The 124,594-nt window shown below is 34.2% G+C and overlaps 5 protein-coding genes and 1 pseudogene across 11 annotated transcripts; 4 read left to right on the top strand and 2 right to left on the bottom strand.

Moving 5' to 3' along the window:
• The first annotated feature begins 3,465 nt into the window (after nucleotides 1-3,465).
• On the top strand, nucleotides 3,466-57,265 carry LOC100261941 (uncharacterized). 5 transcript variants are annotated; one of them, XM_019221381.2, is made up of 10 exons: nucleotides 3,466-3,627; nucleotides 29,082-29,447; nucleotides 29,852-29,924; nucleotides 30,076-30,188; nucleotides 30,413-30,497; nucleotides 30,967-31,039; nucleotides 44,177-44,232; nucleotides 54,320-54,385; nucleotides 56,691-56,756; nucleotides 56,829-57,265. In XM_019221381.2, exons 1-10 carry the CDS (start codon nucleotides 3,521-3,523, stop codon nucleotides 56,907-56,909), a joined length of 1,086 nt encoding a protein of 361 aa, XP_019076926.1. In that variant the 5' UTR covers nucleotides 3,466-3,520; the 3' UTR covers nucleotides 56,910-57,265. The 5 variants fall into 5 exon arrangements, with proteins under 5 accessions (XP_019076926.1, XP_059594008.1, XP_019076927.1 ...); XM_059738024.1 differs by lacking the exon at nucleotides 3,466-3,627 and adding an exon at nucleotides 25,574-25,929 and having other exon boundaries at nucleotides 29,069-29,447; XM_010654215.2 differs by lacking the exon at nucleotides 3,466-3,627 and adding an exon at nucleotides 25,575-25,929.
• Nucleotides 57,266-57,947: 682 nt separating this feature from the next.
• LOC100256861 (uncharacterized) lies at nucleotides 57,948-61,377 on the bottom strand. The gene is made up of 2 exons (XM_002268313.4): nucleotides 61,087-61,377; nucleotides 57,948-58,326 (listed from the first exon to the last, which is right to left on the bottom strand). The coding sequence occupies exons 1-2, from the start codon at nucleotides 61,236-61,238 to the stop codon at nucleotides 58,248-58,250; spliced, it is 231 nt and encodes a 76-aa protein (XP_002268349.1). The 5' UTR covers nucleotides 61,239-61,377; the 3' UTR covers nucleotides 57,948-58,247.
• A 4,592-nt stretch (nucleotides 61,378-65,969) lies between these two features.
• Nucleotides 65,970-66,602, bottom strand: LOC100853618 (agamous-like MADS-box protein AGL62). Its single transcript, XM_003632358.3, has one exon. The coding sequence runs from the start codon at nucleotides 66,600-66,602 to the stop codon at nucleotides 65,970-65,972; it is 633 nt and encodes a 210-aa protein (XP_003632406.1).
• Nucleotides 66,603-70,311: 3,709 nt separating this feature from the next.
• Nucleotides 70,312-71,309, top strand: LOC100853578 (probable mediator of RNA polymerase II transcription subunit 26b). Its single transcript, XM_059737754.1, has 4 exons — nucleotides 70,312-70,501; nucleotides 70,613-70,640; nucleotides 70,740-71,078; nucleotides 71,173-71,309. The coding sequence occupies exons 1-4, from the start codon at nucleotides 70,391-70,393 to the stop codon at nucleotides 71,301-71,303; spliced, it is 609 nt and encodes a 202-aa protein (XP_059593737.1). The 5' UTR covers nucleotides 70,312-70,390; the 3' UTR covers nucleotides 71,304-71,309.
• Nucleotides 71,310-72,150: 841 nt separating this feature from the next.
• Nucleotides 72,151-74,193, top strand: LOC109121477 (endoglucanase 13-like; annotated as a pseudogene).
• Nucleotides 74,194-105,096: 30,903 nt separating this feature from the next.
• On the top strand, nucleotides 105,097-109,900 carry LOC100260180 (uncharacterized). Of its 3 annotated transcripts, XM_059738023.1 has the most exons (6): nucleotides 105,187-105,356; nucleotides 105,459-105,490; nucleotides 107,170-107,411; nucleotides 109,152-109,389; nucleotides 109,483-109,532; nucleotides 109,643-109,900. In XM_059738023.1, exons 1-5 carry the CDS (start codon nucleotides 105,304-105,306, stop codon nucleotides 109,488-109,490), a joined length of 573 nt encoding a protein of 190 aa, XP_059594006.1. In that variant the 5' UTR covers nucleotides 105,187-105,303; the 3' UTR covers nucleotides 109,491-109,532; nucleotides 109,643-109,900. The 3 variants fall into 3 exon arrangements, with proteins under 3 accessions (XP_059594004.1, XP_059594006.1, XP_059594005.1); XM_059738021.1 differs by adding an exon at nucleotides 105,097-105,170 and having other exon boundaries at nucleotides 105,289-105,356; nucleotides 109,152-109,900; XM_059738022.1 differs by having other exon boundaries at nucleotides 109,483-109,900.
• Nucleotides 109,901-124,594: the final 14,694 nt, after the last annotated feature.

Raw genomic sequence — 124,594 nt, 5'->3', positions numbered from 1 at the left:
AAACATTGTTGCCCCACCCATATGCACTTGTTCGGTCGTCTCTTCGGTGGATTGCATAACTGTATTTACAGTAACTGTACAATCCAAATGTACTAACTGTACAAGTGTGTACAACCCTACCTATATTGAAGGATTTCAACTTTTTTTGAAAACAATCGTTGCTCATTTCCTTCTTTTTTTTTACTAGGACATCCCTCACAGTTATTCCTCATTTCCCTTCGTACACATTCAAATGCCTTGTGGTAGCACACTTATGTTGCATAGGAACCTAAATTGGGTTTCATTTTCCCATTTTTCACTCAACCATTTCTTTGGAATGTGGTTAACCCCCCCATATGCACTCCTTCAGTTGTATTTAAGTGGAATTGCTCCAACTGTACAAGGCCTTTATACCAAGTGTACAATGGCAACGTACTAAATGTACAAGGGTGTACAAGGGTGTGTATCTTAAGGTATTTCAAGTGATTTTGAAGAACTTAGTCATCAACATTTTCCACTCGTCGTGAACATTCCTCACACATATCGATTGACAACACACTCCTTCCACATATATTATTTTATTTGTACTATGTTAGTTCATTGTTTTAGCTTCCCCACATTACTTATGCGTAGGAATCGAAATGAGGGTTAAGTTTTTCCTCCTTTTCCCTTATCCACGAGAATAGAAACATTGTTGCCCCACCCATATGCACTTGTTCGGTCGTCCCTTCGGTGGATTGCATAACTGTACAAGCCATTTACACTAACTGTACAATCCAAATGTGCTAACTGTACAAGTGTGTACAACCCTACCTATATTGAAGGATTTCAACTTTTTTTGAAAACAATCGTTGCTCATTTCCTTTTTTTTTTTACTAGGGGGACATCCCTCACAGTCATTCCTCATTTCCCTTCGTACACATTCAAATGTCTTGTGGTAGCACACTTATGTTGCATAGGAACCTAAATTGGGTTTCATTTTCCCATTTTTCACTCAGCCATTTCTTTGGAATGTGGTTAACCCGCCCATATGCACTCCTTCAGTTGTATTTAAGTGGAATTGCTCCAACTGTACAAGGCCTTTACACCAAGTGTAAAATGGCAATGTACTAAATGTACAAGGGTGTGTATCTTAAGGTATTTCAAGTGATTTTAAAGAACTTAGTCATCAACATTTTCCACTCGTCGTGAACATTCCTCACACATATCGGTTGACAACACACTCCTTCCACGTATATTATTTTATTTGTACAATGTTAGTTCATTGTTTTAGCTTCCCCACATTACTTATGCGTAGGAACCGAAATGAGGGTTAAGTTTTTCCTCTTTTTCCCTTATCCACGAGAATGAAAACATTGTTGCCCCACCCATATGCACTTGTTCGGTCGTCCCTTTGGTGGATTGCATAACTGTACAAGCCATTTACACTAATTGTACAATCCAAATGTGCTAACTGTACAAGTGTGTACAACCCTACCTACATTGAAGGATTTCAACTTTTTTTGAAAAAAATTCGTTGATGGTGGTGTTTACTTATTGTTGGTAAGTGTTATGACAAACAATATCTGTCTTCCTCTATTCGCCTTGTTATCTTGGGTAACAACACATAATTTCAATAGGCTAGTTTGTTGCCTTTATGAAAAACTCTCATTTGATGTTGATGTGAGGACAAATATCTTTGAGGTATCTAATTCAACAGCTTCATGCAAAATCAGATAGTTAATTCACATTCTATGGCTTTAGAGGTTTATTTGCTCTTAATTTTCATCCTTCCAATATTCTTAAATTATGAGTATGTTGACTTCTTTTGTTTGTAAGACGGATTTATGACTCTGCATCAATGGAAAATTATGTGCACAGTATGGAGTGACGGATAATAGGAGAACTTAAACGAGTACATGAGGGTGTCGAATTGCACCTTTTCCTTTTCGTTTTTAGATAAAGCAAATAAATGATCTTTTATCCTTGAACTAATTGTTTTTCCCTTTATGTGTGCAGGTGGGTTGATTCTTGAAGTGGGAGCTTTGTCACGATTAATACAAATACTTCAAAATAAGAGGCTTAACATCAGATGAAAGATGAGAAGAAAAAAACAGAGAAGTCTAGATGATCAAGATAGTTTATTTTATAGGAAGCCAATCTATGTTAAGAGTTGGATAATAAGATACCAACCTTCTTTTAAGTTTTTACATTGTAACTATTTTCATCAAATAGTATCATATATGTTTCGAGACATGTAATTATGCATTTCATTCCAATTAAAATTCCAATGTATTGAACTTAAATTTTGGTTATTTCGCAGTTTATCAGCACATGTTTCTTGTTTTTAAATTTTGTTTTTCCTCCGTTTATATTGGTTGTTGGACAAATAATGGCTCATTCTCATTTCATGTCGTTCTCCAAGTTTGCTGAAGAATTTCTTTACTTGATAATTTTATTAAATCATTAAATACATTAATCATGTTTGTTAAGATAATTTCATAGCCCATATTTTTAATATTAAATTCATTTCATTAATTATTTACTATTTATATCTCTATATCATTTTATATGTACACCTTCATATTTATTACATAATTTTTATAGTCAATATTGTGTAGTACTATATGTTTGCAAAACTTTAATTATGAATATGTAATAAAGCAGTTACTAATTAAAGAGTAATAAAGATAAATGTCAAACTGTAGACCCTCAATTTTGTCCCTTTAGCACATGTCTTTAAAATTCGTTGTCAATGCTCCACAATAGTTCCTTGGTGGCCCATTACTACTCGTACGACTTACCTTTTTCTGAGTCACCCTGGAGATTTTAGCTGAGGGATTATTTGACCTCTTATTGCGACCTTTGGCAGTCCTATTTTAGACTTAGGCTTTTCTTGCTTTTTTTAGGATAGCTTTTAGATACACTTGGCCCATTAGGCACCACCTTATACCCACTTAGTCTCACCTTAGGCCCGTTTAGGTATACTGGGTCTATTAAGACTTTTTTTTTTTTTTTTTTAGCGTGACTTATATGACTTGCGTGTTTGCATGGCTCATGGGGCCCATTTTTTTTTGTTAATTTGTTTATTTTTATTTTATTTTATTTTTATTATTATTTTTTTATTTTTAGTTTTAGTTTTATGATTATCATTCACTTTTTATTGGTTATCTTCTTCTTTATATTATTTTCCTTAATTTATTTATTTATTTATTATTTTTACCATTTTATAATTTATTTACTTATTTATCTATTTATACAATTATTTAACTTCTAAAATTTCATGCTTTTGCAAGGAAACTTACCATTGGAGTTTAAGGAAGATGAGACTCTCCTTGGAAGGTTTTGGAGGGGAATTTGAAATTGGGAAGATTGCTTTTGATTAGAAGATTTAAAAAAAGAAGAGAAGAAGAAAGGAGATAGGAGAATTTTCCTTTTTGGAAACAAATTTAGGTCTTGAGGGGTGACATATATAGGAGAAAAGAAAAAGAATAAGAGGAGGGGGGACTGGCAGCACGCACGGGGAACAGGGGGAGAAAGGAAAGATTTTTCATGGCTTTTGATGGGAAGAAAAAGAATTGGTGTCCACCGGTCTTTGGGGGGTTTTGGAGAAAGGGAACCAATCTCACTTGAAGCCGAGCAATACTTCCCAAAAGCAGGTTCTTCCAGGTACAGTTACATGAAACTCACATCTTCTCATCTCTATTTGATTCTACATTGTTTTTCTATTTTTTTTATTTTTTATTTTTGCAAATCTCGGTATTATCTTGTTGATTGGTGTGGACGGAAAGTGCCACAAATTGTTTTATTGAGATTGGTTGCTTACTTGTTTGCCCAGAATCTGTTTGTGATCTTTTCCACTAACCTGAGCCCATTGAAAGATCATGAGATGTGGCTTTATTTGATTTCTATTATGCCTGTTTGTTATCTTCTTGTTTTCTCTGTTCTCCACTATACATGTTTTCTTTTTTTTATCCTTCCTCCTAGTTTTCTGGTGACTGTTTACAAACGTTTCATAAGAGTTATAATTTTTGGGAGGATAAAGATAGAGAGGCACTGTGTCAGAAGAAGTTCAAAGAAGCCATCAATGAGAAGGAAGTTGATGTCCATCTAGTCATAGTGTGGAGCTCTCCGTCTTCCCTGTTGTTCATGCTACAGTGGCAGGGTTGCACTTGACCTTCCTAAACCTATTGAAGGTTTGAAGCATTCAGCTAAGTCAGATTCTGTGGTGCTCTATATTATTGAGGAATCTGGGGAGGACATCACTGCCAGGTGGTCTAGGAAATGAATGCCACAAAAGGGAATATTGATACAAAATTGTTTATTGATGGGAATACTATGCCCTGCGTATCGAAATCCAAGAAAGTCATTTAGATTTTACAATTGCTCTGCTGCCTTGTGTTTAAATCTGGCGGTGACATCTGCTGCCCTTTTGGTTAAGTTGTTGGGACAATTATTCCTGGAATGAGATGGTTCTCTTAAGCCATCCGTTTGATCCAACCTCATGTTCATTCAATCATTCTGGACTTTAAAGCTTCTGATGTTGAATTCCGAACCTTACTTTCTGAACTGAGAAACGATGTTGTGGAATATCTACTTTTAGCTCATGCGTGCACCATGCAAGGCGATCATTTTGGTCTCAGTTTCAATAGTAGATGGACGTAGTAGTCTCAGTACCTCCAATGGTGATTCGGGCTCTTCATCAAGTGATTCAGATCCAGGCACTTCTTCAGATGGTGAATCAGAAGGTGTTTCCTCAATTTTGGCAATGGCCTTGCTGAAGATAGTTAATATGGTCTTATAACGAGGACTCCCTGCTCCATATAAGAGGAAGGTCTCAATTTGAAGTAGAAGGAGGCATGGTTTAATTAGTGACCAAGAGGTATCTGGTTTTCGAAACGGCTTGGTCCAGACTTTGCAGCTGTTAATGGAGATGTTTGGCCAAAATTGCGTATTCTAAATTATTTGATTGAATTTTGGGCAAGACAATTTATTCCTCTTATGACAGATAGATTGCACTAGAAGATGGGTGATCCTTTAAAAGTTGTGAATTCTGCCATTGACCTCCACAAGAAGATGATTGAGATGTGCTACTGATGTTAAAACAGAACGGATATCAGAAGTCCTGTCACCAAGACATTTGGCTTATCACTTGTTGGTGAACTTTTCGGGACTTTCTGCCACCTCTCCCATCTCCACGTCTGCATGGCATTCATTATTGCCAACAATTTCATATACTCAGATTCTGGAAGAAGACAGACCAACAATTTGTGGAAAGAAAAAGAACACTTTGAGTAACATTAATCGTTTCTGTCGTTAATGATCTGTGGTGTTCGAATGATGGAAATGATGGAATTCCACGGGTTTATAGTCTTCTAGCTGGCTATGGAAAATTAATGGGTCACCCAGATGTTGGGATATTTGAAGAGGCTTTCCAATCCCTAGTGCTGGAGGAATTACTGATACAAGGCCCGGGTCAAAGAATAGATGGACTCGAGAAAATCGATAGCAGATCAATTCTCCAAGCTACATCTATCCCTACCTACGAGCGAATAGTTCATTGAGTAGCCTCAATATAATCCAGGACTTTATGAAGGTTGTTTTCCAATAACAGTCTTCTGAACCATCATGGCACAGAGTTGATTTGGTCATCAAAGACGAAGTGTTGCACTCACTAGCTTGGTTGATTGCCATCAATACTGGTAAGATTTGCATCGTTCATATAAGCTTTAAAGAGTCTTTGAAACAGTAGCAATGTCGGATGAATATTCCAGCAACCACAGCTTATTTGCAGCCTTATGTGCATCCTCATCGAGAAGTTACCAACCATGCTGATTATCTTCGAGTTCCTCACCAGATGGGGGTCCTAAATCAACTTTTGGCAAATTCTGGTTATGCATTAACCCATCAGCAGATCCATGACAATGCTAGTGGTGCTAATGGTGAAGATGATACTCCATCTAATAATCAAAATTGTCTAGTTCCAAAAGATCTATTAATCTCAGATGATACAATACCTAAAACAGTTCAAACAGAACCTGTAGTTGTGGCTGCTACTGTTGCATCTGGTGCTAGCAGTAAAGATTTCATCCTTGAATCTGAAAGGACAAGACATGATAACCTTTAGTTCCTCTAACAGGGTTCCAGAAACACAATGGATTGAATCAGTCAAAATTCGAACAATTATATCTCCCTCCTCTGCTTTGTGCCACATCGAAGAATCTAAAATGCCATGTCCTTCTAAAATGAGCATAGAAGAGAGAAGAGAACATATCTAGGAACCAATTTTACTGCATTCAGTCTGACAAGACAGCGAAACTGGTACCATGGTTCAGCCTGGTGATATTCCCATAATCACATTTGAATTAACGCACACCATTCTTTCATTTTCTGTAAAGCTCCTATCCTTTGGTCAACAGTACAATAAAGTGCTGCGAGGAGTTGGTGTACTAGCAATTCTGTTGGATGGTCTGAAGCAGCACGAGTTTCTTTTGGGTGCAGGTCAACACAATGGTAATCCTGATCAGTTGGAGAGAAAATTCAGCTACAGCAGCTTCAAGAAACACTCTGGCAGCAAGGATGATATCATATCTTCATCAAAGCTAATTGAATATGTTTCTAAGAAGTTTCCTTTTTTTGAAATTAGGAAAATAGTTGTTGATGCATGGGGAAGAGACTCCCAGATTTAAAATTTGCAGTCAGAAAAGAAGCAGAGGACTCTCTGAAGAAAAGTGGAAAAAGATTGAAAATTTTGATGCCCATGAAGAAGGGACCTGATTCCACTCTTGAGAAAATATTAGACAAATCTACTGGTTACTTGATGTTTGAAGAGTCGTAGGGTATTATTAGTTACCTACGAATTGTTAAAACAACAAGTTACTGTAGTGGTCATGCAGGCTGTTCTACAACTGTGTGTTCGCCTAATAAAAGCACATCCTCTAACCTTGGAGTTCCCTGAAAATGGAGCATCTTCTTGAAGATCTGCAAACACTTCAAACCGCTATGGAATTAGAGATATGACAAACTCCAAGGGGAATCATTTCGGTCGTGCCCTTGCCTAGATGGCCATTATTATTAAAGAATCAGGTGACAAATGACTTGGTGGTCTATTTATCATGAGTCAGAGCACGAACTTGCTGGGAAAGATACAACTCTACGTAAATCATTCAACAAGTTTGGATGAAAGTAACCTTAAATGCAGCTCTATAGCCGAAACAGTGGCATATGACCTGGTACTTGAAATTACCATGAAAGTTCAGCATCTTCAACAGAGAAATCTATTAATCCAATGGGAACCTTGAAGTCTATATTTATAGATCAAAGCTTCGTGACTATTACTGTTAGTAATGAACTAAGCTTCAATTTGGATCTATCTTCAACAATAGGAATTGATTTATCCAGAAATCTGCTACATAGAGAGATACCTACAGGATTTTCTAGACTGTTGAGTTTGGAATACCTGAATTTATCATATAATTATCTTGATAGTCAGCTTCTTACCTTGGAAAAGACGGAGAGATTGATGGTACTGGACTTATCAGACAACTCTTTGTCAGGTCAGATCCTAGAAAATGTTTCCAACCCAAGAATCATAAAGAATCAGGATATGTCAAGTTGAGGTTCAAAATACGGAGGATAAGGGTAATATTCAGATTCCACCCTTCAATTTGATCATGGTTTCTGATTGTTCTATGCAGCTGTTCTACTGAAAGGCACATGTGAGTAATCAGTAAACTCGTTAAAACATTATCTTCATTTTTGAACCTGGAGTGCAATCCTTCGAAGAGCATTTTTTTTTTATTGCTATATAAAAAAGGCAAAAAAGCATGATAGATGGAGGAATGGTTCGGCGCCTAGCTAGCATTCTTAAGTGATCCAGTTTTCAAGTCTGATGGTTTGAACAAGAAAAATCCCTAGCTTCAAACGGAATATCTGATGACCAGTGGATTGCACCATTGGCTATAGAGATTGGAGAGAATAGTCGGAATAGAAACAGCCAACAAGGACTCATGGATGCAGCAGGAACAGAGCAGCGACAACGTGAAGGAATTTCGTAAAGTGAAGGAAATCATTCATTTACAGATTCGGTCCGGTTATGGATGAAAAATAACAATGAGGAGTCTGCTTGGTGATGGCAACGACAAGGGTACATATTCTAGTAGAACCATTGAATCAAATCTTGGTGGTGGGAAATTAACACAGAATGCAGGAAATCCGTCAATACAAAAAAATTGGGGATTTTGAATTTTATGTTCAGTGTTTGATCAATGTTGGGGAGAATCCATTTGAGCTTACTGACCAAGTTACCTTATACATGGAAATGCTTCTGACCACTAAATATCCTGATGACGAATTGGGTCCTTCTATCTCGAATTTTGAGGCTCCACTTCCTCTCGGCCACCTTGCCACACATCATACTCCTAATGTTTCTTTTTCTTCTTTTTGTGATCTTATACATTTTAAATTTGGATTTCAAAATCTTTTTTTTTCATTAAAACAATTTCAGTTTTCTTCAAATTCCATCCTTAGAGATTTCTAGGCATAAAATTTAGATTTCAATAATCTTTTGTTGCCACTTTCCTTCAGGCATGTATTTTCACTATTTTCTTTTATTTTCAACTATTTTCATGGTTTTCTCGATTTTGAACAAGCATGAATAAACTTCATAATTCCAAATCATGGAATTTATGAAACCAACTCATGCAAAATTAATTAGGGCTTTGGTGGGGGCCCTACATTCATGATTTTCTCTTCGATATTGTTTGTTTGATGTGTTGATTCTTGATTCTTCTTGATGATATACATGAATTTGTTTTGTATTTATTGTCGAAATACTCTTGTTTCCCATAGAGGAGTACTAGCTTGCTATCCAGGTACGCTCTCTTCTCATCTATTTTTTAAGAACTCTATGGACTTGTATGTCATTGATGACCATATCCATATTTGACGTGATTCTTGGATGTCTTGATATATGCTTGATTTGCTTAAATAAAACAAATGTTGTGTGCTACATTTCTACACTAACTTTTATGTTTTATGATAGCGCTTGAAGAGCGGTTTAGGTATGCACCCTAACTCTCCTTTATTGTGATTTGATTGTGATTGGCATACTATATTTTCGGAATCACCTAACCTACCTAGGTATCTATAATTAATCAATTAATTGCCATATTTCCCTCAATTTAGTCAGTAAAGACCTTCATAGAGCTTAGAGGGGTGCTACCTCCTAGAGGTACCTTCCCAATAAGTAACCTGATCCCCGGACCTAGACTCGGGTTTCTCAAAGACATGCTTTTTCCAAAACTATGGAGTCACTTTTTAGGGTTTTTCTTTCTTGTTTTATTTTCCCTTCAAAATAAAAATAAAATAGGTGGCGACTCCAACTTTTCTAAAATTAATTTTTCACAAATAAAAAGCGAGTCTTGCCGATCGAGTGGGGACGCATGTGAAAAATGCGGGTCCACACAAACTCAACCGGTACTATAGAAAGGTCGTCCGGTTTCATACCTGTTTCACCAACATTATTTGTTAACTAACTATTTTAGTTCACCCGTACCCGATTGGAGCACGTTCGGCTTCCGAGAATCCAACAGTTCACTTCAACCGGGAAGAGGATGCTTATGGATGCGTTATATTGGTTTCTGCCAAAATCGACGAGCAGTTCGCGACTGGAAACCGATATCTAGTCGCCCGATATTTATTTCATGGATCTCCCTGGCAGCACATACTTAGCCTCGACCGGTAGTCGACCGATCATCGTCTGGCCGTTGACCAGTCGACCGGTTGTTGCACTTTTTGCTTGCTATGAATATCGTTGACCGGATGTCGATCGGTCGATGGTAACATCCCCGGTTGACCATCTACGGGTAGCTCATAATTAATTTAATTCCATTGTCAATTTAATTAATTTGATTATATTTTTCCTCTTTAAGCCTTCATTTGATTTTTCCTCTTATTGGGAAATATATCAAAACTTGTTTTTAGGAAGTCAGCAACTACTTCAACCAATGGTACACATTTATGAATTTAATCCAAGTATGCCAACTCACTAATAAAAGAGTTCCAAAATATGCAAATTTGTTAATTTTTTTAATAGTTATTAATTCAACAATTTTATCAGTTCTAAAACTATTTTGAGAACTCATATTTCATGAGAGAATGAAATATTTTTTCTTATATTGGATGTTCTAAGAAAATCAACTTGTTAAACAATGCAATGAAATGACTAATATTGGTAATGTGGGATTAGAATTTTTGGTTATGAGTCATCATCCTAGTTCTAACCAAGTGATCAATTCATTCCATTTTCTTAGGCTATGTTTTGTTCTAAAAAATCTGAGTAAAAAAGTTGAGGAAAGAAAATAAAAAGAGAGGAAAAGTAGAAGATAATAAAAAAGTGAAGATAAATAAAAAATGGATTTAAAGTCACTAAATTATTTTTATATATTACTTCAAACATATTTGACTTATTTTAACTTTTCTACATTAAGATTAAATAAATTGAAATGCATAAATTGAAATGCCTAAGGTTAAAGTTTAGTACCTCCTAATATGGATGAGATGACTTAGCCATCTTGTAAATATTACTAAACAACATATAATAAACTAAATAGCATAATATATATATATATATTGAATCCAAATTAAAACGAAATCAAAAACATTTACAAGCAATATGACACTACTTTGAATATACGTATGCTAATACAAAATATATATGTCCCAGTTTTGCAACACAAAAAAGATAACGACGTGGTCTCAATGCAATCAAGGTGCATGGGGTGGCGGTGGGAACATGGCGCAGAGGTACGCCATCATTTCCTCATGCTGACGCTCTTGGTGATCAAGCCTCTGTAGGATATGCTCATGCATAGCCTACTATTGATCCATGCGCTCCTCAATACGAGTCCCAAAGCTAATCTGCGCAGACAAATCCATCCAAGGCTCATGCTCAAGGGCGTCAGGAGCCTGGCCAGGTGATGTATGGGTGTAATGAGGCTCAATAAATGATGGCTGACTAGATGGTCCCGCTGTGTAACCCGTCTCAGTCATCATCGGCTCTGAAATAGTCGGGTCAAAGTGGCCACCCTCAGACTGGAGTGGAGGGATATCAAACTCAGGCTCTCTATGGTCAAAATCGGTCTGAGGGTGTACCCCACCCTCCATCTCTCGAATCTCCTCCTCTTCATCTACTGCAGGATGCACATCCCCCTCTGCCTGTGGCTGTGGTACTGGTCGGTCCGCCCTCCTAATCCATGACCCATCTGGGGCCTTCTCCAACTTCATCCACGTCATCGACTGCTCATCATATGTTTCATAACTGCTGGGTGCCTCGAACTCCTGCTCCCTGCTCAAATCCACCCCCGCATCCTTGAACACTCGTGTCATGAAGCGGCCGTATAGGAGAATGCATTTGGGCCTCTCGCAGCATGCCATCATATGCATCATCATGACATACCCGACGTCAATACGTCTCCCAGTCATAATCAAATCAATCAGGAATGCCTCCAGATAGGAAACCTCATCTCGATAACCGCCACGTGGTAGGAGGATGTACGCTATCATGTGGTGAAGGACTCAGCAGGTCATTGTCAGGCTATGTACCGATGGTTTGCCCAACCCCGAGGCATCTGCAATGCCGCACATCCTCTGAATCGCCTCTCTCGGATCGAAACCAGGCACCGTCGCCAGGCCTTGGCATCATATACTCGGAGTCCACCAGGAGGAATGTCCAAAATGCGGTAGATGCTCTCCGGGTCCAGATGAATCTGAACCCCTCTAACGGTCGAAGTGATCGGTCCTCCATGTCCATATGTCACTCGTGAATAGAATGCCCTGACTAATGTCGGAAAAATGGGCTCTGAAATAGTCACTAAGGGCAGTCACTCTATGCATGCAAAGAGGCTCTCAAACCGAAATGTTGTAGATGGGCGAAATTAATATTTCTCCCTGCAACCTCCTTCCTCTGGACGAAATGCTGCTTGTACCTCTGGTATTCGTCGACCGAAGTGAAAAGCCCGGTGTCGAACCTCGCCTTTCGGCGAGCCTCCGCCTGACCGTCCTGAGAAGCCTGAGCAGGGCGCTTGTCCTGTGCCTTCGAGGCACCCCTGTCTCTCTTAGGCGCCATGAAACACTACAATAGAAGGTAGCACTGTGCTACAGGGACAAAGGGCCACACCTATGTCAAAACAAGGCCAATGAAAGAGTCGTGGTGTGCGGGAAGAGAAGACAAACCGCCTGTGACGCGCGATGAAGGAGGACCACTGCCAAACCTCACGCCCTAGGTCCGAAATGTGAACCCACACCCCTCAAAACTCACTCCGAAGGCTTGCAACAGCTGGAAGGGCGTCGAAAGTGGGTGTGTAGAAGCTCAATCGGCGGATCCCTTCGACTGGCAGAGGATAACACTGAAGAAATTAAGCGCGGGAGGGTTTTTTAAACGTCACCCCGGCCGACCGGATATGAACCGGTTGACTCAGTAACATGTTCTAGGGTGTTTTGCACTTTTTAATATAATGAATTCATTTTTTTTTAATTTCATTCATTCGAAAAAAAAAAATACATTTAAGAAACCTGTTTAATTCCTTTGTGTTTGGATTTTTTTTAAAATTTAAATAATTCTTAGTTTTATTTAAAAAATCAAAATGTAATATAATTATAGAAAATAATATTACTTAATTTGTATATACTTTTTATAAAACAAAACAATATTAATAAACACTATCACTCTTTTGCATGTGTTTGGACATTTTAAGAACTTTATTTACATTTCTATTCAATCCTTCCAATGGTTGAAAAATATTTATAAATGTAGTTGCGTTAATCTTATTATCAAAGATAATATAATCAACTTATTTTTTTTGTACATGTGAAGAATTAAGTGAAATCTGTCAAACAGTGAGTTGCAATTCTCTCTGTAGTCGGACTTCAATATATACAAGTCTTAGAAAATTAGACTTGAGGTGAGTTCCGGTCGCTAATGTTTATGAGATAATTTTTTTTTTTTATTTAGAATATGTCAGTCTAAGGTGGGGTTTTAGATAAGGAATGAATTGACAAGGGAAAGAGAGTTGGATTAGTTACTGTTTACTTATAAAAGCTTAAGTTGTTAAATAGGGTCAATAACGAATATCAAGTTTATTTGGACTACAGCCCTAGGAATGATTTGATGAAGGGAATTGAAGTGATTAGTGAAATGAATTGACAAGAAAAAGGAAATTGGTGAGGCCGGTGTGAAGTTATCAATTGACCGAAAATTTAAACTCATGACCTTCTTTCAAATAAGACTCTAACATGACGTTAAGTTACTAATTAACTTTAAAACTTAAGTTAGGAAGTAGTCGGTCAACAATGTCAATCAAGTTATAGCCCCAACAACTACTAGTTACTTTGGGGAGTTGGAGCTCTCAACTCTCATGAGTGCTTGAAAAAGCTCAAAATGAGTGAAAATGCTCTTGTAATTCAGAGCATAAAAAAATCCTTACCTCTTAGGAACAAGAGGCTCCAAAACTAGTAATTAGGTCTTAATAGATCCAAAGTGTGTTGAAGATGACATGAATAGCTTTGATATTATGTATTCATTTTCCCTCTACTCTATCCACCAAATTAAGGTGTTCATCAAGTACTGAATGATGAGAGATTGGAGCTCGTTATCAACGTGCACCAAATTTATGTAGGATCACTCAACTCCTAGATTTATAGTTGGACATGCATACAATAAAAGGGATGTATGCCAAATGAATGCTTTCAAGGAAGTGCGAAGATTTTCCAAGTGGTAGCTGAGTAAAATAAATTCGAGGCCTGTCTACCTGTGGAAAAAGTTACACGTCTTTAAGTCACCAATCAAAAGGCTACAGTGACACTATCCTAAGAGATGTAGCCTTTTGATAGGGGGACTCCTTGGTGGTTTGGGGCTTTGTGGGTGTGCCTATTGGCATCCTTTATGTGCCCCTGTATATGTGGTTGTGTTTTTACTAAGAAATTTTTGTTTGCCTTACAAAGAAAAAAAAATCCCTTAGAGGATTATATTGAAACTTCCCTAGGAGATCTCATAAGCACAATTCTAAGGAGCATTTTGTTGATACCATCTATGGGGTTCATAAATATCATCTTAACCTAAGGCAGGTAAGTAAAACTTCCTTAGAATCCTCCGCCAGCAGAAGTTCATAATACGTGGACATGAAGACATTCACAACAACCTTAGAGGTAGGAAGTCTGTGTTAAACATTAATTTTGTTTTAACATTGTATGCAAAAATTAAGGAAAAAAATACTATGCAAAGAAATAAAAAATAGAAAAATGATATTTTTTTTAAATATATTTTATCGTACAAAAATGATTAAATATCCTCCATCATTATCATGAAAAATTCATCATTCTATGTTATTCAAACTCAATACAAAAACACGATTTACTGATTTAAATTGAAAAATATATGTATGAAGAATTATTCATTCTTATTACATAACTATGAAACTTAATTTGTTTTTAATGAAATAAAATATTATAATATAATTTCAAATAAGTAAAAACAAACTATTTGATGTTATTTTGATAAAAAAAGAAAGTGAAATGTTTTTAATGATTTCAAAATCAAAATCCTCCTCAACAGTATAGTGGAACCGATCGACCGTATATAGTCGACCGGTCGCAACACGGACGTAGCACCAAAATTCACCCTCTCTCATCCAGTAGCATGTCGAATCCTCCAGGAATCGGTCGACAGAATGTGGTCGACCGGTCTATCTCCGGACGAGGGTGTCATTTTGCATTCTCTCTCATCCAGTACCATGTGTTCGGCCGGCTGAATAAGGGTTCGACCGGTTGATACACGGATGAAGCAAAGTATCGATCGGTCGTGAAATGTGCAAAACCGATTGTTTTGCATTATCTCTAATCCAGAACCTGTACTCGACCGGTCGAACAATTCCTGCTTTCCGGTCGATGGGTACACATAGACCGATTGATAGCCGAACGAGATCCGGTCGACATTTAATAAAGTTACCTCTCTCTTCCAAATGCAAGTTATCAAAGTGAAAATACTTATCTAAGATAGACGGATAATTTGTTTTTTATTTGTCAAATATTGGTATGTTTTGTTAGAAGGGGAATGCAATTAAATGGTTAAAGCAAGGTCATCGGACGGTTCGTGGGGTCGCCATATATACACCTTCACTGTACTGAATAAATTGTAAACGCTATGTACGAGAGTGTTGATGCATGGGTTTTTTATAGTTTGTAAAGGCGGTGCCTTTTATTAGATGTTTTGAGAGAGTAAGGGAAAATGCGACTTCATCATAACCTTCATTAAATATATAAGCCATAATATTCGCAATACAATGTCAGGAGTTGGTTTTTCGTGTATAATGTACAATCATCTTTAAAAATCCTCGTCACATATTATTGAAAAGTGTAACTCAAACTGCCATAAATCGATGCCAATGTGCATTATGTGATGAAAGCAATAATCTGCCCAATAGCTTCAATCTATACTTCTTAATCTTGGCCTGCACTCATTCATGTTTAAAAGACATATAAGGAAAGGTTAAATAAGTTGCCGATGCTATGCAATTTTTATATAAATGATGGCATAGCGAAAGCCTATATGTACATACCACATCGATGGATTTGGAGAGTCCCCCATTGGACCAGTTGTCCATGAATTTCATAATAAAAACGCCGCAGTCATTGCTAACACAAAGAGTAATGTGTAAGAACTTAATATGCGTGACATGGGGAGTATGATATTTGGAAAATGCTATGAAATCAAATTAAACTTAATTGTGGTAAACACTAACTCATTTGGTTGGCATGGTACGTCTGGCATGACAAAGCTGTACATGTTCAAGTCTACAACAACCATTTCTTTCTTGTCGGCAACAAGCAATAGAACAACCTTGGCCTTAAACAAGCAAGGTAATTGACATTCAAACTTACAATATGCTGTACAATGCAACAAATATTGGGGGAGTAGAAGGTACCTTACCAAATTTTGTTGTATTCCACTCATACAACTCTTTTTCCTTCCAGGCTGAGAATCCAAGAGTTGGATTCGTTTGTTATGCAAGTCATAGAAATAAAGTGTCCAATGGTTTTTGAAAAGGACCGGTAAGTAGACCTGCATGATGCCACATACAATGGATTAGAACATATAATGGGTCAAGGAGATCAGAAGTGAAGAAACATAAAACATTGGAGTGCAACTCTGACCTGAGTAACATTCTGATACGAACCATCTAAGGCATACATATATGGATCAAAACGCGCAAGAATTGCATCGTGCGTCAAATGTTTTGCATTGGAACACATCACCATTTCCTGTATATCATATGAAAGTACTTAATGCATGGAAACATGTGCAAACGTGTGGACATGTTATCAGAACAAGGGAAATTCAGATGTAGTGGCCATTAAAAGCATTCATTACAGCTATGTAGGGGAAGAGAAATAGTTTTGTCCTTGATTCATCGTTGAATTGCAACATTCGGCAAAATGCATCGACGACCTAAAAGAAGAAATGATTAAAATGTAATCAATATTCAGATTGACTAATGAGAAGATGTTACATCACATTAAAATTTAAAATAATGCAAACTAGTGGACAAATTGAAATATTAACATCATTGCCAATCCAACAGTCTCCCTAGAAAGACGCGAGATTGCCTCTAGTTAAACTTGTGTCATGCATTGAAACAAGCTCCTCGCTGCCAACAAAACCATATATGTTAGGGTAATACCATTTGTTGTATGTGGAAACACTTGAAATTGGAGTAGTATATGATATAACATGCCTCGGGTCCAAGTCCCCATCAAATATAGTTGCAGCTGCCTCTTTTAGGTCCATCTTGATGGCAGAATGTCGGGTTTGTGCCTATGCTATGAATGGTGACAATAGATTGGGAGTCATCCGACGCACTCTCCGTTGCCTCCCAATGCTATGGGATCGGGCCATAGTCATAGAATGCAAAGGTAAGGGGTCACAGATGACTACTTCGTCATCGGCTGTTTGTTTGGAGTATCAATAGATTAGTTAATTGAACCCCAGTACAATTTGACATATTGTGTACGCACTAATGCAGTAATGAATGTGCTCCAAAATGTTACCAATAATAGGTGGATGCCGAATAGGAGTGTCTGGTACTTCTTCGGTGCAATGGAATGGCATGTCATATCGGGCATAGGGTGAATCATGCTCGGCCTCGGGAAAGTCATCCGCTGCATAGCCCGAGTGACCAGCAGTAGGGGAATGTACACTTCTTTCTCTTCGAGCATCCAATCTATGGATCAGACCACGCATGATGCCAAACTGCTACTGAATGCCCTTTTGATAAGAATTTATTGCGAGTTCTGCTGCATAGTACTTCTCCAAGATTTCTTGTCACATATTAACGAATTGGCATAGGCAAATTTAATTTCAAACTAGTTAAAAGAAAATTGATTAGAAGTTATTAACAATATAGCAATGATAACCAAATTGTAATGTGATTCAGATGGATTGAATGCGTAAAGTAACAAGTAGTTTTAGCGTACATGACTACTTGTCGGTCCACTGTCATCCTCGACATGTGTACGGGGTGGTGACGATTCATCAAACGCCTACATTATGAGAACATCACGCATGTTAAGAACATAGAAATATTGGAGGTATTCAAAATGCATGTAAATCAATATATAACAAACTTCATGTTGAATAAATGACTACCTCGCCATGTCTAAAACTCCCAAACTCACTTATCTCAGCAAAAAAGTGCTCCTTTATCAACTCATCTGACCATGCTGAGAGTAAGGGCGCTGTCATCGGAACATGAACGGAAGGAATTTTGAATTTAATTACGTAATGGAGCTGCACAATGGAAATAAACATATGTATAATTCTTACTTGTTGGTACTAATGTTAACAAATTCAAATTTACCAATTAATGAATGTTAAAGAAGGCCAATACCTGGAGGAAAAGAATGCAACCATGCACCCAGACGCTGTTCCCTTGCTTAAATCGTCTTATACCCTCCACAAGCTGGTCAACAACAAATTGGCCCTAATTAACATCATTTCTGAAACCATCTTCATGGATGGTATGCCACAAGTTTCGGCATCCATCAATCCTTGAGGTGGGGCCTAATAGCGTCGCACAAGTGTAGTAAATGAAACATCTATGAAACTCCTCCCCAATAGGTAAGTTGAGGAGTCTCTCCTCACATGTGTTGAGGGTACCGAACGGATGATCAGACGGGGTAGTAGCAATATGTAGAATCCGTCCAGTAGTCGGGAGGCCAAAGACAAGGCCGACATCAGCAGCTGTCAGATCATACCTTTTGTGGGATGTAATGTCAATGCGTCTGAAGCCAACGTTAAAATGGGCAATCAGCCATATACAGATATTATGTCGTATCTCCTTGCAATTTAAGTGAAGAAGACCTCCAAACTAAAGGTCTCGAACCACGTCCAATTTCTCAGTTGGGAGCCTGTTGCATAGTTTTAGAAACCTTGAAGATGAACAACGTGTGTACAATATGGTGGATTGCATTGAAATGGTTGGAGGTCAGTAGTAGTTTACACATGAATTTTATATATGAAAAAATTAACATCAATAGGAATACGTAAACGTTGTGAATAAAGCAATAAAATTGAATGAACAAACAAACATATTCATGTGGATTCATAATTTACGATTGGATGTTTATGTAATTCAATCTTTAACATCAAAAACAACTATAGGTCGTAAGTTGGTAAAAATATGAAGTATCCGAAATAAGTTATCAATATTTAAAAACAAGAAAGAATGCATCACCTCCGTAGTGGCCATAGAAGAATGAAATGATTGTTGTAAGCTTCAACCTTGGAAGAACGGGAACCTGTAAATGCGTGTTATAGCAGTTATTGATGACCTAGAGAAACTAATAATAAAGGGAAAAGTCAATTGACTATTTCGACAATTAATCTGTTTGATTAATTTGGTAATGGTGTTCCATAATCATAGTTGTAAGGAAAAAATATATGAAATACATAACAATATGACATTTTAGGAAAACGCTTACAGTTTGGAAGCAAACATGTGTATGATCGATTATCCAACCAACAACTAGATAAATTACTAGAAAATAACCATATGGACAATGTGTGTAACAAGTATATCTAATTGAGGACAAATTGAAAGACAATTTTTATGACATCTTAGAAATTGATGACACATTGAAATAGGTGCAACCAGAAGATAATGCGATAAGAGGACTAATTCACAACTTGGAAATAAATATAGGGGAAGTCTTGTTTTATTGAAAAAAAAAATTTGTCACCCCAATACGTAAAATAATGTAACAGAAATTGTCATCCTTAATGAGGCTCCAAATAAGAAATGCTCGATAATGTAGACACAGAGATGGAATTAAATAACAACTAAAAAGAAACCACATTCAAAGTGCACTTTCAATTAAGTTGCTTACTGAAAGCAACTCTAAATAAGAAAAATTCCAAAATAGTGCATCGTGCCTATAAATAGGGCAATACATAAAAACGAGAATCAACAACCCCATACCATATACCATACAACAAAATGTATGGAATGATACAAAATGAGGAAATTGTACAACCAAATAAAATGCAAATGTCACGGCAATGGATTATTACATTTAGAGCGGTTGTGACCTATTCCATTGCATCGAGAGCAATGAATTGCTCTCTTATGACAAAACTGTGATTCAATGCGCCTTTGTCGGGGTCTTCCTGGAGGACGTCTCACATGAGGGGGTTGGAAAGCAGGAAAGGAGTTGCCCGCGCAATCTTGCAAACTCCCATCGTCACAAAGTTTCGGCATATTATGTGTTGGTAATGGTTGAAACTGACTCGAGTAAATCAAATCTTGCATGGAGACATGAAAACATGGGTCAATATAGTCATACACGTCGTGTCTCAGTGTGCGGATGACAGCACATATGTGTGCACATGGCAAACCGGACATTTTCTATGTCATGCAAGTACACGTATGTTGATTCATATCGACAACCAAATAAACCTCTCCAGTAAACACCTTAAACGTTCCTCCCAAATAGGGTAGCACACTAATCGGACCAGACCTCATGATATTTGACATTAACCTCTCTTCAGTTTTTGGTCCGACCACGCTCTTCCACTTTTGTGTACCACGCATATGGGTGTCCAACATGCCTACAAGTTTATCCATGTGCATTAACAATAAAGTATAAATTGTTTGGTGACGCTCTTCTCTTAACCACGCATTGAATGCCTCTGCAATGTTAGTTGTCATTTTATCCCATCACTTTTTAAGAAACTTTGACATTGCCCAATGTTCGGGATTGTTTTCCGCAACCCATTTTGTTAGGTTCTCATTGAAGCGCACAAGTTTGTCAAATGCCTCATTGTAGTCTATTTCCAACCTAGCATACGCAATGCTGTCCAAAAGTAGCAAAACATCTTCTTTCCCTTTCTTTCCTCGAATGTTTTGCTTATTGAAGAAGCTAGAAAAGTTTTCCTTCACATGTCGATAATAATATACATGATTTCCTTTCCCAAACAACTCGGAAACACTACGCAAGATTCCCTGATGTCTATCTGATATAATAACAACTTCTTTACCATCTAATACCCCCTTTAATTTATCCAAAAACCAATACCAGTCCTCATAATTTTCTGAACTTACCACACCAAGGGCTAGAGGGAACATTCCATCATCTGCATCATATGCAATGGCAGACAAAAGAGCTCCCTTATATGGACCGCTTAGGTGGCAAGAATCAATAGCCAATACAGGTCGACACCCCATGATGAACCCTTGAATTGAAAATGCATGGGCAATGAACAATTGCATGAAGTGACCTTCTTGGGAAGTGTACTCCGCAATTATGCCCGGGTTTATTTCTCTTAACCTATGGCATAACCAAGGGAGAAACATGTAAGAGTCGCATGGTACTCCATATATGCGCTCTTTTGCCTTCTCTTTAAGGTGCCATGCTTGGTTATATGTCAATTGAACCCCATGATCACATTCAAAATCCTTACAGATTTGACGGGGAAGATAGTTTGGAGTGGTTCTAAACACATCTTCAACAACAACCGCACCTCTCTTTGAAGAAACCTTCACCTTAGATGAACACTCATCCTGAGCTATATGATTATGATTCACTTGGTAAGTATGAACTCGCAAGATGACATTTCCCTCGACAGCGTGAGCTGTTATCTTCCAAGGACAACCATCAACCGAACACTTGACAGACATATGCGTAGGGGAATTTTTCTTGTACTTGTATTCAAACCTTCCACCTAATGACATCTGGTAAATTGCATTGCGAAACTCCTTGGCATTTTTAAATGTATGTCCCGACCCTAATATTGCCTCACGAAAACGAATCGATTCCAAAGGGATGTACTCAGTATCTGCAGAACGCGACGCAAAACCTCTTGATAGCATCATAGTTTTAGGAATTGGATCTCATGATGCATTAGAGGACGGGAACATGATAGGTGGATCTCTGCATTGACATATATTAACATAATTAGACTACGTGATGCGTAAAATTGATATTCACAATATTTTAAATAAACATTGATGTTAAAGTCCATTACTAAAATGCCAATTGTGAATTCGGGATATTTGCTTCAATGGCTTCCACAGAGGGTAAGTCTACTAGGTATACATTTGCAAAGTCATCACTGTGGGAAACCACGTTATCCAAATCATCCTCATCTTCTAAATCTTGGATGACTCTGGGATTGAACTTCAGCGTGTAGTGCATCTTCATCACGTTAAGGGAAATGTCGAATTTATCTATGATTTTTTTGGTGAATTCTTCAAATGTCATTCCTTTATATATGTGAATACCTTTGCTTCTTCCACCCAAGTATTCCCATTGCCCATCATTTTTTTGGACAAGTTTGCCACCCACGAAAATGTAACAATATATCCTATTACTTGCGTCCATTAACCTATACAAACATAGCACAAATATCATATTATAGACCAAACAATTATGCATATTATAGAAAATGGCCTTCATATTTTCTCTCATCTGGCCTTTTGCTTTGAAGTTCACACTATTACTAGTCGCCATGTCCAGATTATCACGCATCATTTATGCATATACTTTTCCTTCTATTACTTCGCTTATTCTATTTTTAACTGGTTGGTCGACTCTTTCTCTGTTTTTTGCAGATTGCTATGACCCTCTAGATCCCAATAGGAACATCACAATTACTTTTCAGACTTATAAATGGACAGATCATGCCAATGTCATTAGTGTTATGGCTCATACTCAATAGACAACTTCAAATTTAACTTAATTTCAATTTGGTTCAATTGTATGCTGAAAATAATATTGAGTTGCATGCGTTTGATATTTAGCAATTGTGAATAGTAAACATGGAAAGAGGTATTTGGCCACTACAATGATTGTTGGAAACCATTCTGGATTTCAACGAGAAATCCCTTAATTGGTTTCTTATGTATTGACTCCCTTAATTTTGGATTTCAAAAATAGAATTAAGGCTTGTTAAACTGCCTTTGAACTGATCTGTTTCTTTATTTCGTATTTATATTTATGTTAGCTACAAATTTCATGAAGTTCGAAATGATAATCTATCTACACATACTAGGTATCCCACAATATCTCATACTATAGGGTTCAAAGAACTTGGGTTTTTTTGGAAAATAGGTAACAGGCGAACTAGCGTACTAAACTAGACTGCCACATGAGGAAGTAAATATAATGCTCAATGATATAATTTGAACGAAAGGACGAAAAATACGTTTGCAACAAGAAAATCTATTTGCATTTACTTATCATATATTAGAATAAAATTGCACCTATAAAACTAACTTTTCAATTCAATATGCAATGCTAAACCAAACAAACATAAGTGAACCAAGTAAAATGCAAGGAAAATCAAAATATATTTTTATGTCGTCTTCATCATCACAATTATCATGAATGGCAATCGAGGGTTCTCATATTGATGGAGAAACAAGTGAATCATGGTGACATCACAGTTTAATAAAAAGAAGTGATTTTTCCATGTCAAGGCTATCAATCATGTAAATCGAACACAAACATAATTATCTAAACAAAAACTTTTTGGATACCACGACATGCAGATGCAATTAGCCCATGAGGATCCTCACTATTTCAAACTGTGAGCCATGTCTTAAAAACACCATAACCCACGCCATGTCTTAGAGCCAGTTACGGGGTTTAAGCTTTAAGCTTAAAAAAAAATACTACTTTACCTGATGGTCAGAGAAGCTCCCTTCTCAATGCTCAGCACGAGACGACACCCACGGTGGGGATTAATGGCACACTGAAATCGCCAGATAAATTAGGGCAATGTATTTGGGCTGAAATGAAATGGTCGGGATAGTCGAAATGAAGCATAAATTGAAATTGCTGAACCTACTAACCTCAACTATCAACTACTTCGCCACAGAACCCAAATCCGGTGGTGATCGTCGACACCAATGGATTGACAGAGATGAAAAACTCCACCGTCTACACCTAAAATTGGATGGCCGGGAAACTCCAGATGAAGATAGGATTAGGACATTCTTTGGGCGGAAACGAGGGAATACTCAGGAATGTGAAAACGCCTCTCAATTTTGGGGAAAACGAAATGGAAATCCAACATCGATTTTGTTTTTAATCGGATGGTCGACAAACTCCAGATGAAGAGAAGATTAGGGCATTCTTTGGGCGGAAACGAGGGAAACACTCAGGAATGTGAAAACGCCTCTCAATTTTGGGGAAAACGAATTGCAAATCCAACGTGGATTTTGTTTTTTTTTTTACATTAGCCAGCAAAGGGCATTTTCGGCATATTATAAATTGTATAGCCTTCTTATCAATTTTGAGACTTTGTCTGGGTGTTGGGCTTAATTCTGTAACATATATGGACCATTTTTTTGTGGTGTACAAATATACCTTTATTAGTTGAAATGACAGATGATGGGTTGAGGTATAGGCTAAGTAAGATAGTTGGGCTTGATTGGGCCTGCCAGTAAGTGAAGATCCTAAGCATTTTGGTCTAAATTAATGCTTAACTGATTACTCAAAAACTGGACAGTTAGTTTGATCTAATGATTCAATTGTCAGTTCAAATGGTTCCGCACCAGTCCAAAGCAAAGGTGACCCAATTAAGTGAACCGAAGCAAATGGTCATGGATAGATGGTTCGACCCATCTGATCTAGTTCTAAAAGCATTGAATATAATATGTTGTCTTGTTTGGAAATGACCTAATAAATGGGTTATGTTTGTGCTTTGAAAATTTATTAAGTTATTAATGGGTTAATTGTTAATTTTAAAGGTTTAGAAATTTTATATATTATATTGGAAGTTAATACTTAATTTTTATTTTAGAAATGTTAATTTAATTTTGGAAGTGTTAACTTATAAAAAAATCTAAAGGAAATTAGAATTTAAAAATTAAGTTTTTGAATTTAAAATTAATCAAATATAAAAAATATGAGCTTTAAAAATATATTAAATATAAAAATCTTTCTAAAAAGGACCAAAAAAAAAAAAGTTCATATATCATGTATATAGAGTTTATTACACTTTACCCTCATAACTTATAATGCGTTTTGTACATTACCCTCTACAATTTAAAATCGGGCAATGTACCCTCTATACTTTATAATTACATGTGATAGGTATTTTTGGAGTGACAATGTTGCCTTAATTGAATGGAAGACACATGTGCTCTCCACGTGAAATAGGAAAAGTTTGATTCTTATTTTGCTAATATTTCCATATCAGCACATGAAAACACACTTTTTCGTGATTACTTTGTCATAAAAAAATACTTATAATGTTGGGATTGAAATAATGCAAAGACCCTTAACAAAAGCAAAAAATGATGCAAAATTGATGACAAGGGGACAAAGGGGGATGAAATCTATCTTTCAAATACTTGATGAGAATTAAGCATTCTCTTGGTCTCAATGGATGAAGTTTGCTCTTTCAATGGACAAAATCCTCATTGATGAAGGAATGCTTTTCATTACGTTAAAGAACAAATTTTGAGGACGAAGAAAAAGTAAATATGGAAAAAAGCAAAACAAAAGGAGGCCTTGGTTTCAAAACAAATAACGAAAAATAATCCATTATTTATTGATTATCTTCTTGCTTCACTCCATAACTAACTTTATTTCGAAAAAGGGTTGCCCTACTCAACTTATCCCTTTTCATTTTTTTTGTCTTTTTGAATAGTAGGAGGAGGAAAAGTACCTCAATTTGACCCTGGCTTGAAAGAGGACATAACATCAAATATGAAAAATAATTTTAAAAACTTATATATGATACACAAATTTTCAACAATATTCTCCATATTTTCAATAATTAGTTGAAACAATGTACCAAAAATAAATTAAAATATCTAAAAAATTATTATAAAAAACAGCCTATTTTCATAACAAATTCTCAAAAAATTATTTTATAAATTTTTTTGTAAAAAAAAAGTGGGTTACTAAAAAGGGTAAGTTTTTCTTGACTTCGTTTCATCCAATTTTTTTAATTTCTAAACTACGATTATATTTAGCTTTTTCTATTCATCAACCTTAAAAATAAAAGCTGGGTTGATTACCAACGATGTTGAAAGGGACTCAAAAAACCAAAGCATTTTCCACCAGTATATACTTGGATTCTGTGGGGGAGACCACGAAGAAGAGCCACATGGCGGCACATGGAGATGAGACACCCACGACCACCATGACCCCCCCTTCTACTTCTCCCCTGCACATTTGAAAAACCATCCCTCCCACTGCGCCATACCTTCTCAAAATGGCTCCAACCCCACTTCTCAGTCACGCCTTCTCCCTCCTCCGCCCTCCTCCTCCCTCCCACTTCTCCAAACCACGCCGCCCCATCCACCGCTCCCCCCTCCTCCATGTCCCTCCTTATTCCTTGGTTTCAGACGACACCATCACGCCTCTCTTTCCTCCCCATTTCCTCAAGCCCTTCTCCACCTCCCGGTTAGTTTGTCACTCTCCTTCTGCTATTTGTTTTCTGTTTGGTTGCTCGCGAAATGTGAGAATAAAATAAAATAAATTGATTTTTTTTTTTCCTGAGTTTTAGATTTTTTATGGCTGGCTTAATTATTTGGTTTTCAGATGAAAGGGATTTTCTGATTAAGGGAAAACCAATGTGACATGGATAATGCATGATATTGGTTTTTTTTTTTCCTTCAGTTTCTCGGCAACCAAACTGTACATTGCAGTATGTAGTTAGCTGTTTCTGAGACCCCACCTAAAATTAAGGCAACAAAGGAGGGAAAAGAAAGGAAAAAGCTTGAACGTGGCTGCAATCATTGTCAAGCAATTTCCTCACTTTCACCTCATTTTTTCCCAAGAACGAAACACCACATGATCATTCCAACAATTAAGTCAGCTGTTAGCTGTCCAATGAAAAGGCATGGATTACTAGTTAGGTTAGCAATTACTAATCCATGACTGCCAACAACTTTCCAACAGATAAATACAAGAGAACAATGAAAGCCTTGGATTGGCTCTTCATTATGGGAATAGTGCAATGTGGTTGGAATTCTCCCTTATTGAAGAGGAAACCTGAAAGGCAAATTTTCAAATGGATCAACATAAAGCCATGGATTTGGATGGTTTTTCATTAGCTTTCTATCTAGATTGTTGATCTACACAGAAAAAACATTTTCTTTTAGCTTTCAATAATGGGATTATCAATAAGAGCACCAATTCTACTTCTATTCTCTTTGTCCCTAAAACAGCTTTCATTACTAGTGGGTTCCATTAGCTTCACAACCAGTCTTTACAAGATCATAGCTAAGGTACTGTCTAAGCACTTCCAGAAAGTGCTTCATGAGACTGTCTCCTCTCTCAAGGAGCTTTTGTTGAGGGTTGGCATATTTTGGACGTGATATTGGTAGCTAATAAATGGGTAGATAAAGATTCCCATTGAACTGATAAATGGATGGTCTTTAAGATTGACCTGAGAAAGTGTACAAATGTGTAGATGGGGGCTTTTTAAACATGTATCTTCTCAAATGGGTTTTCATTCCAAATGGAGACTTTGGATTTGTTGGTCTTGTTGTTCTTGTTAATGGGAGAGCAAATGGTTGGTTGGTGGGTGGTCTAAGTCTTAGGCAGGGGATCCTCTTTATCTCCCTTCATATGAACCACATTGTTTTATGTCTATTAGAATGATGCTAACAGTGAAAGAGAATAGCATCTCAAGTGTTCTGAAGTTAGTAGAGATAGCTTTAGAGTGTCTCTCCTTCAGTTTGCCAATAGTGGTTTTATTTTTGAGGATTGCCAATAGTGGTTTTATTTTTGAGGATAAGTGTTGATGATATAGCTAAAATCAAATCTATTCATCTTGTGTTTGGTTCCATGTTGGGACTTAGAATCAACATTAACAAAACATCCTCCTGGGCATAAATGTTAACCAAGGTAACACCTCTACTATTCTCTCCTTGACAGGCTGTAAAATGAGTGACTAAGCCTTGTCCTATCTAGGTTTTCAATTAGGCGGAAATCTCAAGGCTCCTTATTTTTTGGACCCAATGCTTGATAAGATTTCGAGAACATTAGCTCATTGGAGGAAGGCTTTTGTACCCCTTGGGTGTAGGATCAACCCTGATATAATTATTTTTATGCCAAATACCCACCTAGTACCTACCTAGTAGGGGTAGGTTATCCTAATTCTGTTATTTTTATCCCCCATACCTACCTAGTACCTATTTGTATTCAAATCCCACTTGATTTTGTTTATTGGATTGGGAGAAGCCAGTGAGACTGTCTTTGGTTAGATGTTGAAATGGGGAGGAGAAATGATCTAATAGGTTAGAATTAGGTTCGATGTTTCCATTAGGAGTAGAGCACTTTTGGGTAAAGTGGACTTTGGAAATTTCTGAAAGAGAGCAATTTGTCATTGCATAATGTTATTAATTATCTATGGGTAAGTTTAAAGATGAGATGCCAACATTATGGTTATATGTTCAAGTTTTTGTCTCTAAAAGCCATCTCCTATGCCTCTCAAAACATTCCCAACTTGTTTGTTTTTCAGTTGGAGATGGCCTAAAATTTTGTTTCTGGGAAGACGATCCACAACTTCAAGAAACAAGCAAAAATTATAATCTTCCTGTACATAATGATAACATTACACTTCTTATGCACTTAAAATTGTTACAGAGAAATAATACCCTTAGATTCCCTCTTCAGCCCCTTTAGGTTGAGTAATATGACTAGATTTTTGTGAATAAAAGATTTGAAAAATCATCATTTCAGGTTTGATGCCAAATAAAATGCCAAGAAATTAACATTAACCTGGGTGTGACAAATGGATGCTCTTCTAGTCGCCTATAGCTTGTTTTGCAGATTTTGTACAATCTTTGAATGGTAATTACAACTTCTGTCCAAAAAATTTGTAAGAATTCCATCATTTTGTAAAAGCTTTGAATGTTTGGAACATGGATGTGTCTGAGAAGTTTGTAAGAATTTCATTTTTGTGCTCAATTAATTTTTTAGAATCAATTACAAGTCAAGTAACTCAAACTTGATTCTATAGTAGTGGTGGTGGTGTTTAATCGGATTTGATTGTTTTCACTAAATTTTGGTATATGCAGTAAATTTGTTTGACAATTTGACTGATCTTTAATTATATTGTAATGTGAGTCCAAAGAATTTAATCTATATTAATTATTGTTCTGGTGCCAGATGTATCCCTTACCTTTCTTGTGATATTGAGACCTGTCTCATATATATCCAGAATGCATTCTATTTTTTTCCATCTCAAATAGATTAGTAAGCTTTTTGAGGGAAGGACCTCTCATCCTTCTCTTGTACCTTTACTATTATTAATATATTTTTTGTTTCTGGTAAAAAAAAAAAAAAAAAAAAAAGATTAGTAAGCTTTGGACAGCTGGGTTTCAGTTCAAATTCTTATTGGCCACCACCAGTGTTATAGCTTTTTCTGTGTTAAAGATCCTTAAATAATCATCAAGTAGTGATTACTTTGTGTAAGTCTATGTTGTGTTTCTCATTATGATACTCTTGTTTGTTTATTTTTGTACTCTTGCAGTAGGCTGTTGTTTTGTTGATTTACTTAATTATTGAGGTATAAACATGTGACTTCTGTCAGTTAATACAAACAGGATTGGAAGCTTCCAAAATGAGGATTTAGAAAACTATGAGGCAGCTGGATTGAAAGATACTCCAGTTGAACAAGATGGGGATGCTCCTGTCAAAGAACAAAGTAGGATTTCTGAGGAGATATTCCAAAATGGGGAATATGAGACTTCTGGTTCTGGTTATTCATTCCTAGTAAAGGTAGCAATAGCCCTGGGTGTGGCTGTCACAGCCACAATAATATCCGCTGGATTCAAGCAGCCTGTTGGATCTTCTTTTGGGTTTCAACGTCTGGCTGAAGATTCATCTTCTTCAGTTTTGTCTGCAACCCCTGTTGGTTTCACTTTCAAAGCTTTTGGGTATAGAATTGTACTTCCAGAATATACGCCTGGGTATGCACCTACCTCTGCTTGCACTCTTGAGTATTTAATCACATAAGGACTGTTTTTTCAAGCTCTCATGATTCTCATGACAATAATTCGTTGAAGCAAACTGCTTATTTTCTCTTCTATACTTACCATTGTGTCAATTGACCTTCAGATTGTTGACCAGTATATTTTATCAACATAGAAATTGCAATTCAAATGAGCTAAAAAGGAAAAAAAAAACAAAAAACAAAAAAACAAAGAGAAAGTAGTAGTAGTATTGGGAGGATTGAATGGGCATCCAATTGAAGTGTTATTTTTAGTTCAATCTACCATCCATATTTCCAATCAAAAGACATTGTGAAGGTTTCGCTTGCCCATAAGTGCAGAACACAGAAGTTCTGAATGTGTCTATAGGTTCTGTATTGCAGATGGGTCTACTTTTGGTTGCTCATGGCTGCTGGATGTGGACTTTTTATTAGTGAAGAGGCTTTAAATATTTGGGTCTGTCCTTTTTACTGGTACTTTTGTTTTACAAACTCACACATGTCCTTTTCCTCTTTGTGTTTGGCTATATTTTCCGTTCTACACCACTAGTTTTTTTATAGCTGCTGTTTATTTAAACTTGTAAGTCATCCTCTAGTGAATGATATAGGTTGGAATATCTTTAGCACGGATGCTGCATTTGGATGGGTCATGGCAATCTTTTGCTGAATCTTTCTCAAGAAAGGCTCCATGTATAATATCTACAATTTTCTGGGTATACTGGTAAATGGCCACTACATTCTATTCACATGCCATTTTTACAGTCATATTTTGTAAGAATTTGTATGGTAAATAGAACCCTTTTTTTGGCTACAGAAACTTGTTTAAAACTAAAATGGTCTATCAGATTGCCTTGGACTTTTTTGGTAGAATTTAATCATTTATATACAGTATATTTATTACTACTTCTTGGTTTTGTGAATCTTATACTGCCTAGTGACCTTCAGGGGAGTTTGTATTAGCGATATGGTTCCATTTTACCTTGGGAAGGCTTTTAGGCAAACTGGGGCATCTGATGATGTTTGTTCAAAGGTTTGTTCTCTCTACATGTTTCTAAAACATTCTTTGAACTAACGTATAGTTAGTTACATCTGATGTAAGACTTTTTGTTTTTTAAAATTGCTTTGTAATTTTTGGTGCAATCCAGATCACCAAGCTCACCAATGCCAATTATCACAGTTCACAGTGTCAGATATCATAGCAGTCCAATCCAAAAACCACATTATTTTGTAAAAACCAAAAGTACAATACCATTTGATAGAGCTATCTGGGTAGACAGCTCTCAATTTCTGACCAACATTGACAATTGGTAGGCATTATAGGCTTGAGAGTGGTAGGTAAACCAATTGTAGACTTCTCAGCATGTGGGTTCTGACAGATAGTTAATGAGGAGGATAAGAATAAGTTGTACTCCAGATGTAACTTATATAATCTTTTGCAGTTTTTAGGTAATGATGTGTGCATTTGCTTTCTTAAATATTTCATTGTAATATACATGTAGCTAGGGATCAGCAAAGAGAAGGCAGCAAGCATTACAAGGGTGGTGCAAAGATATGGCAATTTCATAGGATTTGGTGAGTTCCAAGATTTCCTCTGCCAAAAAAAAAATAGGGAGTGCTAAGAGTTGGCTGCTTTTCAAGCTTATATTTTGAATTTTATATCTCAATGAATTGTTTGCTAGCTTTCCATGTTTACAGATGCATTGGCACAATTTCTTGTTTTGTTTTAGTATGACTGACCAACATGTCTTTGGCATTTTGTTGGATGTGGCTAATCAGCTATCTTGGATTTGCTGCCATGTGATTGGATGGTCACCATAATAGTAAATTTGGTTCACCACTAGACAGACTCTGTTTGGGCAAAATCATTTATATCTTTTGTTAGCAGAGGATTCTAGATCCTGAGGTTGAAATTTAATGAACACTTCTCAAGCACATTAAAGAAGATAGTAAAATCCTTCCTGATACTCAGTGTCAATAAAACAAAGTAAAGAATGACAGAGATATCAGTTTTTAATGTGGTGTTAGGGGACAGCAGAAGGTGCTAGCAAACACTGTTGTTTCTAGGGTAATATTAGATATAATCATATTACCATTCAAGGCTTCTATCAGGTGGGCAACCTCTTTTCTTTTTCTTTTCTTTTTTTTTTCTTTTTCTTTTTTTAATAGAAATACAACAGAAAGTTTTGAGGCACTCATTATCTTGATTTTAGTAGTATACATATTTCTTTTGTATAGAATGCCATATATATATATATATATATGAGGCCTATAGGTATGCCCTCTTAACAACTGCAGTGGTCAAGTGCAAGATTTATATTAGTTTCTGTTAATGGATAAGTATGATGAGAATAAACCTTACATTGCCTTGAATAATAGAGAGAGGAACATCATCTAGTCTAGCTCTAATTAATTAATTTATCTGAGGGAAGTTGCCTATCAGAAACAGAAAAGATGAAAAGGAAAAAAACCAAGGGAAGACAAAGCATATTTATATTTACATGCTCCATGTGTAAAGCAACTCCATGCACAAATATCACATTGTCCAGCACCCTTCCTGACCAGTCAACTTGGACTCCAGACTGCTTGTGCCTGATATTCTGACTCACCTAGCCATAAAGCCAAATGCATTAGCCATTACATTAATAAGGTCATTTCAGTGTCTTTCTGAATCTTCTAACCATCCAAATGAATGTAATGACAGTATATAGTCTGAAGATTGCCCTAAGTGTTGCCTTGAATATCTTCTGTTTCTACCTCTCAAATGGTTGGCTCTTGCTGCTTTTCTTGGAAGCAACACATACATGCATCATGTGCCATGGAGGGTCTGGACATAATGATATTGTGGAAATATGGGATTATGATTTGTAATTAAGTGCCAAGATTATAGGGATTGTGTTAGGATACTTTCTATTTTATGGTATAGGGATTGTGTTAGGATACTTTCTATTTTATGGATGAGAGAATCTCTCCTAATTAGTTATTGTTTCCTTAGAGATAGTGATTGTGCATATTATATGGCTTAGATTAGGAATCCCACTTGTATATATATAGGTCACTTTGTATTCAGTTTAGACAGAGAAAAAAGAAGAATATTTTCTTCATGGTATCAGAGCATTCAGATCTGAACCACATATAAAAAAATAAAAAAAAAAATCATCTTTTTCCATGGAGAGCAGAACGGAAGGATTAAACTCGGAGGTGACGTCCAGACCTGAAGCAGTTCACTCCGGCAGTTCCAGCACCACAGATGGCATCATTCTTCCCATAACAGGTCATAAACTCAATGGGCAGAATTTTATTCAATGGGCTCAGTCTGTTCGGATCTTCATCTGCGGGAAAGGTAAGGAAGAATACCTTACGGGAGCCATTGTTCAGCCGAAGGAAGATGATCCAGGATACCGAACCTGGAAGTTGGAAAATAGTATGGTGATGTCTTGGTTAATTAACTCTATGACCAATGACATAGGAGAAAACTTCATGTATTATGGCACAGCAAAGGAGATATGGGATGCAGCTAGAGAGACCTACTCCAACATCGATAATACCTCGGCGATTTTCGAAATCAAGAGTATTCTCCAAGATCTTCGACAAGGAGATTCAACTGTTACCGAATATTTTAATATCCTTACACGGTATTGGCAACAACTCGATATTTATGAAGAATTGGTTTGGAAGTGTCCCGAAGATGGACTCCTATACAAGAAGGTCATTGAAAAGGAACGCATCTACAAATTTTTACTTGGCCTTAATAAGAATTTAGATGAGGTACGTGGAAGAGTTCTAAGTATTAAGCCATTACCTAGTGTTAGGGAAGTTTTTTCTGAAATTCGCAGAGAGGAAAGCAGACAAAAAGTGATGTTGGGAACCCAAAATTCCTCCAAAAATCTTGAGAACTCAGCCCTAGTTGCACGAGGAACCCAATCCAACAACAACAACCACCAAACGAAGAAGAATCGTCCATGGTGCGACCATTGTAGAAAACCTGGACACACGAAAGAGACTTGCTGGCATCTACACGGTAAACCTGCTGATTGGAAACCTTCTCGGCCACAGCAAAACAGAGAAGGCCGGGGTTACACCGCTGCAGCCGAAGAAGACACATCTGGCACTAGCTCAAATCCTGGACCGTTTAGCAAAGAGCAATTGGAGGCACTACAGAAAATGTTCCAACAGACTCTTCAATCAACTGGAACAACTATTGGTACCGCATCTGTAGCCCAGAAAGGTATTTTTTTCCATGCCCTAAATGTTAGACAGGAAAATCACACTACATGGATAGTGGACTCTGGAGCTTCAGATCACATGACTGGGAATCTCATGGTTTTTCATGAATATACTCCTTGCCATAACAATTGCTCTGTTCGAATTGCCGATGGAACCCTTTCTAGGGTATTCGGCACAGGTTCAGTTATTATTTCCAAGGATATTACTCTTCACTCCGTGCTCTATGTTCCAAAATTGGATTGCAACCTATTGTCTATAAGTAGACTAACACAGGATCTTAATTGTGTTACTAAATTCCTTCCTCACATGTGTGAATTTCAGGCCTTGAACTCTGGGAAGAGGATTGGCAATGCTGAGGTGCGTGCTGGACTTTACCTTCTGAGAGCTGAGGAAATTCGAAGGCTACCAATGAAGACTGCTTGTGTAGTTTCCAACCCTAGTACCAAGACAGATAGTGTTGTTATGTTATGGCACTACCGATTAGGTCACCCAAATTTTTCCTATCTTGAAAAACTATATCCATCATTATTCAATAAAAATTCCAAAAATTTTCAATGCGAAATATGTCAATTGTCCAAACATACTCGCAACTCCTATTCCATTCAACCATACAAACCATCTCATCCTTTTTCCTTGATTCACAGTGATGTTTGGGGGGCCTCTAGAATCAACAACATTACAGGTTCTAGATGGTTTGTCACCTTTGTTGATGACCACACTCGAGTGACTTGGGTATTCCTTATGAAGAAGAAATCAGAAGTGAGGGAAATATTTGAAAACTTCAACAACATGGTTCAGACGCAGTTTCAGGCAAAAATTCAAGTCCTTCGGACAGATAATGCTCGAGAATACTATCACAACATTCTTGGGTCATATCTTCTAGAGAATGGCATCGTACATCAAAGCTCGTGCATTGATACTCCACAGCAAAATGGAGTTGCAGAAAGGAAAAATAGACATTTGATGGAGGTTGCACGATCCCTCATGATAGCTTCAAACGTGCCTAAACAATTATGGGGTGAAGCTGTACTCACAGCAACCTACTTGATCAACCGAATGCCTTCTAGGATTCTTCAATTTAAAACCCCGTGTCAAATCCTCCTCGCTGCATATCCATCCGCTCGAATAATCTCGTCTATCCCAATCAAAGTCTTTGGTTGTACTGCTTTCGTTCACATCCATAAGTCCCAACGTAGTAAACTTGATCCGACAGCCACTAAATGCATCTTTCTCGGGTACTCACCAAACCAAAAAGGATACAAGTGCTACTCTCCAACAACCAAGAAATTCTACACTTCCATGGATGTCACTTTCTTCGAAAATCAACCCTTTTACCCCAAAACTGCAATTCAGGGGGAGAACTGGTCCACAGATGAATTCCAATTTTGGGAAACCGAAATCAGCACTACTTCTCCTTTGAGTTCATCACTGCCTCCTCAAACAGATACTACTCTTTCTGTCCCCGAAAACAATTCCTTGGATGTCCCTTCTGTCACACCTGAGTCAACTACACAAGGCAGTAAAGAGGTAATAGTTTATTCTAGAAAAATTTTAAAGGAAAAGCCCGAGAAACCTCCTCAAAAGGAGCCCGAGGACAGCACTCCACCTGAGCAGAACCAAGAATTGGACCAGGATCCAAGCAACCCAATCGCACAACCAGGTAACACAATTTATGATCTAAATTCCAGTAATGACCTTGATGATCTTGATCAACCCATTGCTTTAAGGAAAGGTGTAAGATCCTGCACTCAGCATCCAATCAGTAATCATGTGTACTATGGAAAGCTTTCACAGAACTTCCAAGCATTCATCACTTCTCTTGAAGATGATCGTATCCCATCCAACATCCAAGAAGCACTTCAACAACCTGAATGGAAGACTGCTGTTCAGGAAGAAATACAAGCATTGGAGAAAAACGGGACATGGGAAATCTCAGAATTACCAGAGGGTAAGAGGCCTGTTGGATGCAAGTGGATATTTACCGTGAAGCACAATCCGGATGGAAGTATAAACAGGTTCAAGGCTCGACTAGTAGCTAAAGGATTTACTCAATCCTATGGCATTGATTATGAAGAGACATTTGCACCAGTAGCAAAACTCAACTCCATCAGAGTGTTATTGTCAGTTGCAGTAAATTTGGACTGGAATCTGCACCAACTTGATGTCAAAAATGCATTTCTCAACGGAGAACTAGAAGAGGAAGTCTACATGAAGATTCCACCTAGTATGGAAACTCCAGAAAATTCAGGAAAAGTGTGTAAACTGAGAAAGTCCCTATATGGTCTAAAACAGTCACCTAGGGCCTGGTTTGATCGACTGACTAGAGTTGTGAAAAAACATGGGTTCATCCAATGTCAAGCAGATCACACACTGTTTATGAAGCACTCTAAGGAAGGTGAAATGACTTTGTTCATTGTCTATGTTGATGATATTATAATTACCGGAGACGATGAAGAAGGGATAGGGAATCTCAAGAAGCTGCTAGCAAGAGAATTTGAAATCAAAGATCTTGGACAACTCAGATACTTTCTTGGCATGGAAGTTGGCAGAACTAAGGAGGGAATTGTGGTCACGCAAAGGAAGTATGTCCTTGATCTACTTCAGGAGACTGGAATGCTAGGTTGTAAGCCAGTGGACACGCCTATGGATCCTATTGGTAAGATTGATAAAGATAATGACAGTCATCCAACTGACAAAGACAGGTACCAGAGGTTAGTAGGAAAATTGATCTACTTAACTCACACAAGGCCCGATATTGGTTTCGCTGTGAGCATGGTAAGCCGCTACATGAACAATCCCAATGAAAGAAACATGAAAGCCGTATACAGAATTTTACAGTACCTTAAAAAGAGCCCGGGTAGAGGACTCTACTTCAAGAAAACCTCAAGTAGGGAAGTTGAGGTATTCACAGACGCTGATTGGGCAGGATCCTTGACAGATCGGAGGTCAACTACTGGGTATTGTTCCTATGTGTGGGGAAACTTGGTGACTTGGAGAAGCAAAAAGCAGTCCGTAGTGGCGAGAAGCAGTGCAGAGGCAGAATTCAGGGCAATGGCTCATGGGATATGTGAAGGAATGTGGCTCCAAAGAATACTCAAGGAACTTGGAATTATATCAAACTCCACTATGACAGTTTTGTGTGATAACAAGGCTACCATAAGTATTGCAAAGAATCCAGTTCAACACGACAGAACCAAGCATGTGGAGATAGACCGTCACTTCATCAAGGAGAAACTTGAAGGGGGAACAATCAGACTTATGTATATTCCTTCAAGTCGTCAAACAGCAGACATTCTGACAAAGGCACTTCCAAAGACCACCTACGAAAACATGAAAAGCAAGTTGGGAATGCTAGACATCTACTACCCAACTTGAGGGGGAGTGTGGAAATATGGGATTATGATTTGTAATTAAGTGCCAAGATTATAGGGATTGTGTTAGGATACTTTCTATTTTATGGATGAGAGAATCTCTCCTAATTAGTTATTGTTTCCTTAGAGATAGTGATTGTGCATATTATATGGCTTAGATTAGGAATCCCACTTGTATATATATAGGTCACTTTGTATTCAGTTTAGACAGAGAAAAAAGAAGAATATTTTCTTCAGATATGTTTCCCTTTAACTATATGGAGTTCTAAATTCCTATAGAAGGGGGTTATTTTCCGTGGATCATGGTACTTGGAAAAGTTTTAGGAGACCTACTTCCTTGGAAGCTCATCCCAGAAATTTCAATGAAACTTTAGGAGAAACCTTAAGAAACCTTTGTGAATCTATATGAGAAACTTATAGAAAATTTCTAGGAAATCTTTGAGAAACTTATGAGGAAACATGTCCCATATGTTGCTCAGAAAACTTCTAGGAGGATGCTTAATAGATTTTAACTGTTGCCTCCTTTTCTGGTGTATGATATTCTTCTTTTATTCTTGAAGGATGGCTTGTCTTTATTTCTAATTATTATTCAATGAAATGACTGTTTCCTCTCAAAAAATGGGAGAAAAAAAGAAAACAAAATATCTCTAGTATGAGGAAAATTCTTTTAAGAAAACTGATTTTTTTTTTTAAATTAAATTTTCTAGCCACAAAAACATTTTCCATATAGGACCATATGAGCAATTTGTTTGGCCCTTTTCTTTACATCATTTTCACTGAAATTTTGTAGTGTTCAATTAGTATCTTTATAAATAACAAGGAGATAGAAAAAAAAAGGAAAGAAAGAAAGAAAGAAAGAAAGAAAGCAAGCAAGAAAGAAAATACTACCTATTATTGAGAAGAGGAAGAATCCCAGATGCAATACCAGTGTTTTTGAAGTTCTTCCCTCTCTCCCTTTCCTTTTCAAAAACTTTTCCCCCTCCACTCTTTCTTTTTCTCACCATCCTCAACCTTCTTTTTCAGTATTTGCAGAATAGTTGTTAGATCTTATAAGAACACTGCTGTCTGATGATTATTATGCCAAAAACAAGCTACCATATTGTTTTCCAAACTGGTTCAAGTGGCGTTAAACATATTTGAGAAACTGTGGTCCAATCCTTATCATGCAGCAATCCTGTAACTCCCACTCAACTGCAAAATTTAAATTCAAACCAGTCAGATTGGTGAACATGTTGCACTCTGTAAGATTGATTAAATTTGTAGTTCAGGCATTCATTCTGGATTGAAACTTATGGAAGACTTGCATTTCATGTTGCCTAAATGCACACATGCATATAGACAAATAGGATAAAGAAAGTCTGCCTAATTAAAAGCAGGCATAGCCCAAGTACACAGATTGTATATGAGGCATGTAAAGGCAGCCAAAAAATCCAAAGGCAACAAACACCTGGCTATTGTAACCCAAAATATCTACGAAGTCAAGATGGGATGGATCAGCATTTCCCTCCACACAAGAAGAGGACAAAAGAAAGCCTTTTCGCACCACCACCCTAAAGTCTCCTCTCCTTCAAAGATCCTTTTATTGCATTATTTCCAAAGTGGCCAAAAAAGACATAAAAGAGTCATCCTCCAAACCACCTTGTGGTTGCTTTTCATGTTGTTGTGTGCTTGCATGTGTGAGTGTTTGTGTTTGTGTACATGTGCATGTGTGTGTAACGATCCACTCCCTCCTATATAGATATCGTCTACTTTGGATCTAATGGATCTTCTTAGCTTTATAACATGTCTACATGTTTAAGAGGAGCTCATACATATATAGTATCATGAACTTTTTTCTCTATCTAATGTAAGATATTACAATTACCTCCATGCAAATACAACGTCCTTGACCTGTGATACAATTTTTAATGACCCACTTCCAATCATGAAGATATTGTATAGGTTTTCATGACTTTAAAACTTATTTACATGGTTAAGAGGAGCCCGACACGACCTGATATTGACCGGGCCATTACGGGCCAACGTGCTGGGCCACCATGACCCACTTAAAAATCGTGTTGGGCTGGGCCGGCCCATGCAAGCCAAATAGGTGGCCCCGCATGATCCATAAGTCCGTGGGCTAATCGTGTTGTGTCGGGCTGGGCCATGCCGGCAGGCCATGACCCACGGGCTGCTCACTTTGTTAAAATTTTAATTTAATTTTTTAAGTCATTTTTTCTTTAGTTTTTTTCATTATTAAATAAAATTTCTTTTTGTTACTTTAAACACTTCTAATAATTATATTTTTTTATTTTTTATACACCTTTGATAATTATACTTTTTATTTTTTACATTTATATTTATCGAGTTTGTAATTATAAAATTTATAGAAATGTAATTTAAAAAAAAAAATAGTAAAAAAAATTATATTTGAATTTTTTTATTTTTTTATCAAAATAGCAATAAACTTAAAATAATGGAATATAAAAGGAAATGAAATAGAAAAAATAATTCTTTTATTCAATAATTCAACAAATTACATGAAAAAATAAAGAGAAAAAAAAAAGAGGTGAGAATTGCATCACTATAGTTTGAGTACATTCCAATTAGGTTGGCACCCACCCAACTATCAATCATATGCATTACTCAACCTTTAAAAATTAGCTACATTTAATATATTTAAAAGAAACGAACAACATATAATTCTTCAATTATCATATTCACTTTTGTCTTCTTATTCAATTTTCATTCTTCTTTTTTCATCTTCAATCATCATTAATCTCTTGAACATCATTGTCTGCATTGAGATGCAATTTCTTGAAGGTTTCTTTAAGTTTATCCTCTAAAGTTTGAAGTCCCAGCGTCCATCTTCCCAATCCTTCAAACATGTCAAAGCTTCTAGCATCTTTGCTGTAAGAGTTGTCCTCTTGTCTCCTATTATATTTGTGGCTATAGAAAAAGAAGATTCTGATGCTACAGTAGACATCAGTGAGGTTAGTAAATCACGTGTCATTTTAGATAGTATAGGAAAAGTGGATTCATGAGATTTTCACCACTTCATAATATCAAAATTTTGTACTTCATTAGGGGATAGGTATGAACAATAATCGGTATCTAAATATTTTGAAAGATCATACCTACTTGAAGGACCAATTTGTCGCTTTCCCTTAGCTAATTGTATAAAGAATGGATCATTTCCAAATGTAGATGAAATTATAGTACTTGAAGAGACATTACCATATTTATTCTCATAATATTTATATAAGTTGTTTAATTATTCATATATCTTACCCTCTGGTTCGGATGGTTGGTTCATACAAATAGCTATGAAATTTAAAATATTTTCTACACCTTCAACCCTTGGATCCATATAAGCAACTAAACAATAAAGTGATGGAATAGTCTTCCAATATTTCAATTTTTTTTTTCCATTTGTACACATATTTCACTAAAAAGAGGATGTTCCCTATATTGTCGAAACATATCACTCATATTGCAAATACATCTAAGTGTTATACAAGATGTAGGAGTATATACAACAAAACACATGTTAGTAGTATCATAAAAAACTTTCAAGAATTTTAAAAAAGCAAAACCTTTCTCCCAATCATCAGAAGTTACTATAATTTCACCTGTCTTACTATTAACATAATCTGATAGTATGTTATGATACCCTACACAAGATTCTAACATTAGGTATGTAGAATTCCAACGATGACCAATATCACGACGAAATTTTCTCTTCTTCAAACCTATTGATTGACATAAAGTATAAAATTCAGTCTATAAAAAAAAATAAAGTATAAAATTCTTGTAATCTGTTTAATAAATCAAGAAATAGTATAGTAGACCGGATAGCCTGTAATGAGGGTGATATTAATTTTAAACCATCTTGGACTATTAAATTAATTATATGACAAATACATCTCACATGAAATATTTCACTTAGTGGACCTTCTCTAATTGTTCTTACAAATAAATTTATGACACTTTTATTATTTGAAGCATTATCAAAGGTAATACTAAAATTTTTTCTTTGTATCCCATATTCTCTAAAAATACTTGTCAAAGAATCATATATGGAAGGCCCATCATGAGGATGTAATATTTTACGAAAACTTAATATTTTCTTTTGTAATTTCATATTTGAATATGAAGGTTCATTACTTTCATTAGTCCACATATCTGAGGTCACAGATACAATACCACCAAGGAGGAAAATATCGGGATATATCGCCGATATATCGTGTATCGGGAGGGGTTGACACGATATTTCGTGAAGAAAAATCGAAGGGGAGATATTTCCGTAAATATCGCCAAAATATCGGCGATATATCGGAGATTTTTTGAAAAAATCGCCTCTGGTGGCAAAATATCGGTGATATATCGGCGATATATCGGTTATATATCGGAGATATATCGCTAATTTTTTGGTGATATTTCCCCTCCTTCATGCAACGTGATCTGACGACCCAGATCACGCCTGTGTTGATCCGATGGTCTAGATGTGATTCCAATGGTAATATGGCGATCCAACGGCCAGATTGGTCCCAATTTTTTATCCAACGGCCAAAATTGATTTTCAACGATAAATTAATGTTCCAACGGCTATTTTGGCCCAAATTTATTCTATAAATAGCCCAAATTTCATCTATTTTTGCTTTCATTCTTTATTTGCTCTCTCATTACTCCAATTTTTATTAAGGTTGCTCAATTATTTAATCATTTTAAGGTATATTTGTTTTAAATTGTAATTAATTTTGTTTGCAATTGTAATTAATTAATGTATTTTCAATTAATTAGTATGTTTTCAATATGGATTATTTAATGCTATTTTTACATTCAATTGCAATTAAATTTTATATTTTTATTGAATTAACTTAGGTTAATTTGATTATTTAATTATAAATTGATATGTTTATTTTAGATGATTATTTGTGATTTATTTTCACATTTAGAATTAAATTAAACTAGTTAACTTAGCTAAATTATTTAATTAATTTAATTAACATGCTAAATTATTTAATTAATTTAATTAACATGAACTAGTATATTTTGAATATGAAATATGTTTATTTAATGAATTTAATGTGTACAAATTATTGATATTTAATGAAATGAAATATTTTATGTGACTTTATAATGAGAACAATTACAAAATTAACATTTCTTATAGATCAACATGATATAATTACATCTAATATTGCAAATTATATCATATATATATATCAAATTTTTCAATAAAACAACTTTAAAATGTCCATTATACTTCTAATTATATTATTATGAGGTTTTCCTTGCATTTCCATGAGTTTTTAACAATTTTAAGCTTACCGATATTTTTTTCCAGAATATCTACCGATATATCCGATATATCCGTAAAATCGAAGTACCGATATATCCGTGATTACCGATATTTTCATCCTTGAATACCACTATGATTTTTAAATTCTTCAATTATTAATTGTTTTTCATTTAGGTAACATTTAATTACATCATTCCTAGGAATTCTATGATAGGTTGGTTGAGCATACTTGTGCATGAAATGTACAAATCTAGGATCTTCTCCAAATGTCAATGGAAGCCCCATACTAGCTACCATTCTAGCTAACCCTTCTCTTAGGAATTGTTGATTGTATATAAAGGGGGTCATTGAAGATGTACTAGATCCTATTTCGTTTTGACTTATTTGGGATTGTCTAGGGTCTAATGCACCATGTTTTTTGTTGCATTGTTCGGCATGTCTTTTAAGGTGACCTGTGTCACCACAACTATATGTTTTTTTACAATACTTACATTCTGCTAGATTTTCTACTTCTCATCTTGTATTTTGTCTATTTATTATAGTGAAGTGATTCCATACCATAGATGTGCGTCTACTAGGCCTAGGTTTTTTGCCTATGGGATTGGGTTGGGGAAGGTTAGAGGGAGGGACACTAGAGGAGTTGGGAGTCTCGTCATCTTCAAAAGGATTAAATTCATTAAATGCATCAATACCAAAGTCAAGGTTTTCTACATTTAGGTGATGAGGATCCATTTTTAATTTTAGAGGAAAAAAAAATAAGGTCAAAGAAAGAGAACAATTAAATTAAATATATAGAATTAAAATAAATAAATGAAATAACTAAATATAAATACCTCAACCTTGTGAATGATGACCACTTGTAGAGTTGGTAGATATCTTTAGCACTTGTAGAGTTAGTAGATATCTTTACCACTTGAGAGAATTTCAATTTAGAGAATTGTGAAAAGAGAAATTAGAGAGAATTGTAAACAATATAAAGAGAGAATAGAGAATTGTGTGAGAGAATTAAAATGAAGGGTATGTATAGAGAAGTATTGGTGAGTCATTTACTTATTTACCCCTAAAACTAGTCGTTATATAGTTGTTGAGAGGGGTATTATAGATATTTGATATAAAAATATTAATAGTGAGTGATTTACTTATCTATCTTTTAAATTAGTCATTATATAGTAGTTGAGAGGGGTAATATAGACACTTGACATGAAAAAAAGTAAAAATAGTTATTGATTTACTTTTTTATCCCTCAAACTAGCCGTTATATGGTTGTTGAGAGGGGTATTATAGACATTTATATTGTAATAAAAAATAAAAAAGTGAAATTTAAAAGGGCCAAGTGGGCCGTCACGGTGGGGCGGCACGGTGAGCCAGCATGGTGGGGCACAGTGGGCCAGCGAGCTGTTTCTTTAGGCCGTGCCGGCCCAACCGCTACAGTGTTGGGCCGTGTCGGGCCATGGGCCAAAATGGGCGGCATGGCCCAATGGACACCTCTACATACATGTGTGTGTTAGGCATGTTGTTTGTTTGTCATGTATGAAGTGTGCATGAGTTTTCTACACTTCTATAATTTTATTTGCATTTCTTTGTGTGTGTGTGTTAGGCATGCTGTTTGTTTATCATGTATGAAGTTCACATGAATTTTCCACACTTGCTTCTATAATTTTACTTGCATTTCTTTGTGTGTGTGTGATATGAATTTATATCATTGCATGATTAGTTTCCTTTAATGAATGTGGGGGGCATGCTATCTGTTTATCATGTATTTATCACACTTGCTTCTATAATTTTACTTGCATTTCTTTTTCTGATGATCCTGTGCAATGTGATTTGCAGTAGAGCGAGTTTCCATAGGAGTAAGAAATCCAACTGCTTTCCTAGCAGGGGCCATGGTTAGTTATTATCATTTTTCAATGCTCTAAGTTACTTTCAGTCTATCCAATTTATTATGGATATTGGTTTTAAACTCAAGAAACCCCCTTATGCCACTTTAATAACTTTTGCTGATGCAATATTGTTATTACATTCTTTTGTTACCATGTGATCTTGTCTAATCTTTGTAAGCATGCTTGGACTAGTTTATCATTGTTGGTTTTTATTTTCTTGGACTGATGTAGCCCCACCGCTTATTTGACGGTTGAGCAGATATAAACTTAAAGAAAGAAACTCAGCTCCACTAGTTTTGGCACTGGCTTGCTCTATGCATAAGTGTGTGACAAGCTGTCACATGTTTGCTATTTCCTTATAGCTCTGAAAAGCCTAAAAACAAGATGCTTGAAAATGTAGTGAATTTCTGGATTTAAATAATCTTCAACAATGATATGCTCTTTACTGGGAAGAAAAAAATTTCTTTCATGATCTTCTGGTGGGTTGATTCCTTGAAAGCTGAGATTTTGACTCAGCTATGTACCTTGGGCTAAAAGGCATCCTTCTGTAGGGATTTTTCTCCATTGATATCAGTTGGGCTGAATAATCGTATCAAGTCCCTTGGTGGTATCTGGAATTGAAGTCTTAGACATATTCCTTTGTGGGTTTTTTCCTATATTTTCATGGATTCATAGATCAGCTAACAACACCATTTTGAGCTGAGAGTGGAGCCACAACCTTAGAACGATTTCAAGGCCTCAACACTGCCACTTTCTTTTGTTTAAACTTTATTTCCTTTTTTTTTTCTTTCTTTCTTTTTTCTCTTTTGAGAGTTTCTTGTCCTTGAGGTTTGCATTCTCCTTAATGCAAATACTACTTCTTGTCTAAAAAACAAACATAGAAACAAGGTAGATTATCATAAAAAGCTATCAATTGAGAAGTGAAGATTGGAGAATAGTTGTAAAACTCATTAGAAGAAGAGACATGTGACAAAGAAGTTTGGAATTTGGAAAGATATGGATGTTTCAATTGAAAGGATCCTGGAGACATAAATCTGATCTATGAACAGCAGAGGAATCAAGAACATTTACTTTGGGGTGGGCAGGATGGGGAAGTTTTCAGAAGAAAAATAAATTTCTTACAATGAAAACTGTCTTCATGAGATAAATGACAATAATATTTTCAATAATACACCTTCAAATAGCTGAATTGGAAACAATGTATCACAGAAGCAGTGGATGCAAATTGTACTTACATTCACTTGTACAACCAGAGGAAAAACTAGGAACACTTGTTGTGGACCCTCCCCCGATTCACCGACCGGCGGGACTTGCGATTAAAAATATGTGGAGAAAAAGTGGTTTTTGAGTTTTGGAAAATCCGTCCCCGATGAGGAACGGTTTTGTTTGGAGTCGCCATTTACTTTTTATTTTTATTTTTATTTTTGAAATATGGAAAATTAAGTAAGAACAAAAACCCCTCAATGACTCCAGTTAAGAAAAAACGGTCCGCGAAACTTGATTTCTGGGTTTGGTGATTAGGTTACCTATTAGGAAGGTACCTCATGCGAGGTAACACCCCTCTAGGCCCGGGGTTCGGTCTCTGCTAATGAATTGGGTACATTGGAGCATATGGGTCAAAGATCAGTCAATCCCCCCCAAGCTACATGGATGACAAGACTCATACAATCCTAATTGATATTCAGCATGTATAGGAAATCAACAATTAGAACAATGATGCGTACCCGAGGTCCCTAACCAAACACACAACATATGCAATCACCAAATCTACTAAAATTTAGTCGTATTTCTACTCGAATTAAGAGAATTTTCAGCCATGACCAAACCCTGTATATGAAACCTCTAATCTCCACCAAACAACCACCAAAATGGAGCCATGAAACTTCATTACGTGGCTGAAATTTAGCTATTCCAATTTCGTTGACTTTCAGCTGGGAATTAACATTTTTTCCACTTGAATTTCATCCACTAACAGCCACAAATTTCATAATTCTCCATAAAAAAAATTCTTCCAAAGAATTATAGGCCACCGAATTCATGAAAGTCACTTGCATTTTTTCATTAGAAAAAAAAGATTCATCAATTCAAATATTTAATAGCCACCCCTTTCACTCATTCTTACCATTAAAATAATACACTATGTTGCTGCCGCCTTTTCCATTAAACTTGCCAATGCGGCATGAACTTCTACCCCAAATCTCCATGTCCAACCTTGAATTTTAGCCAATTACATCATTTAAAACTTTAGCAAATCTATACTTGAAATTTTAGCCATGATTTTCATTAAAAATTTCAGCAAATAATCACTCGAATTTCAGTCAAGGTTTTCATTAAAATTTCAGCATTTCTCTACTCAAACTTCCATAAAATTCAGCCACTTTATTTAGCAAACACAACCACTAAAATTCAGCTGTGAATATCCATTAATGTGACCACTTTTCTCCATTTTTTTCTCTAAAAAAATTAGCCATAGAAATCCACACACACAAGGCCACTATTTCCATTATTTTCCACAAAAATTCAGTCATGATAATTCACCCATTTATGGCCACTAAAATCAGATTTGCAACTGCTGAAAGTGCCCACTACCAGTTCACCATGTTTCCGATTCAAGCACAAAAAAAGATAGCAAGTTACAAAGAAAACAATTAAGAACAGAGAGCTGACGATCCCCTCGCAGCTCTGATAATTTGTGATCATCCACTGCCCAAAACCACCAAGACTAAAAAAAAACAAAAACGAGGATCAACAAGGGGTTTTGAGCTTTTGAGTCTACTTCAAGTGAAGATGAATCAAACAAGGGGTCACCCAAGTATGATCCAATCTTAAACAACAAAGAAAAAGTACGCAAAATTAAACGCCCTTAAAAAGAACCAACACAACCCAACCTAACAGTAGACAGAAAACCAAACAGAGATGAAAAGGTAGTAGAAACAGAGAAAAGAGTGAATTGTAGAGAGAGTAGTCATATTTAGATAATATATATATATATGAGAGAAGAGTATTACAACACTACATCCACACTCCAAACAATTGAACAATGCCTAGAAAATTAAAGATAACCAGAGAGAATGAAAGAAAAACAGAGTAATGAGTGGAATGATCAAAGAAGCTACAACAAACACACTTGGGAAGGCTCCTTCCAACGAGAATAGCTGGGCTCCAAGCTGCTCTGTTTTTTTTTTTTTAAACCTCCAGCAAACCACAGCAAAATCAACTTCCCTTTCTCAAAATGTCTCCCCTCTTCTTCTTTCTCTTCTCTTGCTCTCTTCTCTCTCTGGATGCAGAGCCCTCAGAGATGCCAAGAACCCTCCCCCCCCACACACACACTTTCAGTCGTCACCCCAGTAGAATCTCCCACCCAAAATTTCCAAAACCTCCCTTCACACTCTCTCTGAAATGCCTTTTATGCCAGCTTCCTCCTCTCAGCATCTGCACCACCTCATTTTTCTTCCCCTTCAGCCTTGGAATCCCCCACCATCAGCCCCGGAACTCCAACTTATTCAACTCCTCCTCCAATCACAAGGTGGGCAACTGCCCCTCATAAATCCACCATTGCTTACCCGTTAAGAATCCACATGGATTCAAGGTGGATTGCAATCAACCTGTAAACCGGTTGAGAAAAATTCTCAAATTTTGACAGGATATATTCCTTGAAAAGTAAGGAATCCAACAAAAAAAAAACGGTGCATAATTCTGAGCTCGGATGAGGGAGAAATGACTAAAAACAAACCAAAGTGCTCTAGATTTTGATGGGCTTCAGCGAGCTACCCCGAAAAACAGGCTAAGTAGGTTGCAAACCGATCGAGCCGATTGAAAAAAAATTTCAAATTTTGACAAAATATTCCTTGAAGAGTACGGAATCCAACAAAAAAAAATGCGCAATTCTGAGCTCGGATGAGGGAGAAATGACTAAAACAAGTCAGAGTGCTCCAATTTGGATGGGCTTCAGCGAGTTGCCCCGATGAACCAGCTGAGCCAGTTGCAAACCGGTTGAGCTGGTTGAGAAAAATTCTCAAATTTTGACTGAATATTCTTATAAGAGTAAGGAATCCAACAAAAAAACAGTGCATTATTCTGAGTTCGGATGAGGGAGAAATGACTAAAACAAGCCAGAGTGCTCCAATTTGGATGGGCTTCAGCGAGTTGCTCCGACGAATTGGCTAAGCCGGTTGCAAACCGGTTGAGAAAAATTCTCAAATTTTGATAGAATATTCTTTGAAGAGTAAGGAATCCAAAAAAAAAGAACGGTACGCAATTCTGAGCTCGGACGAAGGAGAAATGACTAAAACAAGCCAGAGTACTCCAATTTGGATGGGCTTCAACGAGCTCCAACTGAACTGAAGTTTTTGTGGAGATCTTAACCTCAATCCTGTAGCATGATATGATCCAAGGAATTGGCCATGACAGCATTTCATAATGGACTAAATGCTCGCACTAAATCGAACCATAGGTGAACTCACGTGAGGTTCGAAAACTGATTAAGCCCAACAAGGGCTCTATAGCCGTGACATACAAAAATTGGGTGCAGGCGACACCCCTAAGATACATGCAAGTGGCAAGGGACAAAATTGAGGGTCTACACTTGTGTTCTTCCCAAATTTTGAATGAATATATGTGTGTAAGTATATTCATTTTTCAATTTGGTCATATAATGACTTAAAAAAAGCAACAATGCCTGCATCACAACTAGTAATTTCTCTTTAGAAACAAAAATAGGATATCAAACCATTTCTTTCAAAATTTTAATTCAAAACTGTTATTGTTTGCCTATTTTAAATAGGCATTCCTGCGAGCCTTCTTGACTGATACATGCATTAACAGGAATTTGAGAAATCTCATTCATGGAAATATGGCTAGACATGATACAAATTGTTACTAGCATGCATCTTAAATATTTCTCGGAAATAAGGGCTAATGCAAAAATATATTTGTAGGTGGGCAATTAGTTTTGAATTAGAGGGGCCAACATATAGAAAATGTAGGTAGTAGGAAGAGGCTTTAGGAAAATTGGGTGCCTTCGTGTTGGAAAAGTAGCAAGGTCTAGGGATTTTTATAGAGGAATGAGGCAGGAGACAATCTTAATTTTCCTATGGCTATTAACTTGCACTGAAAAACATGCTTTAAAAGAGAATGGGCATAGAAACTTTTTCTGATGGATCAAATAACAGTGAAGTAGATTTTCTTGTCGTGAAGGAAGGGTGGAATAGGCAAAATGTAAGCTCTCTATAGTTATTCAGGGTGAGGTATCATAGAACTAACAGGTTCTTCGAACCACTCTTTTCTCTTAAGTTGTTTATAACTGATCATGCCTGTAGCTAATCTCTCCCTTATAAAGAACCTAACATCAGTGCTATTGAAATAGAAGATGATAAAAGGAAGTCAGTGTCAGAAAAAAGGAACCAGTAGCAAGTGTTCTAGGAGAATTTTAAAGGAACAATTCATCATGTAAGATACTTGATGGTGGAATGATGATATCCTGATTTTGGCTAGTGTAATACAAGCCTGTTACATTGCTTGGCAAAGATGAAGGGATATGAGAAGTTTTGAAAAGTATTATCTGCTGGAGAGGAAATAAGAACTTATGCTTCCTCCCAACTTAGGATTGGAGAAAGGGTTACTCTAATTGGATTAAATTAAGCCAAAAAGGCTTAGCTTGGTTGTTGGACTCAATGGATAGTCGCTGTAAGTGGAAAGAGAAGGTTCGTTCTTCAGGAGTGAAAAGACAATGGAAGGTGGCTCAAGGCTGAAATGAGGCAAAACCAGGCAGGGAGGTACTTACTATGTTCTGTCCTTTCAGAGGGTGCAATGAGGTTTTTTGTGATTTTCCCTGAGTTTTGACTTCCTAGGTTGGGCTGCAATCACCATTAGAATCAGGGGCTTGTGAGTTTTTGGCTCAGTTTCTTCCAGCACCATTCCTAGTCATAGTTGTAAGTTTCCCTCTCCAAAGGTGGGGGAGTTATCAACATTGGTTTCTAAAACAGAAAGTTCTGCAGAAATGGTGAAGAGGCAACCAGGTAGGTTTCAGGACTCAGTTCAGGTGGAGATGATGGAGGAAGACTTTATTCAGAAGGTTAAAGAGCTGAAATGTTGCCTTGTGGGTGGCGTTGGGGAGCAGTAGGTGATCCTCTGCCAGATTGCTTAAAAATGGAAGCATGGGCAAGCCAGGAATGGAGGAAGACAGGTAATGCAGGGGTGATACGTTTGAGCAGTTCTTTTTCCCTTTTTGAGTGCTCTTCCCCAGAGGCTAGTAATTAGTTTTTGCAGCAAGGCAGTAAGCTCTTTCAAGGGAAAATTTTCCTCTTTGATAAATGGGTGCCGTCAGCCATATGTATATGGGGGACTTCCACCTTGCAGAATCTTGGATGGCTGAGCTGCCTACACACTAGTAGGGGAAGAAGCTTTTCAAAAAAGTAGGTGATGTGTGTTGAGGCTTTATCATGATGGATGAGGACGGATGTATTGATATCAGTTTTGGTGAGCAAGAATTTCAATGAAAACTTCAGGAAGGGAGTTGCCAGGAAAAGTGAATTATATTAGGAGAGTTGCCAGTGTGGTTTGACTCTCTTAGAGCTGCAATGACAGGGAAAGGTAGAGCAGTTGTAGAGAGAGTAGTGTGCTATATGGAGGTTGATAAGGGTGGATTGTGCTCATCTGCAGCTAAAGATGTGCTAGTGTTGAAGAAAGAGAGTCAAGGTATGTGTTGAGAAGGTAAGGGACAGAAAAGGCATGAATTCTACAGGGAAAGAGCAAACTTTGCTGCAATATGGGGCCCACCTCAATTCAAATTCCCACTCTCAAGGGCCTTTGAGTGGCCCAAGCCCTTTGTGTAGGATTGTTGGGTTTCACGCTTGGTAAAGTGTCCGTTAGGGCCCCTCCCTAACCCCATTCCTTAAAGGTGAGCTGATCTCATGGTTGTGTGGGCTGAAAGGCTGCTTTCTACGTTTCCAGCTTCCTCACTCCATTTGAGCTAGTGAGCCCAATGGGTTTGTAGCAGAATGCTTGAGATTATTCTTAGCAAAGCCTGTAATGATCAAGTCTCAGTTGAAGAACGCTCTGGTTTCTAGCCATAGCAGATGTGAAAGGGAGAGAGGCTTCAATGCTGTCTTTGACCATAAGAAGCTTCAATGACTTTAATTGCAATCTGATCAATATGTGCTGGATGGAGGTGCTTTCACTTGGAATGGAGGCCAAGACAGTCGAGTGTTGTCTTGCCTTGATTATTTTTTGATTTCTACAGATAGGAAAGAACATTTCTACAAAGTGGCTCAGAAAATTTTACCTAGGCCAGCTTCTGATAACTATCCTATCTTGCTTGATAGCAGAGGTTTAAGAGTAGGAAAATGCTCTTTTGGATTTGAAAAAAATGTGGCGTTAAGGAGGTGGGTTCAAGAATTGAGTTGCTGGATGTTGGAGGAGTTATGTGCCTAAGGTTTGGTTAGTCACAAGCTTGCTTGGAAGCTCAAAGCTTTTACAAGGGACCTGAATAAATGGAATACAGATGTGTTTGGCAATATTGCTACTCAAAATCTTATGCCTTGCATATGATAAGAAGATGGAATGTGAAAGGGAGAGGATGGCCTACCATTTCATGAGTCAGAAGTAAAAAAATTGGCTCTTTCAAGAAACAACAGGTTGGCAATGTTTGAAGAAACATCCTGGAAACAGGTTGGTTCCATCTGCTAGTCAATAGTCCCCCACTGGTTTTTATAGAGCATGAGAGGCTTAGGACAAGGAGACCCTATTTCTCTCTCCCTATTATTCATGGTGATGATGGAAGTCTTAAGTTGTTTCTAACGAAACAGAGGGTGGTGGAAGGAGGTTACATTAAGGGGTTTAAGGTGGAGGGTTTAAGGGATGGTGGGGTTGAGTAGACACATTTTGTATGCCAGTGAAACATTGTTTTTCTTGTGAGGTGTATAAAGACAGTTTATCTTATGTTAGGCGATTCTTTTGTGTTCTGAAGTTGCTTAGGGATTGAGAATTATCTTAGATAAAAGCAAGCTGCTCTTAGTTGAGAGAGTGGAGGATTATGAGGGTTTTGCTAAGGAGTTGGGATGTAGGAGGGGTAGCTTTCTGACTAATTACTTTTGCCTATGGTTGATTTCTTAGTTCAAGTCCTTATTAGGGGCAAGATTTGCCAATGGCCTTACAGTCATGTTTTGGAATGACCATTGATGTGGGGGAGACCCTTCAAAGGGTTGTTTTCTAGGGCTTTTCAATTTGGCAAACCATATGTGGAAGCTTGGGTTGCAGATTTTTAGGATGGACATTGTTGGAACCGTAGAACCAGGAGGAACTTTTTATATGGAGAGTTGACAGCAGCAGATTCCTTGTTGCAACTTCTAAACTTTTCTTTTTCCCTTTTTCCTCTTGTGACTTGTAGAGTTGTAGCATATGCTGGTTTGGCAGATTTCTAGGAGGGAATCATTCTCCATTAGATCCTATTATTTGTCTTAAATTTTCAAATGAAACTTCTACTTTCCCTCTAAGATGATTTGGAAACTATAAAATACCTGCCAAGTTTGTTTGTTTTATTTATTTTTTTTGTTAGAGAGAGGATAGAGTTTGGTTAATGATTGCTGGCTTTGCAATGATGACCTTCTTGAGTCTGCTGCCCACTCTTATCCATTGTTAATGGAATTTTGGATTTCAATTGATGGTATTCTCCTTAATCAATGTTTCTTGGTTGCTTCACCATTTGGTGATAAATGTTCTTCTTAGTTAGCATGCTACTTTTAGAAGCCAAGTGCAAGTGCAAGGATGTATGGAGGCTAATTTTGTTATGTACTTCTTAGCTCACTTGGAAAAAGTGTAATTGAAGAACATCTAAAGACTTGGAGTGGTGGTGATTAGAGTTGTTATATGTGTTTCTTAAGACAACATTTTTTTTTTCCCTTTTTTGTGGTGTGGTGGGGGAATGGATTATCCTTTTTCTTCTCCTTATGGGATTTTATGGATATGGGGGGAATTGGTTAGTTTAGCAAAGATATTGATCTGGTTTTTTATGCATTGGTTGTATACACCATTTGTACATGGATTGTGCCTCTTTTCTCTCAGGCACTTCTTTATTCCATTCAGCTCTTTTTGCTTATCAAGCAAGAATAATAATAATATTTCTAAGATAATATATATATATATATATATATATAGAGAGAGAGAGAGAGAGAGAGAGAGAGAGAGTATTGTTTAGGATCAAGTTTGTTATTATTTAAGTTTTATTAATATTCTGTTTTTAAAATTCAAAATATAGTTGTCATAGGTGATTAGGAAGCTTTATCTATCTGAATTTCGGTTCCTATTTTCTAGGGATTTGCTTTAGCCTAGATTCTATCTGCTTGTTAGTTTTCTTTCTATAAATGTACTGGGTGTTCATTCCAATAAGTTATGAGGCTATTCCATTTATTTTCTAGCCTATGTTTACATGGTATTAAAGCCTCTTTTGGCAGGAGGTCATGTGTTTGGTGGTAGTTCATGTGATCAAGCCTCACCTCATATTTATTTCCCCAATTTATTGAGTATGCCCAAAAGAGGATAATTGTGGTTGTTTGTCTGAGCCTATGTATCTCTCCATGTGTCGGTATCGTGCTGTATGTGAGGGAGGGTGTTAGAGAGTAAGATATACATTGTGAACCCAAATCCTACAAGTTTAAGCTTTTAGGAAAATTGGTTGTTCAACAATATATATAAAATATGTGTGTTTGCTTCAATGTAAGTGGAAACATGGTTAGTCTGCATGCTTAAATATAAAATTAGAAAATAATGAAAACAATATCGTGCAGAAAAACAAACTAAAAAAATATGAAAAATAAGGAAACCAAAATTTTGAAAGATATTAAATCTAAACAATTAACTTCTGATGAGAGTAAGCATTGTATTGATTGGTGTCGTATTTCTTTATTTTATTTATTTATTTATTCAGTTAGGACAAATTGTGACTGTAATCTAATAGCAATCATGATAATATTTTCATCATAGATATATTTGTCAGTTATTTGATTCACTCAAATATCTATTGAAAACACAGCCCATTTATATTGACTGTTTATCACACTGATTGTCTTGGTGAGCATGTGCTTTTGTCTGAATGCAGGGCATATCTCCAGAGTGTTTCTTTGCTGGTGTCTGCTTCGGTGGCCTGGTCACTCTTCCACTTCAGGTCATTTTTTGTTCTTTTTGAAAACTTGCAGCATATCATACAGATAGACATGCATAGTATAAATTTATGTACATAAATAGATACCTAAAATGACTTTTATGCATTAACACCTATGTGCATATATCTACATAGGGAGCAAACTTGTATGCAGCTAGCTTTTTTGCTTTTCCATGTGTTTTTTATTCTTTTTGTTGTGGATGGTATATTGTATATGGTCAATTGAATTCCATCAAACTCATATTGAATCAACTTTCTGCACATACTGTAATAATTTAAGATTGAGGTTTTGCCAGCCATCTGGTAGCTTGATGGTGTGTTTAAGAAAAAAAATGACATTTGGTGAATTGCTTGACTATCTCCAGAAATGAAAAGAAAGGGGGCCTAGGCATTAGAGTCTTATCTTCTCTAGATAAGGCCATGCTATGCAAATGGTGTTGGAGATTTGAGTTCAAAAGGGATCATTTGTGCAGGTGGGTTATTTGAGTACGGTTATGGGAAGAGGTGGAGGGGTGATCTTCTGATTTTGGAAGGGAAGGTTTAGGGTGGGGTTTTAGCAAGCAATTAGGAGAGGATGGGATGATTTTAAAGCAAGAACTAGCTTTGAGTTGGAAAATAGCAGGAGAGTCAGGTTTTGGAAGGATGCTTGGGGTTGTGTGTGGGGTGGGGTACTGGCATCCAAGCATCCTAAGGCAATTTCTTGATTAAAAGGTGGAGATTATATAGGAGTTACCATTTCCTGACTTCATGATGGATTAGTGTTGAGGATAGATTGGTTTGAAGGTGTTAGTGCATTAGTCTGATTAGATTAAGTTAACAATTTTGTTTCATTTATCTTAGTTTAGGACTTCATTTTTTTTTCTATGACTTACACTCAGTTGAAGACTCAAGGTTGTTGTATAATCAACCAGAGATAGCACAAGTAATTATAAAAAGTTACAAAAAGGGTAATGATCTTTATAAGTGGCATAAAGTGAACTTTAGGGAATTAAAAAATTGGGCATTTAATTTTAATTTGGAAAGGGGATTTTATGATCAAGTGCTCAAGCGCTACCAAGAGGCACTCAAGCACACTTAACAGGCGCCTGATCTTTCAAAGCCTGAACTGCCAGAATTCTTAGTTTACAAAGTTTCCAATTTTTATATCTTTTGGCAAACTTGTTTTGGAAAATTGGGATTTTGGAGTTCCACTAGGGTTTCAACCATATATATATGTCTTATGTTTTACAATTTCTCCTTAATGTGCAAAAAGCCTAAATGTCATTACAGTTAGCATTAATTTGAAACTCTCAAAACTATTTGGTTTAATTCTTGGATTCATGAGAGAGAATTGCACCCCTCAAGGTGTTGAGGAGTCTAAGGGATATGGTGGTGCTGCAATATGGATGTGAGATTAAGTGTAGGTACTGGTTTGTAAATATCAGCGAATAACAATTGTTAAAAAAATCTCTGTACTTAATTTTTCATAGTTAGTAGATTATAGCTCTGTGGTCTTTGACCTCTTGGTTTTTACATCCGCAAAGTCCTTGAGAGGCTTTGTGAGTGGTTTTCAACGTATATTTCTTGTGTACTTGTGCAATTAGAATTATTGAATCAATTAACACTTGGTAATTTAATTAAAGAATTTGTAAAAACCAAAAATTTGTAATCTTTGGGCTAATTGATAAAGGACTGCCTATTCACCCCCACCCTCCCCCTCCCACACCCTTGAGGTAGTTCCATGATGCAAGATCTTAAACTTTCAAGAAGGTTTTAGGGATGGAAAGTTCAAGGTCAAATCTATCTATTCTTCCTTAGAGCCTGAGGGAGGTGTTGTTTTTCCTGGTAGGCTTGTAAAAGTGATTTTCTTGCTGAGGAGGCTATTACTTTGGATCAGACCAAAAGGAGAGGGTAGCCCTTGGTAAATCATTGCTTTCTGTGTAAGAGGAAAGAAGAATCAGCTGATCATGTTCTCATTCATTGTGAAAGAGTAAGGAGCCTTTGGTATCTCCTATTTTCACTTTTGGTGCTTTCTTCTTCAGTGAGAGAGACCCTATTAGGTTCGAATAGGAGTTTTGTGGGCAAAAGAGTGTAGGAAGGTGTGGAAAACTGAGTCACTTTATCTTTTTTGGATATTTGGTTTAATGAGATTCTGTAACTGACTAATTTAGTCTGTACTCTGATATAGATATTTTTGTCAATGTATTACTTCACCATGCGGTCTTTTTGCTCATCCCTGTTAAAATCTTGATTGAAAAACATAATAACTAACATGCTATTTCAAAAACTAACGCCACCGTTTTTTCTTTGCTTTGCTTTCCAATCTCAGTTGGGGATCGGGTTTCTACTGAGGGAGCGCCCTGTCTTTGCCTTGGCTACTGTTGCAACAACAGTGGTAGGCAAATATTCCTTTTGCTTGAAATTCTGAATTTACTGATAAAGGAACCTAATTTATGCAATCTTACAGGGAGTTTGGACTGTTTTTCCATATGCTGTGGCCGCTTCAACAGCTTTGTTCCTTTTCTTGAGACGCCGCTACTTCACGTAGGCCTGCTTAAAAATCTTTTACCAGTTGAGTGGTCTAAAAATTAGAGAATAGAAGCTATCAAATTTGTATACAAAGATGAACTATAAATCTATTGTTTGGATGGATGGTAATTGCAGCCACTTGTTGAATAACCATCCCAATCTTCCCTTTTCTTTGGGGTTCTTCCACAGAGGGAGTGGTCTTAGAATTGATCACCTCTAATTATGTATATTTGATATTTGCCCCTTTAAGAGGAAAACTCAAAACTGGGCTGAATTATAGCCAGGTAAATTCATCATTCTTGTAGTTATAATGCATACTCTCTTCTCAAAAGTATTTGTTCAGAAAATGAAACTACCCTTGCTATTCCGATTGAATGTTTCGTATTTCATCTCTTTTTGGGATTGTCTATAGCCTTGTTTCAGAGCTAAAAAGCCTTGTTTGAAGGTCAAATCTAACTTTTAAGGGAGTTTTAAAGAAGACTCAAAATCATGAACTTCATGCTCTTGAATATGAATTGCCTGTATTCTGAAATTTTTCTCAAATGAGATGCAAAAAAAAAAATTATTTAATTGGATTTTTTTTTTTAAATATCATAATTATCATTATCTTTAGCAAAAACATTTTTAACATAAAGTTTAATAATAATTAAATCTGTTCGACTTCTACTACTAAATGTAGAAATTAAATGCAATCCCAAATAGGGTTTATATCCATTGTCTTACCCAATGTGCTTTTATGCTAAAGAGAAAGAAACTGTTTTCCAAAAACAGTTCTCGAAAACTCATTTAACAAATTTGTTTTCCATGTCATTCTGCTTCTGAACAACAGAAAATCATTCTAATTTCCTTGTCCAACAGACCCCATTTGCAGACCACCTTATTATGAATGTTTTTGGATGATCAATCATCTCACTTCCTATTTTAATACATCTTCAACTATTAGAAACCAAGCAACAATGGGAAAGAGGAAAATCGAAAGTCACTGGCATTCCTGGTAGCCATTCCTTGATTGGATCGAAATTCATAACATCATTTTCTAACCATACAACAAAAAAAATAAAAAAATAAAAAATTGTGTATTACTCAAATATGTGGTAGAATCCGAATTCAGAAAATCAGCCACAGAAGAGTATGCTAGTCTAGTTACAGTGACATGGAAATGTCCAAAAAGAAAGGCTCATTCATCAGAAAAGGATTCCAGGTTGGTTTGCATACAAGAAATATTGTAAAAAAGCAAAATGCTAAGCAAAAGATTGAGCATCAATCATTGATGCTGATATTCACTAAGCTTTATACCAGATGAAAATAAAATTTTAGGCAGTTATTCTACACAAGCCCAATGCCCATTTATTAACTACTACTGCTTGTCCTCCTTGGGAATCTCTTTCTGAGGAACCTGTGATTCCAGTTCCTTGGGCTTTGCCTTCTCTGTTGCCCTGAAAGAACCAAAAGAAAAGTAGTAACTTCACAAAGACAGCTTCCATTAACCATAACTTCAACATACAACCCACAGAATAAAGATTGTTTGTCTCAGCATAATTCAATTAGTGATAAATGGGTCAGACTATGTCTTCTTTCCTTATTTAAGAGATTTTCTTTCCGAGTAAAAACTTATCAATCGCAACCATCTACTTCAAATTTTTTTCCCCATCCCGAATACTGATCGACTCACAGTACTATCATCTACAGAGTATCATAACTGATCTTGGCAGGACAAGTATTATCAATGTTCACATTTGATACAATCCTCCTCTACAACATCAAGGACTGTTTTTCAAGTGGAGTAACTGAAGACTTTTTTACCCGTTCTTCATCCAGCTGCCTGAACCCTTATTGAGCAATAATATTTTAATGAAAGAAAAGGTCATCTCTAAAAATTGAATCATACTTATAGATAAATAAAGATAAACTAAAGAAAGATTGGAATGAATGGAGGAGGGGCAGGAAATTTTTCAAAAGAACATAACATTATATATATATATAAGAACAAATAAGCAGAGAGGAAAAGACACCAAGGACCCAGAAATACGCATTCAGCTTTTCCCAAAGCAAAAAAAGGTTTGTAAACAAAGAAAAGTGGTGAGACAAGGCATTCTTCACCAGAGCCACCAAATCACACCCAGGGTGCTTCTTTACCATTCTTCTCTTCAAAAACTCTGTGACCTTTGAATACAATTCCATCTCAAACTAATCAATGTGTAACATAAACCACCATACATTAGAGAAAATGCTACCATGATGAAGTTCAATGTTGACTGTATTCCAGTCTCTAAGTTTGCAATTTGCTACCCAATGCATATTAAGCTCAAGTATCACAAAAGAACAAGGTAATGGTCAATCATACATTGAACAAGACCTTCAAACAAATTTAGTGCCCAAATGGATTTATTAGTGTTCTTCCTGTTACTGTATTAGTTAAGGTTGATAACTCTGCTTCAAAAATGCACTGATCTAGAGCTACCCATTCTAATGTGATTTATCCACCACAAAAGTCAAAACAAGTTGAAGCCTTCCAAGATAGAAACACAGGTAAGTAAATTTCAGATTTTAGATTTAGGTCAAAATAATGATAGTTAAATTTGTTTGAGTCGAGTTAGGGTTAAAAGTATGCTAAAAACACTTGAACACCAAGAAAGTACTCAAGCCAACTTACAATGCAAAAATAAGAAAATCAAGGTAGGATGCTCAAACGTCCAACTAGGAACAGTCAAGCGATCTCCTTGAGAATGCTCAAGTGCCTTGGACCTTTTATTTTGAAAAATTATTTTTAAAAGCCCAAAAAATCCTATTTTTCACATTAAGGGATTTTCTAATTAGGCTTTACTTTAAAAACTTAGCATTTGCCTAGATATACCGGAAGCCAATATTTTAAAAGGGCCATAAGAGCTCAATAGAGAATACAATGCCTTTATTCTATGATGCATAACTCTCAAAAATCTTTCAAGAAAGACACTTGAAAGTCCTTTCCAATAGAGATACAAGGCAAAGTCTTGGTGCATCAATCCACTAGTCTTAGCAGAAAGTTGAAGTGATCCACTAAAATGCACAGAGTACTACATCACAAACGTGAAGAAATGAACAAATAGACTGGTACAAGTCTCTTAGGAGGTTGTAGCATATGAATCAATTTACCTGTGCACTCTTCTTTTAGATTTGGTGCATTTCATCTATGGTCCCCCATGGTTTTACATCTGTAGAGGCTTTGGTTGATGCTCTATCAATGGCTTCCACATATATCTGGTGCTCAATGTGTGATTATCAATTTCCTTATTCTTATCTTCCTGGATATCATTTGATTCAATTAATTAAATAGTTAAGGTTTAAGAAAATTGAGTTTAAGACCATAAAAATTGGACTGCTTATTCACCCTTCTAGGTAATTCCATAAATCAAGAATGCTCTTTCACTTCCTTCCCCAATCAAGTAGGTATAAAAACAAGGTATTTCTAAAGGAAGCTCATTGTTGAGGCTTGCCTAGTCCAGTAGGATTAATTACTGGAGTTACAATTTAATTTAAGCAAGGAAAAAATCTACAAGCCAGAGGCAAATATTGCTCTAACAACCATAATTGAACAAGCTTCTTCAACTTTCCTCATCCTCTTTATAGTTTTAATAATTTTAAAGGAGCCATATCTGAACATATCAGCTTGCAAAAATAAAATTAGAACCAAATCATAGTGGACATGGAAGAAGGCTATGATACCCTAAGAAAATATCAATGCATCCGAATATTAATAGTCATTTTGTCTTGGCCAAATAACTGCAAAGAGAACAACAAAAACAAAATTTGGGGAAAAAGGAGATAATGGCTTGAACGGTCTAAAGAGAACCATTCCAACCCCAAATTATATGCTTCCACTGCTTCACTAACCCCACTAGAAATGGAGCTCAATTCAGCTTCCATTAAATTTGTCTTGTCCGAAAATTTTCAAATTAAAACACTGAAAAAACCTAAAAGAACCCACAAGATTTAGCTCAGTTCCTGAGCAACGGGAACACACCCATTTCAAAATTATCATCAATGAATCGATCACCATCATAACATTTTCACTCAATATTTTGATAAAAATACGACAATTGCAATAACAGGAAGCAGAATAAAATATGATTAACGAAAACAACGATTTCGAACAAAAACAGTGCTAAATCAAAAAGCATTTAGTGTAAATGGAAAGAAGAAATATAGAGAAAGATTACTTGGAAGCAGAGGCAGATTCTTCTTCGAGCCAATTACGAATATGGCGAACGTTGCGCCTGAAAATGGAAGCCGATTGTTTAACATCGCTCCTCAGTAGAAGAATGACGGCGCTGACGCCGGCCACCGTGATGATGAAGTTGGTCAAGGCCATTTTCGTTGCAGAAGCAAGTGGATTGGAGTGATGGAGAAGAAATGGTCGTTTTTTTAGGGTTTTACAAAAGTCTTGGTTTGATCATAAATACAGAGAATGGGTTTTGCTTTATCTATTTAATTATTCAATTATTTCATTTATTTTAATTTACATTTTCTACACATAAGTAACATTTTAATATCAAAGCAATATTTGAGAAAATTAAGGGTACGTTTCCCATATTTTCTAAAACTTATTTTTAAAATTTTTTTTATATTTTTTATCCTAAAAATAGTTTTTAAAATAAATTTTAAAAAACATGATCAAACTAATTTATATTTTCCTTTTATTTTAAAAAATGGATGAAAACAACTCCTACTAAAAATTGTTTCTAGAAAATAACCATCAAATAATATTAAATTTTTTTTTTTAAATTTCTATTTTTAAATCATGTAGTCAAACATGCTCTTTTATATAAAAATAGGATGTTTTGCATAGAAAAATATAGATTTATTTATATTTTAAAAATTAAATAATATAAATATATTCATATCTTAATTTTTAAAATTATTACTTTTCATAGTAAGTCTCCAAGAATATCTTATATATAAGTTATAATTATTTTTTTATTTAATTTTTTTATTGTACTTATATGATTATATAATAATAATAATAATAATAATAATAATAATAATAATAATAATAATAATAATAGGATTTATAAAATAAATAATTTTGCAAGATAAAAAAATTATTTATCTATTTATTATTTTTTTTCTTAACATGGAGACAATAATTGTTTAACATTAAAGAGATTTGATCATTTAAATCCTTAAATCTTGATGGAGTGCTTTTTATTAGACACAAAATTTCACCATTTTATTGGACAACCAGACATTTTCCTATATTTATGCAATAAATTGGCTAACATTAACCAAGTTTGATCATTAGAATCATTTAATTTTCATCAAGTGCTTTTCATTGGGGACAAAATTTTACCATTTTATCTTTCAATCCTACAAAAATCGAATTTGTAAGCATTCTACTTCCGTAATCTCTTTTTACAAATATATATATATATATATAGATATATTTGCCCTCACATTTCATTATTATTATTTTTTTACACTTGGGCTAAAAAGCCTATTTTGAGTGGTTTTAATGTTGGGATTTTGTTTGTCCTGAATCTTCGGTAATAAATCGAAGACGTGATTCGGAGTGTGGTCCACATTATTCCCTCAATTTAGGAATGAGGATTAACACTTGGAACCACATTTGCATCACTACCCCATGTTCTGTGCATGCTCCAAGCAGACTCGGTAATGAGAGAGTCTTTAAAAAAGGGCAGAGCACTAATGGGTAGGGTTCCCTAAGCCTTCAATCTCTCTTAGTTTTTAAAAACACCACCTAAGTGGAGGTTGAGAAAGGTTTAGAAGCACCTAAAACCTGAAAATTGAAAAACACATTTTTAACCTGTAAGAATGGCAATAGTGGGAGGTATGTTTTCAATTTGTTTATAATTTCGCTTGATCTAATTGTTATTTAATGATTGTTATAACATGTTTAAATTATTTTTTTCCATCAATTAGTATCAAAGCCTTGTATGTCTTTGTCTTGTTCGTTTTACAATCTGTATTTTTCAATAAAAAAAAATATAGTGAGTTTTGGTATTTTGGAGTTTATGGTTTTTAGAAAATTTTGATGAAAAAATATTGTTAGAAATCATTAGGAGATGAGATTTCTAACATTTCAGTGTTTTAAATCATCAATCTGGTGTTTGGAATAACTGGAAACTGTCGTGTTTCATTTCGAGTCACAAATGGGTCAAACAGACTCGATTGAAGGTAGGAGACGACTATAGGGGCTTATTATTTTGACTGTAAATAAGAAATAAATAAGTAAACTAGAAATAAGAAAAGGGGAAGTAGCCTAGTTGGTCTTAGCCTAGTCTTTCTTCATCCATTGCCTAGGTTCGACTCCTCCCAACCATGGTTTTAAAAACCGGACCGAACTGGCCGGTTCGAATGGTGAACTGAACGGTTCGATTAATTTTTTTTAGCATCAAAACAACGTCGTTTTGATGTTTCTGGTATCAAAACGACGTCATTTTGGAGGATATATAACCTTCTTCCAAACCCTTCCTCTCCAAACCGCAGCAATTGTCGCCCGCCTCCAGGCCTACTCCCCCCCCCCCCCCCCCCCCCCCCCAACATGCCACGACAGGCTCCCACTTTGGTGGCTAAAAATCTCTCTCTCCCCCGCTCCCCTTCCACTGCTATAAACCCTCACTCCGGCAGCTATAAATATCTCTCCCTCCCCCTCCCCCTCCCCTGGCCTGTGCAGTGGGAGTAGCTGCTCCAATAGTCCAACGTTTGATTTTTATTTTTTAAATTTATTTTTTATGTTTTATTTATTTTATATTTATTATTTAATGTATTATTTTTATAAAAATTTAGATAGAATTTATTATTTTTAAATTTTAATAATATATAAAATAATAAAATATAAATTTATGACATCACCAGTCCAACCAGTGAATCGTGAATCGGTAATTTTTTCGGTTCAATGATCAGTGCGGTTCTGAAAATATTGCTCCCAACAACAACCTATAATTTGTTTTTAAAATTCATAAAATTTATTGTTTTAAGATGTGTTAATTTATGGGTTTCTTTATGGATATTTTATGTGCTATATTATTTATTTTTGTTAGTTGAATGTATATTTTTTTTTATGGTTTATTATGCATACAACATTAAACTAAATAATTTTGCACATTAAATTTATTCTTAAAGACTCTTTATGGATTTAATTTTAAATATTTATGTGCTTAAAATTTTGTGTGTATAATATATTGTTTTATTATACATGCAATATTGAGTTGAATATTATTAGTACATTGATATTGTGTTTTGTGTACATATTGCTTATGGTTTCATGCAATTTATATAAGTTTTTCTTGTGAATTAAATAAATGTCAATTGATCCATATAATTTTAATTAATTAAGGAGTAGCCACAACATCTTTAATTATGCAAAATTATATATTAAGTGTTTTAGGATCGCATATAGGAAAATGACATTATGGGTAATTAATTATATTTGATATAATAAAATTTTATCCCACATGAATTTTTTATTATATTTATATAATTAATTAGGATGGAATATCAAATTATATTTCTTAATTACCCACAAGAATTAGGAAATGTAACATAATTTGATAGTTTTATCATAAGGTTCTACATGGATCTAATTGAATTAGAACTTTAGCCCACAAGCAAGCTTTATGTCACTAGATTCATAATTTTGAACATGAGTTACATTAGTAAAACATGATATATGGTTATTAGTCTCAATTGTGAATTATAAGCACGTATGTTTAATTTTTGTGCAGTCATGCAACTTGCGAATTTTTTTAATATAAAATGTGACATTCCCGAATTGAAAGGGGATAACTATAGGAAAATCTTGAAAAGAAAAAAAAAAATGTATATGAAAAAAACGATCAAATCTAAATCAGACGAAGATATCACGAAAATAACATAAAACAATGGTTATTTGGTTGTTGAGAAAACCCGTGAGAAGAACTCATAATCGGTTTCGAACTGGGGTTTTGAACTTACCTATGAGGAAGCTTTTAGAGAGAAGCTTTAGAGAGAAAGACAATGAGAGCTGAGTGCAACGTTTTTGAATGAGTTTTATGGATCGATAGCTGAGAGAAAGACAATTTTGAACTTACTGCTCAAAATTCCTTTTAAGAATGAAAAATTCTATAACTTAGACAAAGTGATAATGAAAATATTAATTTTAAAAATTTGAAGAACAAAAAATTAGACAATGTATGAAAAATATGTATGTTATTAGTAAAAAATAAAATAAAATATTGAAAACATATATGTTCAAATCTTTTGAAAAACAAAAAATTGGAGCAAATGGGGTATTATAGCATATATTAGTGTAAAACGCTATCTTACACTCTTAGTAGATTTTTTTGCGCGGGTCTCAAACTTTTAACAAGTAGCTCAAAATTCATTTTATGAATGAAAAATTCTATAACTTAGATAAAGTGATAATAAAAATATATTAAAAGAATTTTTTATAAGATACATAAAAATGATGCAACGTAATTATATTTGGAGATAAAGTGTTGACTTTTGAATATGATATGACAAAGTATAAAACACATCTTGAGGCATTGGATTCTTTTTAAAAAATCAATAGTTTTTCACATTCTCTTAAACTTGGACTTTGTTTACCATATCGTAGTTTTGCACCATAAATTTCATTTACGAGCAAAACAAAAAAAAACTAAGGATGTTGCTAGAGATAAATTTCATAATTCTACCCTTTAGGCTTGTCAATGATCAATAACTTAATTCAATGTGGTCTTACAAAATCACTATTTTATTATTTAACACATTATTAAAATCCTTATCAAAGAATTTGTATTTTTTATATCCAAACATTTAATAATTCTACTTAAAAACTTTTTTAATGAAAGCACTATTAATAAAAGTGTTGCTAAAAAAACGCAGTATACTTTAAAAGCCTATTAAGAATGGTTTTAACGCTTACAAGTGATTTATTACAAAAATTAGCTACTTGGTAATTTTTCTAAATATCATGTTTACAAATCTAAAGACTCGATTAAAGCAATTGACAATTGACAAATATTTCTCAAAGGACTCTTCATCTATATTCTTTAGACCAGAGAATTAGTTCCATAAAATAAAAAGAACAAAGGAATGTACATCAGAAAAGGTGTTCATCGAAACCGAACCCAAAATCGAAACCATGAGGAACACCATGTGCAGCCAAATCATGGCCATGCAGAACACCACCAGAAGAATTATACTCCTGCGGTGGCGCTGCATATTCAACCATGGCAGTCGAAGAAGGACCGCTCTCCATCATCATCATCATAGTCATCTCCTCCACTCGATCCGCCACCTTCTTCCTCAGCTCCTCAAGGGAACCCCTGAACTGCTCCAGTTCATTCAACCCCATGTTCTCAATGGGCGCGTCCCACCAAAACCCACCCTCCCCATCTCCCCCCACCGTCTCTTCTTGCTCCCTCTTCACCTCCAGCCTTCCAAGAGCTTCCAAGTATTGCCTCTGAACGTGCCCATGCACCTGTCCCGCCGGAACAAGCGCACGAGAGTTGGTCTCGCGATGGAGGAAGCGATCGATGACAGCGTCCGCGGAGGGGTGGCCGAAGACGAAGGCCCTCCTGCCCGGAGAGAAGACGATGACGGCGGCCTCAGCACCGCACAAAACGCAAAGCTCGCCAGCCTTCTTGAAGAGTCCTGTTCGACGCTTGGAGAAGGTGACCTCCAAGGAGCTTTTCTTCACAATTTTTTTTATTTCGATCTTCTGTCTTCCCATGCTATGTTTTTTCACCATATTTATGTTTAATTGAAGTCGACTTCGATAATGAATGTTATGGATTGATGCTGTTTTATATCTATAAAAAGCAATACTCACTCTTAATAAAAACATCTTAGAAAAGATTTTCTAAATCTTAATTTAGAAATAAAATATTTACATATACCCTAAAAATAAAAACCTTCTATATAATATATAAAATTCAAAATTCAAAAAGATTTCCCAAATCTAAATTTAAAAATTAAATATGTAAAAATAAAAAACTACTATTTTTTATTTTTACAAATTTAATTTTTAAATTTAGATTTAGAAAATCCTTTTTCATTTTGAATTTTATATTTTATATAGTATCATTTTATTTTTACATTATATGAAAATATTTTATTTCTAAATTTTGATTCTTGAATTTTTTTAACAGCTTTTTATTAGTAGTAAATATTCCTTTCAAAATAAAAAATAGTTATTACTCATATATTTTATATGGTAGCTTTTAAAAATAACATATACTTTGTTTCCAAATAAAAATAATTTATGTTATTTTCATAAAATAATAAAATTATTTTTTAAAATTTTGAAATTATTTTTTCGAGGTTGGTTTTTTTTTTTTTTTCAAACTATTGCTTAAAATAATTTATTAGTGCTACTTTGGATAAATATTTTGTTTTTATTTCTTAAAAAAAAAAAAGTTTTGACTTCCATATTTTATATAAAAACAACTTAATTATTCTAAAAATAATTTAATAGTGCAAATATTTTGTTTTTTATTTTTAAGAATTTTTTTTTTACTTCTATATTTTATATAAAAATTATGAACTTAATTTTAAAAACTTTTATATAAAAAATATGAACTTAATTATTTTAAAATTTTGAGTTTAAACTTTTTAAAGCCTTAATTATTTTTAAACAACTTTGAAAAGTCATTCTACTTTTAAAGTAAATATCAAGAAGTTATTTTATTTTCTAAAGTTGTTATTATTTTTTATTTTTAAAAATAGATAACATTCAAAGATCCTTAGAAAATAATTAATTTTTTATTTAAAATTGAAAATAAATTTTAAAAACAAATTTTGAAAAGCATAGCCACAATCCACAAGTACCTTATTTTTAAAAATAAAAAATATATTTTTATTTTAAATCTTGTTTTTTTTATATAAAAAAAAAAACAATTTCTTAAACACCCTCATTTTAAAAAACTATTGAAAATCGATTTTCATTTTCAACTTTTTTTTTCCTATTATTTTTTCATAATTTTTAATTAATTTTGAAGATCCAACTAAAATCTTGAGTGATTATTGCATTATGCCTTTTTAAGTAGAGTCTAGAAGAAAAATCTCACCTTTTTTTAATGTCTTAAAACTAAAAAAACATAGCGAATTAATTATTTTCTTAATTAATATTAATATTGTAGATTTGCAACAAAGGATAAGTTTATTTAATTAAAAGGGCTTGTGAAAACTTAATTTTTGAAATTTAATTCTCTATCATTTTTTGTCTCATTTGACAAAAACACCCTTACTATTTTCTTTTAAAACCTAAATATAAACATTTGAAATAATAAAGAGCATTTATGTCAAAATAAGTTATTTTTCAAATAAAAACATGAAAGTTGTTAAATTCACAATTTGGGATTATCTCATTCTTTTTAACCAAATATTTCTAAAGGATATATGATGATGTTGGAAGAAGAATCAAGAGTAGAAAAATCATAGCAGATGAAGGGTGGAGCTTTTAAATAAAAGAAAGTTAGGAAATTATTATATCTATTTAAGAAATTAAATATTAAGATTATTTTTGGTTTCTAGAAAGTATTAAGAAAAGAAAAAAAAATTATTAAGAAAAATGATTTTTTCATATTTAATTATTCTATGAAAAATATTGAAATAAAAAAAAGTTAGACAAATATTATATCATATTTAAAAAATTAAATATTAAGATAATATTTGGTTTCTAGAAAGTATTACAAAAACAAAAACAAAAAATGTTAAAAATGATTCTCATATTTAGTTATTTTATGAAAAATATTGAAGAAAATTAAACATAATTAAAACTAGTCAAAAACCTATATATTTTTTATTATTTAATTTTTATATCGAAAAATTATAATAATTTAAATGAATTTAAAGTATAATATATAAATAATTTATTTAATTTAAATTTATTTTTTATTTTCTAATATCATGATTCAACCATGACTTCCATTCACTAATGGGTATGGTTTTAAAAATATTATTGAAAGCAAAATGTTTAAAATTTTCAAAAAGAGGGTGAGAATTGTTTTGTAACATTTGAAAAGTGAAAAAAGTTAAGAGCAGGACTCGAGATTTTAGGGTTAAAAAAATAAAAGCAAAACCAAGTTTTGATTGAACACCGGTCTGGTCAACTGATTCTCTGGTCCAACGGTTCAACACTAGTTTAAACCAAGTGACAATTATTTCCTCCTGTGGTGCAATTATTGAAAATATATGGACTAATAAGAAAATAAAAAATAAGGTGATTGTTATAATCATACTCGTAACCATAATCAACAAGTTACACATAATTGTTGTACGCCATTCAACAAAAACTCTCTTTCAGGAAATCCAGAAGTAGTTCAGCAATAGAATCCTAACTCAACTTCTCCTTTCTCTTCTCTCATCCTTTCCCACATCCAAATGGAGTCTACTTCATTAATAACTCAATATAAGGATTCAAATATAATTTAAAAGTCAAATTTTAAAACTAATTTTCTCATTTTTCAAATAAAATTTTAATTTTTAAATAATATATAAATTATATATTTATGAGTTCGACTATCAATCAGATTAATGAACCGTGAATAGATAATTTTTTCGATTTAATGATCGATCAGGTTTTAAAAACATTGATTTATATATATATATAAAGAAAAATTATTAATTTTATTATAATAGTATTATTATTTTACTAAATACTATTTATTTTTAATTTATTATTAAATAAAAATTATTTTTATTTTTAATAAGACTTAAATTTAATTTAATTAATATTATATAAATTGAATTTATAATATTTTTACAAGATCAAAATTCAAATTTTATTTTTAAAAACAACTTATTTAAATAAGTTTTTTATTTTTATTTTTAAAAATTGTTTTTAATAACAACTCGTCAAACACTTTACTAAAATGCTCAAAACACCTATATTTGTTTTTGGAGTGGTTTCAAGCCTTAAAGAATTTTGACATACACTTCTGTACAATATCCATGCATAATAGGTTTTAATTTATGGAGATTACACATTTGGGTGATATAGAAAAATTAATCTTAATAGAAGTTTAAATAAATAATTTGAATGGTTGGATGTGAGACAAAAATAAGGCTAAAATTTCTTAAAGAAAGAAATTTAAAGTGATTTTTTTTAGTCGACCTAAGTAATAGAAATTGGATATTATGAATTATTTTACCAAATTATTTCAAAGTTAAATAAGAAAAAAAAAATGTATACTTAGATATGTCAGGTATTCATAGGAAAACATGGGTTTTTTATTTATTATAAATGATATATATATATATATATATATATATATATATTAAAATTTGAAAATATTAATTTCCCTAAAACTAAATAAATAAAGAATTTGAGTCAAAACCCAACACATTAGATATACAAATGCAATTAAAAACGTATTATCAAAATACAAACTCTATAAATACTAACTTTCTTATCAACCTTATCTTATCTAATCCAGAAATCAAGAACACGTTGTGTGCAGATTCTACTTTCTTCAGGTGTGATTGTTGGTTCCCAAGCTGCTTCTTTCTCTAAGCGAAATGGAAATCCTGGATTCCGCATGGGAAGAAGAAGAGAGCTGCCTCCCTATCCTTCCACTTGATGATGGGGCTTTCTCTCCTTATCATCCCACAACATTGGCTCTCTTTCAGGTATCCCATTTTTAAAATTTTTTTGTTTTCTTTATCATTACCAAACAAGATGGCGCTGTCTTATTGACTGATCTATTCCTCTGCATTGTTTCACAAACCGACATGATCAAGTTCTTCGATGAAATTGATGAGAATGGAAGTAAGGATATTTGTTTTTCGAATTTTTATTGGCCCTATTTTTGAAACAAACTGATTATTCGACTTTCTAAACAATCTGTATGTTATAAATCTGGTGTAGATGTTCGAGACGACACGGGAACTTCTCGTGGTGGGAGAGAAAAGCAGAAAACACAATGTAGAGGCAAAGAGATGAAGAGACTAATTGAAGTTCTAAAGCCAGAAGAACCCTTGAGCGAGCTTGAGGGACATTCAAAACCATGCTCCGACCCCATAGCTGATGATCAGAAGGCATGCATAGATTCAACCCCGGTTGAGGGAAATGAAAAAGGAAGCTCTGATGAGAAAAACGAAATTAATAATCATGCAAGAAAAGGTGACAAGTCCATGGCTACTTTGGAATCCAAATTTGAGTCTACGAAAAGGAAACTCCAAGAATCATATAAAAATATTGAGAACGGTATTTGTTTTCTTTTCCTTTTGTTTTTTTTTTCTAAAGAAAAGACTTGAAACTTATAATCTGATCATGGGCCCTGAAATTTGTTGTCCAACAGCAAAGAAGAAGAGAAGGATTCAGGTGATCGAGTTTCAACCTCAACCAATGCCTAAGCAAATAGCTTGCCATCAAGTCCGGCGTCCCACATCCAAGAAGTGTAATTCCCATCTTTTGATCTGCCAACATTAGCAAAACTAGGCAATGTGTTATTTGTTTTTCTTTAAATTCTTTCTCCATTAATCATGGACCATTCATCAATGGATTATGGATTATGGATTGTTATAGTTTAGTTGTACAAGTGATCATGTCTATTCCTTGTACTATGGAAACTCGGACGTTAATTAATTTGAATTTTCATATGACTATTGTGGGGTTAAATTAAAAAAATGCATACCTAAAAGTATAATATTTATCAGAATTATAGTTTAAAGGATTCTTTAAATCTCTTATGTGATCACAGGAAATTTCTATATTGTGCCTTATGTAAAGGGATTATGAAAAAAAAATGTTTTATATATATATATATATTATATGTTTAGATAAAGTTGAGGAATTAAAATTGGAAATTATTTTTTATTTGACTACAGTGTTGCCTTCATGTACATTTTGGTTATTTGGCTCTAGCTCGCAAGAGAAAAAATGTTGACTCTTGTTACTCTTAGTGAGAGTAATGATGATATGAAAATCCATATAGTTATTGACTTCTATTATGTTATTAGATTGGCTATGATTCCGCCTCCCAACATGTAAGGAACATTAGGGACTAACCATTTTTTTTTTTTTGTAAGTCTCACTCTGATGATCGGGTATTCTGTTAACAACCAATTTTTTTTTTAATATATGCATGTTTTTCAAAAATTCAATTTGATATTTTTTTTTTTCTTTTTCTGCAGGTCATACTTCTTGCCAGGTGGAGAAATCCTGGCGAGCCACGTGTCACCTCCTGGGTGGCTGGTGAGGAAGCAAATGGTAGTTTGCATACACCAATCAAAATACGACACCTGTAAAGAGAATATTGAAGAGGAGGACCTGGGTGATGGAAAAAGCTGCAGGCCGTTATTTGGGTGGTGATTTTGTTGCTGATTTTTCAGAGGAGGAGCGGATGAGAGAGAGGATATTCTGGCAGAGAGGAGAAGGTGCGTTTGGAGGCGGGTGCTGGGGAGGAGATATTTTCAGCAGAAGATTCTTTCTTGAGGGGCAAGTCTGGACGAGGAGGGGAGAGGTGCGTTTTTGAGGTAGGGCTCTGGAGTTTTTTTTTTTTTTTTTTTTGGGGTGAGCTGTGAGTGTTCTTGAGCTGAGGAAAGAACAAGGCTGTGGGAGAAAAAGATAGCTTGAGAGAATATAAAGGAATAGAGAAAGAGCAGGCTGTGGGTGGAGAAAATGAGAGAAACGGAGTAAGCTACAGAGGGTATGGAGCAGAAAGAGTGAAGTAGAGCAACTTGATACCCATCTGGTCTCGCAGGAAAGAGGTGTTTTACTAGACTACACACTGATTGCTATTGATTTTCTTTGGATTGCTGTGATTATGTCTAACGAATCTGTTCTTGGTTCTTTATGTGAAATTTATTTAAGAATGATACAGTTCCTTTCTTTGTTTTCCTTTGGGTGTTTGAGTCATATCTATGGATTTTGTTCCCTCCTCTTTTTTTTTTTTCCACCCGTGACTCCTGTACCGTCATCCCTCTTCGCCACTCTCTCCGTCTCTTTGTTCTTCTTCGTATTTCTAATGGTCTCTGTACATTCGCTACCCACCACACCCATGAACTGCACAGACACGTCTCGCCTCTGCACCTCCTTTCTTGGCCTTCAAGTCCACCCATAATCAGACTCTCGCTCTGATCCAGTCCATGTACGACATCCTCCCCAAGGACCCCACCGTTGAAGCGACCGACCTCAACTATGTCCTCGTCAAAGAGAACTGCTCCTGTGAGCCTTATACGAAGAAGTACTTCACCAACACCACCTTCGCGGTGACGTTGTACTGTGGGTGTTCGATTGGGCTGTGGAATTATTTGATGAGCTATGCGGTGATGCTGGAGACAACGTGAAGTTTGGATTTCCCCAAGCATTTACAGTGACGATGATTTCATGGAGTGTTATTGACTTCGGGTCACGTCCATCAGCCAAGAAGGAACTGGACAATGCTCTTGCCGCCATTAAATGGGAGACAGACTACTCCATAAAAGCTCACCCGCAGGCTAATGTTCTATACGGCCAAGTTGGAAATGGTGATGCAGATCATGCATGCCGGGAACGACCCGAAGACATGACCACGCCTAGAACTTCTTACAAGATCGATGAGCAGCACCCGGGTTCGGACCTTGCCGGAGGAACTGCGGTCGCATTTGCTGCTGCATCCATTGCCTTTAGTAAATCAGATCCTGACTATTCCTCCCAACTTTTAGACCATGCCAAGCAGTTATTTGATTTCGCAAACAGTCACCAAGGCATGTATCAGCGCACTCCTACTCTAGCAGCGGATTTCAGGATGAACTGTTGTGGGCAGCTGCATGGCTGTACCGCGCCACAAATGATAAAACCTACTCAGATTATCTTAGTTGTTCCGAAAACACAGGTGGTACCAGAACCATGTTTTCTTGGGATGACAAGTACTCTGGAGCCCAAGTCCCCGTCGCCAAGCTTATTTTGAAGGGGAAAGCTCCAAACGATGGTAACTGGGGAAACTATAAGAATCAGGGAGAGCAGTTCATTTGCAACGTAATCCTGCAAGGAAGCAACAACGTCAAGAAAACTAATGCAGGGGTATTGTGGTGAGATCCATTCAACAATCTTCAGTACACCACCTCGGCTTTATTCCTCACAGCCTCCTACTCCGACTCCCTTTCTGCTGCCAAGGACAGCCTCAACTGCCCTGCTGGTTCCATATCTCCTGACGACATCATCTCATTCGCCCGTTCACAGGTGGATTACATACTTGGGAAGAACCCTAAGGGTATGAGTTACATGGTGGGGTATGGGTCGAGTTTTCCGCAGCAGGTTCATCACAGAGGAGCATCCATTGTGTCAATCCACGAGAATGGGACCACCTGTTGACTGTCCAGGTAGACCACCTCACCTACAACTTTGTGATCTGTGCAACATTACAGTGAACAAGAATGCTGTGTTTGGTGACAACAGTGCCTTGGCTCCTGGAGGTGTACGCATTGGCGCTCCTGCCATGACTTCGAGGAGTTTGGTCGAGAAGGACTTTGAGCAGATAGCAGAATTCCTACATGGCCACCTTAGCATGGCCACCCTAGCATGGCCACCCTTATGCCACGTGTCACTTCCTTTCAAATCCCTTCCCTGTGATTTCAAAATAATAATTTCCTAACCCCGTTTTCAAATGATTTTCCAATTTTTGGTTTTTAAATGATTTCGAGTCATCAAAATTTCCATCTTAGAGTTTTTAAATACCAACATCTTGTTGTCAATAAAATTTGGTCACCATTTTCTTTCCGGCAAGCCACTTTCAAATTTCTTTGATTTTTAAAATGTTTTAAAATAATTGTGAATTTATTTTTGTAATTCTTAATTATAGAACTTACGAAATTAATTTACTCAAAAATAAAATGAGCTTTGGTGGGTACCCAATACAAGTGATTTTATAATTGATTGATTGATTTAATTGTCATACATGATTGATTTTATTCTGCTCTATCACATGCTCAAAATTATTCCTTAATTGTGCACTAATCTCACTTCTTGATAGCACATTGAGGATCATTACCCAGATACGCATCTATTTCTATTCTGGTCTTTCTATATTCATGTTTAGATTCTCATATATACATGATCACTCTGAGTATTCATTGATTCCCTCATCAATTTCTGTGATTGCTTCATTTTATTGGTAGAGACCCGACTTTTGGAACTTAGAGGGGTGCTACAGTCTTTACCGTATCTTCCCGATAAGTAACCTGACCTCCGAGCCCATTTTTGGTTTTCACAAACCACATTTTCCAAATAAGGAGTCACACTTAGAGTTTTTCTTTTTTATTTTGTTTATCTTTTAAAAATAAAACAAAAATAAGTGGCGACTCCAAGTCATTTTTTAAAAGATAATAATAAATCATTTTCAAAATAAAAATCGAGTTCGTCATCAAGTAGAAAGCGCATAAGCCGAAATGTGGAGTCCATAATAGTACAAGTTTATTTTGCATAATTGTACTTATATTACACAAATTTTATAATATGAGTACTAATTGAAAACGGATCATTATACTTAATAATTTTGCCCATACAAGAAAATAAAGTGTTTTTGGCAATGCTTCTAATAGAATTGTTTTTATTAGAAGTGTTTCTTTTTTCTTTTTTTATACAATATTTCTATGAAAATACACTTTTATGATAATCTCGAAAACTGATTATAAGTGTGTTTTTCATAATGTGTTGCATAAGTGTAAAAATCCTTTTAATATTAGTAAATTACAAAAAGGACATATAATCTAATTACAAAAAGGAAATATTATAATAAACTAAGAACTTTTCATCACAAAAGAATATATAAACATTTATGTTAAAAGAATATACAAACATTTATATTGACAAAAAAAATTAAAAATAATCATTTTTATGATTACAAGAAAATTTTGAAAAATATTTACAAAAAAGAAAAAAAGAAAGAAATTTGATCAATAAACAAACATCAATTACGACATAACAATTTTTCAAAATAAAACAAATTATTTGATTATGGTGGACTAAAAATAATAAATTTTTGTCACTATAATAAATTTTTTTTTAAAAAAATACTAACAAAAACATTTAAATCAATAAAAAGAAACATTGAATAAAAGATAATTTTTCAAAGTTTTGTTTCCTAAAAGAAAAACTTTTCTAGTTAAAAGTAAATAAGACAAATGTTTTTGTACCCAAAAAAAAAAACAAAAAAACAAAGGAAAAAAACTATATTCTTACATATTGTTTCTCTTTTATATAGAAACATTATTTTCCAATTTTTTTTAACTAAGCAAAAAAACTACAAGTTGAATAAGACTTAATATGTTGTATTTATTAATAAATCCAGTAATTTTTAAAAATAATTTGAAACTCAAATAATAAACTCATTAATACATAAAATTTATGGATAAAGACTAGTTTATAATAACTATATTATATTTTTTTCTATAAACAATTATATTTTTATAAATTTTCTTACTTGGAAAATAAACTTCAAATCAACCAAAACTTTGTATTGAATTTATTAATGGGTCTAACAATTTTAAAATGATTTAGAACTCCAAAAATAGATGTAATCACTATAAAAAAAATGACAAATGATGTATTATGAATTAGGTAAGAAATAATTAATTATATTTAAATTATTTAACAAACTTTTTATTTTTTTAAAATAATTTGGAATTCAAAAAACTGGTCAAGGGAGTTGTAGATTGAATTAAAACATTATAGAATATTATTTTCATAATTGAGTACTAAATATATCCATGTAATGAAAAAATTGATTCATTTCCATGTTAAAAAAATTGAACTTTTTTCATCATTCATTTTAAAGCATATTATTAACTATTATTATTTTTAAATTATTATTCATTTTTAAAAAATTAGGAAGATGTTAATATCCTAATATTTTTAACATATACTGAAATAGTATATTTTTTTATAAAAAAATATAATTTATAACTTTATTACAATATTATTATTCATGTTTTATTAAAAACTATTTGTTTTAAATTTATTTTCAATTATAAAATTATTTTCATTTTAATAAGACTTGAATTAAATTTAATTAATATTATATCAATTAAATTTATAATATTTTCACAAAATCAAAACATAAAAATTATTTTTAAAACAACTTATACAAATAAGTTTTTTGTCTTTTATTTTTAAAGACAACTTTCCAAACACTCTTGCTTCTATAAAATAATAAAAACTATTTTTATTCCTTATCTTTAAAACATGATTTAAAAACAAGCATCTAAAAACATGGCTGAATGCCCTATATTTTAAAATTTTTAATGAAAAAATTTGTCTAAAAAAATTAATCATTTTCTCTATTTTTAAGTTGTTTTTTTGTCTTTTTTTTTGTGGCAATAATAACATTATATTCCTCATGATTTATGTAACACCTAAGAGCCAAGTTAGCCTAAAAATATAATTTTTGGTCTATAGGCTTAAATTTTAGGCCTCGTGAGTTTAAAGCCCTATGGCTTTAATTTTGGACTATAAGTCAGAATAAAAACCTTAAAACACGTTTGTGGACCTCGTATTTCGCTCGATGCGTTCCCACTCGATGACAAAACTCGTTTTTTTTTTTTATTTGGTAAAAATTTGATTCTTAGGAAAAGACTTGGAGTCACCACTTACTTTTATTTTATTTTTTAAGGGAATAACAAAATAAGAAAGAAAAACCTTAAGTGTGACTCCTGAAGGAAAAACAGGCCTGTGAAAAACCGAGTCTGGGTCTAGGGGTCAGGTTACTTATTGAGAAGGTGCGGTGAAAGACCATAACACTCATCTAAGCCCATTAAAAATGGGTCTCTACTAAATAAGATGAGACATATGTGTCAATTGAAAGGAAATCAAGGGATACCAATGAAATAATCGAATAATAAAATGAATCATGTATGAGAATAAGCAAAGTGGGAATGTTAGTGTACCTTGGCAGCAAGTAATAGTGCACTATCATGGAAACAAGGTTAACTTAAGTATAAAATCATCACATGCATATCAAAGAGTACGACAAAGATCAAGCAATATTCATTAAGCATAATAGTTGACAATCAGAAGAAGAGTAAACTCAAATGTACGACCCCCACCAAAGCCCAATTTATTTTGCATGAATTAGACTCACAAATTCCATTATTTTGGAATTATGAAAAATTCATTATTGCTTATTTAAAATCAAGGGAAACAGAAAATTATTTGAAAATCGAAGAAAATTTGTGCAACTGCATACCAAAATGAGAATTACGGCAACTTTATTTAAAAACGGGATTTTTAGCAACAGAAAACCCTAATAAAGGATGAAAAGATGTAGAATAGAAAAAATATTTGACAATTGGAGTGAAATTAAAACTATTAAGAAGAAAACTAGAGTTTTGAAATTTATTTAAAGATTGAAGTTTTGAAAATTAAATTTAAGAATTGGAATTTGGGAAATTAAATTTGAAGATGGAATTTTTTTTAAATGAATAAATAAATAAATAAAATAATAATGACTAAATAAATAAATGTGAAAATTGGAATTTTGGAAATTGAGAATTAAATTTGGAAATCTGAATTTTGAAGAATTATTTAAAGATGGAATTTTAAAAATAAATAAATAAATAAAATAATAATAATAGTGAAATTAACAATGATTACATAAATTAATGTGAAAATTGGAATTTTGGAAATTGGGAATAAAGTTTGGAAATCGGAATTTTGAAGAATTATTTAAGGATAAAATTTTAAAAATAAATAAATGTGAAAATTGGAATTTTGAAAATTAGGAATTAAATCTAGAAATCGGAATTTTGAAAAATTATTTAAAGATGGAATTTTAAAAATAAATAAATAGAATAATAAAAATAGCGAAATAACAATGATTAAATAAATAAATGTGAAAATTGGAATTTTGGAAATTAGCAATTAAATTTGGAAATCGGAATTTTGAAGAGTTATTTAAAGATGGAATTTTAAAAATAAATAAATAAATAAATAGAATAATAATAATAATAACAAAAATAATAATGATTAAATAAATAAATGTGAAAATTGAAATTTTGGAAATTGGGAATTAAATTTGGAAATCGGAATTTTGAAGAGTTATTTAAAGATGAAAATTTTAAAAATAAATAAATAGAATGATAATAATAACGAAAATTAACAATAATTAAATAAATAAATGTGAAAATTGGAATTTTGGAAATTGGGATTTTGAAGAATTACTTGATAATGGAATTTAAAAATAAATAAATAAATAAATAATAATGATAATAATAATAATAATAATTAAGTAAATGTGAAAACAATAATAATAATAACAATAATAATAATAATAATAATAATAATAATAATAATAATAATAATAATTGTTAGCCCAAGGGTTCTCCTAATCGGGTTTTGATGATAACAAACCATGGTTAATTGACTAATTGGTTTAATGTTTAAGAATCTCAGGTATAAACTCGAAAATTCATCAAAGGACCAAATGAATATCGAGACGCTTGAAAGACTTGTGATCATAGGAAACTAATGTAAGATGAATGCATGAGTGCACTTAGGATTTTCATACGTTTCATGCATCTATGAAAACTCGATTTATTATTTAAAACGTCAATTTCATTAAAACCTGAGTTTTTAACTAATGTACCTTAGGTAAAATGTTTTATAATTGGCTTAATAATTTACCTAAAGACCTTGCCTCAGTGTTAGAAAAGAAAGGAATCAAAAAATAGGTTTTCGGGGCCAAAAAGGCTCAACCGGTCGAGGCTATGGCCAACCGATCGACTGGTTGTGGTCGTCCGGTCGAGGAAGGTCAAAAACATTCTCTCTCTCCCAGTAGCCTTCTCTTCCCGGTCAAGGTAATTTTCTTACCGGTCGAGGTCCGGTTGAGGCAACGGTAACCTGTCATGCATTAAATGCTCCAACGGCTAGTGAACCGGTTGACCCCTAGCTCGATCGGACGAGATTACCTTTTTCTGTTTTTGACTCTCGAGCTTAGAAACCTATAAATTGAGAGCTCCACTTCATTTATTGACAAGAGAACACTTGCATTCAAAGCCTACCTACCTGTTCTTGATCAAAAAGCTCTCATTTCTTTCATTGTGCATTAAATCACCACTTGCATATCCTTTAGTGCACTCTTGTTTGTCATCCTAGCTTTGTCTTGTATTTGAGCCATCTTTAAGCTAGGTTGAGTGATTATATCTTGTAACAATCTGAGTGTTAAAGCCTTCAAGAGGGTTGAATCTTGAAGAGGTTGTGTAAGAGCCCATTGGAGCCGGAATCCAAGTGTAAGAAGATTGGAAGCTTGGTTGAAGCTTCAAGTTAGTGGAACCCTCACTCGGTTAGGAGGTTGAGGAGAGTGGACGTAGGCAAGGAAGTGCCGAATCACTATAAACTCGAGTTTGAATTCTCTAAACTCTATCTCTTTACTTTGCTTATATTTTGTTTAAATTTGTTGTGATTGAAAAGATTTAAAAAAACCCAATTCACCCCCCCTTTTAGGTGTTTTTCTTAACTAAGCATAGCCTTTGTTTTCTCAATAATAATAATAATAAATAATTAAATGTGAAAACTGAAATTTTGAATTTGACATAAAATAATTCTCCATATTTTCTTATTAACGTCTTTTTAATTGAAATTATTTTTATTAAATTGGATTTACTTATTAAAATTTTATTAAAAGCAAGATTTTAATCTTATAGATAATTATTATTATTTTTTTCTATAACCAAGTTTATTCCGAACTGTAACAATGAAAAGACAACAAAGCAAAGGAAAAGTGGGTGCATAGTAATTATGGTAAAAGCTAGGGGCATTTACTTGAATGGGTTTCTACAACTACAAGTAAAAAACACCAAACTTTATTTGGCAAAGGTACTTCCACTCTCTCCCTTATTGTGCTTCACATGCCATCACACACTCCACTAAAATGACACCGCATCAGAACCTTTAAATGAATCCCCATTCTTCATCATCGGTTTCTTCTTCTTCTTCTTCTTCTTCTTCTTCTCACCAAGCGCCATGAACTGAAACCTGGTTGTAAGTGTAAGCTGCCCACTTCCACTTCCTTTCTTGGATTCTCCGATCCCAAGCTGAGGAAACCACAATGTATTACATGGGCAAAGCCACCAAGATCTTCATCTTCATCGTCACCATCCTCGTTGTTACTAGACTAGTCATCGACTTTAGTCTCCTCCGCCACAGCTTCCAGAAAACCCACAAATGCTTTAGCGAAATGGGTCGGCGATTTTCGACGAATACAGTGTGATTTATGGTGATTTGTGGAAGCAATCTGTAGTGGCGATTTATGGCGAAATGGATCTCGTTGGCGCCTGGATGGAAAATGAATGACTATGGTGGAGAAAAGGGCAGCTAGGAGCGGCTGGGTTGATCGGGAAATGGGTAGAAGATAAGCTGAAGGTGGTTTGATATGATGATGGGTTCAGTGAGCGAAGGAAATGGGTTAAGAATCAAACATAAAATGCATCCCGAAAAACTCATATTCCGTAAATATATATATATATACCAAAAGCTTTTAATGCTCACATTCAACCATCAAAATAGAGTACCGGTATATGCAGAAAATTAATCCAACCATGTGAAAAAGAAAGAATAGGCAAGTTATTGAAAACATACATGTGCTGCTACTCCCCTTTTCAGCTTCATCTCATCCGGAATTGAAAATCCCTCTCCTACTTCCTCCGTTTTTCTCTCTAGATATCTTTTCTTTGTTTTTTTTTGTTTTTTTGTTTTTTTTTTCTGTCACCCCCTAAAAAACCCTCACAAGCAATCCTTTTTCTTCCTTTTTCGTTCACCCGAAAACCTAAAAACAGCTCACCCATCAGTCCTATGGCCGCCCAAAACAGCTCACTCATCCGCCGTTTTTTCCTTCACCTCCAGTCCTCTTTGGCTGACCAAGAACGACTCATTCTCGAGGTGGCCAGAAAAAAAATAAAAATAAATAAAATAAAATAAAATCTCCATATCCGAGGGGTTCTACAACATTCTAAATACACTTTCAAATGTTGTAGAGAACAAAAGTCAAAGAATAAATACACTTTCAAACATTGTAGAGAACAAAGGTCCAAAAAAGTTGGGATTTCAAATCTAAGGTGAAGAGGAAATGTTATCTTTTCTCTTTTTGCGAAAGTTTTAAGGTAAGGGCTTTATTTCAAAATATTTTCCTTCTCCTTAGCATATAATTGTTATTTTGGCTTCACAAAGAAAAATAAACAATTAATAGAAAAGTGCGTATGTGAATAAATAAATTAGTATTTAGGCGAATCTAGAATTCATAAATCTTAAAGTTAAAGTTATTTTGATGATGATTTGAGAAAAAAAAAATTAACCCTAGGATAAATGTTTAGCTATGATGGAAATATCCTATATATTTATAGGTTCCAGAAACAAATAATACAAACAAAAACGATTGTAGTGATAAGATGAAGAATCCATATAACCACTACAATTATTTCATATGTGAAGCATTTGGAAAAGAAAACCTAGGAGGCAATTGACATCACTGAAATCGAAGGATGAAAAGAGAAAACCAAGGATGGAGTAATCATCACCAAAATTGAAGAAAACTAGTTAATATGACACACCATGATCATTTCATGTGTGGAATCCAAAGGCTTAAAATGAGTGACCTCACCAAATATGAGTTGCGGTTGTAGCTTTAAAAACCTAGTGTGTCGAACGTCAAGTCTCAAAGACGTAACCTTGGAATGCAAGTGAGGTGGAAAGAATCAAAGAATGAAAGTTGGATGTAGTTGAAAATTCTTTCTTGAATCTTACTTTGGGAAAGAAAGCTATTGAAAAGTAGTTGTAGGGGAAAAAACAAGAATTACTTAAAAACTTTGTAAGTACTTGTAACAAACAATTGAGAAAGGGGGAATCTTTAGGGTCCCTTCCTTACCATGGATGATCCTTGTCATCAATATATTTCATTTTTACAATTTTTTTCATTAGACAAATAAACTCCAAATTAAGCATACTTAATACATTGGATTCATTAATGGTATATTTTTATTTATTTTTTACTATGAAAATAAACTCCAAATTTAACAAGATTTAATATGTTGGATTTATTAATGAATCTAATGATTTTTAAAAGTAAGTTAAAACTCAAAATTAATTCAATTAATACAAAAAAATTATAGATAAAAATTGGTAAAATGACTCTATAGTTTCTTTTCTTTTCTTTTCAACATAGTTTCTATTCAATTAATCATTAAACAGGACTTAATATCATAAATTTATAGATAAAATAATTTTAAATAATTTGAAACTAAAATAATAAACCCATTAATACTATAAATTTATAGATAAAAATTGGTTTACAATGACTTATTTATTTCTTTTCAACATATACTTATATTTTTATAATTTTTCTCATTAGGAAAATGAACTTTAAATCAACCAAGACTTTGTATTGAATTTATTAATGGGTTTAAAAATTTGCAAAAGTAATTTAAAACCCAAAAAATAGATATAATCGTGTGGACCCCGCATTTTGGCTCATGTGTTTTCCACTCAATGGCAAACTCAATTTTTATTTGAAAAATGATTTTATTTATTAGGAAATGACTTGGAGTCGCCACTTACCTTTGTTTTATTTTTAAAGGGTAAACAAAATAAGAAAGAAAACCCTAAGTGCGACTCCTTATTTTGGAAAATGTGGTCTATGAAAAACTGGATCAGGCTCGGGGGTTAGGTTACTTATCGGGAAGGTACGGTAAAGACCGTAGCACCCCTCTAAGTCCCTAAAGTCAAGTCTCTACTAATAAAATGAAGTTGTCATAGCAATCAATGGGAAAATCAACGGATACTCAGGGTGATCATGCACATGGGAGAATCGAAACACTCAATAAAGAACGATCGAAGTGAGAACAGGGCATACCTTGGCATCAATCGATCAATGCGCTATCAAGAAAGAGGGTTAGTACGCAATTAAAAGAATAATCTCATGCGTGTCATAGAGCAAAATGAATCAATCATGTGTGATAATCAAATCAATCAATCACTCAATCATAAAATCACTTATGTAGGGCCCCCACCACAGCCCGTTTATTTTGCATGAATTAATATCACAGATTCAATTATTCCGGAATTATGAAAAAATCATTCATGCTTATTAAAATCAAGAGGAGTAGAAGATTGTTTGAAAACCAGAATGGAATTAAAACCATTTGAGAGAAAATCAGATTTTTGAAATTTATTTGAAAAATTGGAATCTCGAAGGTTACTTAAAAATTGGAGTTTTTAGAGTTTATTTGAATATCAGACTTTCAGAAATCAAATGTGAGAATGAGAATTTTTAAAAATTAAATTTGAACGAGATTGGAAATTTGAAAATGATTTGAGAGTTCGGGATTTTAAATGAGCTGATAAGTGGATGAGTGAATAAGTAAATGAATGGAATAATAACAATGGTGAAATAATAAAGATTAGGTGAATAATTGCGAAAGATGGAATTTTAGAGATTGGAGATGTGAATTTAGAGATTGAAAACTTAAGAATTTATTTAGAGATGAGATCTTTGGTATATGAATAACTGAATAAATAAATGGATGAGATAACATTAATAACGAGAATAATCATTAAACAACGGTATATGAACAGTGGAGCTTTTGAGATTGGAAATTAGATTTGGAAGTTGGGTTCTGAAGAATTAAACTTTAACGATTAGAATAAATAAATAAATAAATATGGAATAATAATGCTATTTGACGAAAATAATATTTTAAACGAATAGAAAATGAGTAGTGGAATTTTTAAGATTGAAAATTAAATTAGGACGTTGGATTGTTGAAGGATTGGACTTTTAATGAATAAATAAATATGGGATGATAATTCTGATTGACGAAAATAACATTTAGAAGAATAATGTAATTTTTAGGATTGAAAATTAAATTAGGACATGGGATTTTTGAAGGATTGGACTTTAAATAAATAGATGAGTATGAGATAATAATTCTAATTGATGAAAATAACATTTAAACGAATAATGGAATTTTTAGGATTGAAAATTTAATTAGGACGTTGGATTGTCGAAGGATTGGACTTTAAATGAATAAATAAATATGGGATGATAATTCTGATTGACGAAAATAACATTTAGACGAATAATGTAATTTTTTTTAGGATTGAAAATTAAATTAGGATATAGGATTTTTGAAGGATTGGACTTTAAATAAATAGATAAGTATGAGATAATAATTCTAATTGATGAAAATAACATTTAGACGAATAATGGAATTTTTGGGATTGAAAATTAAATTAGGACGTTGGATTATTGAAGGGTTGGACTTTAAATGAATAAATAAATATGGGATGATAATTCTGATTGACGAAAATAACATTTAGACGAATAATGTAATTTTTTTTAGGATTGAAAATTAAATTAGGATATAGGATTTTTGAAGGATTGGACTTTAAATAAATAGATAAGTATGAGATAATAATTCTAATTGATGAAAATAACATTTAGACGAATAATGGAATTTTTGGGATTGAAAATTAAATTAGGACGTTGGATTATTGAAGGGTTGGACTTTAAATGAATAAATAAATATGAGATGATAATTCTAATTAACGAAAATAACATTTAGACAAATAATGGAATTTCTAGGATTGAAAATTAAATTAGGACATGGGATTTTTGAAGGATTGGACTTTAAATAAATAGATGAGTATGAGATAATAATTCTAATGGATGAAAATAACATTTAGACGAATAGTGGAATTTTTAGGATTGAACATTAAATTAGGACGTTGGATTATTGAAGGATTGGACTTTAAATGAATAAATAAATATGGGATGATGATTCTAATTAACGAAAATAACATTTAGACGAATAATGGAATTTCTAGGATTGAAAATTAAATTAGGACATGAGATTTTTTAAGGATTAGACTTTAAATAAATAGATGAGTATGTGATAATAATTCTAATTGATGAAAATAACATTTAGACGAATAGTGGAATTTTTAGGATTGAACATTAAATTAGGACATGAGATTTTTTAAGGATTGGACTTTAAATAAATAGATGAGTATGGGATAATAATTCTAATTGATGAAAATAACATTTAGACGAATAGTGAAATTTTTAGGATTGAATATTAAATTAGGACGTTGGATTATTGAAGGATTGGACTTTAAATGAATAAATAAATATGGGATGATAATTCTAATTAACGAAAATAACATTTAGACGAATAATGGAATTTCTAGGATTGAAAATTAAATTAGGACATGGGATTTTTGAAGGATTGGACTTTAATGAATGCGATTCTTAGAAGAGGATAAATATATACGAAATAATAATAATAATTAACAAACATAATATTTAAATGAGTGAAATTGAATAGTGGAAATTTTGAGATTGAAAATTAATTTAAGAAGTCAAATTTTTGAAGATGGGACTTAAAATTTGGAATGTAGAAAATTCATTGAGACCAACATAAATTAATTATATAAAATTTTTTCATATATGATGATTAGACATAACTAAAGCAAAGAAGATGAAGTATAAATTATTTTAAGTTTTAAAAACTATATTCCATCCTAATAATTTATCTTTTAATTATGCTTAAGTTGAGTTAACAAGATAGGTAAAAGTAAAAAAAAAAAAAAGAATGAATAAATTAATTAATTACGAAGATTAGAGGTTTATAAACTTATTTAGAATTAAAACAGCCAAATGGGCTATCTTAAAATGGACGTGGGCCATGAGAGTGATTGGCTTAAGGAGCAATGAGACCCTTCATCAGCAAGCTTGGGCCTGGGCTCCAACTTAAGCCCATACCTGTCACCATGAGCAAGCCCAAGGCCCCATCACCTTCACAGCCCACTTATTTGAGAAAATGTTGCCCTCCATCAACAAACTTGGGTTGGGCTCCAACTCAAGCCCAAACCCATCAAAAAGAGCAAGCCCAAGAGCTCCAAACTCCCTCACAGTCCACCTCTTCAACTGGCATCATCAGCTCCACCAGCAGCCTTCTTGGCAGCCACCTTCAAGCCCTTTCTCTTCACTCTCCCAGGGCGGCCGCCTCCAAAGGGGCTTGTGAGGGAGAAATCGCCACGCTTCTTGGAGTCCATCCTCACCAAGAATGAGGGCTTTGGTTGATGGCAGGAATGGGAAGATGGTGAGTGAGAGATGCCCGCGAGTATGGGAAAGACGGGTATGAAACGGAGGTGGCGTGATGGAGGTGGCCTTGCGCATGGGGCACGAGTAGTAATCCAAATGGGCAGGCCATGAGCAAGATTGAAGGTGAAAAGAGACATGGATATGATGGGTATAGGGAATGATGAAATACAGGTTTAAAAAATGGGTATGAAAGTTGGTGTAGAGGATGGGTATTGTAATGGGTATGATTTTTAAGGGAAATGGGCATGATGAGTGGAATGGGCAGCCAACAGTGGGTACAATGTGTTATCAAATAATCGACGTTCACCACCCACGTTCCGCTGCCCTGAAGTGGTCCAACACTTGGCCACGTCCTTCATCATGTAGCTGCTGTTAAGGAACACGTTTCTATCAACTGCTCATCGTGTGGCAAATCAGAGAAACGTGGCTTTGATGGGAAGCCACATTTTCTTTGTATTTTAAATATTGGTCTTGGTCCCAAGCTCCTCTCTCATGCTGCTAAAAATCTTCAGAAACTACACCATCCATAAGGAGAGATAGAGTTTTGGAAACCAAAGACTTGCAACCCAACAATGGCTGGAGGTAAGTATGGCATAAGTTACATATGAATGAATTGTTTATATGCATTATGAATTGCCTACATTTGGTATCAAAGCCACTGAAAATCTTATCTCTGCCTTGATATCTATTTTGCACCAGAATTGTTTAGTTAATGTTTCCTTTTCTGGTTATAAAATACAATCATACAGTATGCTTGATAGGAATATCCGTTTTATGATCTCTCAATTACTACTTAAAAAAATTATAATACCCATGCTTGCCGACACCACAAATGATGGATCATTGCTACTGCCACTGTAGTATAATTTTAATAAAGTCGGCTCTAAACGGTGAGCCTCCACCCAATCTATGAGCCATAGCTTTACTTGAAAGAACCCATTTGCCAAACTTGGAGATCGACTTCTCCAATTATCTCCAATGAAAGCCGCTGTCCGGCGACTTTCCAACAGAAATCCTACATCATTTTCGAAGTGGGTCTGCCTCCGGTACACCCATTTCCAAAGGTGACCATCATAAGGGCTAAGGAAGCAATCTGGTGGGTGTTTAAGAGGCCATTGTAACTGTGAGTCATGCAAAGCTTTCCTGGAGCGCTGCCAAGCTGTTTCGCGGCTGAAGCATGGTGCTGCCTGTGAGGAGAGGCGTTGTCTATCTGGTGCATTCAGTCTCCACCGTCATTACCTCGGTTTAGCCATGGTCAGACCTGGACTAGCGGCGGTGGATTTTGGTGCCTAAAAAAGCGGTAGTAGTGGCGTTCAGAAGCTGCATATGCAGCGCCCAGCTTGCACGACGGTGGATTTCGCCATTAAAGTAGTCCACGGGGTGGCGGAAAATTAGGATGGTGGGTTTTCGTTGCAGTTGATTATAATAATAAATAAATAAATAAAAACTAGAGAGAGATTGGGTTCTACCAAGTTTTTGGGCCTTGGTATAAGTGACTTTTGGGCCTATGAAGCTTATTGCATGGTAGTGGCCCATTTTACTAAATTAAGGGGCTTTAAGTGTTGGGCCATGGGTTAATTGTTAAAATTGGGTCAATTTAGGTACTTATGGCCCGGTTTAAATTATTTTTGATTGGGCTTGTAACTGATTGTGAAATTTGGGCCAATTTAGGCAATTATGACCTGTTTGAAATAATTTTATTGGGTTTAGGCAACCATTCATTATTCGAAACCTTTTAAATTATTCTAAATTATGTGTGATTTTTATACATGCAAATTAAATTATTTATTTTAATTTATATGCTTGTATGTGTAAAAATGTAACCTAAATTTGAGTTAGATAAATTAAAAGTTGTGGCTTTTAATGCATGCAATTGTTGCCTAAAATTTAGTTAAATACATTAAAATTATATCATATAGTTTTAATGTCTAGTGAATCCATATGATTTTTTAAATAATTAAGGAATAGCCACAACATCCTTCATTATATAAAAATTATATATTAATAAGGGTCACATTATAGACATTAATTGTAATTAACTATATAAATATGATGATTTTACCCCACATGGTTTTCATTATGTTTATATAATTAATTAAGATAAAATATTAAAATTAATTTTTCCTAATTTACCCACAGGAGTTAGGAATAATTAATTTAATAGGTTTATCATAAAGATTATAGACAGAAAATATCAAACTATATTCATAATAAATTTCATAATTCAATAAAATAGTTTGATAAAGTTTATCATAAAGATAATTAATCTGATTGAATTAAAGATTTAGCCCACAGACAATTTTTAATAAAATTAGATTCAATTTTAAGCATGTTCTACATTGGTAAAGCATGAATTTATATTAAAACCTCAAATTTTTAATAAGTTTGTAATCCTTTTGTGCAGTTTTACTTAGCATATCTAATATTCGTTGTGAGGTTCCCGAACTTAGAGAAGATAACTTTAAGATATGGAAGGAGAGAATTCTTCTTCAATTAGGGTGCATGGACATAGATTATGCTATAAGGAAAGATGAACCGCATAAGATCACTGATACCAGCACACCTGAACAAATTTTATTGTACGAACGCTGGGAGAAATCTAATCGCCTTAGCGTGATGTACATTAAGACAAAAATCAGTGCTGGTATACGTGGTTCAATCGAGCAACATGAAAATGTTCGTGAATTGCTAAAGGCTATTGACGAGCAATTCGTCACTTCAGATAAAGCCTTGACAAGCACCCTAATTATGAAGTTCACATCCTTGAAGCTCACCGCTATAAGAGGTGTGCGTGAACATATCATGGAGATGAGGGACATTGTGGCTCAATTGAAGAAACTCGAGGTAGAAATGTCTGAATCCTTCTTGGTGCACTTTATCCTTAACACTTTTCCACCTTAGTATGGACCTTTCAAAATCTCTTACAACACACATAAGGATAAGTGGTCTATCAATGAATTGATGACCATGTGTGTTCAAGAGGAAGGAAGGTTAATGATGGAACAAAGAGAAAGTGCCATGCTGGTGACGCAAAGGAAAGGAAAGAAAGGAAAATCTCAAGCCAGTCAGAAAGGGAAGCAACAAATTTCTCCTAAATCTGACATTAAGAAAGACGAAAAGTGTTTTTTCTGTAAAAAAAAAGGACACGTGAAGAAGAAATTTCTGAAATTTCAGAATTGGCTTGAGAAGAAAGGTAACCCTACCTCATTTGTTTGTTATGAATCTAATATGGTTAATGTAAACACCAACACATGGTGGATTGATTCTGGATTTACAATCCACATTTCAAATTCCTTGTAGGGTATGCAAAACCTAAGGAAGCTAGTGACAAGTGAGCAATTCATCTTATCCGGAAACAAGATGGGCTCGCATGTGGAAGTAATAGGGACATGTTATTTAACTTTATATGGTGGTTTTATTTTGGAATTGCAAAGGACCTTTTATGTACCAAGCTTCTCACGAAACTTGATTTCGGTTTCTAGACTTGTACCGTTTGGATATTCCTTTCATTTTTCAGAAACATCTTTCAGTTTGATTTATAAATCTGAATGTGTTGGGAATGGTATCTTGTCTGTGGTCTTTATTGTATATTCTTACAAAATGATACCGCTCATAATTCATTACATGTCCAAACTGGCATTAAGAGATGTGTTGTAAAAGAGGATTCCTCTACATTGTGGCACCGGAGATTAGGTCATATCTCCATAGATAGAATCAAAAGATTGGTGAATGATGGGGAACTTAGTACTCTAGATTTTACTGACTTTGAGACTTGTGTGGATTGCATATAGAGAAAGCAGACCAACAAGTCAAAGAGAGGTGCTACTAGGAGTTCTACCATACTAGAGATCATACATACTGATATATGTAGTCTTGACATGGACTCTCATGGTCAGAAATACTTCATCTCTTTCATAGATGATTTCTCACGATACATGTATCTCTACATACTTCATAATAAAAATGAAGCTTTAGATGCTTTTAAAGTCTTCAAGGCAAAAGTAGAGAAACAATATGGTAAACAAATTAAGATCGTGAGATCAGATAGAGGTGGAGAATATTATGGTAGATACTTGGAAGATGGACAATCACCTGGGCCATTTGCGAAGTTTCTTTAAGAGCATGGGATTGTTGTCCAATACACCATGCTTGGTTCTCCAGACCAAAATGGTGTAGCAGAAAGAAGAAACCGAACTTTATTAGACATGGTGAGGAGTATGCTTAGCAGCTCAAAACTTCCTAAATTCTTGTGAACTGAAGCACTTAAGACAGTTGTGCATATATTAAACCGAGTTCCAACCAAGGTTGTCCTAAAAACGCCATTTGAGTTATTGAAAGGTTAGAAACCGAGTTTGCGACATATGCGCGTTTGGGGATGCTTGTCTGAAGTGAGAATTTATAATCCACAAGAGAAGAAACTGGACCCAAGGACTATTAGTGGGTATTTCATTGGATATGCTGAAAAGTCCAAGGGGTATAGGTTTTACTGTCCATCTCATAGCACTAGGATTGTGGAATCAAGAAATGCTAAATTTCTTGAATATGACTTGGTCAGTGGGAGCAATCAATTTAGAAACATAGTTTCTGATATTGATCATACAGAGTCTCAACCTTCCACTTCAAGTGATAGATTGTTTATTGTTCATAACACCCCTCAAGTACAAATGGGTGTTGAACGAACAATCGATGAAGTTCAACCAGTCATTGAAGTTCCATAAGTTGTTGACAACATTCCAGTAGACCAAGTTGATCAGGAGTTGCCTAACACTTCTGAACAACAAGTAAAACCTCATACTTCCTCGGAAGATATTGGTGCAACCTTAAGAAGGTCTACTCGAACTAAGAGGTCAGCAATTCCTAGTGATTATGTAGTGTATCTACAAGAATCTGACTATAATATAGGAGCCGAAAATGATCCCGAATCATTTTCACAAGCCATGAATTGTAAAGAATTAGAATTGTGGTACAATGCCATGAAGGATGAGATGAGTTCCATGAAGTGCAACGATGTTTGGGACCTTGTTGAGTTGCCTAATGGTGCAAAAACCATTGGTTTTAAATGGGTTTTTAAGACAAAGAAAGACTCATTAGGCAACATTGAGAGATACAAGGCCAGACTTGTTGCAAAGGGGTTCACTTAGAAAGAAGGAATCGATTACACGAAAACCTTTTCTCCTGTATCTAAGAAAGATTCCTTACGCATTATATTGGCATTAGTAGCCCACTTTGATTTGGAATTGCAACAAATGGATGTGAAAACAGCATTTCTTAATGGAGAGCTAGAGGAGGAGGTTTACATGAAACAACCTAAAGGATTCCCCTCTAGTGATGGTGAGCAATTGGTTTGTAAGCTTAAGAAATCCATATACGGTTTAAAACAAGCATCCTGCCAATGGTATTTAAAATTCCATAACATAATTTCTTCATTCGGTTTTGTTGAAAATGTTATGGATCAATGCATATACCTTAAGGTCAGTGGGAGTAAAGTTTGTTTTCTTGTTTTATACGTGGATGCCATCTTACTTGCAACCAATGATAAGGGTTTACTTCATGAGGTGAAACAATTCCTCTCTAAAAAGTTTGACATGAAGGATATGGGTGAGGCATCTTATGTCATTGGCATTAAGATCCATAGAGACAGATTTAAAGGTATCTTAGGTTTGTCTCAAGAAACCTATATCAATAAAGTTTTAGAGAGATTTCGGATGAAGAATTGTTCACCTAGTGTTTCCCCTATAGTGAAGGGTGATGGGTTCAATCTGAACCAATGCCCGAAAAACGATCTTGAGAGGGAACAAATGAAGAACATTCCATATGCTTCTGCAGTCGGAAGTTTGATGTATGCTCAGGTCTGCACAAGACCCGACATTGCATTTGCTGTTGGAATGTTAAGACGATATTAGAGTAACCCAGGTATAGACCACTAGAAAGCTGCAAAGAAAGTGATGAGGTATCTTCAAGGAACCAAAGATTACAAGCTTATGTACAGACGAACAAGCAATTTAGAGGTAGTTGGCTACTCAGATTCAGACTTTGCTGGCTGTGTTGATTCACGTAAATCAACATCTGGATACATTTTTATATTGACCGGTTGAGTTATATCTTGGAGGAGCGTTAAGCAGACCATGACTGCTTCTTCTACTATGGAAGCTGAGTTCATATCTTGTTTTGAGGCTACTTCACATGGTGTATGGCTTAAGAGTTTCATTTACGGGCTTAGAGTTATGGATTCAATATCTAGGCCATTGAGTATATATTGCGACAATTCAACTGCAGTCTTTATGGCAAAGAACAATAAAAGTGGAAGTCAAAGCAAGCACATCGACATTAAGTATCTAGGCATAAGAGAACGTGTTAAAGAAAAGAAAGTGGTTATTGAGCACATTAGCATTGAATTGATGATTGCTGATCCTTTGACTAAGGGCATGCCACCGTTGAAATTCAAGGATCATGTAATGAACATGGGACTTAGTTCTCTTATGTAGTTTTTATTGTACAAACTCTTATTATGATGTTTTCTCATATTGATGTGCACCTTTATTTAATTTTGAAAAAATTCAACTTCATTGGACCAAGAATGAACATAGGGTTTATTCATTAAGCAATATTGCCACATAAAGTAAAATGTTAAGAAATGAATACATTGTAATACATGGAAGATAACACTCGTTATATAGAGGACTTATCACCATGATTCATATATTTGTTACTTAATGCGGAAAAATGATGATCTAAGATAGGACATGAGGTTAAAAATGTGGACCAAGTGGGAGAATGTTATCAAATAACCGACGTTCACCACCCACGTTCCGCTGCCCTGAAGTGGTCCAACACTTGGCCACGTCCTTCATCATGTAGCTACTGTTAAGGAGCACGTTTCTATCAACTGCTCATCGTGTGGCAAATCAGAGAAACGTGGCTTTGATGGGAAGCCACATTTTCTTTGTATTTTAAATATCAGTCTTGGTCCCAAGCTCCTCTCTCATGCTGCTGAAAATCTTCAGAAACTACACCATCCATAAGGAGAGATAGAGTTTTGGAAACCAAAGACTTGCAACCCAACAATGGCTAGAGGTAAGTATGACATAAGTTACATATGAATGAATTGTTTATATGCATTATGAATTTCCTACACAATGAGCATGAAAGAGGACGTGATGGGTATGGAGGTTGGAAATGGAACGGGGGTGAGGGTATGGAAGATGATGGTGTGCATGGGTGTGGACGGTAGGATGGGTATGTAAGCATGGGGGGTGATTGAGGTGGCCGTGTGCATGGGGGCCCCATGCACGTGAATGAAGTAATGGAAATGGGAGGATGGTGGTTTTGATGGGGGGTGAGGGTGGAAGAGTGGAGAGTTAGAAAGAGAAGTGGGTAATGGGGAACGTAGAGAGAGGAAATGTGGTGGCATGCATGGGTATCATCCTATTATGAAAGGTGGATATGAATATTGAAAGGCAGAGAAGTGGTTAAGGTAGGTTGGGTGAGCATGCTGATTTAAATCATTGAGGATCTTAGCAAATTAATCTAGCCAAATGCAGCAGTGGCCAAGTTCATCTGATTACAGAGGTCTGGGAATAGATATTTTAGCAAACATGGATGGCATCTCTGAGCATATGAGGTTACCTTCAACAACTCCGTCAGCAATGAATGTTCTCGAATTTTTTATGGATACTTCCATCATGATGTAGAAAAATTCAGAAAAACTGGTTATGAAGCAGGCTGTACTGCTTATGAAGCACTCAGGCTTGGCTTTGAAAGATGTATGGCTGAAAGTCCAGGAAGCACTTTGACTGGTTACATAAACCTTCCTCAATCCCTTAAAGGTGTTGCCATGAATGGAGAAACTTATAGCAACTACATTGGCTGAAACATCAATGTCATCTATTATTCCATTTTAAGTTCCTAAAAAGAAATCAATACGTGAATGCCAACATCTCATATAAAATATCAAAACAGAGACCATGAACAGGTTGGAAATCAAGCATCGAGTGAGTGTAAGCAGGCTCAGATTCCATAAAAATATGTGAGAGTCCCCAAAAAGCACGTTCAAGCATCAAAAATAGAATCTCATAATACCCAGAAGACACAATAAAGTACCCTGAACACAAGAGAATCCATAACTTGCAGAAATGATACTTGTGTCTCCCTTTTCCAAGGCGATTTCTCTGTGTCTTTCCTCCAACAGCTTTTCAAGATCTTTCTCTAGCCAACTGAAAATATCCCCCATCTCCCGTTCACCCCTGATTCTCCTCTCTAAAAGCCTCCTCAGATCTTTTCCAACTCCCTGTTTCTATCTGGCCCCTCAAGCCATTACCAGCTCTACTGTGCACCTCTTCGCCAGTGCGTCATCCTCAACTACTGCCATGGCTGGCCACGCCTCTTTGCCACACGTCCCATGCGGCTGCCTTCATGCACAGGGAGGTCCCCCTTTTCCTCACTTCAAAAAAATGACCAAATTCCACTCTCGGGTCCTCTTTGAAAGGCCCCCTTTGCTTCAACTTATAAAAATAAAAAGGTAACAACAAAATGATATCATTAAACCAATACACTTGGCTTAAAAAAATAGGGGTCTACAAATCGCTATAAAAAATAATATATTAAAAATTATGTATTATGAGTTATTACTTTTTTCTCCTATTCATGCAACTATATTTTTTAATTTTCTCACTAGTTTAATAAATAAAAAATTAAGTAAGACATAATGAATAATTTTTTTTTTAATTTTTTAAAAATAATTTGGAATTCAAAATATGGGACTTGTAACAAGAATATCATGTTCATAATTGAGTACTAAATATATGTATATAATGAAAAACTTGGCTTATTAATATGTTAAAAAAGTTAAACTTCACTTGTTATTCATTTTAAATAAAATATTATTTACAATTATTATTTTTAAATTGTTATTCATTTGTAATAAAAAAAAAATTATGAAAATGTTAATATCCTATGTTTTTATTATATACTAAAATACTATATATATATATATATATTCAAAACCCAACACATTAGATATTAGATATAAAGTCTTACATATGCAATTAAAAATGTATGTTACATACGATAATTTACCAGTAGAAACTCTATAAATAATAACTTTCTTATAAATAATTTGAGTCAAATGCAAACATGCATGCAATTAGAAACCGTATCTTATCAAATCAAGAAATCAAGAATGCGTAGGTGTGCAAGCTCTACATTCTTTAGGTGGGAGTGTTGGTTCTCAAGCTGCTTATTTCTTTCATCGAAATGAAAACCTGGATTCCGCATGGGATGAAGAAGAAGAGGGCTGCCGGTTTGAATTTTTTATGTGTGGACTTACATAATCAATGTGATAATGTCATAAATCAATGTTATTTTATTTTTGCATTGTGGTCCATAATGAGGTCAGACACATATTGTTGCTTGATTTTTTATGGGTTCACCCTAATTTACTTGACTGGCCCATTAAGTCAAGTAGTCCAAATAATGTGTGTAATGTGTAATATATATATATAAGTGCAAAGGAAGACTTCTTCTTCTTGGGTTGAAAAATGGCATGCACTACACACTCGTCTTGAGAGCACACATGGACTGAATCTTGGGTGAAGAAAGGGAAGAGCTCATTGAACCGGGATTTTCACACCATCACGGACTGAGCATATTCTTGGACACTAGTGGAGCACAAAAATGACTTTTCATGGCATTAATCAAGGTGAGCATTTCATTTATTTCCATTTAATGCATGCTTTAATGTCTACATGTGATCTTATGTCGATTAAAATTTCATCACTGCCTGCCCATCCCTCCACTTGATGATGGGGCTTTCTATCACAACCCAAATTCCAAGTGACCCAAAATTTGACCCATGACCCCAGGTCAAAGGTTTGACCTTAAGGATTCCTCCTATTCCACGCTGGCAGTCAACCAAAACACCCTGAATTTTTTTTTTCTACACATACATCACAATAGAGTTCTCACCAACTAACAATATCCCAAACACTACTCAAAAGCAACAAGATATATTAATTATCATTATAGTCCAAAAATAGAAGTTCACAATTAAAACAACTTAATCAAAATAGGGTCTCATTACAAGTTCATAGTTCATAGTTTCTAAAACAAGTCTCAATACCACAAACACAATAAAAAATGATACGCTCCACTTGGCCGCTCCAGGAGCATCCTGAAGTCCTCCCTACCCCACCTGTGGATCCTCATGAGTGATATCTGCATCTAAAAAGATGTAAAAAGGAATGAGTGAGCATTCCACATTACTCAGTAGGGTGCCTAACACCCAAGGGGTTAATGGGGATTACTAGGTTCCAAAGAACACAAAAAAAAAAAAAAAAAAACATTTCACCAACATTGATCAAGCCACATAAATTAATCTCTATAATTATACACAATTCCATAATATTCAACAATTAAATGAAATGCATATGAACGTGTGACACAGTCATACAATGCACTGTCATTCTCGGGCTTTCACCGAATGATACGCGTCTGCACCCAAATACACTCCCCATTCGGACTCTTCCCGGGGTAAACTTTTGGGTCTTTCATCCTAGGGATCTCTCTCCTTTCTTAATTCACCTCACACAGACTTTTACTTTTAATCGCTATTTCATTTTTTTTTCCTTTCTTTTTCCATTTCATACACTTTTCACAATTTTTATCCTTTCTTCACACAACCATGATGCAAATGAATGTCACAATTCCAAAATTTCCCAATAATTTCAACAATTTCAACAATTCCAACATTCCCAATAATCCAATAAAATAAATTTTCCACATTAAAATTTTCAAAAATATCCTAACAAATTTTCAAAAATTCACATATCAATAAACTTGAAATTATACCACAATTTCAGAATTTTCCAACAATTTTAATAATTTCCAATAATCAAGTATAATTAATTTTCTACATTAAAATTTCTGAAAATACTCCAACAAATTCCCAAAAATTTACATATCGAAAATTTTGAAATTATACCACAATTTTGGAAATTTTCAACAATTCCCATAATTTTTAACAACCCAAAAAAATTATTTAAAAGAAATTTTCGAAATTACAAAAATTCCAAAAAAAATCCAAATCATCAAAAAAATTCCTACAACATCAATATTATATACTTAACTCGTAATGACAAGATTTACCATTTTTGTTCCAAGGAAAAACGCATTTAATTAAAGTTTTAGGGTTAGATTCCCCTACCACATATCTAAGAATTTGACCTTTAAAATCACGATCGGCCACTGTAGAATCATTCCTCTCGTCGAGTAGAACACCTCCTCAAAATTTGAGCCGAAACGGACGTCGTTCAGTCGTCCATACGGCCGACCAAAGTTCTAGCGACAAGAATTCTCCCACAATCATCGACGCTCTCTCTCTCTCCCCCCTTTCTACCATTTTCTCAAATCTTTTCCCTTTTTCCTTTTTTTTTTTTTCGTTTTCAAAAATTTTAAATTTCTAAAATCCTAAAAAAATTTCTACCATAAGGCTGATGTGGCACAAAATTTTCAACTTGCCTAATTGACCAATAAAATAATTCGAATTTCGTCAATCCAAAATTAACATGTGTTCTCCAAACACTTTTCCTTTTTACTTTTCAACCACCACTCAAAAGAAGACTTTTCAAACTAAAATTTCGAACGTGGCCTAAAATACCTAGTCATTACACTTTCTCTCATTATTATCCCACCACATTAACCAATTTTTCAGGTATCCCATTTTTTTAAATTTTTATTAATTTATTTTTGAAAATTTTACTTTCTTGATCATTACCAAACAAGTATGGCGTTGTCATATTGACTGATCTATTCCTTTGCGTTGTTCACAAACCGACATGATCAAGTTCTTCAATGAAATTGATGAGAATGGAAGTAAGAATATGATAATTGTTTTTCAAATTTTTATTGGCCCTATTTTTGAAACAAACTAATTATTCGATTTTCTAAACAATCTATTTGTTATAAATCTGGTGTAGATGTTTGAGATACCTTGGGAACTTCTCATGGTGGTAGGGAAAAGCAACAAACACAATGTACAAGCAAAGAGATGAAGAGGTTAATTGAAGTACTGAAGCCAGAAGAACCCTTAAGCGAGCCTGAGGGACATTCAAAACCATGCTCCGACCACATAGCTGATGACCAGAAGACATGCCGAGATTCAACCCCGACCGTGGGAGATGAAAAAGGAAGCTTCAATCAGAAATGGGTGATACGAAAAACGAAATTAATCATGAAAGAAAATGTGGCAATTCCCTAATAAACAAGTACATGGCTGAGGTGGAAATGGAATCCAAATTTGAATCTACAAAAAGGAAACTCCAAGAATCGTACAAAAATATCAACAAGGTATTTTTTTATTTTTTATTTCTCTCAAAAAAAGACTTGAAACTTATAATCTAATCATGGCCTTGAAATTTGTTGTCCAATAGCAAAGAAGCAGAGAAGAATTCAAGTGATCGAGTTTCAACCTCAACCAATGCCTAAGCAGGTAGCTTGCCATAAAGTCCAGCATCCCACATCCAAGAAGTGTAATTCTCGTCTTCTAATTCGCCAACAACATTAGCCAAACTAGGCAGTTTGTTATTTATTTTTCTTTAAATCCTTTCTCTATTAATCATGGACCATTCATCAATGGATTATGGATTATTACAGTATAATTGTACAAGTATGTCTATTCCCTATACTCTAGAAACTCATTAGACCACTATTTGTTAATATAAATACAAATTAAATTTCCATAGGATGTGTAGATGTTAATTAATTTGAATTTTTATAAGACTATTGTAGGGTTAAAAAAAAATTATACTTAAAGTATAATATTTATTAGAATTATAGTTTGAAGGATTCTCTAAATCTCTCATGTGATCCATAGGAAATTTCCATATATCTGTGCCTTAGGTAAAGGGATTATGATATATATACATATATATGTTTTTTTTGTTATAAATGATATGTTTAGATAAGGTTGAAGTACTAAAATTGGAAATTACTTTTTATTTGACTATAGTTTTGCCTTCATGTACATTCCAATCATTTGGCTCTAGTCCACAAGAGAAAAAAATCTTAATCTTTAATTATTACTCTTAGCGAGGGTAATAATGATCTGAAAATCCAATCAATAGGATAGTTACTTCTAGTGTACTATTAGATTGGTTGTGATTTCCCTACTAACATATAAAGAATATTTGGGACTAACCATTTTTATAAGTCTCATTGTGATGAATGGGCATTCTATTAACAATAAAAAAATCAACTTGATATTTTTATAAAAATAATATAGTACAAGTTTATTTTGTATGATTGTACTCATGTTACAAAAATTTTATAATATGAATATAGTATCTACATGATTGAAAGCGGATCATCATGCTTACTCAATAACTTTGTCCATGATTATTGATGGTGCAATGGTTATATATTCTTCTTTTTTGTAAAGTTTAGTTGCACTTTCATAACTCTACATTGATGATTAGAGCAAAATGTTTGTTTTGTAATTATAGTTCATAGCTTACAAAAACTTATTTAATGTAAAAAAAAAAAAAAAAAATTGAGGATGCAAGTCTATTTTCCATTGTATAGGAAGGTGTCCCTCTTGTTCTTTTTATGTGCTAACTAATTAGTTTCCTTTATGGGGTGGAATGTAGAGGTGATTCATTGGAAAGATGGTGAGACTACTAGCCTCTAAGGGAGAGAACCTTGCACTAAACCTAGCTATATTGCTTTAAAAATCTTGGCATATTCTCTCATGATAATGTCACAATGGCTCCCTGATGCAGCTCCCTGCCGCATAATCTAACCATCTAACCATTCTAAGATTCGCTCTATCTCCATCCATGAGTCCTCCAAATAGCTTCCATGTTTTTTCCAATGGTGTTTCCCACTCTTTGCCATCTAGAGACAACAAACATAATTTCTATTGATTGTATCAATTATTATGATGTAAAAACCAAATGTTTTTATATGTTGTTACAAACTCATTTTACTTATTTTAAATCTCCCACATAAAGACTAAATAATTTAAAAATATACTCGGTTTTAACTAATTTGAATTATATTTAGTTCTCTTATATTTTTTAATGTAAAATCAAACATGTGAAAATCATTTTTCTTATTAGTTTTTTTCTTTCCTCGCTACTTTCCAAAAATCAAGCATAATCTAATGGGTTGTCATTCTTGGTTTTGGTATATCATGACTGATATACAATTCTAGGAATTTTGCATACCAACCTAAATGACTTTGATTTTTATTTGTTTTGTTATTCTGGTTCTTGGTTTTGTTTCTCATGTCAATTTTTAGATAAAATGAATGTATATGGAGAGCATATCTTATTATATAGGTGTTGTTTGCTATCATTTAGGCACAACTACAACTTTGAAAAACATCCCTCTAAAATATCTTTATTTTGAAAGAGATACAAGCATTTTCTTTATAAAATTAAGTGTTTAATAAATTTTTAAAAATCACTTCTAAAAGCTTGGAGAATCACCTAAAGTAATTCATGGATAAGCACTTCATAGTTACAAACTAAAAGTGTTTTAATCAAAATCCTTGTTATATGAAAATCTGGGTTGAAAATTTCAAAATCTCTTTAGGAAGCACCTTGATGAAAGCATCTTGTATCTAGGCTTTCCTATAGTCTTTCCAATACCTCGTTAGCATCGTGATCAATAAAAAATAATCATAAATAGTGAAAATAAATATTTAATAAATTCATAATCAATCTTGCTTAAATAATAAAATCTTTTTATCACAATTTGGATCAATATACTAAATTAATAACCTCCTTAAATGTATAAGATAATAAGTTTTCTAAAAATCCTTAAGGACTTAAGGAAATATAAATTAATAATTGATGAAGTATACAAAAATAGTAAATAAAAATTTATAATATAATATTAAGTAACTTTTAACGATTCTTATTTTTCGCATTCAGTCATCACATACTTAAAACCTTTTTTTTTTTTTTTTTCTAGGGTATTAAGTTGTAACAGACATTTCTTTCTTTTAGGAATCTTTCTATCTTCTATACTTAATAATCATATTTTCTTTTTTGAAATTTCTTATATTTTTATGTATTAACTTTTGACCATAGCTATTTTTTTAATAAGTCATATATGATACAAGTATTATATAATAGAAATATAATATTCTCTCTAAATTAATAAATATCCATTCATTGATAAATCAATAACTTTTTGGTATATATGTATTATCTTATAGGGGTTTCCTACTAAATAATAAGTTTCTCACGAGCGAGGTGAATTGTTGGAGATGATTTTTTTCCTACTACTTTCTAATTGTCATAGAGAACCATACCGGCAAAGACGAAGTCAATCTTAAAGAATCATATCTATAAACATTCAATCCTAGAGTGGTTCCTAAAGATGGATTTTTAATATTTAAGTCAATTGCTTTCATAAATAATATCTTACAAGATTCATTTCATTCATACTTCTTAAGGTTCAGTATAAATACATCGAGTCACAATTGTTTTCAAATTTTATGAGATAAGATCTCTATACAAGTGTTTCAACCTTTAAAATTATTTTTTTAGATAAATGTTAAACATATCTATTTAAAAAATTTATACTGAAAACCCTTGTAAAAAACAAACTTTGTAAACAAAATTATTTTATCCAATAAAATTTGAAATTAGCATGACTGAATTCGGTCCCAAAAAACTTGAGAGAAAATATAAAGGAAAGAAAACTTAGAAGAAAAATAGAAAGAAAGAAAAATTAAAGGAAAAAAAAAATAGATTTAAAATCAATAAATCATTTATGTTTTTTTTAAATTCATTTTATTTATTTTCCTTCATTATATAAAGATTAAATAATTTAAAAAATATTATTATTTTTTTTCATATTTTTCACGTAAAACCAAACATAAAAAAAATAATTTTCCTTAATATTTTTTTCTTTTCTTAGTATTTTCACACAAACCAAACATAGCTTACTTGTATTTACATGAAATCTTAGAACATTTGAGTGAAATTAATTTGTCTTATAATTATAGTTTGCTCTTATAATCATAGTGTTGTTGTATTGTTTTTCATGAGTATTGAAAATGAAGACATAATTACTTATGTGTTTGAGAGAAAGTTTGGGCTCAACTTGAGAATTGTTTTCTAAAATAGTCGTGAAAAATAGTTTTTGAAAATAATTTTAAAAATAACTTTTATATTCTTTGAGAATTGTTTTCTATGATTTTTAATATATTTTTTATTTTTTTAATATGTTTTGAAAGTAACTTTTATATAGTGCTTTATTTATTTTTATTTTTTTATCATTCTTCATATTTGGATAATTAGTTTTTTAAACAACCCTTAAAAATAAATGAATACAATTAAAAACAACTAAAAGATGTTCTCTAAAAATATCATGTTTTTTCTTTAATTATCAAATATATATTTTTATTTATTTTATTTAATAGAAAAATATTATCTAGTCATTACAAAATAATGCTGATCTTCTCACTTCTTATATGGTCTTGAAGGATTCCCATAACACATGACATCACCTTTTTAGAGGTTTTGCATTTAGAGTGCATTTGACAGTAATTTTAAAAAACATTTTTTATATTTTTTAATTATTAAAATATGCTAATTTTTAAAAGTATGTTTGACAGTGATTCTAGAAAATGTTTTTAATATTTCTAATACTCGAAAAATAAAAATTTTATAGTATTAAAAAAGTTAGAAATACTTAATAAAATTATTATCAAACAATGTTATAAACATTTTCTAATACTTGAAAAATAAAAATTTTATAGTATTAAAAAAATTAGAAACACTTCTTAAAATTACTATTAAACGCACTCTAAGTATTAAAAATGTTAGAAACATTTTCTAAAATTACTACCAAACGAACTCTTAGTCAATCAAAGATTACAATTTAATACGATGTGAGACCAATATTTGTGTTGAAAGTAAAATATAATAAGCTAATATAATATAAACACAAAAATGAATGTAATTTAGTCAAAATCTTAATTTATAAATATAATTTTTTTTAATATAAGTCTAATTTTCATTAAAAATGTTTAGAGAGAAATTAATATGCTTTAGATTGGTTATTTTATAAACATTTATTTAGGAGTTTCTTAGTGTATATTTTGTGTTAATAAAAATATATATATTTTTATAATTTTATTTCTATTTAAGAAGGTTATGTTTGGTTTTAGAAAACTTGAGGGATATGTAATAGAGAGAAAATATAGAAAGAAAATAAAAAAAAGATTTAAAATTAATAAATTATTTTTATATGCTTTTAAACTTATTTTACTTTTTTTTTTCATTACATAAAAATTAAAAAATTTATATATATATATATATAATTCTAATTAATTTTAATTACATTTTATTTCTTTCGTTTTTTTAATGGTGAAATAATGTACAATAAAACTATTTTTTTTTCTCTTTAGGGCATGTTTTATACAAAGAATGAGAAGTGAGAATGAATGTCTCATTCTTTTTCTCCCTCATTCTCATATTTAAATAATTTAAATAGAATCAAAAGTGAATTTGATTGAATCACCCAAATTAGAAGGTATTTTGATTCCATGTGCAAGTTATTTTTTAAAATATTTTAATTTTTTTTAAAACTAGATCAATTATTTTTAAAATAATTTTTTATTTTGATTTTGTAAAAAATAAAAATTGTAAATTTAATTTATAGAATGTAAACTAAATTTATTTCACATCTTATTAAAAATAAAAATAATTTTTTAATTAAAAATAAATTAAAAATAAATATTTTTTAATAAAATATGGATATTGATAATATAATAAAATCATAAATTATATTTTTATAAATATTATAAAATATAGATATTAAAATTAATTGATTTGCTTTGTTAAAAATAAATAATTATAAAAATATAATTAATTAATTTTATTAAAAATAAAAAATAAATATTCAAAAATAATAGTTAATACTATTATATTTTAAACTAATATAAAAACAAATAAAATTTAATTTTTTTAAGGTATAAATAAGTCAAATTTTTTTACAAAGATAGTATTCTGAATTATTTTATTTAATCCATAATTAATTAGTCAATTCTTTGAATTTTAAATTATTTTTAAAAATGATAAGATTTATTAAAGAATTTAAAGTATTTAATTATGTATGTTATTATTTATATTCGTAGCATATTTCTTTTCAAACCGAGAGATTGTGGTTTAAACTCTTTCGTCAGCCGAAACGACGCCGTCTTGCACTGCATCCAGGTAGCCCTAACCCTAGGCCCTTTCCTCGTTCTGCTGTTTGACTTGTTTCTCAGCAACAAAACATTGCAACGAAAAGAAAAGAACAAAGAATTTTTCTGATTGTTAGGTTTGATTGCAGATGAATTGAGCGAAAATGTTTAAGAACACATTCCAGTCAGGGTTTCTATCAATTCTATACAGCCTCGGGTATGTTTCTTGCATTATTTATTTATTTTTTTAATTCAAATTCTGCAACTCTTCAAAGCTCTGATTTTTTTTTTTTCCCCGATTTTTTTTGGGGTATTATAGGAGCAAGCCTTTGCAAATTTGGGATAAAGAAGGTGAGTGGTTCTTCTTGTCTTTACCGGTGATACTGTTCATATTCATGCTATTAGAAAGGGGGATTTGAGGGAAAGTAAAGGAATTGGGAAGGGATTTCTAGGAATTCGAGTCCGTGTTAGATTTTTGGAAATTTCGATTTTTGGCAATTCAAAATTCTTGCACTTTGCTATCATTTTTGTGCAAAAAGAGTTAATTGGAAATTCTTCTGTGTTTTTGTTACTATGATAAAGGAAATGAATTCCAATTCTCTCTCTCTCTCTCTCTCTCTCTCTCTTGCATTAACTAACTTTCTTTCTTTCAATATTTTTCTCAATGGATTGTTAGTTGTCAGATGAATTTCCTCATTCTGTTGGCTTTTCGTCCCTATTAGAAAACTTATCATGCATGGAAAAGAAATGATAAAAATCTATTTTGCATGAAATGAGCTTGAAAATTTTTGCAAGTTTCTTTTGTGTAGGCAACAAGTTGTTTTATTTTTATAAATCCAGTTGTTATTTTGATTGAAGTCAGAGAAGAATGTAAGAATTATATTTTTCTCACCTTATTTTTTTATTTTATTAATTGTGGAAGGCATTCTAGATAGGGTGAAGATGTTTAGTTCGATAATTTATGCCTGGAACGTGCTGGTATATAAATGTGTAAGGATGACAACCAAAGAATTGTGGGAAGAGAGATATGTTGAGGCATCTAGAGGTAGAGTAATGAAAAGTAGATAATCACATGCACACACAGAGAGAAAGAGGGGGAAAAAATATTTTCTTCCCATCAGTGCCTTGAACTGAAAAGTTTCAATCCAATATAAACATAGTTGGGTCTTAGGTGCTAAGTAAGAAAGAAGGTTGTTTTGTGCTAGGTAATCAAGGAAGGAAATGCCCTATTTTTCTGGATTCAACAACTAAAGCTTTTAGACAACTTAGTGATAAATAATTTTCAATTCGAAGCAACCAAAGGTTGTATTTATGAAAACTTGCCTAATGCATCTAGAGCTTCTAAATTGCAAAAACATTTCATTAAAGTAAATTTTAACTTACCTTACCTTTTGTTCCCTTAAAGTGGTATTTATCATGTGGCGTACATGATGGACCAGTGGTACCCTGGGCTTTGTGAATTTTCACCACACCACCTTCATCATGACATTCATGAGTGCTCCCCCGTCCTCATTGGTGCACCCCCTCATTGGTGCTCTCCCATCATGGTTGCCATGGGCTTTGTTGTTCGTATTTCCCTTTTAGCCTTTTGGTATCCTTTGTAGCTTGTATACTTTCTGTTTCCTGCTTTGCACCCTCTTTTTCATTAGGTGCATCTTAATAAATTCATTTTTTCAAGTCAATTTCTTTTTTTTTTTTTTAAAAAAAAGACAAAAATAAAAATAATATATTTTGTTAACATATAATTACCACTTGAACTCAGATTATGAAACCTGTTCCCAATTCTCTGAGTGCAACTTGATGTTAAAGCTTCTGCAATTTCAAACTTCGATTTGGTTTGTGGGTTACACTTGGGTAACCTTTTCCTATGAAGCATTCCATGTATGAAAGGGAAAACATATTTTATCTATTTCAGATGATATGCTTTTATTGGTGTTTGTGCCTTTAAGTTATTTGATCTGATGATGACACAAGTATTTAATTTGTCAAATCAAATGTGCAAAATGCCTCCTTTTCTGGATTTTTTGCAGTTGTCAATGGCCAGATAAAACGTACTCAAGATGAAGATATACACTCCAATGTCCTTGAAATAGTTGGGTTAAATGTCCAATCCACATACATTACATGCCCAGCAGATCCTGCTGCAACACTTGGTATAAAGCTACCAGTCTTGGTTATGATTGTAAAGAATCTAAAGAAATATTTCACACTTGAGATTCAAGTGCTGGATGATAAGAATGTCAGGCGACGTTTTTGCGCTTCTAATTTTCAAGTGTGTAAGTCTGCCCAATTGTTTTAATACTGTGCTATTTTCTCTTGATTTTCTTGTTGTGACAAGAATTTTCACTTGACAGGATCTTATTAGATTAATTTAGTCTTTAAGGAATATTCTATTATTGGCAGCATGAATTATTTAAACCAAATGATCGATTGCTAAGAAATTAATCCTAGGAAGACATGTGATCAATTATATTGGCTGGATACTATGGTTTCCCAACACCATCAACTGATATACATATAGCCTTTAATTGAGGTTCTCCTATTTGTTTGGTTTCTAATAAAATCTTATGAATAGCCCTACCATTGTTTGGTTTGGTTATGCTATAAAAATTGTAATCTATGTATTTTCCTTTTCCATCTAAGATTAGCCGATCTCCCTTGAGTTCCCATATGCTTCAAAGTTCAAAACAAGTGGCTGTCCATGTTATCAATAACATTTTTTCTTAAGCGTCATACCAAGAGTTTTATGGACCAAATAAATGTCTCATGTGCCCTTTATTTGACCTTTGGTTTTACTGAGATGGCATGCTTGTCTTAAGCTTTAGTGGAATTTGGAAGGACATGTTTCTGTTCCAGCTGGCATCCGCAATGGGCTGATAAGTGAGTAGATGGAAAACTTAAGGTGTTAAGACTTAAATATGTTTGTGCTTGCTCTTTTGTTTCCCTTGGAGATGTCACCAGATAGCTTTTACTCTTGTTTGTGAATCCCTTGGAGATTGTCCACAATGATAGGTGAGGAAACCTGTACACACAAGCACAGGCAGTCTAGCATACTCCCACACCAACCACACTCACATACGTATTTTTTATGGGCACAAACACACACACATGCAGGAGTATGATAAAGAATTCAACTCATGACTTTTATGAACGGTCTAGAATAGTTCAGTTTCTCTATTCAAGCAGTTGAATAGTACTGGCCTCCATATCTGAGTGGTATCTCATGGCTGGACTAGGGAAAGGCTTCGGGTTCTACTCTTGGGAAGGTGGTCTTGGTCTATGGGGTAGGTAAATGGGTTCTCTAGTGCTAAAAAGGGAGGGGAGTGAAGAGCTGTCTTCCATGTGTTGTTTATGTTTACTGAAAGAGAACTTTATTCTAGTATTATTCTATGAATGCTAAGATATTTGGTGGAGGTATTATAGCCATTATTGAACGATGGAAAAGCAGGGTGTAAGATGATAGTTGTATATTTTTACTGCAAAAAAAGTATGTGTTGGCAAATGTTCTTGCTTTAGTAGTTAGGTACCGAAATATGAATTGGGCATGGTGATTTTGTGATGTGCAATCCCCATTCATATTGAAGAAATTATATAGCCATAATTTTAAAAGGAGCACTTTTAAGTGTACCTAGGCTCAAGGTGCAACTACTTCCTAGTTATAGCTCCTCACTTGCCAAGACATACGTCATATTGAAGAGGCGCTTTGTCAACTTTCCTCTTCCTTTTTAAAAACTTTTATTCATGAAATTTTTAATTCTATATTGAAATTTATATAATTTCATTACTTTTTTGTTTATTGTTTGGAATCTTAAATTTTTTATTAATAGGATTAGATTTTGAATTACATTTTATAAAATTGATATGCACCCCATGTTGCATTACACTTCACTCAGGTGCGCGTCTCTGTTGTGCCTTATGCCTAAGCTGTAGTAGACTTTTGTGCCTTTTAAAACTGCATATAGAAACATAAGTAAAAATGATGCAAGTATGAATTTGGTTTTTTATGCTATAGGCTGTGACTCGAGTGAAGCCATATATATGCACTATGCCATTGAGGATGGATGAGGGATGGAATACGATCCAGTTGAATCTTGCTGATTTTACCAGAAGAGCATATGGAACCAACTATGTTGAGACATTGCGAGTTAAGGTTCATGCAAATTGCCGGCTGAGAAGGATTTATTTCTCTGATCGCCTTTACTCAGAAGAGGAACTCCCACCAGAATTCAAACTGTATCTCCCAATGCAGATACCATAGCCAATCACCTGCTCAATAACTATAAACTTGGCTTTTACCACCTTCTCATTAGCTGTCAATAACTATAAATCACTTTTGCTGCAGAAAGCATGATGAGTCTCAGCAAAACAATCACTTTTGGAAGAGCTGGCCATGGTTGATATTCATGTTTTGTGCATTTCCTTTGAGTCAGTCAACTGGTTATATCCAAACTGCTCTCTGTGACTTCAGAAAACATGAATAACCATAAATCGCTTTTGCTGCAGAAAGCATGATGAGTCTCAGCATAACAATCACTTTTGGAAGAGCTGGCCATGGTTGATATTCATGTTTTGTGCATTTCCTTAGAGCCAGTCAACTGGTTATATTGAAACTGCTCTCTGTGACTTCAGAAAACATACAGTAATGTATCAAACTCCTAGATCCATTTTGTGTTGGTTAAAAAAAGTTTATGTTCAGCAGCTTATTTGACAGCAGGGAATGGGAAGATGGAACCCATACTAAAGTACTGTAGCTATTTTCTAGATCCCAGAATCTGTGGGCCTGTTTGGTTGCTGTTTTTGAAAACTGTTCTGGAAAATAGTTTTTGAGAACAGTTTTTAAGAACAGTTTTTGGTGTTTTTAAAAAAAAAATTATGTTTGGGAACTGAATTTTAAAAAACAGTTTTTGTTCTCAAAAACAAAAAAACATGTTTGGTTGAGTTAATAAAAAAAAAAATTTAGAACAAATAAAACAAAAGACACGTTTGAAAGATGTTTTTTTTTTCTTTTCTAATTAATAAAATATTTTCTTCAAGTAATTTTATATTATAAATTTATAAATAATTTTTAGATATATAGTTCATTTAAATTAAAAAAATTATTTATTTTATTAATTTAAAAATAAAAATATTTTTTAAAAATAAATCAAACATAATAAAATTATTTTTATTAATATTTTTTTATTTAATCTTTAACTTTATTAAAAATTATAGCATATTCTATTAAATTGAGATAAAATTGTTCTCGTGATTTGTTAATTTTTTTTTTATCTCTACTAAAACCAAAAATTAAAAATGCCACCCACTTCTCTCTCTCTCGGGCATCAAGAAGCCCTTTTCTGAAGTTGCCCTCCAGTCGAGAGAATCCCTAAAAGGCCCTATTTTCCTCTGCCACTCTCAATCCTCGCAGGTACTAATCTAATCATGTTATTATTATTATTATTTTTTTTGCAACCCCGTTTGATTCCCAAGAAAATCCATCCCCCATTCGATTTCCGGGAAAATTCATCCTCGTTTGATTTCCGAGAAAATCCAAGCAAAAACCCCAAGGAAAACCAAAAAGAATGGATTTTCTTTTGCTCCCTGTGTTTTCTGGATCCGTTTTAGGGGTCTCTTTGCTATTGTGCCATTGGATTTAAATTTCATGAACCTTGAATCAAGACTAAGACTGTGCTGGAGAAGAGATGAGAACGGGAAGAAAAAAAAAACACGGAGAACAGATGGTTTTTTTTTGTTTAATTTTGTTCTATAAACAGTAAAAAAACGGGGAAAACAACATTTTGTTGTTCTCTAAACAGTGCCATTTTGAGAACACGGGAAACAACAAAAACAAAAACGACCCTCTCAACCAAACGAGTTTTTTGTGTTTTTTGTTTTCAAGAACAAAAAACAGTTCTTGAAAACACTAAACAAACAGGCCCTGTACCTCTTATTTATACCATCTACTTACGAGTTCTCCGATATATTGTTTTGATATTAGTGGTTTCCAAATGGATACAACTCCCAGGGTTCAACAGCAAGATTGTTTTATTGATTGATTTAGAAGAGTTAAATAAGGGGCAGGTAGTGTGCATGCGTCAAGGGGAGGGTTTTTTTTGTGCTATGTTAGTGGTTTGGGTTCTTTTGTTCTTTAGCCGCGGGGGGGGGGTTGGGATGAGAAGGCTTGTTTCTTCTTAATTAGCTTCACCTCTACACTAGTCCTAATAAATGTCCCTCGTAAATATTTACACCAATAATAAAAGGGGTTATTTGACCAAAATTATATTAAAAACTTAAATTCTATTTTGGATAAAAAAAAAATGCCTTTGAATAATTTGTTTGAACTTTTTAGATAAAAAAGTTTAAAAATAAAAATGTTAATAAAATTATATGTACAACTTTTAATGCGTAAAGGTTATTTGATCAAATTTGGGTGTTATTTTATTTCTTTTAATCAAATGTTTCTTATAAAAAAAATCATCAAAAATTTGCAAAATTTTACCTACTGACAAGCATGAAAAGTAAAATGGGGTTGACTCATTAAGTGGTGAAAAAGTCAATGGGATTTTGGGAAATTTTCTAAAGGAAATAACCGCAAAATGGGTTGAAAAGAATGGAACCGTAGCCACTTTTAAATGGCCTTGCTACCATCCTATGCTTTCATACGAATATTACCACCTATTTAGCATTATTATTATTATATCGTGTCCCTGCATACACTGAACGCCAAAATATTGAACAACACCCGAATCTAAAGTCAATAGGCAAGAAAATTGTTGAAAAGTGCGATGGTTTGCCATTAGCAGCAAAGGTTCTTGGTGGTCTCGGATACCGAATGTGGCATCATTCGCGCATTAAGGTTGAGTTATCATCACCTTCCAGCACATTTAAAACAATGTTTGTTTTATTGTGCAACATTTCCCAAAGACTACGGGTTTAAGGAAAAGGAACTAGCCTTGTTATGGATGACTGAGGGTTTAATTTGACCATTGGAAGGATATAAACAAATGGAAGATTTAGGTGCTGAGTACTTTCATGAGTTGGTGTCAAGCTTATTTTTCCAAAAATGTGGTAATCATGAAACACGGTTTGTGATGCACAATCTCATTACTGATCTAGCTCAATCAGTTGCAAGACAAGTATGTATCAATTTGGAGGATAATAAGAATTATACCATTTTACAAGACACTCAACATGTTTCATACAATCATTTCCATAGGGAGACCTTTAAAAATTTTGAAGCTTTCAAGGAGGCGGAGCATTTGCGAACATTTCTAGTCTTACCAATTGATCAAGATTATCCTTATGGACTAGGGTGTTACTTAACTAGTAAGGTATTTTATGATTAATTCCCAAAATTAAGATATTTGAGGGTGTTTTCTTTAACTAGATATAATGTAAGTGAGTTACCAGATTCAATCCGAGATCTAAAGCACTTATGATGTCTTAATTTGTCTCGGACTTGTAGTCAATGGTTGCCAGAATCAATAAGTGAGCTCAATAATTTATGAACTTTGATATTGTATAAATGTTGTGATCTTACAAGGTTTACTTGTGCGCATTGGAAATTTAGCTAATCTTCAACATCTTGATATTACTGATACAGACAAATTAAAAAAGATGCCGCCGCACATGAGCAACTTGGTAAATTTGCAAACATTGTCAAAATTGATCATGGATAAAAGTAAGAGTTCAGGTATAAAAGAATTGAAGAATTTGCCGGATCTTAGAGGTGTACTTTCTATTTTAGGGTTGCATTATGTGGTGAATGCTTAAGATGCAATGGATGTGAATTTGAAGGAGAAGCGTAACATTAAAGAGTTAAAAATGGAATGGGGTAGTGATTTTGATGATCCTCAGACTGAAAGGAATGAAATGCAAGTACTGGAGTTGCTTCAACCCCATAGAAATCTAAAAAACCTCACGATCTCATTTTATAGTGTGGATGAACATTCCCAAGTTGGATAGGGAACCGCAGTTGCATCTCAAAAATTGCAGAAACTGCACACTGTTACCACCTCTTGGGCGATTGTCCTCGCTCAAACACTTGCGCATTCAAGGGATGGGCAGAATAAAAAATATAGGTGTTGAGTTTATGGGGAGATTGTAGATTCTTTCTGGTCTTTGGAGTCTCTAACCTTCTCGAAGATGCTAGAATGGGAATTTTGGTGTTTTCCCAGTTCGAGTGATGAAGAAAGATTATTTCCCTGTCTCCGTGTTCTTAGAATGAGGGAATGTCCAAAATTGGTTGGGAACTTGCCCAATTCATTAAGTTCTCTCATGAAGCTAGAGATAGTGGGACGCTCAGAGTTGACTGCTCCACTTCCAAGAGGTTTGTCTCTCTGTGAATAGAAGTTAGCAGCATGTAATGAGATGGTGTTAGGAAGTAGTGGAGTTGATTTCACCTCTCTTGTGGCATTAGACATTGGACAAATTTCAAATCTGAGTCATATTGGGGAAGAATTTATGGGGTGCTTAACAGCTTTGGAAGATTTGAGCATAAAAGATTGCAAAGAGGTGAGATGGTTGAGATTAGAAAAGCTAGGTGGGCTGTAGCATTTAACCGTGTCTGGATGTCCCACTCTCATATCCTTGGAGGAGCAGGCATTGCCATGCAATCTTCAATATCTGGAAATATAAGGGTGTAGAAATCTGGAGAAGCTGCCAAATGAAATGCAAAGTTTTGGGGTCGGTGACTGAGTTAATAATCAGAGGGTGTCCGAAGCTTGTGAATATTCTGGAGAAAGGGTGGCCACCTATGCTAAGAAAACTTCACTTGTTTGATTGTGAGGGTCTTGAGGCACTACCAGGTGACTGGATGACAATGGGGATGGAGGGTAACAACACCAACACCTTATGTCTTCTTGAAAGCATGCAAATTAGCAGTTGTCCATCTCTCATTTTCCTTCCAAAAGGTGAATTGCCCACCTCACTTACGCGACTGCGCATTGCAAACTGTGAAAATGTAGAGTCCCTACCAGAGGTTATTATGCACACTTGCCATCTCGAGAAGTTGGACATCTTCAATTGTTCATCTCTAACCTCATTTCCAAGAGGTGAGTTACCCTCCACCCTTAAGGGGCTCTTTATTGGGAGCTGTGGGAATCTGAAATTGCTTCCCGATCACATGCAAAGCCTCACATCCCTTGTTATTCAGGAATGTGGGAGTCTCAACTTCCAACAGCATCACATGCGAAACCTCACGTCTCTTGGAAAGTTGAGAATGTTTAAATGTTCGGGCCTGGTGTCATTTCCGGAAGGGGGTTTGGGTTTGGCCCTCAACTTGACAGAAGTTGAAATTGAAGATTGTGAGAATCTGAAGACACCTCAGTCAGAGTGGGGACTCCACAGGCTCACCTCTGTTACAAGACTCAGGATTGCTCCAGGTGGATTTAAAAATGTGGTTTCATTTTCAAATGATGACTGCCGCTTTCTTCGTCCCACATCTCACTTACCTTAGTATAGGAAGATTCCAGATTCTGGAATCTATAGCCTGCCTGCCTCTCCAAACCCTCATCTCTCTTGAATATCTTCATCTATATGGCTGTCCAAAGCTCCAGCAGTTTTTGCCAAAGGAAGGGCTGCCAGCAACACTTGGATGGCTTCAGATCATGAGATGTCCTATTATAAAAAAAAGGTGCTTAAAGGGCAGAGGACAAGATTTGCCCTACAGCCCACATTCCCTTTATGCCAATATGAGATTATTAATGCAATTTAAACCTTCACTCTATTTTCTCTGTGCAAAACTAATGAGAGTAGACATTATTCAACCAGGTACTCCCCATTCTCAACACTCAAAGCACAAAATCTTACTCTTTTCAAATTCCTACTTATAAATCTACAAATCTCACTACTTATAATTTTCTTACTCTACTCTATTATTATTTATTTATTTGAAATTCAACCAGGAGGTGGCTTTTGACATGAATTACAGGTGGAATTTTTTTTTTTTTCTCTTTCAACTCTTTTTTTTTTACCCTGAGTTGTTAATATCCCACAATTCCATTTAAGAATCATCAGATTAGCGTCTCCAAGATAAAATTCGATTTTATGGTATAATTTTGAAGTCACCAATCCCCCACCAATGCATTCTAAAGGATTTCGTGTTGAATGTGAGGGGTGATATCAGATAAGGGTGCATAAAAAATATAAACTTGCTACTTGGTTCAACTTGAGTTTTTAATTTCCTTTCACAATCAGGAGACAGTTAACGCATACAAATATGAACTTGCTAGCCAGTTAGTCTTTCTTTCTTCTTTTGGAATTTGCAGCTCTGTCCAAGAGAATTTTGGCTTCATGTTGGAGACCCCAAGTTTGGAGTGAATCTTGTGTGGCCACTTGCTATTTCTCAGTTTGTTTTTGTTCTTTACAAAGTCAATGTTTACAGTGCAATTGGAGAATGAAGGTGGGTCAACCCAGTGAGGACAAGGTGGGTCACTTTCATTTTGTTTATTTATATATATATTAATTTATTTGTTTTCCTTTTTCCAAAATGATCATCCAAAATTTCGAACTCTTGCTGCAGAAGGGACTTTAGAAGTAGTATTATGCTACACTGATTATGCCTGAAGTCTTGCCTTCTTTATTTTGCCTGAAGTAAATATCTACTGGAACAATTTTGTGTCTGGGATTTGGTGGGAGCAGATGAATAATTATTTACTTTTGACACTTTTATAAAGACCCAGAAAGGCTTTCAGTTTAGCAATTCATTTGATTTTAGCACTGTTTTTCAATACTTGAGATGACCACACAGCAATGGCAGTTTTCCTGAATACTGAGAGATGAAGTTTTGTTCACCTCTGATGTTGCTTGAGAGAGAGGAGTTACAAATGAATTTGGAAAATCTTCAAGATTCTGGTTCAAGTATATAATATTGCTTTGAGGTTATATGTTACAGATTAGTGCTGACTTGAAGGTTCTCGAAGTCAGGTCTGTAGGAATGAGAAGTTGAACTGGGTGCCTCTGCTGACTCTTGCATTTAATTGAACCTTATATCTGCTGACAAGTACAACTAGAACCCTCCATCCCTCTTTGTATGCAATCAGGTACATTATTGGCAATGAACAACTATGATCTTCTTTAATGTTAAAGAAATTCTCTGCAGTACATCAGTATATTGTAGAAGGAAATAATCTCCAAAGAAAAATGTATTTGTTAATAAGTCTTGTATGTGGTGTTTTTTCAGTTTGGCAAATCATACTATATTGTTACTTTCCTAATTCAGTTTCATTCAAGCATCAGTCTCTCTCTCTCTCTCCTCTTTTTTTTTTTTTTTTTAAATGGAGGTTGTGGGCTGCCTACAAGGCAGTAGGTTCAAGGACTCTTAAGAGTCTCCCCGGTTCGCAGCTTTCTTGAAGTATTATGGATTGAGGATCATCCTAAGCTTTTGATATTCCTTTCTATAAGAAGGCCAAAAAGACACTCTCAAAACTCAAAATTTGGAGTTGTTGCTCTTCTAAAGTATAGGTGCTTGCTAGAGTAAAGAGAAGATTGTAGTGATGATGACCACATCCCCTATGTATGCATTAACAATCCTAGTTTCCCTTCATGGAAGTATGAGTAGAGATACAATTCTTACCTTACTTGGTATGAAACTTGCCGCTTCTTTCATATTCATTGAATTCCCAACTGTACATGAAAGATGAAAAATAGGAAAAGGTGAAACCCAGAACACCTTTTTTACTTTTGTGTTTAATCTTAACAAGAATTGTTTTTTGGAAACATATATTAATTTATTTTCCATCTTGCCAATATCTTCTGTATCCCCATTTTCATCTCTCCATGCATTTGTTGGATCAAAATTCTCCTTCAAAAGAAAAATTTTCAACTAATGTTGAGACATGAATCAATGTGAACATGGAAAAGGCATGGATCAATCAGTGCCCTTGTCACTAGAAAAACAAAGTTTGTTCGATAATTGCCATGATCCCTGTTTGTGCTCTTTCAGACATATCTATTATTGGCACAATTATATGCTTGATACCAGTTTCGGTTTGTTATATTATTTGAAGTCGTGCTATTAAATGTGAAAAAGGATGCGAAAGGAATCCAAATCTTCTAGTTTTAAAGAAAGAAAAGGAGTTTTTGAATGTTTATAACGTCAAGTCCTACATATTAGATTGTACTTTTGTTTCTCTTTATTTTTTGTAAGTCTGATTTGAATGAATATGCTTAACTAGAAAATTTAAGTTGGAGGGGGAATTTGACAGAAGCTGCAGGGTTTGACCACAAATAGACTCATTTATGTGAAAAGGATTCCTCATATATATGTTTGCCCTTTCCATTTTCTTCTTTCTATGATATAACTTTTATTTTCTTAAAGACTCCTAATCCTGAAATCTGTGTCTTCAATGGGTCTGCAAAAGTTCACTTTAACAAATATTTATTAAGGGGTTTTCTTTTCCAAAATAATGGTGCTCAAAGGAGAAGGAAGGTTGGCTTCAAAACATGGGCATCCCCTGCATGTAAACTGATGGCGTCCTTGATAATAAAGAACTTTTTTTTTTCTACTTGAATTTGATAACAAGGAATGCTTTCTAATTGACTTTGGCTTGTATATTAATATTGTAGGAAACCTATCCTATTTTCATGTCAAAATTTAGAAAGATTCTTCCACCAACTTGCAAATGTGGTCTGCAACAAGGGGGAGGTGAAAGGTGTTACCATATACAATTTAGGAATCAGTTAGATTCCGTGTATAGGATATATATCTGTATATAGATGGATGCAGGGAAATATAAAAAAACTTATCAGAGTTCTCAGTTTCTGTGGAGTTTTTTTTTAAAGTATTTTGACATGGTATCAGAGCAAGGTTTCGACACCTTCTGAGTGGAGTTCGTGATCTTCTACCAATCAAACGCTTGGCATCGAAAACAGTGTTGATCAAGTTCATCGCGCCCTAGTTCTTGGTCGTTTTTGTTCCAATTTTCTGGTGGGCTATTTCCTTTGTCTCTCGGTTGCATCATGTCATCAGATAGGTTGGAATCGTTTCCTATTAGATTTACTGGCAAAAATTATTGTGCTTGGGAGTTTCAATTTAAATTATTTGTCAAAGGAAAAGAATTATGGGGTCATATTGATGGGAGTAATCCTACATCTCGTGATGCCAAGGCTTTGTCTAAGTGGGAAATTAAGGATGCTCGAGTTATGACCTGGATCCTTAGCTCGGTTAAGCCTTACCTTGTTCTTAATCTGAGGCTTTATAAAACTGTTGTTGCTATGTGGAGTTATCTCCACACGGTTTACAATCTAGACAACTTTGCTAGGTGTTTTCAATTGGAGTATGAGATGGCTAATTTCACACAAGGAAGTCTCTTAATTGAGGAATATTTTTCTGGTTTTCAAACTCTATGGACTGATTATTTTGACATTGTTTATGCTAATGTTCTTGTTGCAGCTCTTTCTACTGTCTAAGCAGTGCATGTAACCGACAAGCCAGATCAATTCTTGATGAAGCTATGACCCAACTTTGAAATTGTACGGTCTAATATGATGAATCATCATCTTATACCATCTCTGGATGCTTGCTTGAGTGAACTTCTGCGTGAGGAGCAACGTATCGTAACTCAAGCTACCATGGAACATTGGGCTAATGTTAGTGCACTTGTTTCTGTCGCTTATACAGCATAGGGAAGGAATAAGGGTCGAGACATGTGTGTCGTCCAGTGCTTTAGTTGTAAAGATTTTGGTCACATTTCTCGGGATTGTCCCAAGAAGTTTTGTAACTACTATAAGAAACAAGGTCATATCATCCCTGCTTGTCCCATTCGACCTGAAAGGAAGTAGGGTACTGCTTATCATGCCTCCACCGGTGCCTCTAGTTCTGTTGCATTGTCTGTTACCTCGTCGGTTGTTCTTATTCCTACTCCTACAGTCTTAGCAAACCCGAACACACTCACTCCTAAAATAGTACAACAAATGATCATTTATGCTTTTTCTACTTTTGGGCTCTCAAGTAATCATACAGTTTCTTCTAAGCCATGGTATTTTGACTATGGAGCTTCTAACCATATGACGAATACTAATCTTTCTCTTTCCAATGTCAGAAATTATGATGGAAATCTTAAAATTAACACTGCTGATGGCAGTTCTCTGCCTATCAGTGCTGTTGATGATCTTTCCTCTTCCTTAATTGATGTTTTTGTGTCTCCCGACCTCTCCACAAATCTTATTTCTGTTGGCCAATTGGTTGATAATAATTGTAATGTCAATTTCTCCCGTTCTAGTTGTGTTGTATAGGATCAAGTATCCGGGAAGATGATCACGAAGGGACCTAAAGTGGGACAACTCTTTCCTTTTCATGTTTCTCCTTCCACTATTATTCCTAGTTTTCCTTTACTTTCCTTTTCATGTAATGTTGTTGGTTCTGGACATAAGATGTCGCATAGACGTCTTGACCACCCAAACTTTGATGTACTTTGTACTTTGTTTAATTCTGGATTATTGGGAAATAAAGCATGTCCTTCTCTTGATCTTTCTTTCGATTGTTCGTCATGCAAACTTGGAAAAAGTAAAGTTCTACCTTTTCCTCATTTCGCATCTCGTGCCTCATAATGTTTTGATATTATACATAGTGATGTTTGGGGGATTGCACCTATTGTTTCTCATGCACATTACAAGTGCTTTGTTACTTTCATTGATTACTTTAGTTGCTTTACTTGGGTTTACTTCCTCCGGGCTAAGGCGACTCTAGGTCGAGAGCTCCGGTCTCTAAATGAAAAAGAAATGACTCTGGGTCATAAATGAAAAACGACTCTAGGTTGAGAGCTCTAGGCTCTAAATGGAAAAGAAATGGCTCTGGGTCATAAATGAAAATCGACTATGGGTCAAAAGCTCTAGGCTCTAAATGGAAAAGAAATGAATTTGGGTCATAAATGAAAATCGACTCTGGGTCGAAAGCTCTAGGCTCTAAATGGAAAAGAAATGACTCTAGGTTATAAATGAAAATCGACTATGGGTCGAGAGCTATGGGCTCTGAATGAAAAAGAAATGACTTTGGGTTATAAATGAAAATTGACTTTGGGTCGAGAGCTCCGGGCTCTAAATGAAAAAGAAATGACTTTGGGTTATATATGAAAATCGACTCTAGGTCGAGAGCTTTGAGCTCTAAATGAAAAAGAAATGACTCTGGGTCATAAATGAAAATTCACTCTGGGTCGAGAGCTCTAAGCTCTAAATGGAAAAGAAATGACTCTAGGTCCTAAATGAAAATTGACTCTGGGTCGAGATCTTTGGGCTCTAAATGAAAAGGAAATGACTCTGGTTCATAAATGAAAATCGACTCTCGGTCGAGAGCTTTGGGCTTTAAATGAAAAAGAAATGACTCTGGGTCATAAATGAAAAATGACTCTAGGTCGAGAGCTTCGGGCTTTAAATGGAAAAGAAATGACTTTGGGTCATAAATGAAAATCGACTCTGGGTTAAAAGCTTTGGGATCTAAATGAAAAAGAAATGACTTTGGGTCATAAATGAAAATCAACTCTAGGTCGAAAGCTTTGGGCTCTAAATGAAAAAAGAAATGACTCTGGGTCATAAATGAAAAATGACTCTAGGTCGAGAGCTCTGGGCTCTAAATGGAAAAGAAATGACTCTGGGTCATAAATGAAATTTGACTCTAAGTTGAGAGCTCTAGTATATCCCAAAAAGAGTGAGAGTAGTTTTCACCTAATCCTTTAGAGTTATGCCGATTTGAAAATATCTAGAACAACCATCTAAGTGATAAAAATGATATCCAACTATCTTTTCTAGTGTTTGGTGATAACTGAAACTAAGCCAAGTGCTATCACAAATAGGGTAAATAATTTGGGGATCAAGGAGCTTAATCACCTTAGTCCTCACAAATCCTTGCATATGAGGATTCAATGTTCTTCAAGATTGGTGAACAATGTTAGCTCATTTGTCCAATGATGTGTATACATTAATGAGCTTATTCCTTTTACGTCTTCAATTGACCAACCTATGGTTTTTTTATAACTTCTTAAAGTTTTGATCAACTTCTCTTCTTGTTAAACCTTATGCTCTATAGGGATAATCACCGATTTGTTTTTAAAATACACATTCCAACTCATACTAGAGAGATTAGGAAGCTTCACAATCAACTCAATTTTTTCTTGTCCTACTTCAATTCTCACTTTTTAAGTTATATCATTTCTATGAAAACTTTCATTTCTCTTTCTCACAATTTTGAAAATACATTGATCAAGCATCTTTTAAAAGTTTTAGGAGCATTTCATAATCCAAAAGGCATCTTTCTATATACATATATACCAAAAGGAGTAAGAGTAGTTTAACCCCAATCCTTTAAAGTTGTTCCAATTTGAAAATATCAAGAACAACCATGTACGTAATAGAAAAGATATCCAACTACCTTTTCTAGTGTTTGGTAAAGGAATACTAGAAAACAATAGTCATTCCTAGCCAATATATTTTACATTTTGTAATCAACCCACACCCTCCAACCAATATTTGGTCTTGTAAGAATCAATTCCTCTTTTTCATTCTTAACTACTATGATACCACTTTTCATTCCCACAACTTAAGTCAAACTAACCCAAATGCTATAAAAAATAAGGCAAATAATTTTGGGATCAAGGAGCTTAATCACCTTAGTCCTTGGAACTTCTTGCATATAAGAATTCAATGTTCTTTATGCATGGTGAACAATGTTAGATCCTTTGTCCAATGATGTGTATAGATCAATGAGCTTATTCCTTTTAAGTCTTCAATTGACCAACTGATGATTTTTTTTTATAACTTTTTAAAGTTTTGATCACCTTCCCTTCTTATTCAACCTTAAGCTCTATAGGGATAATCACTTTTGTTTTAAACAAACTAATTCCAACTCATACTAAAGGGATTAGGTAATTTCATAAGCAACTATATCCTACTTGTCCTATTTGAATTCTCCTTTTTGAAATATATATCATTTCTATGAAATCATCCATTTTTCTTTCCAACAATTTTGAAAATATATTGATTATGCACTTATTCAAAGTTGTAGGAGCATTCCATAACTTTAAAGGCATCTTTCCATATACATATATCCCAAAAGGAGAGAGAGCAGTTTTCACCCAATCCATTGGATTTATGCCAATTTCAAAATAGGTAGAACAACTAAGTAACAAAAAAGATATCCAACTACCTTCTCTAGTGTTTGGTTAAGAAATTGTAGAAAACAATAGCCTTTCCTACCTACTATATTTTACTTATTGTAATCAACCCACAACCTCTAACAAATAGTTTGTCTTGTAAGAATGACTTCCTCTTTCTCATTCTTAACTACTATCATACCACTTTTCTTTGGCACGACTTAAGTCAAACTAACCAATGCTATCAAAAATAGGATAAAAAAATTTGTAGTCTACCAGCTTCATCACCATAGTCCTCACACCTTCTTGCATATAAGGATTTAATGTTCTTCAAGGATGGTTAACAATGTTAGCTCCTTTATCCAATGATGTGTATAGATCAATAGGCTTAATTCTTTTAGGTCATCAATTAACCCACCTATGGTTTTTTGATAACTCGTGAAAGTTTTGATCAACTTCTCTTCTTATTCAACCTTAAGCTCTATAGTCATTATCACTGATTTGATTTAAAAAGACACATTTCAACTCATACTAGAGGAATTAGGAAGTTTCACAATCAAATCAAGATTTACTTGTCCGACTTCAATTCTTCTTATTGAAATTATATCCTTTCTATGAAAACTTCCATTTCTCTTTCTAACAATATTAAGAATGTATTGAGCATGCACGTTTAAAGGGCTTATTCCTTTTAGGTCATCAAGTGACCCACCTATTGTTTTTTTAACTTCTTAAATTTTTTATCAGCTTTTCTTCTCGTTCAACCTTACGCTCTATTGGCATAATCTCCAAGTTGTTTTAAAAAGATAAATTTCAACTCATACTAGAGAGACTAGGAAATTTCACAATAAACTCATTTTTTACATGTCCAACTTCAATTCTACTTTTCGAAATTATATCCTTTCTATGAATACTTCAACTTCTCTTTCTAACAATTTTGAAAATATAATGATCATGCACCTTTTAAAAGTTGTAGGAGCATAACATAATCCTAAAGGCATATTTCTACATACATATATCCTAAAAAGAGTGAAAGCAAATTTCGCCCAATCCTTTAGAGTTGTGCCAATTTGAAAATATCTAAAACAACAATCTATGCAATAGAAATGATATCCGTCTATGTTTTCTAGTGTTTGGTCAAGGAATGGTAGAAAACAATAGTATTTCCTAGCTTCCATCTTTTACTTTTTGTAGTCAACTAATACTCTCTAACCAATAGTTAATATTGTAAGAATGACTTCTACTTTTTCATTCTTAACTACTCTAATACCACTTTTCTTTGGCACAACTTATTTTGAACTAATCCAATTGCTATCAGAAATAGAGTAAATAATTTGGGGATCAAGGACTTTAATAACCTTAGTTGTCACAACTTCTTACATATGAGGATTCAATGTTCTTTAAGGTTGGTGAACAATGTTAGCTCATTTGTCAAAAGATGCCTATAGATCAACATGCTTATTCCTTTTAAGTATTCAATTGACCAACCTATGGTTTTTTTATAACTTCTTCATGTTTTAATCCGCTTCTCTTCTTGTTCAATCTTGAGCTCTATAGGGATAATCATCAATTTTTCTTAAAAAGACACATTCTAACTCATACCAGAGTGATGGGGTAGTTTCATAATCAACTCAATTCTACTTTTTGAAATTATATCCTTTCTATGAAATCTTCCATTTCTCTTTTAAACAATTTTGAAAATATATTGATCATGCACCTTTTAAAAGTTGTAGGAGCATTCCTAATCCCTAAAGACATCTTTCTATATACATATATCCCAAAAGGAGTGAGAATAGTTTTCACTTAATCCATTGGAGTTATGCCAATTTGAAAATATCTAGAAGAACCATCTAAGTAATAGAAAGGATATCCAACTACCCTTTTTAAGAGTTTGGTCAAGGAATGGTAGAAGACAATAGTCATACCTAACCATTATATTTTACTTTTTGTAATCAACACATACCCTCTAACCAATAGCTAGTCTTGTAAGAATGACTTCCTCATCAACACATACCCTCTAACCAACACATACCCTTTAAGGTTGGTGAACAATGTTAGCTCCTTTGTCCAAAGATGCTTATAGATCAACGTGCTCATTCCTTTTAAGCATTCAATTGACCAACCTATGGTTTTTTTTTATAACTTCTTCATGTTTTGATCCGCTTCTCTTCTTGTTCAATCTTAAGCTCTATAGGGGTGATCACAAAAAGACACATTCCATCTCATACTAGAGCAATTGGGTAGTTTCATGATCAACTATTTTTGCTTGTCCTACTTTAATTCACCTTGTTGAAATTATATCCTTCATATGAAATCTTCCATTTCTCTTTCTCATAATTTTGAAAATATATTGATCATGCACTTTTTAAATGGTGTAGGAGCATTCCAAAACCCT

Source organism: Vitis vinifera, chromosome 7 (genome assembly GCF_030704535.1).
Source record: "Vitis vinifera cultivar Pinot Noir 40024 chromosome 7, ASM3070453v1".
Lineage (NCBI taxonomy): Eukaryota > Viridiplantae > Streptophyta > Magnoliopsida > Vitales > Vitaceae > Vitis > Vitis vinifera.
This window is presented reverse-complemented; position numbering and strand designations above follow the sequence as displayed.

Excerpts from the sequence above, each read along its gene's own strand:
- LOC100261941 (XM_010654215.2), top strand. The coding sequence starts at position 25,739 with ATGGCTCCAACCCCACTTCTCAGTCACGCCTTCTCCCTCCTCCGCCCT. Across the intron at positions 25,930-29,081 it reads AAGCCCTTCTCCACCTCCCG|GATTGGAAGCTTCCAAAATG; the intron begins GTTAGTTTGTCA and ends TAATACAAACAG. Across the intron at positions 29,448-29,851 it reads CTTCCAGAATATACGCCTGG|ATGGGTCTACTTTTGGTTGC; the intron begins GTATGCACCTAC and ends TCTGTATTGCAG.
- LOC100256861 (XM_002268313.4), bottom strand. The coding sequence starts at position 61,238 with ATGGCCTTGACCAACTTCATCATCACGGTGGCCGGCGTCAGCGCCGTC. Across the intron at positions 58,327-61,086 it reads GAATCTGCCTCTGCTTCCAA|GGCAACAGAGAAGGCAAAGC; the intron begins GTAATCTTTCTC and ends TGGTTCTTTCAG.
- LOC100853618 (XM_003632358.3), bottom strand. The coding sequence starts at position 66,602 with ATGGGAAGACAGAAGATCGAAATAAAAAAAATTGTGAAGAAAAGCTCC.
- LOC100853578 (XM_059737754.1), top strand. The coding sequence starts at position 70,391 with ATGGAAATCCTGGATTCCGCATGGGAAGAAGAAGAGAGCTGCCTCCCT. Across the intron at positions 70,641-70,739 it reads TGAAATTGATGAGAATGGAA|ATGTTCGAGACGACACGGGA; the intron begins GTAAGGATATTT and ends AATCTGGTGTAG. Across the intron at positions 71,079-71,172 it reads ATATAAAAATATTGAGAACG|CAAAGAAGAAGAGAAGGATT; the intron begins GTATTTGTTTTC and ends GTTGTCCAACAG.
- LOC100260180 (XM_059738021.1), top strand. The coding sequence starts at position 105,304 with ATGTTTAAGAACACATTCCAGTCAGGGTTTCTATCAATTCTATACAGC. Across the intron at positions 105,491-107,169 it reads GCAAATTTGGGATAAAGAAG|TTGTCAATGGCCAGATAAAA; the intron begins GTGAGTGGTTCT and ends GATTTTTTGCAG. Across the intron at positions 107,412-109,151 it reads TTTGCGCTTCTAATTTTCAA|GCTGTGACTCGAGTGAAGCC; the intron begins GTGTGTAAGTCT and ends TTTATGCTATAG.